The sequence below is a fragment of the Anastrepha ludens genome, chromosome 2 (assembly GCF_028408465.1).
Source record: "Anastrepha ludens isolate Willacy chromosome 2, idAnaLude1.1, whole genome shotgun sequence".
Taxonomy (NCBI): Eukaryota; Metazoa; Arthropoda; class Insecta; order Diptera; family Tephritidae; genus Anastrepha; species Anastrepha ludens.
The window spans coordinates 95,019,426-95,163,604 of NC_071498.1; the positions used below are offsets into that span (position 1 = coordinate 95,019,426).

General features: G+C 37.4%; 2 protein-coding genes across 2 annotated transcripts; one reads left to right on the plus strand and one right to left on the minus strand.

The window, feature by feature from the left end:
- The first annotated feature begins 1,712 nt into the window (after nt 1-1,712).
- LOC128858615 (E3 ubiquitin-protein ligase TRAF7) lies at nt 1,713-6,012 on the plus strand. Its single transcript, XM_054095034.1, has 3 exons — nt 1,713-2,092; nt 4,280-4,825; nt 5,553-6,012. Exons 1-3 carry the CDS (start codon nt 1,985-1,987, stop codon nt 5,778-5,780), a joined length of 882 nt encoding a protein of 293 aa, XP_053951009.1. The 5' UTR covers nt 1,713-1,984; the 3' UTR covers nt 5,781-6,012.
- Nucleotides 6,013-26,948: 20,936 nt separating this feature from the next.
- Nucleotides 26,949-87,271, minus strand: LOC128854810 (octopamine receptor beta-3R). The gene is made up of 8 exons (XM_054089219.1): nt 86,445-87,271; nt 66,715-66,915; nt 54,659-54,934; nt 54,382-54,559; nt 50,652-53,031; nt 45,735-46,121; nt 30,509-30,617; nt 26,949-27,841 (listed from the first exon to the last, which is right to left on the minus strand). The coding sequence occupies exons 1-8, from the start codon at nt 87,260-87,262 to the stop codon at nt 27,631-27,633; spliced, it is 4,560 nt and encodes a 1,519-aa protein (XP_053945194.1). The 5' UTR covers nt 87,263-87,271; the 3' UTR covers nt 26,949-27,630.
- Between the last annotated feature and the right edge of the window lie 56,908 nt (nt 87,272-144,179).

Sequence of the window (144,179 nt, forward strand, 5' to 3'; positions counted from 1 at the left end):
AAAAAAATCGCTGTAGTAGCCATTTTTGTGGAGTGGATTTGTGTCATGAAAAGGGCCATACAAATTATATGAGCGGTTCGGAGGCGACATAAAACTATAAAACTCAAAATTTAAAGGATTACAAGACACATACCATTGATTATTGTTATTAATTTAAATTTATTTTATTTTTTAAGCTTTCAAAAAAATTGTGAGTTCAACCTTTGAAATTCAGTCTCCTATTCAGCAATATATAATATATTTAAAAAGAGACATTAATGAAATGGAGTCTTATCTCTCTTTTGAACGCGATTGAATGCACTCACAAAATATACATATTGCATGTATGCAGGTGTATAAGAAGATCATATGTATATCGCTTATTAACCAAAGAACAGGCATAACCTAAAAATTGAAAATCTTGTGCGCGTAATGGCGTGAGAAACAAGAAATCACTTATCAATAAACAAAACGTATTATGTATGTATGTATTAATTATATGTTATTAAAATGGGTAAATATATATGTATTATAACTCAGATCATTTATATTTGTAGATGAATAAAAAAGTTCAATTCTAAGTAGAACTTTGTTTACGCGGCCATAATAGTGTTTATATACCAAATAAAAGAAGAAGTTTAACGCAGCCGCCGTATCCAAGAGGGTTTGCCAAATAATAGAAGTTTTCTCTATTAGCTGTTGTTTCACCGCAGGCAATGCCAAGCCTCCGAATGCCCTTCTGCCATATGAAAATTTCTCATAAGAACCATCTGCCATTCGGAGGCGGCAATAAACTATGTATCAGTAATTTGAATAGCACGGCAACATAAGGTAATTATAAAGGTATTATAATTTTCATGTAATATTCCCATCGCTATATACGAGGAATCCTTCAAATTAGTGTCTAATCTGATTACTTAACGTCATAATCTATATATATATATATATTGTATTTATATATATAAAAAAATGGGCGTGATACTTTTTCAAAGCATATATATGTAAGTAAAATCTTGCTACACGCCTCGAGTTTGATTTCAGGTTAGGTTACGATGGTTGTCACTCTCCATAAGGTATAGGGATGCCCACTTAGGCCTGAAGGCCCATTATAATGCCAATAGTTTGTGCTTAAGTTCCCTCTCTAATTCGCAATGCGGTGAAACCACTTCGTCCCTCATATAAACGATAAAATACTGTGGAGGGCTGCGGATTCTAAGTCTGCCAGAAATCCAAACAAGTAAGCGTTTAGAAGAGTGATATCCGGTTCTGGCAAGAGTGAGAGAGTGGCAGAGGAAGTGTTCAACACTCTCCATTTCCTTCTCGTTCATGCAGCTGCGTGCTGCAGCAGAAGAAGTGAGGGAAACCTCATACATTTCCGATGAATTCCGATTAGGCAGTGCCCGGTTATGAATCAATGAAAGTTCTGCGTTCATTCCTTCTAGCCTAGACCTGCCTTGTTACCTCAGAAGTGTGCTCAGTGGTCCACGTACTGTTGGCTGGCGCGATATAGTTCGACCAAATGTTCGATGATATGCCTTATACATATATACACAAAAATCAAGCAATGGCGTGTTACGCTCTTTTTGTAATAAATGCGATACATAGTTTTACTTTTGAAATTGGCTAAAATTAGAAAATGTTTTTCTATGCGCTCACACAATTTTATGGCCCTTCGAGAAATTACCGTACATACATATGTACCAGACGTATTTTGATTTCTGATTTTAGCAGTACGCGAGCGTTACTGAAGTTTTCCGGAGGCGAAACTAATTTTCTCTAGACATACTTTTTGCAATTGAAAGTATTAGCCATATGTAACGCGTCACTTGCTGACAACAAATATTTAACGACGAAGAGCAGTGTTTTTCGGGTGTGGACTGTCAAAATTATATCATTGAACGGACTAAAGAGCAACAAGTGAATTTGATTCAACAGTAAAAACGAATACTATTAGAAGCAGCCGTATTTGTATGTAACATAAAATTACTGTAATTAACTAGAAATAATGGCAAAAGTAGACAAAGTGTCGACGGAAAAGCACGAGGGCGATGTTACCTGCCTGGCCTACCACAACAATCAAGTGTTTTCTGGTGGTGCCGATGGAAAAATCAAAGTTAGTATAGAAAATTTAATACAGATAAAAATACACTTAAAACCCACATAAAAAAAACCGGCAACATGATACATACAAGCATACATATATATTTATATACACATATATATAAATTCCTTTAGTGTGTGGATAAAAGTACCCTTCAAAATCCATGGAATTCCAGTAATCCAGCTATTGTTACTGAAAATAGGATTTTCACCAAAAAATATTAGAAAAAAGGCTGCAACTCCAACAGGTCGTTCTAGATACTTAAGGACATTACTATTTAGGTAATTTCTGGGTCCATATAAAGATTTCCAGATATTCGCTTTATATGGAAGAAAATTCTCAACATCGTTTGCAAAATAAATTGTCAAAATTCAATGCGATTTTTGAGCGACTTCAAACTTACACTTTTTTATACTACGAGTAAAATTGAATGGGCTGTAAAATTGCATACCTAGAGTTTTCTAAAGATTCTGATAAAGAAGTTGAAAAGATTTATAAAAATTGTTTTTCAAATTTGCTAGAGCTTGGTGAATTAAATTAATTCTAAAAAAAATGTAGCATGAAAAAATGCAAATATTGTAAATAGATAAAGTGGCTTAATTAAATTAAGCATAAGTGCACATATGTACATACATGTATAGGGAAATCCGTACTTAGTGGTGCGTTTTTTTAATCATTAGCAAGTATGGAACTTTTCATAGAATTGTAGAAGAAAAAAACAATTTTCTGCTATTGTAGGTATAAGTTTTTTGATAAATCCAAAATTGTACTAAATTCAACAGATCCCTTTTTCGAGTTAGTGCACTGTGATTTCTATTGTTAAAAGTCGCTGAAAGATGGAAAGGAAAATAACAAACGGACTGAAATTCGTTGTTTAAGCTGTCAGTAGCAATCGAATTTTTTCGGCAAATAGTGGAGTGACCATGTCCAGTAATAATTTGCGATTGTAATTGTACACATTTGATTAAACAGGGTGCTCCCTTATGCGTTTGGAAATAGAATTATCGATTTTTTTTACTTTAACACCTGTGATAGGTCAGAAATGTTTTTATGGCTAGGTATTTTCGAAATGGGGTTTTTTTGCTTTCTTAGAGACCGAAGAACGCTTAGTTGAAGATGAAATTCATTTTCACATCGCCGGCTATGCTAACAAATAGAATTATAGCATTAGGAGTCGGAAAATATTCGCAACGAGCGATTGTTTGAGGCTGAATTTTGGTTGAGCGGCATAATTGGATATTTTGTTTTCTTTTTAATTGCAATCAATGGCGCATGTTACCGCGCATTGTAAACAAATTCTTAATTTCTTCAAACTAAAGAAGACGGCGCAACAACATGGTCAAAGGTGTGGCCAATATCAGACCGTTAACCGCCTCAGCGAATTTGAAAGAATCAGCTCATTGGCTGACGTAACCGAGTTCCTGACAACGGTATGTTTACGGAAAAACTGAGAGTGTTAAGGATATACGAACTGCCTGCGCTCATGTTACTTCGTGCGTGAATGCGTGTGAAATGGTTATGGTGAAACAAATTCAGAAGGTGTTACCAATATCAGGATGTTAACCGGCTTTCAGCGAGGTTGAGAGAATCAGCTGATTGGCTGACGTAACCCGAGGAGTTACGCGAGGAATTGAATACTGATGGTGGCGTCTTCCCAAACAGTTACTTTATTTTTCGCTATTTTGACAAGCCGTCAGGCTCTTTTCCAATACAAAACAAACCAAACGAAAAGAACTCGCACGTTTGTGAAAATTCAGCGAATGGCTTGGTAGTATTGTGATTTGTGGAACTTAACTAAACCAACTAATGAAAACGAAGTACCGCGAGTTAGATTGTGAAAATGTTTGTTTTGACGCCGAATTCGGAAGGCGCAATCTGGTATTCTATCCTTCTTGGTGCATACGTGTGGAATGAGCGGGCAGAATTCTGCTACCGAGTCCCCGGTGACGTTGCAGCCAAAGCGAGAACAATTTTTTTTTACCATAGTTGAAGGCCAAGCCTGGTAATCTAGTCAACTATGCTCTGTATTCGCCTAATTGGTATCATTTGCTGTTTAGCTTGTGAGGAAAATCCATTATACACGTATATGTATGTATTGTATATATAGTATGTGGGTATGTACATATGTATGTATATTTTTACATAAATCATTGCATGACCCCTACGAGCAATTAATGCAATTAATTTTCACTTTTATAGATTTGGGATAATGATCTCAATCTGATTAAGAGTGTGGACGCACATGAGGCCTACATGTATGCCATGGCAATAAATACACGCAACGGTAAACTTTACTCCAGTAGCTGTGATGGATGTGTGAAATTTATGGCACCACCCTACGATCAAACGGAACAGCTTTTCTCTTGCGAGGATGCCATTCAAGCGATGTACTGTGATGGAGATACTTTATATACGGGAGATGAGAAGGGTGTGGTGACAAATTGGATCGATGATAAAATCAAATTTAAATACAATCTTGTGGAAGAGGTGAAATCATTGGCTGCTGAAAAATCTCTCATATATACTGTACGAGATTTGGATGTGGTTGTATCGGAAATGAGTGCTGGTAAATCGGGTAAATATAGCAATAAAGCGGTATTGCCGGGAAAATCTCCAATGACATTGGTTGGTCCAGTGGTTGATGATAAACGAACATTCCTCGCATTTGCCGATCGCACCGGTAAGGGATTGTCATTTGTGAAAAATTTGCCACAACAGAAATTCGAAACTGTGTGGAATTTACCGGTAAGTGTGAACAAAAGTTAAAAGTTTTATTGGAGAGTACAGAAATTATGTTAGGTTACTATGACTAGCACGGGTTTTTGGAAGGAATCAGGTATGGTTCCATTCCGTTGGAAATCCATTAGTGATTTACTTTTTTTGCGTTTACTCTCAGCAAAATGCTTCCGCGCTTGTAAACAATACTTTGGACTGTAATTTACCCAACTAACACACAGGTGATGTCCATGTATGAGCTGCGCGGTTTGAAGTTGGTTACACTTCGAGTGCCGGACCATGTATACATAATTACTTGATCGCCCCATAATTGATAGATATAGCCCCAGATATTGCGAAGATATTTTGTGCGGCCCCCACAGCCAATTGCATTTAAGCCACGCTACCACGCGGCTGGTTTTGGCTTCGATGGCCCATGTGAATATTAAACTTCAAATCATGAAAGTCCATGGCCAAATTTCCTTTATATCTCTGGGATGAAAAAGCATCTTATAGGAACCATCAACCAGCGGCAACCGCTATTAAATAGAGAACACGTTTTCCGGCTGTTTCTTTTTTTGATGTTTAATTCCAGCCGACTTCAAAATGTTCAAATTACTTAGCGAAAAGTCATCCAAAACCACTTCTCGTACGAGGTCGCATATAGCTTCCTTACTTTTGAATTACTTCTAGAATGTATGTAGGTTTGATAAAAGATATTCTTAAATACATATTTACTTTATTCTTACCATTTCAGGATTGTCATGAGTTGATCGTTCAAGCGATTTGCGGCGACGATAAATTTCTTTATAGCGGTGGCTACGACAACAAAGTCAAAGGCTGGACGAATTTCGATCAAGCGAAACCGACGCCTCTGGGTGAAGTGGAGGTTGGGAGTTGTGTGAATGCAATAGTTTGTGGCGCGAACAATTGGGTTTATATTGGCACATTAGATGGCATTGTACGAAGGGCAAGATTTGTTTGAAGTCGGTAAAAGTGAAAAGAGTAGTTACTTAGAATAATTGAATTCATCTACATAGGAATATGTTTCACAAGTTATATAAACACTGCAGAAAAACTGCCTTTATTTATTTATTAGTTAATTAATTAATTTATTAATCTGCCGCTAAAATTACTTGCCCTTAAAGTGATAAAATATTGTATTAAGATTTCAAGGAAATAAATTTTGTATTCGAAGAACGAAATTTTTCGAGCCTAAAAAGTAAATATTTTACAGTCATATACATACGTGTATCTATAATACATATTTAAGCAATGCATTCTCTTTAATTATTAAATATAATATATCTTGGGTGCAGTTTAAAGAGTTCCCTTTCTGATTTGCGCCATAACCCCCTAAGTAATTTTATCCGCGCTTAAGGGGCTATGCCAGCTGGGTACACCAAGTTACGCAAAATACTTCTCCAGCTGTTCTTTCCAGCTTAAGGGAGGCCTTTCTCTCTCTCACTAGATCGTTTCAGTCCATTCGGAAGAAATTATGCAATGGAGAGGTTAAGACACTTTCTTGGGAAGCTCGTTTACAACATTCTACACCGATGACTCCAAGACTGCAAATGTTACTGAAGCGGAATGGCTATTGGACAGTAACTCAAGATGTCTTTGCAATACTCAAAGTTGCAGACTAGTTGTTATAGACAACCAAGCTGCTCTAAACAGCTGTAAGTTGAAGAATGCAAATTGAAGCTAAACTCCGTTGCAAGGTGGAATAAGCTTGAGCTAATGTAGTGTAGGAAAACTGTGGTGTTCAAGGTAACGAACTGGCATTGCATCTATACTATATTACATTGGGTAAGAGAACGGAAATCTGGAAAATTGTGAGTTTGATATTATAGAATCTACAGAGTTGTAGTTTATATTATATATACATACATACATTGTGGTGAGTAAAATTTCATATATGCATATATAAGTATTTGTATATCTGATACTATTTTTGTGATCGCTCTAGTAATATACAGGTGATTTGAAGTATTTTGTGTATATGTGAGGTCTCGATCGCAGTAGTTGACATTCGTTTGAAGCGTAAATATCCTTTTTAATTTGACTTCAAAAATTCCTACGTTCATTCAGAAAAAAACTGCATTTGCGGGAAGTTATGTTTCATTTTTAAGAAAAGTGCAGCTGATGTTGACAGATCAACCGTTGGTAAACGTTTGCACGTGATGGGGATGGTCCAGAAAGCAGGTAACTGAGTGCTACATCAATTGAAGGAGGAGGATATCGAGAGACGTTTGGTGACGTGTGAGATGCTTCTGGCTAAATCGGTTCAGAAATATTTAGAGGGACTGAATTGGGAAATCTTGCCCCACTCGCCGTATTCTCCACACAATGCACCTTCGGATTACCATCTGTTCCGATCAATGCAGTCAGCCCTTATTGCAAAGCGGTTCACTTCTTATGAGAGGATCGCAAACTGGCTCAATGAATGGATCAAGTCAAAAGAACTCGAATTTTTCGGAAGAGGAATCCATATGCTGCCTGAAAGATGGAGTAAAGTTGTAGCTTCCAATGACACATACTTCACATTAAAGCATGTATTATTTATTTGTTTCAATAATTCGTAACTTTGGCTAAGAAAGGACGGAAATTTATGCCCATAAACTCTACATTTTTTTGTTTTTTGTTTTTTATTTAGTGATTCAATCTTGTTTGAGGATCTGGAGGACGTCTCAAAAGCGGATCTCCCAGCGCTGCTTAGATTCGCCAAAAGCGCTGACATCCTACATGATGTCTACTTTAGGTATTCATAGAGGTCGGTCTCCATCTGGTATCTGGCTAGGGACCAAAATGTCTATGCGTGCCTTGTTGCCAACCAGGCTAACCTAAGCTAGTGATTCAATCTTCAAACAGCAAGGCTAAACTTTATATTGCAATTATTAGTGTTACAATTTTGATGATAAAATTAACATAGTCATTTTAATATGCAAATAAAAACAAATCAAGTTAATATTTAAAAATTACTCATGAATTAAAATTAGCTATCTTAGTGCTAGTATATCTCTGAAGTTCGCGTCTAAATGTGCTCATCGAACTTATAGATATGACATTCTCAAAGTCGAGTCACATGACCCAATAACTCTCTTTCTGACGCTAGTATTTTGTATCTAGCAGCGAGAAGCTTAGAGTTTCTCATGGACTTCGAGGCGTTTATTCACTTATTGGTGGCATTAATAGGGCCACGTGCCTATTTAGGTACTTTCGAGTAATAAATTTTATGCTCACTATAATTCATTCTCGACATGACTGTCCTATTTTTGTAACGAATTCACGCTATTTTCCTCAAATTACTTACCTCGACGCTTATTCTTGGCGAGCATATTTTAATATTATATCGAGAGCAATTAGTTTCTAGTACTTTTCAAAATAATTTATGTACATATACCCTATGATTAGAAAGTACTGGGAATGTTTGAATAAAATAAAACAGAGTTAAATTTCAGACAAATTTATTTTATCTCCCTCAAAATATGACCCGTCTGAAGCAACACACATGTGCCATCGTTTAACCCAATCCTCCATGTACCCCTGGTAGGCCGACGAAGGGATGGCCTTCAGCTCCTTCACCGTGCTTCAGATGCTTCCTTACATCATATGTTAATTTTACTTTGTACTACTAGAGAGAATCAGGATTTTGACAAGGTGTTTGACTTCGTCTATGTCTCATAATTTATAGAGGAAATAAAACATTGGGTTTCATTTAAAGTCATTCTTTATTATTCTTGAAATTTTCTTTGCTGCATTTTTTTTGCGGTTATTTATTAACAAGTTTCAGCATTTTGTCTTTATACAATTCAAAATGATAAATTCAAATGAATTAAAAAATATTATATTGTACATAAATATGTATGCAGTAACTACTTAATTTAAATATTTATCCAAATGTAGTCTCAGCAAGCTGTTCGCACCTATCAATTCCGTTGTACTACTGGCATTTCTCTACTATCATAAATAAATTTAATAAATATCACAAATATACAATATACAAAATTACTTAAAAAGGAGTAGTAGAGGAAAACTAACCATTTTCATGTGTGTGTACATATGTATGTACACTGGTGGCCAAAACTTAAGCAACTAAAAGTAGTTATACATTGTGACATATTAATGTACGAGTATATGTATTTATGTATCTAAAGTATTTGAGAGAACGTTTAAAACAAAGTAGGTTCAACCTTCTGTGCTAAAAACAGCGAAGCAAATTCACTTTGCTAAGAAGAAAAGACTCATGTCGCCCATGAAAAAAATTTCACTGAGCATAACCTACAAATAGTACTGCAAAGTTTCTGTGAAGTATGAGAATGGCTCCATTATTATTTGAGGGCGGAGGATGCCAATTCCGCTGAAACTTACGAGCGCAAACATGTCTTTTAAAATTCTATACAAATTTTGCCTATAATTATTTATTTCTCTTTCGAAACTTTATAACGCTGCTTTTTTTAATTTTTTCTTTTGTTCATTTTTTAAGTGACGAGATTTTCGATGTATAAAATAACGATGCTGTCTAAAGTAGGAGAATAGAATTAATGTACCCTTAGAAAATACTCTGAGCTATTAGAAATGTAGCAAACCATCACGAAAGATAAGAGAACACGGAAATTACAGCAGCTTGCAATTAATTAAAAATATTGTTTTTTTTTTTAGAAGATATTATTGATTTTAAATAATTCAGTTTGAAGTCTCTAAAAGGTAACGAATTATCACGCAATTGAAAAAATATTATATATACCACCATTATCAAAAAGTTCCCGGAACAACCGCCAGGTGACGACCAAAGATAACTGATTTGAGTTAGTCATTTGAGAAAGCTACGCCGCCTTGAGTAAATCTATCTCTGCACGTGTTTTCGATTTTTTACAGTTTACAAATGGATTTGAGTTTGCAACAACGAGTTTGTATTAAATTTTGCGTTACAAATGGATTAAATGGTGCGAAAACCTTAGAAATTTTGGAACCTGAAGAAAACAGCCGTTTACGAGTGGCATGAACGCTTCAGGAGAAATCTTGAGTTCATCGAGATTAGTGGCGAACATAGTGACAGGCCGTCAACGAAAACTGATGAAACCATCAACAGAGTGAAAGAAAAATTGATCAATAACTGCAAATTAACCATCTCAGAGCTGGCAGAGGACTTTAACATTGCTTATGGATCCGTTCAGGGGCTTACGAGTTGATTCAAAGGGACCTGAATTTCATGCAAAAAAAGAACTGCGTTAATATCGCCAAAGACATGATTTCCAAGGCTGAATACGACCCAACATTCATCAAACAAGTCATTAATGGAGACGGATGAGCAAGGACACGCATCCAGACATCAGGCGAGTAAGTGGAGAGGTCCGAATGAACCAAGACTAGAGAACGAAAAGAAAGAAAACGATGCTCACGGTTTTTATGGATTAATGGATTACAGCGGTAATGTACACCACCGGTTTTCGCAAGAAGGTCAGGCAGTTAATAAGAATTATTATTTGGGTATTATGAGATGTTTACGTGAAGTGATTTGCCAAAAACAGCCACCGAATTCATTCGATATGGCTCCTTGCGATTTTTTTCTGTCTGATCGAGTCAAAGAACGCATTTTAGCAGCCGAAAGAAAATAATTGACAAATCGAAGACGGCTCTGGTGGCTATACCAGAAATAAAGCTCCAGAAATGACTCGAGAGCTGGATCAAACGCTAGCATAAGTACTTTGAGTACTTTGAAGGCGATAATACCACTTTTGAGTGATAAACTAGTTTTTTGAATTTTCTATTTGCGGTGCACGCCTTGATATTTTTCCACAAATGGAGAGATTTACAGTTTTATGGCGCTCCCGAACGGCAGATTGTGGCTCATGAGGAGCGACCGCCATAAGACAACTTTTTCTACAAATTGCTGTTGTGTTACATGTTGGTGGTTGCGAACCTGTGCGCTTCCGAATGGTAGTCACGCATCAACCCATTCGGCTACGACGGCCGCAAAAATGTTTCGGAACTAGTAAATTTCAAGTATTTAAAAATCCAGTGATCCTTTGTGCTGCGGTAACACAAAACAAACAAAAATTTACATTTATAGTTGCTTTATTTCTGGCAAAGCAAATGAAGTAACATTAATTTAATTCTGTGATATACATTAACTTTATACTTTTTAAGTTAATACAGGGTGGGCCAAATAAGACCACTAATGTTAAGCACAAACAACTTTTGTATTTTTTGACATATTTATTTTTCTCTTTTTGTGGGTTATAATTGAATTGTTGGAAATTTATTATGGAACCCTACAGTACAACACAACGCGTTAAAATTATCGAGTTTTTCTATTCTTGTCAACGATCAATTGTTTTAACGCAGCGTAAATATCGGCATATGTCGGATGAAGCGCATTTCCATTTAAATGGTTATGTCAACAAACAAAACTGTAGATTGTGGGGCTCTGAAAATCCAAGGGCATCACACCAACATCAGTTGCACCCATCTAGATGTACTATTTGGTGCGGTGTTATGGCCACTAGAGTTGTCGGTCAATATTTCTTCGAAAATGAGGATGAAATGTCGGAATCGATTTCAGGAGCTTCTTACAGAGCATTGATTTAAAACTTTTTTCGGCCAATGGCGGAGCAGTATCCTAATTTGTGGTTTTAACAAGATGGAGCAACTGCGCATACTGCTAGACAAATTATGGACCTGCTGCGAGAAGTTTTTGGCGAACGTCTGAGTTCGTCAGATTTGACTGCGCCCAACTTCTTTTTATGGGGATGTTTAAAAGACAAAGTGTATCTTAATAAACCAGAGACTATTAGACAGCTGAAGCAAAATATTCGAGACGAAATACTGAGCCTTCAACCAGAAACATTATGTGGTGCAATGGAAAACGCGTTAAAAAGAGCCAATCTTTGTATCGAGAAAAATGGTGAACATTTGTCTGATGTAATATTTCATACGTAATTTCCATAAAATATATTCAATGTATAAAAACAATTAACCAAAATAAGTGATTATTGCAAAAGTTATTTGTGTTTAACATTAGGAGGTCTTATTTGCCCCACCCTGTCTCACATGTAAAACATTATACACTTTCTCTTTCGATTGCAGTACCTTCCGCTTCTGCATCGAGGCATAGCCCTGTATTAAAAGCAAAGCCCTCGTTCGCCTTAGAGTTGTTTTATTGCGTCGAACGAAAAATGTTATGTCTAGGAAGTCTTGGAAAAATCACTACTCAAACTTATAACATATTTTATTAAAAGAAGTATTAGACAACATACGACATGCGACCGTCATCACCATCATCGTTTCCTTTATCTCTCATTCGAGCATAGGGCCTCACAATATGCGACCACCATAGCCGAATGCATTGGTGCATGACCACCAATCGGTAGTGCCCGGGTTCAAAACCACGGACACGAAACATCAAATGATAAAAAAGTTTTTCTAATGTGGCAGGTAATGGAAAATATTCGAGTGTAGAAGCTCCTCATAAATAACCATTTGGAGTCGGCATAGAACTTTAGGTCTCCCTATTTGTTGAAAAACATCAAGACGTACACCACAAAATTGGAGAGGTATATACTTGTATATACATATGTACATATATGTATGTATAGTTTTGAAAAATGCCAGATTCGATTGGAGCGTTGTATATTGAAGTTGATAATAAATATAAAATAAGTAAATAATTTAAGGTTAGGTTAACTTGTTTGACCGACATTGATCTCACTTATACTCGAACTGATGTTTAGTGTTGCCTCCTTTTTATATATTACATACAAACAGCGAACTTGGGGAACAACATATGAATATATGGTACATATGTATTTACATGCATACATGTGTGATTTTAGTTGCTTTTGTTTTTGGCCACCAGTGTACATACGAGTATGTAATTTTTGGGCTGATGTCCTGGGGCTTAATTATAAATTTAACATTTTTGTAGGCTTAAAAATTGCGTAGTCGATTTCAATTTCATTTTTGTAAAAATATGCACATATGTATGTTTGCATGCAAATGGATTTGCAAACTGAGTGAATTGCTGTCAAATGCATGCACAGACATACATACATACATACATATGTATGCGTAAATATGTTTGTATGAAAAATTTATACCATGCCCATATTTTTTTCTTATGAAATTATTGTATACATATGTACATATGTGTGAAAAAACTAAATGAGTTAAAAAGAAAATTTCCTATTTTTGTTATTCTCTACGCAGCTTCCTTGTGTTTACTTACATATTTGCCAGTTAATAAAACACACATCTACATACATAAATACGTATGCTTCTACACATTAAAATAATTGGTACTGTGCTCCTTAATATTGTATTTTTGCTGTTTGTAAGGATTGTCTTTCTGCATGAGTTTTTGTGTAAATATTCTTGATGATTGAATTGTAGCTTTTTCTTTTAAATTTTCATAAAAAAAAAAGAAATATATGTATGTATAAAATAAATAAAATATCCACTGAACTGCATCATTTTCATATTTCGTATTCATTAAATGTGTGCGTTTTTGTTTTTTATTTATTCAGCTGAGTATTTTCTAATTAAATCTGTTCTGTTGCTCTCCAATCTATACAAATAGTTTTCGGTCTATTTGCCATTATTTATTTATATCTAAACACATGTAAACAGTAATATATCTAACACACTTAAGTATCTAATATTTATACATAATAGTTATTGTTATTACAATATTTAAACGAAGTACTCATGACACTTGTTTTTTCGTTTTTACTGATTTCTCTTTATTTGTTTAAAGTATGCACATTTTTTATAATACTTTGTTTCTGCATTCAATCTTTGTTTAGCAATATATATTATTACACACATACTAAGGTATTTACGACTGCATTACATAATACTTTACTGATCTTTGTTTATTCAAGGTCTATATGTACTATGTGTATATGTGGGTGTGTGGGATTGAAAATACCCGTATTTATCATCACTTGCAAAGCGACTGCCCACTGCTAACCATTTGGCATTTCAACTCGCACATCGTATGCACTGTATGTTTTTTACAACAAATACCAGTAAATTGTTTGCACACCGTACATCAATTTAATTTGAGTGAAGCCTCGATATAACGGTGTTGAAAAGGAAATACTAGAATTCATATCACGTAAAAACTTCGGAATAATAAAATCAGATGGAAGTTCTAAACAAATGCGGTTTAATTAGAATTTCTTAAAAAATAAAAAGTGCATAATGGAATTATAATTACACTTTCAATTACTGGAAATGAAATGGTAGATAAATGAGTCAGCCACCCCATTTATAAGCACAGAGCCATTTTGTGACCTAAGAAAAGGTAAAGTGAAGGAAAGACATAAAGTCAAAAATCATACTGGCACAATCTACCGGGCTTATGACAATCAATATCAGTCGTAGGTAACTTTAACATAAACTGATTTAAAGTTTGTATGAAATGAAATAGGAATGATTTTAGAATCATCACTGGAATTCTAACAGCGCATTGCAGATTGAATTATCATTTTACAGGGTGGGCCATATAGCGTTTGATTTTTGAAATTTGAAAATGTCAAATGTGTTCATAATTTACTTATGTAAAGGTTTGACATTTACGAAATGGGACGCTATACGCTTGAACAAAATTGGGAAATATTGAAAATCTATTTCCAAAGTGGTGAGTCTTCTTCTTCTTTTCTGATTTTCACATCGGTGGCTACGTCAATAAGCAAAATTGTCGGATTTGGGCCTCAGAAAATCCTCACCTTACTGTAGAGAAGCAAATGCATCCACAACGAGTCACTGTTTGGAGCGGTTTTTAGTCTGGCGGCATCATAAGGCAATTTTTTTTCGAAAATTAGCGAGGAGCCGCGGTTACAGTAAATGGCGAGCGTTACCGTGACATGCTCAACGAGTTGTTTCCAAAAATTGAAGAGGATGACATGGACGACATTTGGTTGCAACAGGACGGTGCAACTTGTCACACTGCCAAAGTTACTTTTCGAACTTTTGGCTACCGTTTTTGAAAACCGAATAATCAGCCGAAATTCCGATATCAATTGGCCGCCTCGGAGCTGTGATTTAAGCCCGTTGGACTATTTTTTGTGGGGAGCCCTTAAGAACAAATCGTCCCTTTAGTATAACAATAGCCTATGTGCTCATGGCTATTATTTTTTTATTGAATTTTTGGATTCTCCATCGTCGATTTTATATGTGGTCAAAATTTTCTCAAATTCTAGTTCCACAAAGTGGGTCAAAACGTCAGTCAAAAAATAATAAATATTTACAGACATAACGAAATTTGAGTGAGAGCTACTTTCGGCAAAAAGTTTGAAATTCATTTTCTCAAAACATCAAAAAATTTATAGGCTATTTTAATACTAAGGGGACGAAATGCTATGCGAACCATCCAGAGACGATTGATGTTTTAAAACACGAAATCGAAAGTACCATTCATGAAATTGGAGCCCAAACAATCGAAAATGTGCTTAAAAATTGGGTTGATCGAATGGCCTACTGTAAAGCCAGTCGTGGCAGTCATTTGAACGATATTATTTTTCATTCATAAATGACAATGTTCAATCTTCAAAATAAAAAAAAAAGTTTGAAGAAATATTGACTCGTTTTTTTTTTATAGCCGATTCAAAAAGCAAATTTTACATGGCCTACCCTATACTAAACTGGGAATATACTCCAATGGAACTTCCAGGTTCTATTAGGAGGAAGATAAAACCGCCAAAAATGTGTTCACTGATACTTAAGCAGGACAAATATATTTTACCAGAGGAGGAAATAAATTTCAATAAATATTAAAAATATTAAAATTTATTTAGGAAGTTATGCTCAGAGAAAAACTCTCACTCTATGAAGGGGGCACAATAGATCTTGCAGATAGCAGCGCTAAGTCCTCTCATAATAATTAAATGCTTTATAATAATAAGCTACATATATTTGTATGTAATATCTTTTGCATAGAGATAGCATAATTTTTACAGAGTTATTTATAAAAAAATCTATTAGGTGGATTAAGTTCCAAGTTATAATGAAATTCGTTGTGAATTGGAAGCATCAGGCGGCAGGATGCAAAATCTTTTGCAAAACGTAAAAAACACATACTGTCCAATCTGTAGAATTTACTCAAAAATCAATGAGGGTCCTTGCGAGGGAGCTTCATGTTTCGGAGGGTCTTATCCGTTGAGTTGTCCATGAAGATATCCGGTGATAAGTCTTATGATATGCACAGAAGACAGTTTATATAGGAGGAAATACGAGAAAAGCTAGTTATCCGATCAAAATACATTTCTAAACAAAACAAAACACTCAGAATCACCTGAGATATTATGGTTTTTTTCTGACAAAAAAAATGTTAGCCAAGACCATAAGGCCAACCATAGAAATAACAGATGGCTTTGTTATAATCCTACAGAGGTTCCTGTTGAAATGCACACAAAGTTCCCAGCCACTGCTCCGGTTTAGCTGTAGTGAGGACATGCCATGCAACCACACTTATTTAGTTAAGGATTTCGAGCGAATTCTGCCGCATTTATCGAGATTCTAGAGACAGCAATGAAACGTTAGATTGATAGTGTACGCGAAGACGCAAGAATCTGCTCTTTTACGCAAAGCGATGACAATACAAGATTGAATGGCTAAAAATTTTTATGACCACATAACACCGAGCTTATGGCCACCTAACTCCCCAGACCTTGTTCCCCTAGATTACTACGTATGGAATATAGTGAACGTGAAACTAATAAGTATCCTCATACCACCATTCCTTCTCTGGAGGCTGCAATTAATGCCGTTGTAGTTAATGCGAATAAGGAGCTTTTGAGTCGGGATGCAATCGCTTCCGTTAAAAAACAAGTTAAGGTGAGAAATTTGAATAAATTTTGTTCAAAATACAAGCTAATTAGTTTTACTCTCAAGTTGTCCTGAAATACCGTACGCACCTGGTACTCGTCTTCCTATTTCCCATAACGTATTAGAAAATCACTTTGAGATTCCAAGCATTCTACTTTATTTTTAAATTTTTCAGTTTTTTTCATTTCATTTTTCCTAATCGTTAAGGCAATAACGGCGTTGTCTGTAGGGGATTCCGTAAGTTATATTTATCGTCTTTTAGCTTTCAAGGCTTTGTATTTGCAAATATATGCAGCTCGCGCAAAAAATATAGAATCTGAACAATTTGACTGGTTCTGGCTACTTTTTTTACCGTTTATAATTTGTTTTTTTTTATAAAAGTACATCTTATTGTCTAAGAAAAACTTTCTTAATTCGATTTTCAAACTTTAACCATAAATCACAAAAATTCTACAATAAAAAAAATGTTAACGTTTATCCTCAGAACGTTTATTATCAGAATTACTAAAAAAATTGGGCAGACAGTTTTAGAGGCCATTAAATTTTAGTGCAGTAAGGAGCAAATTTGAAGTGGCATTCGTTGCCGACGGTGTGAGGGAAAAATCACCAAAAATAAACGAGAGTTTTAAGGCACTTGAACTTTATTATACAAAAGTTGAATAGCCTATAAAACTGCCTGCTAATTTTTTTTAGAAATTTTGAGTAAAAAGTTTGAAATTTTTGAATTTTTATAAATTTTATGCAAAAGTTTGTAATTTTTATTTATTAATATCTCTTGTAGAAGGAACTACGTTTTTATAAAAAGTATAAGAAAACCTGTCAAAACTGGTCCAAAATTTCGAGGTGCTACCTCTTCAACTGTTTATAGAATACTGTAGTACGAGGGTGCCTTTTATATATTGCGCCTTTGCAACACTACGTTCGATGAGCTGCAATTCAATATTTGGATAGAAAATTTTGGTATTTTTTAGCATAAACTTTCATATAAAGTTTTCACTTACATAAGAGCTTAATTTGTTCCTTTTTCAGTGAGCCGAAAAATTCATCTCAGCTGAAAGATGGAATTAACTCCTGATCATTTTTGTGCAATGATTTATTATAGCTTTCGACTTGGATTATCGAGGCAAGAGTGCATTGATGAGCTTATTTCGACTTTTGGTATTAAACCCCTAATCTGAAACGCTGGTACAATGAGTTCTAACGTGGTCGTCGATCTTTTCCGGGGCCTCGTGACGATTGGTTCAAAGCAAGTCTACTCGTATGACATCGTAACAGGTAAGGTATCTTGCATATGAACTGAAAACAACACTGCAATCGACATTATGGGTGTTCCAAGGCGAGTTTAATCTACCAAAAGTTGTTGGCGGAAATAGCACTTCAATGTCAATTGGACGCCTTTTTTCCGGACAATCCGGCCATGACGCAACTGTACCACTAGTGAAATTTATTGAAGTCAATTCCGTGTGGTACGCAAACATTTGTTTACCAGAAGTTTTCGGAGAATTGAGGAAAACCAACCGGCGAGGGCGAAAGCGAGAGACAAAGCGAACACTCACGTATCAGCTCACACAAGGGAGTTTTTGAGCCCTCGAAAAATCGAATTAAGGGGTCATCCGTCTTACAGCCCTGATTCGGCCCTAATGATTTCTTTTCATTCCCGAACATCATAAATAAAATGCAAGGTAAAGTTGGTGTAGAAGTTGGTGAAGCGTTAAAAAAACTCGCTTTGGTGGTATCCACTTCTGAGTAACAAAAGTGCTTTGAAAATTGGTTCAAGCGGCTGCAGCAGTAAATTGACTTCCAAAGAGAATATTTTGAAAATTAATAAAGCCACTTTCATTATTTTTTTACTATAATATAAAATAAATATATTATATAATATAATATAATAATAAGTCTGGCGTAGAATTTTCTAATAGAGGCGGGATGTTGATGATTTATGTGATTGCATATTGACAGACCATGTACATAGGTGTAGTCTATAGTGGCCTGTCCAATATGTTCATTATTATTTTAGTTATTGGAACTTGCCAAATATCATGACAAGTTATATATGTAAGTAACTATATAAGCCACAAAGATTGAGCGACTACACTTTTTCTTGTAGACGCACGTATCGCATCAGCAGAAAATCAACGTAACCTATAATAAATCATCGCCAGGTCTATGCAGCGGAGTGCAGATTATCGTGCCAATGATGATCTTTGCTCAAACCCAGTCGATATATGGAGCCATTGAAAATTTTACTTCTCGAAACTTTCAAAATCTCATAAGCTTTTAGCGCACTTCTCAGGAGGAAGAAAATAAAACTGTTACAATAATATAAAATTTCTGAATAGAGGCTTTTGATAACGGGACTCTGGCGATTTACTCTCCATTTATTAAGAGCCACTTAGAAATACAAATTGTCCTATACATATTCTTTCTTTTTTATACTTATAGAGTATTATGATGTATAAAAACAAACCAGCAAAATGAACTTTTTTCATGGCATACAGTAACTATGTAGTATTTTAAAGTACGTTATACCGAGGTTTCACTGTAGTTACGAGCTTGTTAACATACACATCTATAGATATCCCATCTATATTACATATTCACTCAGCGCTATGTTACTATGATAGCTTTATACTAAAAGTATATTTGTCTATAATAATTACATATTACTCTAGTTTAGTTGCAAAATGTTATATTTTGGTTCATTAATCATAGCAGATTTAGAAAATTAGTAATTATTTTAGCAATGACCGCATTTAAAAAAAAATTATTTTGTTATTATTAAATTTAAGCTTATCTCAACACTTTCTATTGACATCAATATTACTTTTTTTCATCTACCCTAATGTTACTGCTAGACCGTCGTGGATTTCTATAATGCTGGACACTCTATTCTTCTATCTCCCATATACCATACTTCACAGAGGGGGCTTATCATCCATCACTGGAGCAATTAAAACAAGTTGCTAGTAATTAACCTGTGTGTATGTATATAAAAAGTGGCTGGTTCCAGATGCGATGCAAACTGATGCTTTAAGCATCAAAATTATACGAGAGAAAAATATTTTCCTAACAATGGGAAACCACTGAGTGCATATCTGTCATGACAATTCAACTCAAAACACCCGTTCACCAAAATAGCATTTGTTATGTGGAAGAAAATATTAAGCACCGTAAAAAGAAAATATGAAAAAATTATTACAAATCGAGCCGAATTTTGAGCTACTGGCCCTTTATTATACCAAATTTCAATGGAGTACAAAATTGCAATATGTGGAAATTTTTAGATTTTTTTTTAATTTTTTTTGTAATATTTTTGTATCTTCATTTTGTGGAAAAAGTTGTTTAATCATCGAAACTTATTTTGTCGCCTTCAAAATACGCACCATTCGTAGCAATACACATAGGCCAAAGATTAGTCCAGTCATCAATACACCTTTTAAACGCGTTTGAAGGGATCTTCTGCAGCTCCTTCATCGAATTCTCCTTAATGGCCTCTTTCGACTCAAAGCGGTAACCGCAGAGTAGCAATTTAAGTTTTGGGAAAAGGAAAAAGTCACAGGGGGCTAATCTGATGAATACGGTGGTTGTTCGATGATATTTGTCGAGTTTTTGGTCAAAAAAGAAATGTTCACAATATGAGCCTTGTGAGACGGTACGTTATCGTGGGGCAAGATCCATGAGTTTTCTTTCTACAAATTGGGCGGTTTCCTTCGAAAATTCTTTCTCAAACGTCGCATAACTTCCAAATAATGTTCTTTATTTACCGTAGAACCATTTGGAATGAATTCCGAGTGCACAATACCATGGTTATCAAAGAAAACGATTGGCATGACTTTCACTTTCGACCGATTTTGACGTGGTTTTTTGGGTTTCGGCTTATGTGGATAGCGCCATTCACCCGCCTGTTGACTGGTTTGCTTGTCAAACTCATATATCCACGTCTCATCATTTGTTATGATACGTTGGATAAACGTTGGGTCCGAATACACTTGCTCAAGCATGTCTTCAGTCACCTTATTCCGATGAATTTTTGAAAGAAATTCAACTCTCTTGCAACGAGTCGAGCAGCCACGCGGCTCATGCCCAATTGATGGTGTAAAATGTTGTGAATTGATTAGTGAGACACGCTAAGTTCACTAGCTACCGCTCTCAAACTTAAATGATGGTTTTCCAGCACCATTTCCTTGACTTTGTCGATGTTTTCATCCGTTGAACTCGTTGAAGACGTTGATGGACGACCAGATCGGCGCAAATCTTCCACGACTTCTCGGTTCTCTACAAAAGCCTTATACCACTCGTATACCAGTGTTTTTGATAACGCACACTCGCCATAGGCTTTTTGCAACAATTTTAATGATTTGGCACACGAAATCCCGTTCAAAACACAAAATTTAAGACAAATTCTTTGTTCGATATTTTTATCTATAGTGAAAATCGCAGAGCACACCTGCGGTTGACTGATATAATTAAATGTCAAAAACAAGCTAATTGATAGATCTCATCGCTCAAACTCGCGACACTATAGAAAAAAAATGTAGACATACATATGTGAAACGCGCGTTTATAAGAACAATTCCCGATATTTTTTGACAGAATGTGAATATTATACATACAAACGTACGTCTATAGAAAGTATTTGCTTATTTTGGTGGTTTTCGTGTGAACGTTGAGAAATGGCAAAATATTTGTTAACTTCTCTGTAGGCTGGTCTCGCAAGCAATTTTATTTCCCTGAACAGGTTGAAATTACAAATACAATTAGGAGATTGGAGCTAACAGTAAACTTCTGTAAAAAAGTTGTTCATCTTCTCCAAAAATGATTTTTATGAAAAGTTTTTCCATCAGCAAAATATTTTTCATATTTCATTAGCTCTGTTAAACGGATTGACCAATAAATCGCTTTGTGTTTGGAGTTAGTTTTTTTTACCATTTTAGAAAATCTGAGGAGTTAGTCTAAGGTCCAAAGATCCAAATTAATCGGCTGCTGGTAGTATGATTGCAAATTTATTGCGTCTGCTCGGGCTCATTGGTCTGCGATGACGGTGCACTCTTTCACACGGTTCCAGAAGTGACGCCGAACGTTCTGATTGTCTAAGTAAGTTTATCCTGAATTCAGGGCGATCAGAATATGAAGGTTTGCATAAATGAAGTTTATCAAGTGAATCACTGATTTCATTATTGCGTAATTGAATATCAAACCGTTAACCGCAAGATACGGCACCCATCTCACAATAGACAAAAGCAAGCATAAGCACACATTCAACTTCAATGGAGTTTTTGCCGATGTTCAATAGCAATCCGAATGAATAATGTGTCGTTTCGTAACCGTACACGAAACATGGTTTCATCGCAACGCACCAGAGACGAAGGGAAAGCCGACTTAGTGGACATCTCGTAGTGTTTCGGAGCTGAAGGAGGTCAATGGGACTCTGTCTGCCAAGTTGTTCCTGGCATTAATTTTTTAAAATGTCCGTGTTGCCATTACCTTGAAAATTATTAAGCGATCACCAGAGTATACGCAATATGCAGAGCTGTGTTATTGATTCGACGTTCATTTTGAAGAAAAAATCACCGCACTTGGCGACAACGAAGCAGTATAAAAGTCCGCAATCGCAATAGCAGAATTGCGTGAAATAGTTTGCAGACTCCTCTATTATCCAGAATTTTGACAGCCTGGAACTAATTTTCTTTCCAAATATGAAAAAATGGGTCGACTTTGGATGGGGTCAAAGAATTTGAGAAACGTTGGATGAAATGCAGGAGCTCAAAAGAGGTAAAAGGCGAAAAACTGTTAGCCGAATAGATTCCTTCTTATATCAAACCAACTTACACCAAACCATTACTTATTGACCGCACTGAACTCAACTGCGACCTGAGATATAAAATTTGTGGAAAAACCAAATGGAAAACTTAATTAATAAAGTCATGTACTTATGAAAAATATCATAAATCAATCTATCGTAAAATACTTTCGTTCTTAAACAAAACTGCATAAATCGCCAGCAGCTTTTCTTTTATGCTGTGTAAACAAATTCTTGGCAATATTTTTCAACTAAATCTCATTATTATTTTTTTTCAATTATGATGTTTTTCCAGTAAACGGGCGATATGCAAATCTGGAGGAGGAGCTCTTGGTTGAGAAGTAATATTTTAATTGAAATTTAGAAACTTTGAGAAAGAGCTTTTGTGAACTCCAGTTAATTTTAAATGCCGTACATTTTTGGCTATCTTTAAAATAATTAAACCAAAAATTATACTAAATTGGATGATTAATTTTGCGCCACCTTGTACATGTCGATTTTTCGATGGTGTCATAGCAGGCAAAATATTTATTTTTTAGATTTTTTTCGACAAACTACCATTCATTGGTTTATACAAATTTCAATAAGCATACATATGCACATATAAAGGGGTTTTCCAAAAGTTGCGCTTCAATATCAGTAGTGAGTAGTTCTGAGTCGGTACCTCTTTTTATGTCATCTTTAACATTTGCCAAGAAAACAGATGCACAATTTTACATGATAGATTGAAACTTATTCTGAAAATGGCCGATCATTAAGAATAACATAACGCGAAATTCATGATTTTTTGGGGGAGAAATAATCATTCGAATGAGTCGGCTATTCAAAGGTGGGTGAAAAAATTTTAAGAAATTGGTACTGCCGAGGAGAGGAAAAGCACTGATAGACTAAAAACTGGACGTTCTGTTGAGAATAAAGCTGCTGTAGCGCTAAGTGTTGCTGCACAACCTTCAACATCGATATCCGATATCTCGACGTTCTCAAAAATTACACATTTATGAAACGACTGTTTGGTGGATTTTACCTGTAGCCGTATGTACATATAATTGTCTATTGTCTTTCACATTAATTTAATCTTATCAAAATCATATTCTGTCATGGGCTTTTTACGATGGAATAGCTCAAATTTTACGGACCCTTACACCCTGAAATTTCTGTCTACTGGGTCTCTGCAATTTATACTATACCCATCTTACACATCACATTTGCCTTTAATCAACTTGAAGTCTTTAGAAAGTATGTATAATATGGACTTTTGCTCTCTTGTTTGCTTTTAATGTTATTAAAGGCGACATTGATTGGTCATTTCTGCACCAAAGTAGATATTCATTTTCTTACACCTCCCAGAATTCTTCGTAAAGTTCTTCTCTTCTATTTAAATAAGTTTCAATACATATGATTCTCGAAATAGTGCCATTGAACGTGCTCTTCGTGATTTTAATGAGATTTCCAATTTTAATTTGCTAGATTTCTCAGTTCCTAAGAACGAATTTTCTGTCTTTTAGTTAGTTAGACGTAAGTTTGTAATTGAATTAAGTATATATTTTCAAGGTATTATTCCTACCAAAGGGTGGCAATAAGCTTCCTGAATCTCCCAAATCGTCTACGACCATTGCTCTGGTCTATCCTGACTGACGAATTGGTACAGACCCTTAACAATAAAGGGTATGCAGATGATATTTCTGTAATAATTAAAGGCAACCACGAAAGGACCATAAAGTACTTAATGCAGAATGCCTTAAATATAACCTCAGAGCAGTGTAGAAAAGATTATTATCAATCAACCCTTTCAAAACCACTACTATCCCATTTACCAGGAAAAGGGTTCTAAATATACCCACCTTGGGAATAAATGGAATAGAGGTTAAATATCTAGGAATTATCTTGGATAAAAAACTCACTTGGGAGGCCAATCTCAACTCAGTAATAAAAAAGGCAACGAAAAACCTTTGGAAAACGAAACCACTTTTGGGTAAGTCCTGGGATCTGAACCCTAAAATGACCTTCTGGATCTACACCCAAACGGTAAGACCTATTGTCCTATATGAGGCTTCGGTATGGTGGGTTAAAACAAATCAAACTACTGTGTAAACTACAAGAGTGGGTGTGTCTAAGCATAACAGGGGCCATGAGAACTACCCCAACTACTGGTATGGAAGCTTTTAATAGCTTCACATTCAAGTCAAAAGTAGGTACTAATGGAGTGTAACAATGCACTCAACAAACTGGCCACTCAAAATCAGGTCTCACTGATTTGGGTACCAGGACTTGAGTGACACGAAGGAAACGAGAAGGTAGACTTTTATGCCAAAAAGGGGCAGAAGGGCTATTTATTGGACCAACCCCATTTTTCGGCTTTAACAAAAATAATATAAAACAGGAAACCAAAAAATGGATCCAAACTAAAATCAGGGAACACTGGAATGACACTCTGCCTTATCCTAGCTAAAAAAGGGCCTCAGATTACTCTGTGGAGCACTTACAGGTCAATTTGCCTGTAATAAACTATTTAACACAATAGGGTTATCTAGTACAAGATTATGCAGGTTCTACTGTGATGAAGAGGAGTCTTTGGAACACTTAATCACCAACTGTGAGGCATTAGGCCACAGGATACACAAAATCCTGGCCGCGTACCTACTAGAGGAGGAATACCTACAATTGCTCCGCCCTAAGGAGATGCTTCGATTCCTCGGTATACCAAATAATTATAATTAAGTAATTAGGGGCGCATAATTGATCAATCTGGTCGCAGTGCATAAAGGCCTTATCCTAACCCGTACAACCATTACTATTACCATGTATATATGTATTTTCATTATTCTTTAGTTTTAGTAGTTATCTGGAATTATGTTTTCTTGATTTCATGGAAAAAAATAAATAAGAGCCATATTTTGAATAAAAAGAGGTTGTCTGTAAAGTCGTTTTACTGACGACAGTTTAACGTGACAACGTCATAAGAAAATATTGATGGAATGGTTGCAATTTTCAAAACAAAATTTTAATTTTATTTGTTTGATAGATATTTTGTATGGATATAGAGGAGGAGGTAAATGGAATTGCAATGGAATAGGTCAAGTTACATTTACACAAACGTGAAAAATGACGAAACATTTATCAAATTCATGAAAGATATCTTCAATTTCGATTGTGCATCAGACGTTAATAAGTCAACAACACTTAGAGGCATCATCCTCGATTTGACTTTCTCAAGACACATTACACTTGAAACACTCCCTTTCTTTTCCTATTTTTCCTATCATCGTTTATTCTCAACAGAGAATTGGTTCATTACCATGCACACAGGAAGAAGTCATATGCAATACAAGTATGTGAATTTATATACAAATGCGCATATACATACATATATATGCTCACTCAAGTAGGACAGAGCCAGATGTCAGACGTTGCCGAACGCGGGGACCGATTGTGCTCTTTGTCGTTCGTTCCGCGCTCTCGCTTGCAGTTCAAGCACATTAGCTTACATTTGCTTGCGTACGGAATCGATATTTGTCCATATGATTTGTATGCATCTTTACATATAGATTTATTCTTTTTGAAAATTGCGCGAAATTGTATATGTATATGCATGTTTATATACATATATTAGTATACAACATATCTTATAAGGTATGTGGTAAATATTACCATAAATTTTTTCCTTCATATATAATAAAAAAATTAATAATAATAACATTAAAACAACAGGTATTATTAACAAACCTGGTTTTATTTTAAATTCTTCAAGTAAATCAAATTAATAATAATCAATAAGAAGGCATATGCTAATACAAATACGTGAATTTATATACATATGTACATTTGCGCATATACATACATACATATATACGCTCACTTAAATAGGAGAGAGCAAGATGTCGAACGTTGCCTTTCGTTTGCTTTGTCGTTCGTTCCGCGCTTTCGCTTGCAGTTCATTCAAGGTAACGACAAATAAGCAAGGTAACGACAAATGAGCAAGGTAACACTAATGAGCAAGGTAACGACACATTTTTTCGTGCCTGCAGCCTGTTAAATCGAATTATAAGACGTTATCACGTCAAAAGAGTAAAACTTGAAAGAATTAAAATTTTTAAATATTTTAGAAAATTTTAAAATATCACCTAACCGCTTCTTTTGCAAGACCCTTTACATGCATGTGTATGCTCATTGGTATCCGTTTAAATTTTCATTCATTTCACACTTTCACTTACTAAAGGCTAATCCATAGCTTAACAACATATTCATATCTATTCGAAAGTTTACAAAGTCTTAGCTAAAAATGTAAGTATACCTCTTAAAAACATACAAATTATCCTAATTCAGCATTTTTGCACCCCATTGGTAGGAGAGACATTGTATACAAAATGAATCAGCAGAAAATTTTAGTAGCCACATAAAAGAAGATTTTCAACTTCAAAGTATGTGTGTATGTACGTGTCTTAAATTACAATAAATAATTTTTACAGGTATTGCTTTTTGAAATCTTACGAGTAAAACTCTTTAATTTGAACTAACATTTCATAACTACATCAATTGATTTTTGTAACTACATACATACATATATTTATACTACTTATCTAAAATTAATTATTTATTCATCATGAGGTGGTGATATTGCTGCATGCTTACATACTTATACATACATATATTCATATGCATGTATATGCACTCATGTATAAATACAAATACAGGCTCATTAAATGTTATTTTATATAATAATGTTGCATAAATATGCCAGCACACGTATGTATTTATTTAACGTACAGCGGCAAATGTTCGTAACATTTTTTTATGCAAATTTTTCAGCCGTTTTTGCTAAAGGGCTTTGTTGTTTTTATTTTTAACTTACATATTCATATCACATAAACTGTTTTGAAGTGTTTACTTTTCATTTGCCATGCCTGCACACATACATATGTATGTGAATAGAAGCGGGCGCTATCAATAGTATATACATTTTTTCTTTGGTATATAGGGCCAGTGCTTCAGTGTTAGTTAGTTTAACTATGATTTCCAGTTAAGCTCGGTTGAAACGCCCAATTTTGCAGCCGGTAAATCAATTTAAAAAATTCACCACAGGTAAACTAGCACTGAAACACCGGCCCATAGAGTATACATAAATGTTGAGGAACACAAAACTTACAAATTGCCAAGTACGCAAATGGGCTTGCTTCTTTTAGCTCCGTCCACATTGATTTTCTCAATACTACACATAGTAGGCATCGTAGGGATTGCGTTTGCGCAAACAGGGTATGACACACTCGAGTGTATTGCGGAAAGCTTCACGAAAATCTCGATTGAAATAGGCATAGATGAGCGGATTCAGGGTCGAGTTGAAGTAACCAATCCAAAATAGTACAACGACGACCACATCGGGACAGGGACAAGCGGGACCACAGAGAGAAGTTATTACGTACCTGCAAAAAAGAGCAAACGAATAAATAAAAATTAATGATCATTAATAGTATTTATGACTTTCGAAATTGTGTAATAATTGTATTATAATTACTTCAAACCCTAGGATATGCCAAACACTAAAACACTTAATTTTGTTTATTTATGTAATATTATCAAAGGCATTCTCTTAACAAGGATTTAATAATTGAAGGGGGTATTCTAGTCTAGAAATTTGAAAAAATCGAAAAAATTGTTTTTTTTCAAAATTTGATAGTTTAACTATTCAAAAATATCTCCCTAAAAGGATTTTTCAAAATTCGAATTATTTTCGAAGCTACAACTATTTTAGTGACGCGACAGCTTGACTGGTTTGAGCGGACGCCGAACTTCAAAAGTGTTTTTCTCGAAACTACTTCGTTCGATACGGTCGGCACGATATCTCAAGTTCTGATCAACCGATTTGCTTGAAATTTGTCATGAATATTCCTTAAATATATCTCTATCGTATGAAGCTCGAAAAACTGAAAATTTCAATTTTTTAATATGTGTAAACAATTCGAGAAAGCTTAAAAATAAGAGAAAAATCGACCTCAATTTTTTGAGTAGCCGCTATTTTATGGAAAAAAATTTTTTTTCCGTTTTTTCTGGTTCATACGATAATGACATTCATATTAATTAAGAATTTGTATTTTTTTTTTTCAGATGACCACAAGGGTAGAAATCGTGACGACGGGGACACTGCCTTTTTTCCCCCCCTTCCACTTCAAGGACGCATAACTCCATGAAAATTCATTTTTTTTTTTTCAAATTTATTTTGTGTGCTCCTAATATATGAATAAATAAATGATAAAAAAATGTATCGTAAAAATATCAATAGCTTTTTTTTATTCATCGTCAAAAAATGCTCGAAATTCGGGCCGCTAGACTAGAATACCCCCTTAATGCACTGTCAGATTTCTACAATAGCAATTTTCCATGCACAAATTATTCTATTAGAAAGTATATTATTTTACAGCCTTTCATCTTCGCTGTACTTTTTCAATGATTAATTTGTGTGATGTCCTTTAGAGCACCGTACGCATGCCTGGTTTAATGGGAAGCTCTTCGGGTGCGCTATAGTATCATTTAACTGGGAAGGGTGCAAAGGACTGCTTGTATTGGCATCACCGGAGTATGTAGAACTTGTCCCAGTTCTGCCTGTAATGCCATTTTGCACTTACTTCCCATCGACTATCACGTTATTTCCATCGCTTCTCAAAGTGTAATCAGGTTAAAGGAGGTGGGCCTTTAGAAGCAATGTCTCAAGAGACATAGTAGCATTTTTAGGTAGTTAACACTGTATTCTCTGATCTTCGTACATACCTCCCTATCCATAAACTAGAGTTCGAGGCCGAAGGCCAGGGCAATCTTTCCAAGTAAGCAGGGAGACGTTCCAATAAGGGAGACGTTGGTATCGATGTTGGTACCTCTGTCTTTACTGATGGCTCCAAGATGAAATCTGTAGTCGGAGCAGGGAGTTTCTCTAAATCAGCCAATTTATCTATTTCCTTAAACTGTCGAAAACTGCTAGTGCTTTTCAGTCAGACGTCTTTGCGAACTCGCACTCATGCAAAGTGCTTAGGGAACATGGGAGCGAGGGAGATAGATATATATAAACATTTTCTCCATAGTCACGCCGCAATCAAGGTTCTGATGACGACATGGTGCAGATCCAAGCTGGTCAATCTATGTAAAGAGAAGATAAAATCTCTTAGGTGTGCTGGTAACATTTCTCTGTTTCTAGGTTCCAGGACATAGGAACATAGAGGTAAATGCAATTGCTGATGAGCTTGCCATGAAATGGTCTATTAAATTAGTCTCAGAGATCTCCTACCCGGTAATCGAATCCCCCTGACTGTTGCTAAAGGGAAATTGCACAACTTATCGCTCAGGCAAGCGCTGAACAGATGGAGTTCCATTTCTTCGAGTGGTATTTCGAAAAAACTTTGGTCCCAGCATAATTGACGTAGGAGGCAGAAAGTCTTGATGACTCCACGCCATTCAATTTCAAAACTCGTAGCAGTGTTTGCCGGTTTTTGAACGATTGGCACACACACAAAAAAGCTATGTTTACCATTTCATCCCCATTGCAGGAGCTATGGGGATCTTTCAGAGAAGGATACTATTGGGCACTTTCTCTGCAAATGTTCGGGTTTGGCAGTTAGACGATTAAAGCCACTGGGTGCTATTTTCTTCGACATACTAGGGTAGTGCTTCAACCAAAATTCCATCGACCTTCCCCTTACATCAACAGCTTTGGTAGGCTGTAGATATCTGCACTTTGGAGGTCTGATAATAGTATCAAAACGGCGCTTTAGTGCCGGGGAGTGCCAGACTGGTACTTCAACTATTTCACCCACCTACATACCTAGAGAAACTCTATCCATCCTTTTAAAAATTCAGATTTTCTAATAACACGGAAAACATATCAAATTTTTAGCATTTCCAAAGATTTAAAGCACGAGCTTGTAGGCTTAATGCAAGTTTCTAACTACTACATAAATGTCGGCATGGGTTATTGTTATCCTACAGCTATAAATCTTCATGTATAGTAAACTTGTTAAAATAATTTGCTTAAGCAAAATTTAAATTTAAAACCTCAATGCAATTTGGGAATGCTTCCTAATTCAATCTAAATATTTACTTACCATAGAAAAAATGGCAGCCAGCAGAGTAAAAATACTCCCATTATGATGCCTAGAGTACGCGCAGCTTTATGTTCGGCCTTCCAGCCTTTTGTCGGTCGTACCGAACCGCCTAGAAAGTGCGAAAAAATTGCGTATGTAAATGTAAATAAAACTAATTCAATTAATTTTTATTATACACAGACATACTCGTACATAAATATTTTATAGTGTATGCAACAAAAGAATTCAGAGTGTATTTGCAAAATGTTCAATATTCAGGAACACAATTATACAAGTTTTTAGAAAGAGCATTTTCTGTAAACAATTTAGCAAATAGACTTTTACTGTTTTACTATTTGGCATTTTGCAGTAAGGCTGTGATATGCGAAATTAATTGCTGACAACACCTAGAATAATTTATATGCAAATAGTTAAACAAACAAAAGTGCGCACAGAGATAGCATTTCAATATTTGTTGTTACATATTTATGTAAGGGCAACCACATGAATGCAAGTTAAGTGAAAACGCTAGTTGAATAAATACAGAGAGAGAGAGAGAGAAAGTGAACATGATTAAATTACTGTATGTATATGTACATAGTTACACATATGCAAAATTGCATGTAGGTAAGTATGTGTAAATGTGATATTATTGCCGCAAAATGTGCCTAAATTCGCAGCACTGCACCAATTTAACCGTTGATAGTATAGTTTATTAGTATAAGTAAAAAAGTCTGTATTGAATTCGGATGTAATGAAGAGCATCCTCACACATGCACCCATCTATCCACTTACGTCACATTCCAGCCAAGACCGCCATTATGCAAAAGTTCAGTGTTTCATTTGGTTTTACGGTGGTACGAAAAATGCTAATTAAACATTTTATAAGTTGATTGACATTCCTTTGCTATCTTTTAATTTGCATTCCAACACTCATTTGCTTTACATATAGTTTTTTACATATACATATCTACAATGATGTGCATAATAATAGCAACCAAAGTAGCCACAGGCAATTAGTGAAGGGCATTTTTAATTAATCACATTGGTTTTTTTTGTATTTGTATAATACTTGTACACTTATTAATACATGAAATAACAATTAATATTAAATGTTTTTGGTACCTAATTGATATCTTGGAATAAACTTTTTGCTATAAGTAGATAACGGTATAAAATGTGATTTGCGTAATCCAGGTAACATACACTGCATTAAATAACCTAGCATTAGAATTTGTTAAAAAAATTCAAGCTGTTTATTTATTTTTAAAGTGTAACAATGTCTTTTAAAACTTTAGTTCTCGTAAAAGAAATATAAATAAAAGTTTCAAACTTTGAGCACATTAAAGAAAAATACAAACTTTTTAGAAACATTTTTTAAAACAATTTCGAGTAAGCAATTTATTAGCCTGATGAATTTTGGCTATTTTTTTAAATTAAAGTACAAGTTTTGATTGTTTAAAAATTGTTTTGATTTTTTAGCATTTTTTTGCTTCTTTCTTTTGACTCTTCAATCCTGTCAAATTCTCCCATCAGGTTCATTTGGGACCTAATATCAAAATATTCGAATTCCGTCGTTTCTCTCTCGAGAAGGTTTCCCCGACCAATTTCATACGTACCAACAGCGAGCTCAAGTAAGCAAGCAATCCATTTCTCCTTTGATTGCGGCTAGCTCCGCTTCGAAAATATTACAGTAGTCCGGTAGCCTAAATTTGAGCTTCGCATTATACTCCTCCACTAACCCTTCGGTCCAACTTCAGCCATCCGTAAACATGTTTGCCATGCCTTGTCTTCAAAGGCTGCATCCCGCCCGCTCCTCTCTTGAGGGAATACGAATGGAAAAAGTACCGTTCGGACGCAGTGAGGATGTACATTGATCAATCACCAAGAGGATGAACTGAACGTAATAAAAAAACTAGAGTGTACGGAACTTAAGTCTAGCTTGTGGCCCGAACGTGATGCGAAACGAGCAGTTTCAGTGTTGCATTAAACGTCCCACTGATTCCAATGTAAACGTACCTTTGGCCCCTCTCCAACTTCTTAACCAATGTTGTCCTCTCCAGCAAGCTCCACCGGACAATGACTCCATATAACAATATTGGCTTTATAATTGCGTTATTTAGCCAGAATGCAACCTTACGCAAGTAACCCTATCTTTAGCCTTTCTAGTTTCTCTTCAATGCTAGGTTTCCATGTTAGCCTTCTATCAAGGATGAGCCCTTAGTACGTAACCCTATCGCAGAGCACCAATGAAGCATCCGCTATTGAGATGAGTTATATAAGAGCTTTGTCTTCGGAGTATTTTCCGAGGAACCTCCCATTCCATTGTCTTCTAAAAACTTCCCTCTGACAATAAGTGTAACGTCGTCCGCGTGGACAACTTTGCAGCCTCTTCTCTCCAGCTCCTCCAGGAAACGTGAAGCCCAACAATTCAGAGTAATGGTGAGAGAATACTACCTTGAGTGTTACGGAGTGTCTCTATACACCTTCCGGTGGAGAGGGGAGTCATTCCACTGTGCCATGACCGTTCTATTGCTAAGCAGTCTGTGGATAAATTTGATAAGATCAGTTCTGACATACTTAAGTAGGTCGAGCCGTCGATATCGAGAGTCTACCGCTCGTCACTTAAAAATATTTCGCATTATGACCTCATACACGTACTGCGCGTTTCGAAATTCGGTGCCAAAAGAAAAAAAATTAAATGGCATTCCGGGGAAATTACAGGGTTGGAAAAGTGCCAAGTTTTTGAGTTTCGCAGTTGATTTCTGGCAAATATTCTTCATAGAGAAATTTTGAATGAAGTCGCCCAATTGACTTCAGCTTTGCTGTAGTTTGTGTAACTGTCTAGGGAAAGCCATCAAAAGAAAAATGAAGGAAATACTGAACGCTGAGGTTTCAAAAAATAATTATGCGTTCCGAAATGCGCTCGAGTTGAAATATAGGGGCAATTTGCTGCCTGGGAAGTTTGTGCGTTTTGCGGACTATCAAGCACAGCTCAGAGAAGGACAAATATGGTTTTTAGGAATACATAAAGTCAACTCTTTGTTTCATAGATATTAAAGAACACGGAATTCACAAAGAATTCTACTTGCAAGGCTCGACCTGCAGCATCCCAGATGGTAGTATGTAAGCTCAATACGAACTTATCGATGGCCATCTCGTTGACCATCCTGTACCGCAAAAAATTTCTCAGGTGTTTCTCATGCTGAGCAAAATCGAATTCTCTGCAGGCAACTAATAGACTTTATCATTAGCCGATGATACGCGATGACTTAGCTTCTTCCGAAACGATTTTTATAGAAGCTGCAGAAACGAAATGGGAACCGTGGGTAACCTAATATAACTGCATACATATGATATACCATATTTACATTTCGCGGTGCGGTGTGCGACAAACACTTCGGAGAAGGAAAATACAGTTCATAGGTTCGAAATTTTTAGAGGATCTAAATGATACGGCTAAGTTAAAGATCCTCGGGCTTGTCAACTCCATATATCAGGATGAATTAGACGCAAAGTAGGCGGCTAGTTGGGCTGGTATAGATTTATCAGCAGCTACAATACTTCAACCTAACAGGGGGTAGACTAATATATGGTATGCATGGTGTTACCAATTATCGTTTATTAATACAAATTTTGCGCTTAGTGTTTAACTGGTTCTAGCGGTTTTTTTTCTCAATGAGAAGCTCGTAGAAGCTATGCTAAGATGCTAAGAGCTTACGTTCGCATTAAATTATTTCATAAGTCGATTAAGAACTACAGACATCTGTGGTAGGCGAATAACACAAGCTTCCTAAATTGTACATAGGCTTTCACAGGATAATTTGTATGTTCAAGGTGAGCAACTGCCCTTCTTTCCGTTGCATTATTATCAGGCATGTTCTGCAAATCGTTTTCGGGCAATATTTTCACATTTTCCGTTTTCAGATGGTTTGACATGTCCTGTAAATCGTTCCGTTTTCGTTTTTTTTTTCGAACATCAGCAAATCGTTTTGTCACCCTGTTCTGGAAATCGAAATAGTTAAAATTTTCTAGTTAAATTTTCGGCAACTTAAACGTTAGCGGTTTGTGGCATTCTTATAAAGTGTTTGTTGAAATAAATTTATCAAAATGTGAGTATTTACTCAAAATAACTGCATATATTAATGTAAATAAAAGTGTTTATTTAAAATATTTAAAACTTATTCAAAAACTTTTAAGGGGAAACACAAGAACTCCAAGCAAGAACTAATTTTAGTCGAGTTTATGGAATCTCATCCAGATTTGGCGAAGAGTTGCTGTTGAGGAAAAGAAAGAACTAACGACGCTGCTAAATGCAGAAGGGCCCCAAAAAGATGTTAATGGATGGAAAAAAGTAAGTATTTAGTCAAATATTAAAATAAATATTTTTCAGTTGTCTTTTTTCCAGATATGGTCTGACTAGAAGGGGTGCATTCGGAAAAAGGTTGCCCATAACAATCTAGAATCGAGGGCAACAAGAGGTGGACCCTTTAATAAGCATGTACTGACGAGCAACGAAGAATGTGTTGCAAGAACTTCTGGGTTCTGGGTTTCTATATGGAGTCAGTAGAAATGGCTCTATACCAAAACCAGAATCTCCCAGTAGCCAAGACCCTCGATCACCAGCTTCATACTGCGATAGGTAATAATGTTTTGCACTGCTCATACTAAATACGAAAGCGTCATGGCTTGCACCAGGCCGAGTTGCATCTACTGCTCTTATTATCATATCAAAATCACAAATCTGTAAAATAAAGGCAGCAAATTTTAAATTTTAGAAACACAATTTAAATTCATTCTTACAATCATTGCGTTTATGCTAAAAAAACCTTTTCGGTTAAAAAATAGATGCTCGTTCTCAAAAGGTTTAATCAGAGCCACGTGTGTTCCATCAATACATCCTATTACTCCTGGAATACCGAATTTTTCTACAAAATGAAGTTTTGATTTTCTAGAATCCTCTTCAGACATTTTCAGCTTAATCCACTTAGGACACAGAACATTTTCCAAAGCATTGATCATTTCGGATAATATTTTTGAAACTGTGCTTTTACCAATAGTAATATCTGTATATTTTCCGACGGAACGTTGATAGGAACCTTCTGCGAAAAACCTAAGACTTGCTGCCAGCTTTAGTAAAATAGGTATGGACGTTTCTTTGACGAAAGGTTTTACTTCATTGAGCACTTCTAAAAACGCGTACTTGTTAAGGCGATAGTTGGAAACAAATCTAAAGTAGAAAAACTTAATGAATGCAACAAAGTATAACCATTTCTAATCTTACGTAGAATCCGGTGCACTGAGAGGATTCGAATGGTCTCTTAAACGCCGCCTATCTATCTGGTATTCTACTTTGGTAATCTTGCTCCTGTTCGTTTAACACATAAGCTGCCATAAAAAACATGATCATTTTTTAATTAAATCCGTTTATTTTGAAATTATTTCGTATTTTATGCCAACGAATTCTTTTGTCATTTGGTTTGTTTAGTTGTCAAAGAGAAATCAGCTGTTTCGAACTAAAATTCGAATTTAAATGAAATCGGACGAATTACAGAACACCCAAAATAAAATCGTACGAATTGCCATTTCGGATCCGAATTGAAATCGCGCGATTTTCAGAACATGCCTGTATAAATCCAAGGAATGACAGTGTTGCATGCAACTTTCTTGGTGAAGAGGGAAAGACATTTATACTTATCCATAAAATTCTATTAATAATCCAAAATAATAATCAGTAGTACAACTAGTTGACTCACCGCACACTCACAAAGTTAAATAATTAGATAAAATGCATAATTGGGATTAATTAAAAGTACATTAAAAAAATCACATATTGGGAACATTCAGTTGAGTTCATCGCTATTAGATTTGTATGCAGGAATTATTTTTCCTCAAGTCCCGTAGTGCACTTACTAGCAATCTTAAATTGTATAATACAAAAGGATTACAAAAGAAATATTTATTGTATAACATCAAAATTTTCAAAAGTTTATGTAGTTGAGAATGGTGCAATTTAGCTCCACATTTAGTTTTATTTTCAGAGAAAAATGGGTAATTCATAACTTACGTATCTCCACAGTTTCAATGGTGCTGCACCGGTAGCCATCGTCCGCTACCTGAGGGCTTCGAGTTTTATCAAAGCGAACTTGAATACTCGTACCTACATTACCTGCGAGTATATATGTATATGTATGTAAAAATTTGTGTGCTTTGTTGTATCAATGCACATACATATGTATGCACATATCCTTAAACATGCAGCTGGAAATATTAATTAAAAGGCATACTTATACATACATACATACAATAGCATAAAAATACACACATACAACAGTTTAGTGCTATGTAATATTTGCTTCGTTGGAGCTTCAATTTTACTTACGCCCTCATATTTTAGTTAATACTTTCAGAAAATAGTGCTCAATTTAAATGCACTTTTATTCGCTTTGTGTATGTGACACCTGTTAGAATCATATGGCAGGAGCAACTTGGTCGAAAGGTCGAAAAAGCACATATGTATGTGGAAGCGCGTTATGGGAAGTCCCTTTTTATTCGAAATAATCTATTAAATTTTAATTTTTTTGGGTAACTTGAAAAAATGTAATTTCTTAAATTAGCTTATACGAGTATGTATTTACATTAGGGCGGGCCAGGTTTTTTCTGAGATCGTTCCTAACAAAAAATATAATTATAAGAAAAATGTGCATTGAAGCATCTAATCTTTACTTAGATTAGGATGGACTTGGCTGATCCTGTAGAGCGCACACAGACCAGAAATTGGTCCATAGTGATACCAAGCGTTTGATTGGAGAGTTGAAGAAGTTTATATTTTATCTTTAATACCCAGTTTAGACAATCTAAGTAGGCTGCTAATTTTTTGATTTGTCTTGAAAGTTATGCAGAACTTAAGTTTATTCGTGTTTTGTTAAGTGTAGGACAGTGGTAGAGTAGGTGTTCCAGAGTTCCTCTCGCGTTGACTTCGTTACATATTGGGCATGTATCGTTCTGCACTAGCTTCAGTTTGGCTGAGTAGGTTGGAGTGAGATAGTGTCCCGTTAGTATCCACACCACACGTTTAACTCTTCCTGGGTAGAGTTTGTAGACCTGACATGGTGCCTGCGTAGCACGATTTTCGCGATCCTGCATGAACTGGTTCTTTCCATCTGGATTTCACTTCTTATATATAACCAGTCGTTGTTCGCAGAGAGGCGGTTGTACACCGGCCGTACTAGCTACAGGAAGATTTGCACCTGCTTCGGCTGGAATATTCACTTTCTCGTTTCCTTCAATTCCTTTGTGTCCTGGAACCCAGTAGATGGTGGCTTGTTTCTCAGTTCCTAGCTCATCCATCCTGTTCCGACATTGCGGTACGCAGTGTAGCTTGTCACGACAGCTGCTATTGATTTGATGGCTGCTTCACTGTCAAAGTATGATACAATTTTATTTGAGAGTTCGGAGGAGTGTTCTCTTTGGCTAATGGTGCCCGCACTCAGCGACGTTATCGTAGTCCCTTTCTTCAGCCCGTAGAAAACAACTGATTTCTTTTGGTTGCATATTTACACAATAAATCGGTTTGTGTGGGTTTGTGTTTGGCTGTATCGACACAATGTTGCCATTGATATTTTTACATACGAGGTGTGTTCAAAAAGTATCGCGAATTTCGATTTTTTTGTGGCGATATGTTGGTACTCATGTCTCTCACTCATGCCGACGAGTTCGGCCATTTCGAATGCTCAGTTAATTGTTGACAGCAGCTTTGCTTGCACGTGTTTCGGCTCGTCTTCGATTTTTACCTATTCAAAAAGATGGATCAAAGAACCTGCATCAAATTTGTGTGAAAAATGAAATTAAGTGCGCGGAAGCATTCCGAATGTTGCCTGCGTCAAACGGAGAAGCTATTTTGGACCAAAGCAACGTTTATCGGTGGTACAAAATGTTCTCAGAAGGCTGAGAAGATGTGAACGACGAAAAGCGTGCAGTATGCCCGAGCACTTCAACAACAGACGAAAAAATTGATGAAGTGAAGAAAATGGTATTGGTCAATCATCGAATCCCCGTAGAGAAGATGCTGAGAACCTATACATATCGATTGGCTCGCGCCATTCGATTTTTTTCAATGATTTGGGCATGAGACGGATCGTCGCAAAATTCGTACCAAAACTGCTCAATTTCGACCAAAAGCAGCATCGCATGAACATTGCTCGACGATCCAAATTTGGTCCGGAGGGTCATAACCGGTAACGAATCGTGGGTTTATGGTTATGACGTGGAAACCAAAGCTCAATAATCTCAATGGAAGTACGGCAGCGTACCAAGACCGAAAAAAGCACACCAAGTTGGGTCGAATGTAAAAGTTTTGCTTACCGTTTTCTTCGATTGCAGGGGCGTTGTGCATCATGAGTTCTTACACAGAGTAAAACGATCAATAAGGAATATTACCTGCAAGTTATATGCAATTTGAGCGAAGCAATCCGCCAGAAACGCGCAGATTTGTGGAAGAACAAAAATTGGCTTGTTGCATCACGATAACGCCCCTGCTCACACATCGTTGCTTGTGCGCGACTTTTTGGCCAACAACAACACACTAATGATGCCACAGCCACCGTATTTCGCAGATCTGGCCCCCTGTGACTTTTTCTTTTTCGCGAAATTGAAGAGGCCCATGAAAGGACGACGCTACGCTATGATTGACGAGATTAAGACGACATCGAAGGAGGAGCTGAACAAGATGTAAAAAATGATTTTTTGAAGTGTTTCCAAGATTGGAAAAAACGTTGGCACGAGTGCATAATATTTCATTGGGATTACTTTGAAGGGGACAAAATAGAAAGTAATAAATAAATAAATAACTTAAAAAAAACACAAAATTCGCGATACTTGTTGAACACACCTCGTACACCCCTTCCGTACTGTACGAAATGTTCCGAACAATCCAAAATTTTTCATTTACCCACGTAAACGACCTATGACACTACGGAACGAAACGGTGGTGGTTTTTCATTTACATGGGGCTCTCATTAGTTTTATGGTGCCAAATGACACGGAGCGTCCGTTTACGTTGGTGAGTGTGAACACCATAAGTCTGCTGTCTTCGTTGCTGCGTAGATTTCAGCGTAGAACACATTGCAGTAGTCCGGTAATTTGTATGGCTGGTCAAAGCCTAATCCCGAACAGAATACTGGGGTTCCAACACCCTTTTCCATTTTGGAACCGTCTGAGTATCTGTTAAAGGTGTAGCGTGCTTTAAAGTGGTCTTTCCGCTAAAGGTATAACCATAAACTAAATTTCCGGCACAGCTTCGATATTCTTTTCAAAGTCAGAAAGCTCTATAGTTTAAATTCCAAACGCTATATGGACTACGTTGTAGTTTCAGCGTGGTGAATGGCGTTCGTGAGTTTTAGTATAAGAAGTGGGCGTGAGTTGAAATTTCTCTATGCTAGACGTTGTTTGTTCGTAGAGAGTTGATCAACGCTATCATATTGAGATATCTACACTAATTAAAGAACTTACTCGTAGAAATGTCACAAGTGAACGCGTTGAATGAGTCAGAAAATCCATGGTAATAGTTAGAAAAATCCGTAACGTACGGTATATGGGTGGAAGTGCATATTAGATCGATTACCAAGTCCAGGTGTGAAATGTGGCTTACCCATTTTCTTCTTAAGAAGAGACCCTAATGCTATACGAAAAGCTCACCAGTCGTTGTTGCCCGATTTACAGGGATAAAATGGAGAACATCTCATGTAAGAGAACATTTCAGGGATGAAATCTGAGAATTCTTAGAACAAGAATGTGACATTTAGAAAGGAGTGCTGTTGAAAGAGAGAAGTAAGTGATAACAGGTATTCTGAAACTCTCGTCCTCCCTAAATTTTATAAAGGTAAGTCCATTAACTTGGAGAATCATAGTTATAAAAGGTGGCAGATTAAAGGTTTGTTCTTATCTACATATATCAACTCTTTGACATCTGTTCTTTAACTTCGTATTAGTTGTTGTATTTAATGTAATGCCAAAGAACATTCTGCACTCAGTTTCGAGAAATGCTACTGATACGACAGCCCTTTGACCAGTTATAAACTTGCGTCGTAAGTTTACAGCGACTGTCGGGGAAATTCCGTGATAGTAAAACTTATTGGATTATAGGATTGCGTATTTCCAATGGAAACCAAAACCTACCACGTTCATATGCCAGTTACTGGGAACAATCGTACGTGAGTTAGCACTGAGAATTGCAGAAAACTAGTTTCTTGGTCCAATCTTAACTGCTAAACCTTGCGAAAATAGAGGTGATACCATTCATTAAGATAAGAAAAGTTCCAGCGACCAACCATATGAAATCAATCCCTTCTAAAGATACCAGTATGATGAGAGAATGATATATTTCTTATATAAGATCTCCCGCTGATACATTTCAAGAACTGAAAATTTTCAATTTTGGCGCCGACCCTCTTTGTCCGATGCGTACAGATTTTGACCGATTAACTATCCAAAACATGCCTATTTTTTCACCTATAGTAGGCTAATAACCCCTTTTAGCTTCGACTAGAGGGCCATTGCAGGGAGCCTCTTCAACTATTCGTGGAATGTTTCCGATATGTCATTTATAGATGTATGAAGCACACAGTCTTGGCTTTTTACGGAGCACTTTTCAGCTATCTCTAATATCATAACTTATGATGAGCATTTTACTGGAAGAATTCAGGGTGCAGCTGAAATAAAATACATTAGCAAAGAATTGAAATGTAGCATCCACGCATAATTAATTCATTTTCGCTGACGGCCAAAATAACTATATCATAATGGACCATAAAAGAGTGATAAAAACTTTTTACTATTTCAGTTGCTCAGATTTATGGTGGTGTTGTTATTACAGCGGCTTTTTCCATTCTTGTTTCTGCGTTGCTTTAATTGGAAAATTTACAGCTTAACTGCATACAGTTTAATGGTGTAAACAGAAGTAAATCGCTGAGCGAATTTCGTCGGGCGGAGCGATGAGGTCGGGTGATATGTGACGCAACATTTCGCCCAGTAAAACAGAACCAAAGCGAAATTCACACCAAAAGCGAAAACATTAATCTCTAAATTTTTCGATTAATTTATATTATCAAAGTTTTATATGACGTGTTTATAATGTGCAAGCCATTTTTCTAAGCTAGGCAACATTTGCAAGGAAGATTTGTTCACATTTCCCACTGACAGCTGATTTTGTCGACGAGTTTCGTCGTCGCTTTGGTTGTGTGCAATTTTATATACGGTAGTGAGCTCTAACTTTGACAGCGATGTTTCGCCGGACGAAGTTCGCTCAGCGATTTGATTCTGTTTATACTATAAAGTATGTGCAACGGACTTAGGAAATTTTCTTGCTGGCTGTTTGGTAAGAAAGTGGATGTACATATGGACGTGTGGGCGGCGTTGGTGTGCGGTTCGTTGAGAGGAAAGTTCGTTTTTCATTTCTTGCTACCGTTCGAAATGGCAAACAAGGTGCTGTGATTCTAAACTTTATGACAGTAATTTAAAGCTTAGATATAGGTATGTACATATAATTACAGTAATATTAAAAAAAGTTTAGTTTACATAGATAATAGCAATAAAACAGATATGATGCACATTGATATGTAAGCAACCACAAAAATAGATAAAAGCGTAGGCACTGCGTGAGACAGATTTAAGAAGTGAAAGTGAAAATGGAGCACAGCTGTGACAGAGTGAAAGTCGGATTTAATGATCTACAGACATGAAAGCTCATGGATGCTTGGAGAGATAGCAAGAGAGAGAGAGAGAGTGAGAGCCGAAAAGCGTTTTTAAGTATTAGCGCATGCAAATTTTAAGTTTTCACGGGATGACATGAACTGTTAGTTAGATGAAAACGCCAACATCTAAGTAAATTAGGTAAACTAGGCTATTTAATAAGTTGAAAATTTCTAGAAAATAATTTAAAATAAAAAAGAGTATAAAATATATGTTATTTCCAAATCAATGGTACTTTTCATATTTTAGTAAAATCTGAGGTATTATGAATTAAATTGTGTAATTAAAATAAGCGGAGAGTTGTTTGAGTTTAGGCGAAAAACTCATTTTGTACGCGGCATGCTTTAGTGAAATCTCAAATTCATTGGCGTTTTGTTCTCGGAAGAAACTCATCTGCAGCGATGAGATGTATTTCAGCTAGTGGCTAAATCATAAGCCATCAAGCAACAAATTAAGTCCTTCTTCCAAAATCAAATAGCTGAAAGAGTAAAAACAGTGAAACGATAAGCGTCAAACAAGGATTTTTACAGCGCTGGAAAGAACATTTTAATGCAACTCTCAAGATGTTAAGTGATGAAAACATAAATCACGAACTACAGACTGCTGAAATGTAGGTAACTGACCCTTGTTTTGCAGAAACAAAAACTTGCTAGGCTCAAAAACCACAAATGCAATGGTGGTGGATGGTATTGTGGCTAAATTATTGAAATACAGCGGAGAAGAACTGCATAAGTAATATAATTGCAAATACAATGGGATTTTTAGCCTAAGTGTTTTAGGAGCCACCAAATCTCTTGGTGCTCTTTGGCTCGACCAATTTAAATTTCAATTTTTTTCAATGGTCAAGATATGGCGAAAATAATACTATACCTACTGAGTGGCTTCCGATATTAAACGCTGCTTATAAAAGTAATTACAAACATGCGAAAAAATACGCGAATACGCGGAACAAATTCTGGATGACTACCAAGCAGGATTCAGAGGCAACTGGTCTACAATACGAGATCAAGGTATCATTACGACACAAACTTTCGAGAAGCTTTAGGAATAAGATATTGATGTCTATTGTTTATTTGTAGATTTCAAATAAGCATTCGACAGCATAGAGAGAAGTTCTGCTGCAATTTGTAGGCATCCCGCTGAAGTTAATCGCATTATGACGTTAACAAATACTACAGCAAAGGTCATTGCACTAGCAGAGGGTTCAGAATAGTTTCCCATTATATCGCGAGTTAAATAGGGAACCGTTTTGTCAACATTGATATTCAAACTGGTCTCTCTCGCAGCAATAATCGAAATACATCCAAATGGGACTATCTACAATAACCAATCCAATTTTGCGCTTTTATACTAAAACTAGAGAAAATATGATAGTTCGAAAAACTGGGCTGAGGAGTAACAAGGAGAAGACGAAATATATGGTTCAATCGAGCTTCGGTTCAAGGCATAATGCTAACCTGCTTATTGGTTCAAGGCATAGTGCTACCTGCTTTGAATACACATCTGAGATTGTACAAAAATCAACCTACCGACACAGTCTTAATTGCTAACGGTGAAGCGTTCCTTGGAGTGTTTGAGAGAAAGATTCTGCGGAATCTTTGCGACGGCGAGTATCGTAGGGCTGTATGAGCTTTACAACGACATAGACATAGTCCAGCAAATAAAGATGCAGCGGCTTCGTTGGCAGGGACATGCCCGAATGTATACAAAAGCTCCGGCTCTGAGAGCATTCGATGCGATACCAGCTGGTAGAAGCAGAGGAAGAGGAAGGCCTCATCTGTGTTGGAAAGATCAGGGGGATTAGGATTTGGCTTCACTTGGTGTGTCAACCTGGCGGCAGTTAGCACGAAGAAGGAACGATTCGGCCAAATCGCTTAAAAGGTTATCGCGGTAATCAATAAGAAGAAGAATATGAAGCTGTTTAAATCAAAACTGATGACCTGTGAGCGAAAATTAAGGATTAAAACAGCTTTCACGCGCGAAGCGATGTTGACTGCACCGCTGTTGCCAGCGAACTGGCTTTTCCCCCACCAGCCGATTCGGTTGATCGCTTGGCAGACGCTCCGCGCGGGAAGGCTCATTACTTTTCAATCAAACCCTGTATATCGCTCCTAGTCGGAAACAAATGTTCTCCAATGATTTCTGTGAGCCGCTATATGCCTGATTTGGTTCCAGGTGGCGGTTGCAAGACTCTCGTGGAAAATTGTGCACATCCATGTTTGACGTGGGCGGCCTCTGAGTCGACTTCCTTGCGGATTCCATTCAAAAGCCATTTTGGCAACATAATCGTCTTCTCTACGGAGAGTATGTCCAATTCAATTCCATTTTCGAAATTTTTTTTACGGAATTAATTGGGCAGCTTTTAGTAAGCAGAAGAAGGTTCATATTTGAGATTGTTGTCGGCCAAAATATACGGCTTAACATTTGAAGACACAAACAAGGTCTCAGAACATGCCATAAATAACACCTTCTTAATTCTGTTAGATACAGCTTTACATGCTGCACTCACGGCAGGCTTGAAGACGATTTTGTACCAGGAAATCGATTGGATTGTGTGACCCCGAGAATGTTGCTTTTTATTCGTTTATCAGAATAGAGACTCAGTTATCATTCATGATTAAAAGTACTCTTGCTAAGTGAACAGTACTTTTTCACAATAATAACAATTAATTATTTCATTAAAGTAAATCAAATAAATGAAGTACGAGTATAAAGCACAAACAAATAGATACTTAAAAATGTTAAGCCGAAGTAAAAAAACGGAGTGAATAAATACAAAAATTAATTAAAATACACACAGTCACAATATCACAAAGAGAAAACAAGATTTAAATATTGTAAAATGGGAACAACAAGAACAACAACGACTTAAAAAAGGCAGTTCAATAATATTCTGTTCTATAAATTGGTAAGGTTTGTCAGGTAAGTGGTTTCTTTGCTAAGGAATTTTAGGTTGTACAACAGTGCGTGGTCAGATTTAGGTAGTCAGCTAAAAGTGGTACGTACAGGCGCGCGATATTTCTACAATACAATAACGTATGCATTTGTGAGCTTCTTTGTAATAGATTTAACTCCATTCTATCCACAGATCGGTATTTGGTAACTATTGCAGTACTTATAATGAATTTAGAAATCGTATTCGGCTCATGCTTTTTGGAAAACTCGCTTTTTTATCAACAACCGATCCACCTATGCATCGTCTCTATGTATGTATGTAGGTCTCCAAAGGCAGATATGTACATATTACTTATACATACATATGTATATGTGAGAGTAAGTATGAACGCAAAACAAATGTACTAAGTTAGATGCTAAAAGTGAAAAGTACAAGCAGCGATTTGATACCTACAGTTGGCCATTTACATGAATATGTATTTAACTAATACTTGTGTTTTTATGCATCTCTATGTATATATTTTGTATTTGATTTTTTGTTTTGTTGACGTGTGAAACTTGCTTGCTCTAACCACAATCACGTGCTCGGTCCAACAACACTCACCAGTAGCGCCGCACTGACATCGCGTCGACCTCTGATGACGATTCTTTCTTTTGTGCCACCAACGATTCGTGTGCCAAAAACGTTTGCCACTTTGGCTATGACCTTGTCCCTGGCCGCCGGGAACTGGTAGGCGTAATTGCGACTGCATATTGGCGCCGCATAATTGGCACTTGCCTGCCGTTGTAATGACTTTCGTGTTGGCCATATCGGTGCTCTCGTAGCCGACGTTCACAGTATCGAAGGTGATGCATTTGGCTTGGCTGCCATTACCAGTCTTTTGCTCAATCATATTAACGGCCTCTTCTTCATCGACAAATATGCAAATGCCACCGCGTCGTTTTAGCGACGACTTTTGTGAGAAATCAACTTCGGTTGCCCGCAGTGGCTCTGGTTTTTTATTTTTATTTTTTGTTTTTGTTTTTATTTTTATGTTTTTTGTTTTTGTACGGTTGTTGTAGGTTGTTGCAGTGCAGTCGCAGGAAGAGGAGGAGGAGTTGAAGAAAAGTCAGTAATAACAAACATTAGCAGTTGCAGTTGCGGTTGCGGTTGCAGTGGTTGCAGTACACACATACGCACGTATAAGTACATATATTCGATAACAAGTTGATTGGTATTAAGAATTGGAGTTTGGAGTTTGAAGTTAGCAGTTAGTTGTTTCGTTGGTTGGTTGTTGTTGGAGGTACGAAAAGTATCGGAATGTTAATGAATTACAATTACACGAGACGAAAAGGGTTTTAAAATTTTATAAAGAATACTGGTTTTGGGGTTGGTTTAATGTACAGTGGAACAAAAGGCGAATGGACGAACGATCGGGGAATATGAAGTTTTAAATTTAGTAAGCAATTTATTTTATGTAGCAAATGTATTTACAAAACGTAAGTAATGTAAATGATAGGCATGCAAAACATGCGAATTTTTTAATTGTTGGCTGCGTCGAAAATAGGGAATAGGGAGGAGGCATTTAGATGATGTTGGACGGAATGTACATATGTATTTGTATTTGTAGAATATGTGTATATCTATTTTTTTATTGTAATATGTAACGAATATCGCATGATTGGAAATGATATGTATGAGCATGAGAGATGTACACCTGTGTTCAAAATAATACGAGTACGACGAATAACTAAGATTTAACTAATATTTTGTGTTTCACTTTCTTTTAAGTTTTTATAAAAGTAAAAAAAGTAAAAAGCTCTAAGCTTTGTAAAAAGTTCACAAAAATTGAACAAAATTACAAAAAAAAAACGAAGAAAAATGCATCGTGCATTCTAAGACAAAAATCATAAAACTCAAAGCTTCCAACTTTGTAAAAACTTCACAATAATGAATGAAAGTAAAAAAAAAACATTTTCGAAACATTTTCTAGAAAAATTCTGGGTATGCAGTTGTATATCTCGATCAATATTAGTATAGCAAAAGGCAAGTTTCATAAAGCAAACAATTCTGGTTGATTTTTGATAAGTTTTCTCATTTTTTCGCTGAGCTGTTAAGAATATTCTTCCATAAAAAGAAAAAATTTCAAAAATCAATGCCATCTTTGAGTAACTTCAAGTTTATTTTTTATTATACTAAAATTGAATGGTATATAAATCTGCATATCTAGAACAGTCTTAAAGATTCTGATTACAAAGCTGAAAAATATGGTGCACATTTTTTTAAATTTGCTAAATTTAATTAAAACCTGGTAATTTGTCGAGCCCCTTTTCTTTTAAACACAGGTGTATGGACGATAACTGCACTTCAATTGTTGTTACACTGATGTTTGTGATAATAAATTTGATTTCTCACCAAACTATAAATTTTTGTTTGATCCAGTATGTGTTTAAATTTCTAATTGCCTAAGCATAATTAACTGAAAGGTTTGAAATTAAATGTAGATTTGTTGGCTATCCTTGAAAATTGGAAAATAAGCATAGAATTTTTCAGAAAAAAACTATGGGCAATTTGGATTATGGATTTGTTAAAGTACTGAGCTACTGTGTCTGTTTTTGCTACGTAGCTATGCTCTTCTAGTAGTATAACAGATCGAAATTGCTGAACGAACATCGTGGGGTGATATTCGTTGCAACATTTCGCCCAAATGAAATTCGTATCAAAAGCGAAACGATGCATCGCGCAATTTTTCGATTAATTCAAACTATCAAAGTTTTCAATATTATATTTACAAAATATGAGCCATTTCTGCAAGTGAGGTTATGTTTGCGAAGGAGATTTGTTTAAATTTTTCACTGAAGGCTAAGTTTGAAGACCGGTGACTACAGCAAAATTTAAAATAACGCGCTTTCGGGTTGTGTGCAATCTCAGATACGGCAGCGAGTTTTAATTTTGATTCTGTTTATACCATAAAATTTGTGCAGAATTGTGGTCAATAATAGACTGTCAACCAGCTTTCAGCGATTTTGAAGGAATCAGCTGATTGGATGACGTAACCGGGGCCATAACAGCGGTTTGTGTGAAAACACAGAAATTATGTTGGTGATATATACAAAAAATCAACACAATCCTCATTCACTTTGCTTCGTTGCCGTCTGAACAACGACTCATTGGACGAAAGTGTGAATACTTTTGAAATGAGCGGACATATCATAATTCTGTTGCCGAGTACCAGGTGACGTGCAACAGAAGTTACCTCCACAATTTGTAATCTTTTCTGGTAATCTGTCATTCTTGGTATATTAAGTAAAATTTTCATGGGTGATTCAAAATGAGCAGGATAATTAAATTACAGCGATCATAGTGGGACAACGTTTCACAATTTTCATTTGAAATTATGAGGTGTTGTCATGAATAATGACACAATCAATTAACTCAAAAGAAAAAAAATGTGCGACATTTAACTTGAATTAAGTTCAAAAAATGCTAAAGTGTGCATGATATTAATTTTTAATTATGAATTTGAGTTGAGCAGAAGCCTACTGTATTTTTATTTATTGACTCAACTGTTCAAATAGGTTAGTAGCGGGGACTATCACCAATTCTACGGTATACCTGTAACAACACAAAATAGAGGAGCTGCTGCTACAGATGTTGTAATATGGTATATCCTATTATCCAACTTTTTCGTCTCTCGAAAGTAGAGGGAAAGTTCTTGTCTCGCTAATTTCGGATCAATTAAAAATCGTGCTCCCTTAAATATTATGAGTAGTTGGTGCTGTGAAAAATTTTCGAAAAATAATCCCTTGATTACAAAATGAAATGAGATAGTGTAATAACCCAGAGTTAAATATAAGGTTCCGTGATTAAGCTTTGCGCAAGAGGTCAAAAAACACAATATCTATCAAATTTATCTGTATGTATTTTATGTTCAAAGGAGAGATCCAAATTCGAACGTCCACGGTGGATACACTCACTTCATAGCTTCGATTCATTCCTAGCGAGACCTTTTCTATTTACCAAGATGAGGTTGCACCTTTAGGTAACTCATCATGCCGCCGTCCAGGCGGTCAAGTAAGCTGAAAGGGTTGACTACGACGGATTACCAAGGGTACTTCTCATCGTGGGAGCAAGATTGGAGTTGTAAAGTTAGAGATAGAAGACTGTTATGTTCGTAAATTAATTTTTTTAATAAATGCCTGGAACTTAATTTCCACACATAGGAGACTTACTCACGGCTTTCATGCATTTAATATTTTCTTATTGAAAGCGATTGTACTATTTAGGTCAAGGTGAATCTATTAAAGGTGGTGTTGGTAAATCGGCCAAATTTTTTTTTTGTCGTTCCATGTGGCTGTCAGCTCAGAATGAAACAAGGCGAATTCATTATTTGTTTTTTAGTTTCTCAATTCTTTACTTTGACAATCAACCGTACCACCACCTTGATTTTGTACGTTTTACAACGGGTGAATTTTTGAATATTCCTTTAGGGCACGTCGTATTGTCATTTTATTTTTACTTTTTCTTTTTTCTCCAAAATTTTCGGTTAATGTTTTTGTACGTAATGCCACATATTCGGAGCTTAATAATAAAAGCTTAACATCGTGGACGCCGGCTGCAGGTGGGCATAGTTAATAACATTAAGGAGGCTCCCGGAGCTAACAGACCTCATCCACCACTGCATACTTTCAAATGGTATTTATTTGTATGTCTACCAACAATTCTAAGTACATACATACATATATTTGTATAGTTACATTTGCCTCTCTCTGGTAAGTGACACAAATATTAACGATAACGACGACGACAACAACACTTACGAGTACGACTAAGTATGTATGCATTTACTTCAATCAGAGTAGTTCATATTTTGTGTATGTATGTCTTACGACTTTACGAGTTAACGACATGGAAAAGCAGACAATGAGACAGGTGAGGCATGTTACCACAACAACAATGGAAGACTAATAAATAAACTATTTGTAGAAATGAAAAGAAATCAAATGAACAGTAACAAAATCACAACAAATAAGTAAGTAAACAATAGAAAACACAAATGTCAAGTAGGCTTCATAAAATATGAATTATGTAAGTATGTAGAAATGACCCCGTGACCACCAGGTACTCATTACCAATGCACATTTCTACGCAAGGCTTCAAGAACCATGAACTCCGTCATATTCATTCATCGCTTCTGCGCTTAACACGGCAAGGTGGAACCGCTTAATTGGTGTAATTACGTGGATGCAACGAAATATATGTACAGTATGTTGGAATTACAAACTCACTCGAATTACTACATACATTGGAGTGTAACAATTTTGATTGGCAAATGAGTGGAGGTGTTCTATAATGACTGGTCTCATGACCTGAGCCAAGCAATTGTATGAGGGTGATAGTTGTGGTATTGATGTTTATGGTAATGGTGTATGTATGTGTGCGGTATGTGTGGACTTCGAATTGTTGCTAGTGGTATCGGCAGTTGGTGTGCTAATTGCCAAGTAGTAGTGACTTCAATAGTATTGCATGTGCGGTACTTACTTGCCGAACTGGTCGATACACGACCCATTGGTATGTAACTGCGACTATCGTTGTTGTCCTGTGAAAAATTGATGACATTAACATCGTACGTCACCACCGAGGCCTGACGTTTGCGCAACGATTGGCCACCGTTGCCGTCATATATGACGCCACCTCCAGTCAGTATACTGCCACGATGACGTCCTGCTTGTGCCGTCGTTGTCGAGGTGGTTTCTGGTTCGCTGTCGTGACTTTTGAATAATGGCAAAGTTAAATCCTTCTCTTCGCTGGTCAGCAGACCACCATCACCCCCATCACCTCCATCGATATCGCCATTATTGCCGCCGTGTAACGAGGTGGGTGAGAGTGTGGAATCAAGTATGATTTCTGGTTTCGGCGATTTACATTGCGACACTTGCGCTGTCGCGTGCATGGCCAAGGTCTGTTGAATTTGAGGTGGTGGCACTGTTAGTGCGGTTAGCACGTCCAAGGATACCGTAGACGTGTCGCTGGTGAATGGGTTGCTTGTTGGTGAGCTGCTTGAGAATTGCGGCAATGTTGCTGTGGGTGGCGGTGAAAGAAAGTATACGTTGACCGTGTTGCTTGGCGCGCTAGAGTAAGCATTTGATTTAGTGGTCGGTAGATTTTGTGCGGAATTGAAATTTGGTGTTGCCGGTGGGGATATAAGAAAGTTGGCGCTATTTTTCGTAACTAATATTTGATCACTGAGTGTGCTTAGGCGTTGTTTAATCTGTTTTGCTGACTTGCCAGACTTAGATTCGGTGGAGTTGGATGATGAGTGGTATTTGCGATGTGGCGAGTCGATAGTGGTGGGCCCGAGCTCAGCGATGGGAAAACTTAGTGAGCGGAAGAGCTCAACGAGGTCAGTGCGCGAGGTAATGAGAATATTACTTTTCTCCGGCAGTTCAATGGCGCATTGAGTGGGCTGCTGGTGGAGCAGCTGTTCAGGAACTATGGGCTCAGCTAGTGAGGAAGGCGATAGTGATGGCGGCGGCGTAGCCGGTATGTGCGGTGATTCTGTTAGGCAGTCGGTATACTGTGAGAAGTCTTCTGAGCCGCTGAAAGCAACTTCTTGTGATTCGCCCAAGTCGATGAGCTGTACAGAGCTGTTGTTGTGTCCGTGTGGCGAGGTGGTTATATCGAACTCGTGTGTTTTTATTGAAGTGTTGTCCTTCATGGGATCGTCATCGTTTAGTACATTGATGTCGAGCAAAATGTCGGGCGTGTTGTAGCGCGTTGCAGAACTTTCTTGACTCTCCCCCATGGTACTTATGTATGAGAAATAAACGAAACCCGCCTCTGAGTCTGTGTCGCTGTGTTGACGCGAACGTACCTCCTGCTTACGACTCATGCCACCATTGTAGCTATGGGACAGCTTACGATTGCGTGAACGACGAAATAGTTGTGCGCGACTGCTACGTATTTCCTCGGAATTTGCCTGATGGCGCTTCTTTTCGATTGAGAAGCACTCTGTGCTCGACCGTTTAGTCTTCGCCAGCAGTCCCTTGAATGTGAAGCCTTTCTCCTTTTCTTTCTGTTTCTCTTTTTCTTTCCCTTCCTTCACAACACCTTCTTTAAGCGACTCCAGCTGCTTTCGCTTGTTTCTGGAGTCTGCCATGGTTTTGAGGAACTCAGAATCGCTGAGAGCAAACGGTTTCTTTCCACTTCCGTCGCTGCTGCCACTACTACGGCTGTAGTTGCGTCCATTTTTCATCTTAATGAAATCAGTTTCACTACGTGCTGGAAATTTGCCACTACTTGACGCCTGTTGGCCATCCTGTTCACCAGCATCCTGTCCACCCGTTTGCTTCTTGAAGTACAAATAGTTGTCTTCGATGAGACGCTTCAATTCCTTGTTGTCCTCCGCAATGGGCAGGCAAGTTGCTGGCGCTTGCAACTGCTGATGCTTAGCTTTCAAATGCTTCGCACTATCGTAATAGTCATTCGGCTCACTGTCATCGCTTAGCATGCCAAACACTTGTTGCTCGGAATCACAACTTTTCTGCTGCGTCTTTTGGGAATGCTTACTGCTAGAGCTTTGGCGTTGGCTGGGTGAATGCTTTGGCGAGCTGCTGTGTGAGTTGATTGGAGACGCTGATCTTTTAGTGATGTAAACGGATTGTTGCAGATCTGCCAGGCCTTCTGTCCATATTTGTGGATTGATGGTGGTGCCATCGTCATTTTGTTGCTGTTGTGCAGCGTAGTGTAGTGCGATCATAGAGGGTGCGCTGTCGGTATGTGTGACCTTCTCGTAACGCTCCAGCTCTAAGTCGCGCAAATCGATACTGCTACGGCTTAGCCGTCGGGGTGGTGCTGGTACCCGCAGTTCATCACAGTCGTCTTTCTCGTCGTCATCGTCTGTTGTTTGTGGCAGTATATCCTGCAGGGAGGAAAAAGAAAATTTTAATTGCAAAAATAAATGTGTTATGTGAGACAAAATTGCATTCAGAGCGGAATAGGGAGTTGAGGTTCTAATTTAAAACTAAATGGAGGTTGAGATTAGAGCTGCGCTTGAGTTCAAGAAACAAATTTTCATGGTGAGCTCTGAGATTAACGTGAAAAACTAAGAGTTGAGAAGAAGGTTATGCTTCTCTTCGAGGTTGAAGTCAATGAAAGGGGTAAACCTAAAATTATGTTAATGCTAGAATTAACGATCAGAAAATGTAAATTTAGGTTGAGATTGAGGTTGAGTTTGAGATTGAGATATATGTGGAAAAGTAAAGGTTGATAAGGAGATCCTGTGTGTGAGATCGGAGTTTAAAGCGATGGTAAGTTTAACATATGGGTTGCAGTGAAGGTTAGCGATCAGAAACTGTATATTGAAGTTTTGAGGTTGAGGCTGATATTAAGGCAGAAAACAAAGAGTTGAGTATGCTTGTATTCGAGATTAAGGTCAATAATAAGGTAAAATTTAAAATGGAAGTTGAAGCCAAGGCTAGAAATTGCGATTAGAAGGTTGAGATATAGGTTAAGGTTGAATTTGAGATTATGTAAAGACGAAGGTAAGGTAAAGTTTAAAATAGGAGGAGTTGTGAAGGCCTGGATTAGCGAACAGAAAGTTTAGGCTCAAGTTTAGAGGGAGGTTGAGGTTGGGACTAAGGTTGAGTCTAGGGTTAAGGTTAGGGCTAGCGATCAGTATGTTACGATTAAAGTTTGAGTGGAGGTTGGTGGTCAGGTTGAGGTGTAAGTTAAAATTTAAATTCAAGGTTGAGAATTTTAATGCAATGTATGGACTTAGGTAGATGAGTAAGGGTTGTTGGTTAGGTTGAGGTTAAGTTAATGTTGTGATTGAAGTTGAATTTCAAATTAACTTAGATTGGGCTTAAAATTTGGATTAATATGGTAATGGAGTTGTGGCTGGGAGAGCCCCTTAGTTAGCTTGGTATTTGAGATTAAATTTAAAGTTAATGAGTGTGATTTTGTGTTGTTTTTAAATATAGAAATGTAGGTGGAAGCTATAATGACTGGCATATGGGTAATGATTCCTTGATACCTGTACTTGTAAGTAAATTCTCGATACTTGTTTTTTAAAACTCTTTTTTTTGTTTTACTCGAAGATTTTTCCGAGCTTGGTACTTGGTATCGATGCCTTTTTGGTAGTATCAAGGTGGAAGTGATTGTTTAGCAAGGCCAAGCTTATGTTTATTAGCGCCACGTTTGTAAAATCTAAATACTTAATTACCATTTCTGCCCTAAAGGCGAATAGCTTATAATTTTTTTCCTCACTTACCTCGAAATTGCTTATTGCGCTATGTGTTTCTTCACGTGCCATCGTTGCACTAAATTCACAATCGCTTGGATGCAAATAATTGAGATTAGTCGAATGCTGCGTGTGTCCCATATGTACACTATTCAATAAAATATTCGAACTAGTGCGACTTAAAGCTTTACGTTGACGCACCGCTTCTCTGCAAATACACAAACACACACATGCAAACGTATTTACATATAAGCAAATTCATTGCCCATTTTGATTTATGGCTTTTTAGCATCTCAGCCTAACTTACTTGTAGATGCGCCAATACATACAAAGCATAACGATGCCTGGTATCCAAAAGCTGACCGAGCTTGATATGAGCGCATATGCCTTGTTGACCACAAATGAACACTGATCCGGATGCAATAAGGTTTCACGCTGATGCTCGGCCGTTGTATACCAGCCGAGAAAGATGGGCGTAAATGATATGAGCGCCGGTAGTATCCAAACATTGGCCAACATAAAGCAAACAGTACGATTTGTCATATAGAGTGGATATTCTAGGGGTCGGACAATGGCATAGTACCTGAAGGGAAGATAAAATTACAGACATACTTATGCATTTATATATTTGTTTGTATCTATGTAATGGCAAACGGAGACCATTGGAGTGTTATGAAATTCGATAGTTGTTTAGACACAGTTACTCTGCGCTCATTTTATTAGACGCAGCTGTAGATACAATACGAAATGTGACCCAGTGTAAGCAAAGCGTTGCTGTACGCATATCTGTGAATACTCGTACAGAGAAAATTTATTCCCTGCAGGGAAAGCTTTGGCAAAAGAGAAAATGGATGGTTCAAAGCTAGTGCAAGTTCAGCTATTCGGAACTATTTAAGGAATGTTAGTGTTTACGCAGAATAATATAGGCGACATGAGCTGGCTGCGGCTTTTAGTGTAAAAAAAACTAAAAATGAAGGAATGTTCACTTTTAAATTAAACTAATTTTTTATTCAACATAATCTTTCTCCAGTTCAAAGCGCTTAACCCAATGATCCTCCAATATTTTTATTCCGCCCATGTACTAATTTTCTGGAAGCTCAGCTAAATATTGTTCCAAAACTTCTTATTGCATTGTTAACGAAATTGGTACAATCTGCCGTTCGGAGTCGGTTTATAACTGTAGGTTGCTCCATTTGTGTGAAACTCCACTTGTGGGGGCTCGGTCAAACACCAAATAAAGGGTGTAAGGGCCGATTATATTGATATGTACATATATATCATTTTTCATGTAAAATATGGAGTACTCGTTCATCTGAGATGTCTTTGGTATTATCAATTTCACTTTCAGTTTTAGTCAAACTTGGATCTTCACACATAATATTGTATTATAGCTCAATGGCTTGTGGTGTTACTGCAATTTTTGGACGTTCAGTACCTGGTCTATATTCCACTCTTTTACGAGCACGTTTGACAAGCAAAATCTATTCATGAATAGCTGAAGCCAGGAAGTAGCTGATTATTTTACCACTTTTGTTATGACCTGTTTTTTGTTTGTCGGGACAGAGTAGCAAGTACAGCACTCAGACACAAATAAATCCATTGTACTGCACTCGGACTCCCTTTTTCATTTTCTTTAAATCTGCTCGACTTCCAAAGAAATCTGAGTAGATCTCGTAGTGCTAAGGAGCCAAGGTAGTCGCTTCTTAACACATCAGTGCTAAAAACTTCAAGTTTGATTCGAGCGAAGGCGGGGCAGACGCACAGGAAGTGGTCCGCCATCTCATCCTTCTCTTCAAATGCTGTGCAAAGTGCACTGTTTGAGATGCCCTTCTTTTCCATGTGCTTTGCCCATAGAAAGTGACCCGTCATCAGTCCAACCAGCTTCCTACAGTCCCCTCTGCTTAGTGACAGGAGGAACTGCGACAGTCGGTCGGAGATGATAGGCAATATCAGTTTTGTCCATCTGCAGCCTCTCTCCGTCTGCCAAGCCCGCTTGTGGGTTAGAGTAACCCGTTTGCTACCCGGTACTTTGATGGCTGCAGAAGAGAGTGGCACAACGGGCTCCGGGCCCCATTCTGGCTAAAGAGTCAGTGATCTCGTGTTCCGGGACCCATGTTGGCATCAGGCTATTATATCTACCGACATAGTTCAGCCTGAAGGTCATGAGCGCAGCTGGGCTGTCGCTGCAGACACATATTGATCTCCATCTGTTTTCTACTACAAAGTTCATCGCTTCTTGAACAGCATACACCTCCGCTTGAAACACGGATGCATGCAGAGCCGGAGCCTGGAGCCATCCGTGAAAATGCAAAAACAGTGTTTCCCAAGCTCATTTTCTTAGTTTGAGCACAGTTGAGCCTCTGGCAGCACCACACTGTATCTCTTGTCAAGCACGACTCTGGAAGGCATGGAGTTAAGGGGCAAGGCAAGGATCGTTGGATGGAAGTCCATGCCTACTCTGTTGTCCGTGATGCACAGATCATAATAGGCCTTATCATAGCCGTGTAGATCCATAAGACCTTGCTAGGAGAAAGACCCCAAGTTTTTCCAAAAACACCCTCGCACTGCCAGAAGGCTGCCAGTGTTTTGGATGCCTTTGTTTTAACGTGTGATTTCCAGAGGAGCTTACTATCGAGGATTACTCCAAGATATTTAATTTTCTTGGATAGCTGAATTGTGACACCTTTTAGCTTAGACAGAACGAGTCTATAAAGCTTCCTCTTCATGGTGAAGAGGTGGTGGTGTTGTTACTGAAGGCCTTCAATTTTAAGTAAATTTCTTCAAGACATTTGTGGCTAATTCCATTGCAAAAAAATGCACTGACAAGGTAACTCAAATAGCTTGTAAGCAAAAAATGAAATGACAGCTTGAAATAAATATTTTTTTTATTCAAATGAATGGGGAAATATTAAAGTCAAGATTGATAGAAACAAGATTGCGCTCATCAGAGAGTGTGTGACGGTCACATTGGTGTAGTTGTGCAGTGTTGCCAACAATTTTCTCTTCGCAATAAATTCAGTGTTTTTTTATACCTAAAATGCGAAAATTTTTGAGTTTGGTGTTTGTTTCTTTTTTAATTTTAAACCCACTTAAGTTGTAAGTTAAACAATTGTTTATAATTAACCGGTCTAAAACGGCCACTGTAACATTTAAATCTTACGCTGAGAAGATTTCAGTACTATTGCAAATTTGTTGATTCTTCTAAAATTTGATGTTTTGAATGAGCAAATCTAAAATTTGCTCCTTTTGAAGATATGCAGGAATATTTTATTTATATTTTTGTAAAATTTAAAAGGCCTTTGAATATGCTGAGTACAAATTAAAGTCATAGCAAACATAAAAAAATACCAGATAATACTAAAGAAACCATAACAAACAGTTTGCAAAAGGAGTGCCTTACCTTGTAACATTACAGGGCTCGGCACTCGAAGTGTAATCAACTTCAGACTGCTCGCGCCGTGCATCAACTCTCTTTTAGTTGGCTAAGTGATAGCCCAGAATATTGTTTACAAGGGCGCGGGAGCAGTTTGTCGACAGTAAGCGCGAAAAAAGAATATCAGTAATGGATTTCAAACGTATTAGTGTGATTGCATTATAAATGGCTGGAAAATCACAACCAACGATTGTTCGTTAGCTCGTGCACCTTAAAGTTAATAGAGTTTTTGTTTATCGCACCATTACTCGGTACAATGATAATGGTAGCATCGCGAAACGTCATGGAGGAGGTCATCAAAAGACTGCAACGTCACGTGAAATGGTTCAAAAAGTAAAAAACTTGACGAATTGCCAATCCAATGGCGAAAGAACTGAAAATATATATCCGTAGCATCCGCTGTACACTGAAAAATGATCTCAAAGTCAAGTCTTACAAGACCCAAAAGGCACCTGACCTCACACCAAAGCAGCAACAAGTCAGACTTTAGAGAGCGAAGGAGTTGCTTCGCTTGGCCGAAAACGGTCAATTTCCGAACATTGTGTTTTCTGGCGAGAAAATTTTTGAAATCGAGCAATTCGTAAACCACCAAAACGATAGGGTTTATTTGACCGACCGTTCATACGAGAATTTGAGTTATCTATTGGCCACTAGGAGGCAGCACCCGCCACAGGTAATGATTTGGGCCGTCGTAACCGCAGATGGGCGCTATCCAATCGTTTTCATCGAGCCTGGCGTCAAGGTAAATGCGAAATTTTAATAGGAAAGTATTCTGGAGGTTACTTTGAAGCCGTGGGCAGATAAACATTTCGGTGGCAGACCATGGACGTTCCAACAGGACCATCTCACAAAGCTCGAGTGAAGCAAGAAAGGCTAAAAAACAACGTTTCGAACTTCATAACGTCTACACAATGGCTCTCAAATTCCCCAGCCGCGAAACCGATGGATTATTCTCTTTTGGGTTATTTTGCAGAGCAAGAACTGAACTAAAGGAGTCACCAGTCCCGAGACGCTGAAAAAAGCCATTATCGCGAGTGGACCAAAATACCTGTAAGTCACATTCGGGCAGATTGCGATTCGTTTCTGGACCATCTCAATACCATAGTCGAGGCAAAAGGTGGTCATATCGAGCAAAAGTAAATTGATTCTTAATTTTGTATTATTTTCACACATTTTTTACTTTGAATTGAATAAAAGTAATTTGCCAAACTAAATTGATGGCTTTTTTAAGAAATTATCTTAACATAAGTTTGGAATACAAGGAAGGATTTTTAAAACTTCTTTTTTTCTGTACAGTTTGTTGTACCTAACCATAACACATTTATTTAAAAAAATGCACACAGTAAAAGGAATTTGTCATGTATACAAAGTTCTTTAAGAAATTCAATAAAAAATCGTTATTTTCTTTTCCTTAAATGGGCGATTTTGGAGTTTTTTCATATCTATAACTGGGCAATACTGCAGTTGCCAGAGAGAGATTTGACTGCTCGAAGCAGAACAAGAAGAACAAGCTTGAAATGTTAATAAAGCGAAAAAAGTCCCAAGCAAATAGCACACGAATAATAATAAACACCAACAATAATCGCAATCGCCAACAATGTGACCAGATGATAAATAGAAAGTAAAGCTTAATAGAACTGCGCGAATTACTGAACTAACAAACAAACAAATTATATTTCACATAATTAGAAATGACAAAGTTTCAATAAAGGATGGTAGAAAAGGTTCAGGAAGAAAGAACCAAAACTCCGACGATAGAGAACAAAAAAAAGCTAAATCAAATTACGAAAACGGTAATCTGTTCACACTGCTCACCAGTTACACAAGAGTGCCGTCACAAAAAATCAGCTGACATTGTTACAACGGTAACACGATAGGCGCCACCTCGTGTATTAAAGTGGCGCAGACATTTTGATTCCTCCTCTTATTAATGGGTGCCCCCTTTTTACTTTTAAATAAACTTGTACATGTGCAGTTCTTATAACGTAATTTTTCAATCACTCGAAAATTTTTGAAATAATTTTGGGATCCGATAAAGAGCAATTCTTTCCAAGATTACATTTCATTTCGGGTAAGAAAAAACAGAAATCGCTTTATATGTCTGTAAAGGTATGCTAGGAAGAAGATGGGGTATCGTATATGTCTCGGTGGTTTGGTGGATAGTTCTAGAGAGAGAATACAGCATCAAATTATTTGGCTGAGTACAAAGGTCAGTCTTCGCAATAACAGTTGCGCAATCAGATCATGTTCCGGTAGATCTACATATCGAGAAGATGGCAACCATGAGTGCACTTAGGTTAAATTAAGTGGGTCGCTGGAAGGAAAAAACGTATGGCTATGCCAGTCATTAACTGCGACAAAACCAGTATACCTCGGAGAGTACTGATTATATCATCCTGACGGTAACATTCAATAGAAACTTTGTGGCTCTCATTCCTTCCTGGGTAGAATTTAGTAAGGAATTCTCATTTAACAACTTCGACACTAAAGTCTATACAGATGACTCCAAAGTGGAATGTGGTGTTGGAGCAGGTATATATTCCTATAGAGTTAAAATTGAAAAATCTGTACGTCTTCCTAATGCCTGCAGTGTCTTTCAGGCGGAAGTACTGGCTATTGGGGAGGTTTCTAGGTTACTAATTGCAGATTTGTCTTGGCACTGGATTGGGCGACAACAACCTTTAAATTGGTGGAGCAAAGCAGGAATGACATTATCACCTTGAGTGAAAACCATAAAGTTACCTTAATCTGGGTGCCAGGACATCGGAGCATTGAAGGTAACGTAAAAGCAGATGAACTGCAACAGACACATACTGTCATAGTTGTAAACAACCGGAGAGAAAGGAAACAATCTTCCATTTCCTCTGTGAATGCCCTGCCCTATTGAAGGACAGAATGTTAACCCTGGGCAAACCGTTGTTCGAGAGTCTCGAACAACTGCCTGGCTTAGATGTCAACAACCTAATAAGGTTCTTAAACCGCACAGACTGGATATAGTCATACTGTAAATAACCGTTAAACAAGTTGGTAACGAGGATGTGGCAACAAAATGGTGTGGAAGCGCAAATTGAATTCTGGACGAATCACCAATCACCAACGAAACAACCAACCAACATTAAATTTTATGAAAGTGCGACTCTTCAAATGCTTTCAAAGTCTAATTTCATTGGGAATAATACAATGGCCATTAGCATTTTTTTTCTCGAATCTGAATAATAAATTAATTTTTAAAACAAAACATCAAAAAAACAAAATTATTTCAGCTATGGGGGCAATTTTTCTACCACACCTTTACCAATCGAAATAAATTAATAAATAAATAAAAAGTTTACTCCTCTACTGTTTAATACATGTGACTCTCAATACCTGTAATACGAGTTAAGTTGTGGAAATTTTAATTTTAATAAAATGAAAAATATTTAATTTGAAAATTCAAGTGCAATCGAGCCTAGTACCGCTTGAAAGGTACCCACCCACTGCTTTAATCCAACCATTACACATTTCCAGCGCGGAGGAGTTTTAGCGCTAAGTTGCAGTTTTCTCTCACGTAGATATAATTTGTCGAGTTCGATACTAACTCAGAACTGTCAAAAAAAGTATATAGAGCGTACCAGATGCCATCTGCTAAATTAAGCTTTAGTATCGAACAATAAATACTTTCACATCCCCGCATAAAACTCACCACTTAATTTTATGGAAAATTGAAAGCACTTAAACTAGTCACAGTTCTAAATTCATTAGAAGCGCAATAAATCGGTACTAGTACCTTTCCCTGCAGGGTTCATTTCCACACTGTTACTCGCCACTAAATACTATTAATTGACCGCAGATTGCGGTTTCCCACGTGCGGTCGTATTTGAGAAGATCGCATTAATCATTTCATTTGCCACATTATTCTCATTTATTTAAGTTTCACCCATTGTTGCTATGTATATGTATTGGTATTTGCATAATAGCCGCTATTTCAGCCCATGAATCGCCTGAATATTTCTGAACAGTGTATTATTTCTCGTCGTTCAAATAAATCCCTAAGCAAATAATCTTAACATTTCCACCCTAACTCCAGTTTCTGAACATTTTGAAAATTTAGCTTTGTATTGTTTTTGCTTGGGTCTCTTTTGACATTAAGTGTTTCAGGTGCGAAAGTATTGTGTCTAGTGTGTTTAATTAATTTTGCTTGCTCCGACGTGTTGCTAAGTTTTTTGTTTTTGTTGATGGCTTATTGGAGCAGCAGGTGCTTTTACGTTTATGGTGTTTCGTAGGTCAGTAGCGGCTGCATTTGGCCGCAACACGTGCGAAAGGGGAAATTGTAATTAGTAGCGAAAGTGAAAAGCATCTTTGTGGGTTTTTAACCATTTTGCCACAAACTATTATGTACACACATACGCACATAATATACTTTTAATTGATACTGAAACTGATGAATGAGCTTTCTAAGTCAATTGTAAGTTGGAATGGAGAAGCCTTTTAAGTGTTGCAAGTTTAAACACTCGCACGTGATTAGTTTTTAGAAAAATTTTAAAATTCATGCTTAAAAAAATAATATTGTACAATTTAAGAAACAATTTTTCTTTAGCAGATACAGCATTACTTAAAAATATTCAACTCGTTAGAAATTTGCTTGGTATGAACTGTACATGTACAGGTCAGTTGAAAAATATTGAGAGCGACACCTATGAACTAGTAAAATTATTTAATGTTTAAGACATGGTTTTAAAAATTCCTAAAAACTAGTTTGTTTGTATTCTTGAGTATATTAGGGAGTAAATTGAAAATGTTTTCATAATTCCCAGTTTTATTCATTGTTGATAATTTTGGTATGAGCTCTTTGAAGTTAAATTACTCTGATTACCTTTAATATTTGCAAATCTTTTGTTCTGATTATTTGTTTTGATAAAATATACTTAACAAAATTATTTTTTTGGTTCAAAAAATGTCTTTATAACATCTGTGAAAACCTTCCGGCTCAAATTTTTTTCTCATTAATATATAGCTGAGACTATGCTCAGTATTCCCTGAAAGTTTGATAATTTTTTGCGGCTTTTAAGATTTTTGTAAATATTTGTAAATTTTTGTTTTGGGTAGATATGTGCCTATAATTATGAAAGTGTTCTGAGCGGTGAATAAATTGCATTTGAATAAAGTAAAAAATAGTTTTACAGTATGCACCCTTTTTATTTAGAGTTTTAATAGTCTTGATTAACCGAAGTTTATAATGAATATGAAATTTTGTGTGAATTTTACACGGAAGATGGTTTTTAAAGTTGGAATTGATTTAGTATATTTTCAAAATTAACTGAATGTCCAATAAATTACCTAAAGGAATAAATAATTATGAGGTTTGTTTGAAACAACAACTTTAATGAAATAATTCATGAAAATTGATTAGTTATTTTAAGAAAGTAATCCATTTTTATCATTTCGAGTTTTTAAGATTCTTAAAATATTTCTAAAAAACTGGATGGATGTATGGTAGTAAACATATAATATCTTTAGGGTTTTCTTCCGTCACTGGTGTAGTGGCGGTATATGAGGTGGGTTCAAAAAATAAGTTGTATTTTAATTTTTCTCTAAAAATATTTATTTATTCAGCAACTTCTATTTTATCTCCTTCAAAGTAGTCCTGCCAGATATAATATGCTTTAGCCAGCGTTTTTTTCAATCCTCGAAGCAATTCTGATATGCATTTTATGGTATGCCCTTGAGTTCTCTCGGCGATTCGGTTTTTATCTCCTCAATCGTTGCAAAACATCATTATTTCATGGGTCTCTTCAATCTTGGGAACAGGAAGAAGTCGCAAGCTGAGGCATGATAACGGTGTTGTTTTTGGCCAAATAATCTCTCACAAGCAAAGAAGAGTGAACAGAGTTGCATTGTCATGATATAAAAGCCATGACTTTTTTTCCATAATCCCGGGCGTTTTTTCCTATTGCTTCACGAAAACAGTGCATAACTTCAAGGGTTTACTCCTTATTTACCGTACGGCCTAGTGATAAGAACTCCTGGTGCACTAAGCCATGGTAATTGAAGAAAACAGTGAGCAAAACCTTGACATTTGATCTTCACCAGTTATGACCCTTTTAAGCAAATCTGGATCGTCGTTGACGTTATTCAACATTTAATAATTCAAAAATTTTGGAACGAACTTCACTGCCACACGCTTCATGCCCGAAATTTCCAAAAAGATTATATGGCATGAGCCAACCGGTATGCCGATGTGCCGCCTCCTCAGCAACTTCTCTCATTGTGATTCGACGATTCTCCGTAACCATTTTTTTCACTTTCTCAACATTTTTATCGGTTGTTGATGTGCTGGGGCGTCCTGAGCGAGCGTCGTCATTTACATCCTCTCGACCTTCTGTGAAAAGCTTGTACCACTCGTAAAACACTCAGAGAGAGTACTCTCATCGTACGACACTGCCAACATTTCAAGTATTTTTGAACACTTAACTCCAATTTTTACACAAAATTTGATGCAACTTCTTTAATCCATTCTTTTCGATAGCAGAAAATCGCCGAACACACAAAACACTTGTCTTATTTATGCGTCTCACAAACAAACTAAAGAAGCTATATTGCTAAAATGGTGAACATATCTTCGAGACGAGATAAAAAAATAAAAAAAAAATAATAATCTAAAGTCGAATGTACGTAACTCGCGAAATTTGAAAATTGACCTTATTTTTTTAACAGACCTCGTATAATGGATGAAGCTTAAAATTTCCGTATATATTTGGTCTTCCTCTTTTAGGTGAAAGATCCAAAACGCAGATTTTGAAACCATCTAAAGAAGTTGTATAGAACATTTTAAAAGGTTAATTTTGATGAATGTCATCCATCGTATTTGCAGCCAAGAGGCAGATTCGCAAGCGGTACTTTTTACTATTATTGTTGTTGACTGTTCTAGCGATTACGTTGAAATAAAATCTGGCTGCCACAGTCGTTTTATCGAAAATGTATTTCATCTTCTACACTTTTCTACTAATTCATAATAGTGCTCAGGTTTGTAGAAGTAATTTGTTTTTATTTTTGAAGTGAAACTTCTTAGGCGTCGATGGACGAGCGAGAATGGAGAATAAAATTTCAAGGCAATGCAACGTTTTGGGCATTTTCGTTCCGCGAGAGAGAAAAACGATATAACGTAGAGGGAAAGGAGAGAGAGAGCTATACCTTATATTATATATATCTTAGATACACTCTAGGCTATTTTTCCTGAATTTTTCCTTGTGGTTGGTACTTTCTAGTGAGAAATAACACTGCCTACTTTTTGGCGCTTGTTTGTTGGTGCAAACTTGTAAGAAATATATTTTTGGTGCCTACTTTTTGGCGTTATATTTCCTTGGCGCCTACTTTTGGGGCGTTTTTCGGTCCCAATTTTTTTGCGTTTTTTTTGGCGCCTACCTTTTGGCGCTTATTTCCGTTTCCTGGCTAGTGCCTGTGCGTACTATAAAGTGCTATCCATTCCGGCTTCGGATTTATTGGTATTGCCTTGCGGTAATTTGTGCCGACTCCGAACGGCAAATGGTTTTTTATAAGGAGCTTTTTCATAGCAGAAATACACTCGGAGATTTGCCATTGCCTGCCGAGGGGCGACCGCTATTAGAAAAATATTTTTCTTAATTTTGGTGTTTTACCGAGATTCGAACCAGCAATCTGATACTGGAAGGAAAAGGCGGCGCTGAATACCAAGATCCTGCGCTATTGTTTAGCAGACGGTTTCAATGCGCCATTCTTAAACTCCCAGAGTGATGGGACCTTCATGTCCGGATAAACTTTTTTCAGACATCGCGACATTTGGCTGCAATACCACTGCCTTTTTAACTATGTCAGCTGCTACAGAGAGGGCGGCCGGAAAGTGAAGTGGGTTCTGCAAGTTAAATGAGCTCGACAAATACAATATTGTGGTATACCCTTATATACTGATGCCGCAGGCAACGAAAAGGCTTATACTAGCTCGTTGAAATTCGCAAGACAGAGACTTCAGGAGGTTAGAAAAAGGTCGTTTGTCAAGGAAACATTACTTTTTGCGCTACAAAAAAATCTTTCATGATACAGACTGAGCCAGCGTAAAGTAGATACAGAATATTGGTGGGCTAGGAGTAAGACCGGATATATTCCTGGGGGACCAAGCTACTGCATTCCATTATGTATATGAATGCCCAGCGATGGGTTGAATTAATTCCATGTGATTTGGCAGATTGATTCTCAGACTTTTTCTTCTCTTGACCTCGATAAAGGGATTATATTCGCCTTATTCAAAGAACTATCCGCATAGTAGAGCTCCAGAGTCTTTGGGAAATCTTCTAAGTAGGTTATACAGCTGTGTTAGGGAAGTTAATGACCACACAACATTTGTATTTATTCTTCACGCCCGACTGGCTGATGGGTTGATAATCATATCAGCCGCAGTTGTCTTGGTTGTCTGCAAGCAAGATGGAAGATTTGACAGAGAAAATGAAATGATAATTAAATTTTATTCGGTAAACTCGTTATTAAGGTCAACCAGAACCAAAATATCTGCATTACAGTAAATAATAAAGATACAAACATTTTGTGGGGATCTCATGAATGCTATTCTACTGTGCATTTTTGTATTTCATATTTGTTTATGGTAATCATTTTTCAATTATTTGTTTTTTTTTTCTTCTTTTCAGGGCTGAATAAACTAATTTTGCAAGTCGTTTTATCAATTAAAGTCTTCAATAAATATATATACGTATGTATACGTATGTAGTTATGCACCTAGGCTGCTGGCTAACGAGCAGTCGGCCACAAGGTTCGCCTTAATTAAACCCATTAAAAGTATAAAATAATCACACAACCGACCGCATCCGATCAACTATGCAAAAAATAATTGGATGAAAACAATAACAATATCAAGGTATTATTTACATTATGATTGGTTTGTGTGCAATTTATTGCGAACTTACCGATCGACCGAGATGCAGCATAAATGCAAAATACTCGCGGTGGAAAAGTAAACATCCAGGCTGTTGTATACATTGCACATGAACGGTCCGAACATCCATTTGCCTCCTGACAGCTCTACCGTCGCATTAAATGTCATCGCACACAACGCTACCAACATGTCCGCCATGGCCAGCGAGACGACGAAATAATTTGTGATAACACTGGAAAGGATGCAGAGGCAAAATGAGAACTAAATTGATGTATATGTGTTTGTGCATACATTAGGATGGCTCAAAAAATATGTTTTTTTCTTTAATACAACGACCTAATTTTTTATTTAATATTTACCAGTGGCGCTGGGAAATTTAATATTGACTTTCCAATTAACTTTTCCGTAAATTTGGTAAAAAATGTTTGCAGATCAATTTTATTTACTAAATTTTTTTAACATCCCTTAACAAGTGGACAAAAATTATTCCTTATGCCTTATTTAAAGGGGGGACAAAAAAACTATTTTTATGGGGACCTTAATATTTATTTGAAAAAAAAAAAATAAAAATAAAAATTGAAAAAGTGCACCTTCCTATGAGACTCCAATAGACATTTTCAAAGCGTTGGCAGGTAAATATTAAATAAAAAAAAAAATAAAGAAATATTTGTTTGATTTGTAGCTTTCGAAATTAAAAAAATATTATAGTGGTGGCGTAAAGAAAAAAATATATATTTTTTAGGACACCCGAATATACATATGTAAATACATTTATTTATGTATAGCGCTGTGTTTAAAATAATAGAAGTATTTATATTTAAATATAAATTTCTACCATGAGGCAACATGCGAACAAACATTCTTCTAGCCACACCTCAAAATGTTTTCTAAACTGCATTATTTGAGATATTACTCATTCATTTCTGACTTGTGTTTGCTATAGCCAAAAAATATGAGTGACCCGAGCCATTCCGGTGAACAGTACCGCAATTACTTCCAATGGTGGTCATATGCTGACCCCATTGGTTGTGTCCTGTAAAAATACTGACCATCAACCGAACATTTTTCCTTCCAAGTTGTAGTCGAAAGTTTGACAGTTTTCTGTTCGGACTTGTCACAAAATACTTTACAGTTATGCAACGTTCTAGACCGAACCATCGCTCTTTATGTAAATTGCATACATAATCGTTGATCCAATTCATGATTCCTGCGGAACTGATTCCGGTTATTGACTCTGGTCCTTGTGGGGGAACCGCTCATCCACGGTTGGCCAATTCATCGGCAATGTTGTTTCCTTGAAGACTGGAGTGTTCTGGAACCCATATAAGTTCAAGCCTGTTTTGTCTTGCGACAGAATTAAGCTTCTTCTTACATTCTGGAACAATCTTTGAGGTTTGACTCGCGTTCTCCAGGGCCTTCAGTACGGCCTGACTGTTACTTTAAAGTCCAATCTGTATCCCGCTCCATCTCCTCTCGATTATCCATTCGGCTACTTTCAGGATGGCAAAAATTTCCGTTTGGAAAACAGATGCCATTTCCCCCACATCATAGTGATATTTATTACTATCGTGTAAGTACCAACCGGCTGAACCCTATTTCATTCTTGGACCCATCGGTAAAGAAAATATCCATCAAACCTCTCGGAATGCATTCTGGATTGCTCCATTGCTTATGCAATGAAAATCTGACATCAAATTTCCTTCCAAATGAAACTATGGGTCGTCTTTAAGTGCCAAAAAATAGTGGACACTGCTCAGATATCAAATTAAAGATTTCTCTGCGCCTCGAAGTTCCGTTTTCGTGCCAGAAACCATATTTATGGAGTTTACCATATATATTGCTTTTATTGCTTCCTACAAAAAAAGTTATAAATAAACAATTTCTTCATCTTTACTGATTTAACTGTACAAGAGTTAAAGTATTTCAATCTCTTTTGTTTAATAGCCACATTAAGATTTCTATCTCATACAGGGGTTTGCGAGTCCTCCTCTTCTCAGCTCGTCGACGACTTCATTGCGCCCGGTTCGCTCAGGTCAGATATCTGGCATAGCATGATTATGTCTTTTACTATCAGTTGCTGAAAGGTTTGCTATGCCATTAGTGTGCTATGATATTAAAGGTAACTGATAGTAACTTGGCTGTATGAAAAGATCCCGTGACTGCATCATTCGAATCTTTCTGGATGTTTATATTCACGCCGGGTTGGAGATTGATCACACCTCAGCCTGAAACAAAGTGAGTTCTTTGCCCAATGCAACAGAAAGTTTGGAGTGCGGTCTATATACATATATGTGTATATAAACCTGTTCGCTGTCTTTTCCATTTTCGATTGGTCTGTGAGTTACTGTACTGTGCATCGTTTTTCTAAACTTTTAGATCGCAAAATTTCGCTTTGTGTTACCTGCTGAAGTAGGTCTCTATAGAAAATCAGATATTTCCCAGATATTCTCTAGAGCTGTGATTAAAGAAGTCCTGCGAGATAATCACAATTGCAGTTTTTTCGAAGCGGATGTTATTTGTATAAAAATGAGGGGAGGACTACATACATCTGAGTTACTTCACCGCTGCTGCTGAATAATTCCTCATCGACCCTGTTACTGTTAGCAAAGCAATATTCAGATGGACGAACATACTACAAACTTATACCAAATCTCGAAGAGCGGATGAATAGGAAGCATGGCGATATCGACTATTACCTAAATCAGATACTCACCGGATGCGGCTGCTTCTTGGAATACCTACACTGTTTTCAACTTGCTGACATTCCTTTTTGTCTTAGGTGCTCGAATATAGTTGCGGGCGCAGAACCCGTGGCCTTTGATTGCAAACGTTTTAGTAAAAGTGAGCAGTGCCGGAGTGCATTCAAATATCCGCCATCTCACACAAGACTTCTCGGGGATATCTGCTCGTCCATTGCTAAATGGTATGCATTTAAAGCATTCGCGGCTAAAGTCGTGATGAGGCTCAACAACACTGACTGGGAGAAGAAAGTCCAGAAGCGACAGCAACAGTTGCAATCTCAGCAGCAACAATAATGCCAGCAGCAGTAGGAGCAACTTGGCAGTGGAGATGAACTGATTTAGACAGACCGAGGACAGATAAAACTCTTGAGTCAATCACTAACTACAGTATGAAACATAAAACAAGACGATAGTTTGTATATAGGAAATCTATGGGCATTCATAGTCTACAGTTCATGTGATACACCGGCAAATCCCACAAAAGGGTGGTGGTGTTGCCTGCAGGACACAGCGCAGATCCAATTAGCATAAAGGTGCCATTTTGATACAACACTTATAGAACCATTGTTTTTATTAGTCGAACCATCTGGATTTGAATATGACAGATCCATTCTGTCTACTTTCTTCTCTGCAATTTCTTTCAAGTCAACCAGCGAGAATTCCCCCAGCATTCTATGTCGTAGAGCATACAGACATGGGCCCTCTCACAGATAGTGAAATACCGTTTCTTTAGCTTCTTGATGATTGCAGCTTCTACATCTAACATATCGTTGTATTCCATCCTCATCTTCCTGGTACGGTCTCCCAAAAGCCTGTGGCTGATTATTGTTGACGTAATTCTGAATATGTATGATCGTAGCTTTCTTAAAAACTTGTAAAAAAGTTCTGGATTTGTTGAAATTGGGCTACTTTTTTTTAGTTATTTTTCAGGTAATAATGTTAGTCCAAAGTGAATGGCTCTGTCGGTGAACGAGGACAAAACGAAGTACCTCCTGTCATCAAGCAAACAGTCGGCGCACTCGCGTATCGGCACCCACGTCACTATTAACAGTTATGATTTGGAGGCTGTAAAAGACTTCGTTTATTTAGGAACCAGCATAACACCGATAACAATGTCAGTCTGGAAATCTAACGTAGAATCTCTCTTGCCAATAAGTGCTACTCTAGACTAAGTAGGCAAATGAGTAGTAAAGTCTTCTCTCGACGAACAAAACTAACACTCTACAAGGCTCTCATCATGCACGTCCTCACGTATGGCGCAGAAACGTGAGCGATGACAACACCTGATGAAACGACGCTTGGAGTGTTTGAGAGAAAGATTCTGCGTAAGATTTTTGGACTTTTGCACGTTGGCAATAGCGAATATCGTTGGCGATGCAACGATAAGCGATTTTTGGGCGCATGCAAAACTCAGCTTTTATAAATTTTTAAGCTGAATTTTATGCAGAAATTTAACCTAAATACTCTTTTTTCTGCATAAGGACGAATATTTTGTAAAATATTTTCAGGATGATTTTCAGGGTGTTCTTAAGTTACACAACTTGTACTTTTGTACAACTCTATGTACGAGTAATTAAGCCCATTGGGGTCGGCATAGGAAGTAAAAAATATGAATACATAGTCAGCAATGCTATTTTAAAGTGTCGTTCAAGCTCGAAAAAGTAAGTTTGTATAGTTATGTAACTTTTTTAATTGTACCAGTGCACGTCATCTGTGTGTGTATGCATGAGTATACATTTTATTTGCGTACATCTTTCCATACACTTTGAAATACGTACTCTAGTCGGAGGCGTAAATTCTGTTCAAGGCCGCAGCTGTAGGCGTTTGGCAACACAGCAGGTCATAAAAATCAAACGGAATTGTTAAAGAGAAGCGCATGTTCGCAGATATCATACACAGAGAGAGACAGAGCGGTGAGAAATTGCAATTGAAATACTTTTAGTTTCTTCATTTTCAACTTTCCTTTTACATTTGAATGCTTAATGATAATTATCATATAATGATGATGAGAGCTGCTTTGTGTAGAGTTTGAATGAGGAACATGAAGTTGTGTGTAGTATAATATCATATAGAAAGCTCTAACTCATTTGTTTTGTTAGTAATGCAGCAATTTTTTGATGAAGGTTATGGTAACAATAAAAGCTAGAGAAGTTAATATATTAACACGAAATTTACGATGTTGATAATACTTGTAGAGATAGTTTTACTGAAGTGGCCCGTTTTACTCATACAACAAAATTGAAGTTTTTTGCAAAAAACAGTTCTAACTAAATTGAAATAAAACATTTATTATTATTAAAACTTTATGGTAAACGTCTTTTACATATAAACTCTGTTCTGAAAATACATTTTCCGTAAACATTTTTATTGCATTTAGTACAATACTACTGTGGGCAAAAAGTAAGGTGAATTTGGTTGTAAAATGAAAAATCTTTATTCATTCTTGTAAATCAATTTCACCCCCTTCAAAATAATCCCCTCTCGATGAAATACACTTATGCCAACGATTTTTCCAATCCCCGAAACATGCCAAATAGTCTATTTCCGGTATAGCCATCATCTCCTCAATCGACTCGAAACGCGTTCCCCGGAGTGGTCTCTTGAGTTTTGGGAATAGCCAGAAGTCACACGGAGCCAAATCAGGCGAATACGGTGGTTGCGGAACGATATGCGTGGAATTTTTGACGAAATGGTCACGAAGAACGAGTGCAGTGTGAGACGGTGCATTATCGTGATGCAAAAACCAAGAGTTCTTGGCCCATAATTCTGGTCTTTTTAGACGAATTGCTTCACGTAAATGACGCATAACGCTCAAATAATATTCCTTATTAACAGTTTGACCAGGTGGAAGGAATTCATAGTGCACCACACCACGAAAATCGAAAAAAACTGTCATCTTGACCTTTATTTTTGAACGACTTTGACGTGCTCTTTCGGTCTGGCCTCGTCTTTAGCACGATATTTGCTTGATTGGTCGGTTGTTTCAGGGTCGTAAGCATAAATCCCATCTCCCGTAATGATGCATTTGAGCTTGCCATGATAGTCTGAAAGCATTGTTTCACACATATCAACGCGACGACTTTTTTCCAAGAAATTGAGAGTTTTCGGTACCAAACGAGATTTGACTTTTCGTAGGCCCAAATGGTCTTTCGAAATGGTTTTCACAGATCCTTCTGATATTCCGATCATATCAGTAAGGTCTTTAACAGACAACCGACGATTTTTGAGCACCAACTCCTTCACTTTATTGACGTGTTGGTCATCTGTTGACGTCGATGGTCGTCCGGAGCGCTCCAAGTCATCAACACGTTCTCGACCCTTAATCAAATCAGACATTTTAAAAATCGAAAAATGCACTCTTGGTCGTTTGGTAAACACAAGCGTAAATATATTACTGATAATGACATTCACATGAAAGTAGGCCCAGATGTTATTAACAGTGCTGCCAACTCATGAAAAAAATAACTAAAGCGAAATTTTAATCCCGCGAAGTTTGACAAATAAATTCACCTTACATCTATATCTCTTGCGTAATGCTTGAACTTGACAATTCTTCCGTACGTCAACACCATGAATTTTCGACATGGGGCTTGATTTTCTTGACATCGTCTCTATAGTTTTCTCTTAGCTTAGCCCTTAGCTAATTAGAAAATAAATCCTTCCTTGAAATCATTACTTGGGTGGACTCTTTATATGTATTTCTTTATTTATTTGTCATCATGCCTTCTTCAATAATCAATTTGAAAGCACTACTTACCGAACCAAGCATAAAATGCCCTTTAGTATAAGCAGTTGGACCCGAGACTTCTTTGAATAAGGTATATCCTGGTAATCTACCTACATCTCTACCTTCTTTCAATGTTTTCCATAAAGTCCCTTCAGCAGCTTTTTCGGTGGAAATTTCGTGATGCATCAGCAATATGTGGCGTCATGAAAAGCACGCCATCCATGGTTTTGGATATCATATTACATCTGCCACCTCTAAATATTTTCTGCAAGTACATGGCGCTTTAGTGCCGGAGGAGTGCCAGACCGGCACTTCAACCATTTCACCTACCTACCTAATTTCCTTGTATGTCACTATGACCTGTCGCCCATATTAAATGAATGCGGAAATATTCCGCCGAGAGATGGATGGCAATTGAAAACCTCACCAAGAGATTTAATAGCCGCTTGGCTACCAGAATAAATAAATATTTCTTTAAAGGTAGTCACATCTTTTCCAAACCTGACAGTTACCTCATAAATGGCTAGAATTTCAGCCTGAAATACGCTACACTGATAGGGAAGACGAGTTGAAACGCTTAATTTTGACTTCTTATAATAGATCACAAAGCCAACATTATCATCAAGCTTAGAGCCATAAGTAAAGAACTGTAAGCAGTTTTTCCGGCAAACCGCAATGTTACTTGCATTCTGTTTACAAATCAACTCTAAGGGAGGTACGAAGAAAATATTATTTAGAGCATAAGAGGGTGTGGTTCAATGAGCGCCACTGATACATTTAAGCGCCATACGTTGAATTTCTGAAGCTTGTTTATAGTCGTAGTTTAGTCCATAAATAGGACGAAAGTATTATACATCAGCTGCTTAGATCGATGACTCTGTGCACCGTAGAATAAACGATGAGAAGAATTTCCGCGTTAATTTGCTGAGTATGAGCTTGCGTTCCTTTGATTAGACAAGCATCCCTAATAAAAATGCGTTACATCTAAAAGAATGCGCTTTGAAGCGATTTTATACATAATTTCCGTGTTAGGCTGTTAACTTGAACCCCTAGCAGCTCGAGCCGTACGGAATGCAAACACTAAATATTCCTGACGTGGTCTTATGCTTGCCATTCTAAGAAGTGGTAACTCTGGCGGTTCTCAAGTTTTCTTAGTTTCCTCATATTTTTCATATTTATGTGACTATGTAACTATACACACTCAGTTGCTGCTATTATGCTTTCTTCGTTCTATGTCCTATAACTGTTTATTATAGCCTCATTTTACAACATTGCTGGGCTTCTGCCACAACGTAGAATATTTGTTTTTCTTGCGTTTGTGTATGTTTCTTCTGTATCTTCATTATTGCCGACTGGACGTCTTGATTCAGTCTCACTCTCACAAATTTCATTTTATTTCCGCCCTTTCTTTCGGCCACGTGCTCACTTCCTATGCAACAAACTGTGAGTGTGTTTGTGTTACCTTCATTTCCCGCGTATTAGTAGTAGTGCTTGTGTTGTACGCCTTGGCATTTACTTCATTGTTTTTGTCGCTAGTCTGGTCTGTGTAAATGCAAGTTAATGAGGTCGTAAGTATAATGATGAAGTGGAAGGTTATTTACAGTTCATCGAGGACAGGCGAAGATGCACTGGCATAACAGCCTCGTTCGACATTGCAACGCAGCAACGCATTTAGAGGTAAGAGTTTGATTACTAGTGAAAGGGGGAATTTAAAAATTCTACTCGAGGGCATATTTATTGATTGTAATGAGTGCGTTTAGTTGAGAATAGCCCGACTAGTGGGTTTACCTTCGCCTGTGTTAGCAGTTACTTAAATAAATGAGTATTAAGTTGATGAGCGGTGGAATTACTTTATAGGTTGTGGTAGGATATTTTAAAATATAATATCTTTCGCCTTTTAAGAACTATGTACATACATACATATTTAGAAGATAGCGCACTCGGTTTTAAAGTAACCCGTTTTACAAAAAAAAAAAAGTAATATTGTTGGAGCAAGAAGGTCATGTATTCATAACGCAACTTTAATCCATTTCAAGGAAAATCAGTTTCTAAAAAAATTGATAGGGCATCGCTCTTTGAGTAAACCATCTAAGATGCCGCTTCATTGAACCTTAATTTTTTGCTACCAGCTACTGGGTTGTTCAATAAGCTTTGCCGGAATTGCTGAAATTGAAATTTGAATTGGCCGCACCAAGGAGCACCAGGAGATTTGGTGGCTCCTAAAACACTCAAGCTAAAAAGCCCATTGTTCTTAGAGCTCTGGAAAGAGCGTACATAATCAAGGGGGAAAGAAGAAAAGTATCAGAGTAAGAGATAGGAAAGCATAGAGACAGAGACAGTAACTACCTCCTGTGAGAAATTTTCAGATTCTTTGGTAAATCTGTAAATATCCTCCAGTTATAGGAAACGAATATTACTCATTCTCACGACATCGGAACTCAAAACTCATAGCCTTGCTCTAACAAAGGCAGGACACTCACAGAGAAAGTGCTCAGTGCTATCCGCCTCCTCTAAGCAAGACAGGCACATTGGCTTCTCGATGATTCCAATGGTGGTCATATGTTGACCTCATGGGTTGTGACCTGTAATAATACCACTGATCCAAATCATGATTGCTGCGGAACTGATTCTGATTATTGGCTCTGGCTCTTGTGGGGGAACCGCTGATCCACGATTGGCCAATTCGGACCGGAGTGTCCTGGAACCCATATAAGTACAAGCCTGTTCCGTCTTACGATAGAATAAAGCTTCTTCATACATTCTTGAACAATCTCAGAGGTTTGCTTCGCGTTCTCCAGGGCCTTCAGTGCAGCCTGACGGTCACTGAAGACTCCAATCTATTTCCCGCTCCATTTCCTCTCGATTATCCATTCGGCTACTTTCAGGATGGCGAAAACTTCTGAAAATAGTTGCCATTTCCCCCATAGGATAGTGATATTTATTACTATCGTTTAAGTACCATCCGGCTCCAGACCTTATTTTATTCTTGGACCCATCGGTAAAGAAAATATCCGTCTAACCTCCTTGAATACATTGTGGATTGCTCCATTGCTCACGCAACATCTGACATCAAATTTCCTTCCAAATGAAACTATGGGTATCAGGTCGTCTTTAGGTGCTGAGAACAGTGGATACTGCTTAGATATCAACCTAAAGATTTCTCTGTGTCCCGAAGTTCCACCTTTGTGCCAGAAACCATATTTATGGAGTATACACATTGCTTTTATTGCTTCCTGTTGTATCTTAAGATTCAAGTATAAACGTACACTTCTTTGCAGCCTGTATAGTTCCCGGAGCGTGGACCTAACCATAGGCCGTCGCTACCAGACCACAGAGGCGTAATTGATGATTGGTCTGATAAGTCCTGCGTATATCCATAGGACCAAAGCAGATTTCAGACCCCAGGTTTTACCAAAGGCTCTGCGGGCACTGTTACAAGCCTACATGTTTTTTGTTATGTTGGTACACTCTTCATATGAAAGTGTGTGAAGTTTCATGTCAATATGTCAATTAAGTTTTTGTTTACAAGCCATTTAGTATCGACGTGTCACAATATTTTCTACAATGGAAAAAAATAAGTCTCCTACAGTGATGGAATTTTTATTTCTCCAATGCTTAAAAGCACTTGGCTTCACTTGGTGTGTCCAACTGGCGCCGGTTAGCAGGAGAAAGAAACGACTGGCGCGCTTTGTTAAACTCGGCCAAAATCGCGTAAGCGGTTATAGCGCCAATTAAGAAGAAGAAGAATGCTTAAAAGCAAAAGAGATTTATGAACGAATGTCGAAAATGTATAAGGACTTTTCGAAATCAATTAATACAATAGAAAGATGGGTTGCGGAACTTAAATGTGGTCGTACAAGCCTTGAAAACAATCGACGTCAATGATGTCCAAAAACAAAGTATTGCAAAATACGTCCAAAACGTGTCATATCGGAAAATCGTCGAGTGACTGAAAGAGATTTAGTAGAAGTCCTAGGCAACTCATTGGGCAGTGTAAGCAATATTCTGACTGAAATATTGGGTTTCAGAAAGCTGTGTGCACAATGGACGCCGCATTCGCTAACAATGGAACAAAAACACATTCGAATGCGAATTTCTCAGCAACATTTACAGCATTTTCGAAAGGATAAAGTAGATTTTGTGCATCGACTCATCACTATGGGTCAGACTTGGGTGTATCACCATATTTTTAAGTCAAAACATGTGGCTAAAGAGTTGGTTGAACCTAGTTGTACGCCTCCGAAACGAGCTCGTACCCAGAAATCCACCAAGAAGGTGTTAGCAAAAGTTCTTTGGGACGGGAAAGGAATTTTGTTTGTGGATTACTTGTAAACTGGTAAAAGTGGTAAGACAATAAATAAATTATGAATATTATTGTAATCTTTTAGACCAGCTTAAGGGAAAAATTCGTGAAAACAGACCGAGTTTGCAAAAGAAAAATACTATTTTTCATCAGAACAATGCACCGCGACAGAAAGGCATTTTAACAATAGCGAAAATCCATGAATTAAAGTACGAATTGTTGGAGCACCCACCGTATTCATCAGATTCGGCATCTAGCGACTTCCATCTGTGCGCAGAGCTAGAAAAAATACATGCGTGGAAAGCGTTGTTCTTCAAATGATGAGGTCATAGCAGCTGTGGAAGCGTATTTTGCAGCTCTTCCAGATTGTCACTTCAGTGATGGAATTCATAAATTGGATTCTCGTTGGAACAAGTGTTGGAAGTGAAGTGCAAAACTTACTTAAGAACCTAGTATATTTCCTGTGATATTCATTGTTATCAATGCGCAAAGGCTGATACAGTCTGTCTTGTAGAAACGTGACCGGCGACATTCAAATCTACCGTTATCAATTTATATGCTGCTAAATAGGCGTATTTTTTTCGCAATACCCATTGTGCAATATCTTGGTATTGTGAGAAATTTAGAAAACGTAGGTTTATAAAAAAAGTTCCGCGTACGAATAACGATTTGCAGCAGTGCTCGTAAGTACACTTCCTAAAGGTCTAAAATAAATGCATGCAGTGGTATGCAGAAGCTAAAAACGTTGATGACTTTCCCGAACGAGAGCCCCAAATAAAAGATACATCCCCAAAGTAAGATCAGAAGATCATTTATTTGTTTGTGATAAGGCCGAACTTATCGTTGGGTGAAGCTGAGGTAGTTTTAAGGAAAAGTTGTGTTAACGTACGCAAAGACACAATTCGAAGACGTTTGCGTGCAGAAGACCTCCAATTCTAGAGCACTTCGAAAAGTCGCAGCTTCCATTACTAGAGTAGAATGGGGTAACATAGGTCATTTTTTTTTGGAGAGTTCTTGCTACGGTGTTTTTGCATTGATTTTGAAAAATAAGCAAGATTTTGAAAGGTTATTTATCTGCTAACATTTTGGTTAGACTGACTTATGTTTGGCTAAATATTTTGGAAGCTGCATTCAATAAGACAAAGGTGCTTTTTTTCGATATTTTCAAAATCGGGGGGCACGATAGGTCACTATATGTGAGGGGAAAAGAACAATGTACATGGCTTGGAAATTAACGTTTTAACTTTTATTTATAGAGTACTAGCAACCCGCCCAGCTTCGCACGGGTATAAAATATATACCCTATGTCAGTCACTGAAAAAATGATTAAAATCGATCCAGTAGTTTTGGCTTATTCATTACTGCCCGTGGCCCGCACGCGTTAAATTTGGAGTAAAACAATTCCCCTTTCTTTATAGCATGAAGATTTCCTGCTATCTTTGGGATATCTAAATTCATACCCTACACTTTTGCATATTAACTTTCTGCATTTTTACATATGTATTTATTTTATTTTTACAACAATTACTTTATTACAGAATGTCTTTATATACAACGTTCATAGCCTTCTTGTCATTAGACAATACAAACATGTTTTCTCTAGAGGTTACTCTTGAAAGAGCGACATACAGTTGGCCATGTGAAAAACAGTCAACACTCAAATCTAAGCCTGCAACGTTGAAGGTTTGACCCTGAGATTTATTAATGGTCATTGCAAAAGATGTCTTTACCGGAAATTGTAAGCGTTTAAATTGGAATGGTAGATCCGATGGTATCAGAGGGATTCGGGGAATCAATACATCTTCTCCGGTACCACATCCTGTGAGTATTGTGCACTCTATTATGAAAGTTTTCAGTGATTTTACCAGCAAACGCGTGCCATTGCAAAGTTTAGGTGGACTTAGGTTTCTTAATAAAATAACAGGACAACCTATTTTCAGCTCCATTTTGTGAGGAGGGAGTCCAGACGGTTTCAAAGAATTTAGAAATTCTCTAGGAAATTGAACAGCTTCTTCCAAATCGAGAACAGTATCGACCGAGAAGTATTTTTTCGTCGGCGCATCAATCTTTGAAATAATCAAGTTATTTACTTTATCTACTTGTTCGTTAGTTGGTGACAGAATAGCTCTTTCTTTAAACCAAGATATTGTCTTATAACTTATGTTATCAATGTCTGGATAGACATTGTTGACTAACTCTTGGATGTTGTCTATCAAAACACAAAGGTTTTCTAGGTTAATCCTTCCCTCACTTTGTGTTAATTCTCCATTGCCAACTTTTAGCAGCATCTCTGGAAATAGCCTGTTCTCACGTGAAGATGACGAAACCCTCATATTAGTTTTAAGATCTAATTTATTGACATACGACTAAAGGTGGGATCTTTTTAGCGAAGCATTTATTTCGTCAGCACGTGTTCCTCGAGTCACAACTGGTAGGATTTGACGGAAATCTCCTGAGAACAGAATTGTACATCCACCCATAGGTGCATTTTTGTTGCGCAAATCGCGCATTGTCCTATCCAGTGCTTCCACAGACGTCTTGTTTGACATGGTAGCTTCGTCCCAGACTATTAATGAGCAGTCACGCATCAATTTTCCTGTATTGCTCTGTCTAGAAACACTACAGACGCTGTTATCATCATCGGTGGCGATTTTCAGCGGGTGCTTCATTGTAGAGTGTGTGGTTCGGCCTCTTTCCCAAAGAGTAGCGGCAATGCCGGATGACGCAACAGCTAACGCAATTTTTCCGGTAGATCTCAATTACTAATTACTGTTGTAATATCTTGAAAAATATTGTTTTTAATTATATGCTGTAAAGAGCCATATACATAGATCTATATGAAAACAACAATGTATTTAAGGTATTTAATTGGATAAGGATTAATGTTGTACCCATTTGTTGAAATCGCTTCGAAAATAAGCTATTAGTTGTCGTAAAAAGTAAATGACAAACAATTTTATTGTATGGAATTGATAGCAAACTAAACGCGCTCCGAATCAATAAAAACTATTCAAAAACTGTATTTTAATTATGTGCGATTTACTAATATAGAACCTGAAAATAGCGTTTTATTTCGCTGTAAAATTGTATGTACATATAATTACATGGAATTCAGTACATACATAGATACATATGTACATATGTCCGAAATGAAATAATGCGAGCGATTCGTAAATACATACATACATACGTCACCATACGATGTAATTCAACATTAATGAGGTGTGGTGAGATTATCGCTTAACGCCTATTGCTTCATTCGGTTGACAGCGAACACACACACAAACAGCTTTTTTTGGAAAAAGAGCTGCTTTTGTTTAAACAATTTTGGTTAAATAACAAATAAATCAATTATTTTTGTTAATGCAGAACGAAAGTAAATATTTCAAAGTTAAACTTCAAGGAAGTTTCATTTTAATTGGTTCATTCGTTTATGATTTATGGCCGTGAAAACAACAAAATTATGTTTTTTTGCCACATTTTGACCGATTGCCACGCCCCCTTTATATATTTCTTCACATTATATAGATATAAACCTTCCTCTTCAATCAATCTATCTTTAAAAAAAAAACCGCATCAAAATCCGTTGCGTAGTTTTAAAGATTTAAGCGTATAAGGGGACATAGGGACAGAAAAAGCGACTTTGTTTTATAATATGTAGTGATGAACACTGCACATGTTATAAAAGTTAGGAATTTTTCTTTAATTCATCACGCGAGCACGTAATGTTTCGAACGGAATTTTAAATTGTTTAGAGGCTGATCGAACACTAGCGCCATCTCGGACTGCCGCGATTGCGTTTTTTACGTCCTCTTCACTTCGTTTCGGCGTTTTTCGCACATAATTACGCACCATTTTGCTGCAAAAACAATTAAAATTTATTTTATTCAATTAAAAGTAGTGACCTATAATGTTAGCATCCAGTTAAGATTCATGTTTGGGGCTGCTTCTGTGAAATATAACTTGCTTGTTTATATGTATTTACGCCCATAAGTAACGTCTGCTCCGAAGATGTTTGGAAGTACAGTACTATCTCGATAATCCGGACTCCCTTAATGTTAGGGGTCGTCCGGATTATGGGGGTGCCCGGATTATAGATGATTTTTGTTTTTCAACTAAACGTTGTTTTTTGAAATGAACATAACGCAATTCAGATATATGTATGTACATAAATAGTTTTATTAAATACAGTACAATCATACTTACATAATAATATGTACATCTGTACATAATCAAACATTTTTTTTATTTAGTATGTACTATTTCATTTCACATTTAGTCGCGAATTTTCTAATGGCATCACGTTTCTTTTTTATGTCAAAAACAGTAGATTTGTTGACACCAAATTCTGTTTCAAACCATCTTAATGATTTTCCTTTATCAAGGAGATCTAAAATTTCACATTTTTTCTGAAGAGTAAGGGTTTTATGAGCCCCTTTATTACATTTTCCACTGCTCATAATAATAATGTCCACTCAATTCAGTTTGTCACTAAAGAATAAACACAACGCGTGATTTATGCTGTTGCATTTCGTATACATATATTGTTGTTAAAGTACTGCTATTTTACGAAAAACTCACAAAGCAAATTAAAAATTAAAATACATATGTATGTACATATTGCGAAGCAAATTTGAAAAATGTCCGGATTATAGAGTAAAAAATGTTAAACTGTCCGAATTATGCAGTTGTCCGGATTATAGATGTGACCGGACTACCGCGTGTCCGGATTATCGAGATAGTACTGTACTAACCAACTTTAGATTTTACAAGAAGTCATCGATCCCAAGCTTCGCAGCCGAGGGTGTATAGAGGGGAACAGCAAAATGAGAACCAAAAGTTGGATTGGCATCGCCTGATGCCAACCCTAACCGCACTGGCGGGCTTTGTTAAACTCGGTCAAAACCGCTTAAGCCTTTTATCACGCCAATTAAGAAGAAGATTATATCATCATGATCATTGTTAGCTCAACAACCCAGTCCGGGTTTCGACTTGTTGTAACATTTGACTTCAGTTCGATTTTTCCTTGGCTTGAGAATACCAACCACGTATACCAAATAGCGCATCGTCCTGATCTACGCCCTACAACCATCGGAATTTTGGTCTTCCTTTGCCTCTATTTCTACTGCACGTACCCAGTAGGAAATTCTTCGATGGGTATGCTTATAATGTGACGAGCCGATCGTAGGCGGTGATGCTTTATTGTCCTGACAATATCCGGGTGTTTATACAGTCTTTCAAGCTCCAAATATCGTTTTCGCAAATAGCACCAAATATTTTTCGTAGGATTTTATGCTAAAAATTTTGAGTTTTTTGCTTATCGGCCTTGTTTAATGTCTAAGTTCCACTAGCGTATATACTCAATGGCTCAATAAGAAACTCGAACACGCAAGTGATATGGTTTTAAATAAAAACATATATATTAAAATGCAAATCTAATGCGTTCATAGGTCACATTTATTTACGTTCTTCAAGCGTATTTTTCAAAACCACAAAAAACATAAACAAACTTCAACGCATTCGCACATAGAAAATACTTAGCAAAATACATGACAAAAAACAGATTTCGGCAAATAATACGGCAAGTTGTACATAAACCATAGACTCTGCTTGGGATCGTTGTCTTGTTAGCGCGGCCTTACTTCCTAGTTTGTCAGCCCTTTGGACCAAATTTTCTTTCATAATTGTTAGGTATTGTTTGTGGTTCATATCATTGTTAATGAATCACAAATTTCCAGTACCTGCAGTGGTCATACAAGCCCATACCATGTTCAACTGTCGGATGTAAGTTTTTTCCAGCAATTCTTAAGCCTTCTCCTCGCATATGATTGTCCATCTGAGCCATATGTTAAACTTGCTTTCATCTGTGAATAAATCGTGCTTCCTCGAAATCCCTATCCCCATTACGCTTTGCGAATTTTATTCTCTTGTGTCGATTAATCTCGGTGAAGAAAGGCGTTTTTCGTGCAACTCTTCCATTATAATTATTCTTTCGCAACCCTATACGTATACTTTTGAGGTTGCAGTGAATATTAAGGTGTTGGGCGACTTCTGTTGTGAGCTTAGGAGCGCTCAAATTTGTTTTTTTCATAATTTGTTGCACCATCCATCGTTCATCTGCATTCGAAAACAGTTTTGGTCGTCCCGATTTCTTCTTATTTTTCACGGGCTTTGTTTCTTTGAAACATTTTATCACGTCGTATACGGTCGATCGAGGTCTATTCGCTATTTCTGCGATTTCCCGAACGGTTTTTCCTTTTCATGATGACTAGTAATTAAATTTCTGGCTTGAATTGAGCTTTCTCCACGCTGCCTACGCATGTTTATAATTTGGACTTTTATTCAACAAAACACGACTTAGACTTTATTTTAATTTATTACGTTTGGTCCTTCCATTGCTCTGTTCTACCGAGGGCAAATTAACTGTGGCATTTTTCGTTTTAAAGTGCCAAACAATCGCAATAACGCTAGATATCCGACGTCTTTTTTGACACCAATTTTGCGAATGCTGCATGATAAATTTTTTATAACAAGGAGGTAATGGATTTCTAAATTATTGTTACTATTTTTAAAATCCTATTTCAATATCCAAAAGAAAAATATAAAAATAAAAATATTTATCTTGCATTTCTTAAAAAAATTTTGAATTTGAAGCTGCATGCTATGTATCATACCATATGCCCGAGTTCTTTATTGAGCCACTGTAAGTACTGAGAGTAGAGACAGAGATATTTGAATTTTTGAAGAATTTCGAAAATGTAGGGATCTTTGTTAAGACTTCTTCAATGCTTGTCCCTATGGTGATGACACCTTCGCCTTCGTCTTGCCTGTATTAAGTGAAAATCCCGATCTTCTTATCGCTTTATCAATTTTTATAAAGGCTACTTTAAGGCCATCAAGGAATGCCGGTTTGATGTGCAAATCAACTGCATTTGCCAGGACTGATTTGTAGAATATAGTTACGCCTGCTTCCCTTATTACGTTTTCTAGGGCGAGATTAAACAGCAGACATGAAAGACTATCACCGATCATTCCAATGGCAGCCGGTTCTACGTTACCGGAATGACTAGGGTTTTTCCCGACCAACTGCAGCCGTCCCAGTAAACTAGCCCTGTCTAGCGAACAGTATATCATCCTACCCCTTACGTCACAGCCCTTACGGACGACCATCGACGTCAACAGATGACCAACACATCAATAAAGTGAAGGAGTTGGTGCTCAAAAATCGTCGGTTGACTGTTAAAGGCCTTACTGATATGATCGGAATATCAGAAGGATCTGTAAAAACCATTTTGAAAGACCATTTGGGCCTACGAAAAGTCAAATCTCGTTTGGTACCGAAAACTCTCAATTTCTTGGAAAAAAGTCGTCACGTTGATGTGTGTGAAACAATGCTTTCAGACTATCATGGCAAGCTCAAATGCATCATTACGGGAGATGGGATTTATGCTTACGACCCTGAAACAACCGACCAATCAAGCGAATATCGAGCTAAAGGCGAGGCCAGACCGAAAAGAGCACGTCAAAGTCGTTCAAAAATAAAGGTCAAGATGACAGTTTTTTTCGATTTTCGTGGTGTGGTGCTCTATGAATTCCTTCCACCTGGCCAAACTGTTAATAAGGAATATTATTTGAGCGTTATGCGTCATTTACGTGAAGCAATTCGTCTAAAAAGACCAGAATTATGGGCCAACAACTCTTGGTTTTTGCATCACGATAATGCACCGTCTCACACTGCACTCGTTCTTCGTGACCATTTCGTCAAAAATTCCACGCATATCGTTCCGCAACCACCGTATTCGCCTGATTTGGCTCCGTGTGACTTCTGGCTATTCCCAAAACTCAAGAGACCACTCCGGGGAACGCGTTTCGAGTCGATTGAGGAGATAAAAGCTGAATCCAAGAAGGTGCTGATGGCTATACCGGCGTTGGCATAAGTATTTCATCGAGTTGGGATTATTTTGAAGGGGATGAAATTGATTTACAAGAATAAATAAGGATTTTTCATTTTACAACCAAATTCACCTTACTTTTTGCCCACAGTAGTATTCTATTGCTGCGTATGCCATAAACGGCTCCACCCGAACTCCACCTCGGTTAGGTGTAATAAGTGCAACGGGTGGAGCCACCTCAAGATCTGTTCAGGCCTTAACACTCATAGGGAGGGGTCCACACGATATGTGGCCTCGTGTTGCTCCCGCCATCAGGCGTCTGATGCCTTAACGGCTACTACTCCGCCTGATAGACCGGCACCATCAACTGCCCCCACAACCCATACCTCCACGATAAGGAGCCTATCGGAGCAACAAAACTCCCCCGACTTAGCCCATCCCCTTCCCTCCTGCTAGAACTATCACCGATGGCAGCGAATTTCAAATTTTTACAACGTTTCTAGCATTTGCTAGGGTTGATTTTGTTAATCAAATTAGAAAATTAGTATTCAATTGAATGAATAAATAAAAAATTAAATTAAAAGATAAAATAAAAATATCGGAGTTTCGGCAATTCGGTGTAGTTTAGTCCGATTTCGACCGTTTTCAACATCAACCTCGAGCCTGGAAAATGTGTCAAATCTCATTTAGTTAAAAAAAAAATCATTTTCGACCGTTGCACCACACAAGCTGAACCACTGTCAGCTCAACATCATTGCAATTCGTTATCAAAGAGCGAGGCATATTTTTTACGTAATTCGTATTTCATAATTTTACCTCACTTTGCAAAGTTATTGAAAAATAAAAAACAGAGAAAACAAGTAAAGTTAAACTTTTGGTACGCCCTCACAAGCATGCCCTCCGGATATAAAACAACGGCAAATAAAAGTTTGTATCCCTTTTCACTCAATCGAATGTATGTTTAATCTCGTAATTGGAGGTGAATTCGCGCGCAACCCTCAGGGCGTTTTCTTGCAATAAAATCGCGCCTTTGCATATTTTCTTATTTCCTTTTCCTTCCTGGTTCATCATTAATTATGCTTAATATTATTTACTTACCGTAATTTCCGATTGCGCCGCACCGAAATGATTACCAACGCATTGCCCAACACCGCTGCCGAGATAATCATTGCAAATATGAAACCTTTCACGATGAATATCGACAAACTTAACCACTTATCTCTGTTGTTTTGCAAAACGATATCGGTGATGTTGAGTGCAGTGAAGTTAATGCTGTTGTTGTTGTTGGTGCTATTATTGAAAGTAGTACCATTGCTGTTACCATAAATGCTGCCAATGTCATAGCTCTCATTGTAGTTATCTATGTGTGTGTCATTGAGCATCAACGCGCTGAAAGTCGCTTCCGTTTGGCTGATGCTGGTGGCCAAGGCAGTTGCTGTTACAGTTGCACTTGATGTTGTAGCTGCAGCTGCATAACCATTGTCGCTGAAATATTTCGCATTTCGCTTGACAGTCGTCGAGGATGCGCCCACGCTGGCGGAGGTGGTTGTAGTCGTTGTTGCATTGGAAGTTGTACTCAAGCTTGCAGCGTGGACCGTATAAGCGGATGCATTTGCTTCTGCTGTAGCTGCCACCGTTGTTGTTGCCGTCGTTGCAAAACTGCCCGTATTGGCTTCACCTTGCGTTGGTGCCGCACTCGTCGTCGAGGTGGCGGCAAAACTTTGCGTGGCGCCCGGATGCCCAAAATAAGTGATTACAGCTAAGCTGGCGGCGATTGTAGTGGCTACGCTGTTACGTCGACTACCGCTGCTAACATAGTGGTTACTATTATTGCAACTTCTACTGCTATCAGATTTTTCATTTTTGTTTTTATTGCTGCTGCTACTCGCTGCGGTAGCTGCAACGTTCTTGCACATCGTGCGTCTATCATAGGCGGCGACTTGGCCGTTGCTCACGCTGCAGTTGTTGTTGGTTTTGTGGCAATATATGTATGTATGTATGCAGCTGTGCGCTATGAAATGCCGCCAGTAATTGTAGCTTTACGAAGGGTTCAAACGTTTCGAGTGTTGGGCAAAAATATTGTTTGTTGCTCTTTTATCTACTTGGCCAAATTGTTAGCAATCTGTTAACAAACAGCCTTTGGGCTTTTCACCTCAGCTTCATAAGGCGTTTACTTCAGCTGTCTGGAGATTTAATTGCCTGGAGGTAGTAGGATTTGCACATTTCGTATACCTTAAATAGCTGAATTTTGAACTCCTGCTTTTCTTCCTTTGCCGCTTTAATACTTTTTCCTGCTATTTACTGCTTCCACAATGGCTGCTGACAATTACGAACTGAACTACTGTTCTTGCTGTTGGTTTTACTATTGTTGTAATTATTGTTGTTGCAGCTGCTTCCGTAAAATTTGCAAAGGACATTGAATGAACTTTGGGTCAGCAATTTATCGCTCAGACCCTTAATCGCCGCTGCACGTCTCACTGGTATTGGCATTTTCACTTTTAGTTGCCATAGCTGTGGCTGTGGCAATTGCATGTTTACCATTGCCCTCATTGTGGCAACTTTTACTCTTTCCAACTCGATAACAATTTCAGTGCCACGTATATATGTGTGTGCCTTCTCCAAATCACAAGCAATACATGTCTGAAGGTTGGCCTTGCCAGCAATCAGTAACAATTTCACCTGCAACGCTCAACGCCCGCCTGCTCTTGCCACTTCCTTTGATATTGCCGTTATTTATCGTTGATTGCCATGCAGCCGAATAATACTGATTATCTGATTTTCTCTTTTCTTTGAACGATTTTTCTTTTACCCACAGTGATTGCTATTTTTCTTCTTTTTCGAATGCCAATCACCGTTTACCGAGTGCCTCCTCTTTCGGTCGAAATTTCGATAGGGTTTGGTTTGGCCATCAATGCCATGGACATCAATAACCTTCACTCTGTGACTATGGCGGCATTATTCGGCTTCTCCCTCTCACTAGTCTCGCTTGCCCTTGTATCTGTCGGCAGCAAACAGCGAAATCAGCAAATAAGTCACTTGTCGACGTCGTCAAATACTGATTATACGTTTTTAATTAAACGCCAGCAAAAATCTGAAACGGAAATTAAAAACGACATGAATTAGCGAAAGTGAGAGGAAATGAGAAATAAAAAGTGTTGAAGAATTTTTTTCTGTTAATTAAGTGATTTTTATTATGTAGAATATTCAGAAGCGCTTCACTCGAACACGTGGTCCTATTGTTTCTAGGCGCAAATTTGTTAAAAGTTTTAGACTGTAACGATGTAGGAATTTTTTACACACATACATACATACGTACACACATACAAGTGTATTAGCATAGTATAGCGTTTTAGTACTGGAGAGAGTTAAATAATATTCCAAACAAGATTGATATGAACGTAAACTACAGTGAAATCACGATATAGGGAGCTTCGTTTCTTAAAAAAATATATATTTGCAAAATTTTTTGTACAAAAAAAGTAGATAGGGACATCCTTTCCCTAAAAACCTTTCATCAGATTTCTGGTATTAATGAAATTCAGATTTTCAAGTTCATTAAGTTCTTTTTCTTTGTATGAATAAGGCCTGCGTAGCCGAACGGGTTGGTGCGTGACTACCATTCGGAACGTAAGTAAGTTCGTAAGTTCGAATCTCCGTAAAACACCAAAATAAAGAAAAGAAAGTTTTTCTAATAACGGTCGCACCTCGGCAGGAAATGGCAAACCTCCGAGTGTATTTCTGCCATGAAAAAGCTTCTCATAAAAAAATATATGTTCGGAGTCGGCTTAAAACTGTAGGCCCGACCATTTGTGAAAACAACATGAAGACGCTTGCGACAAATAGAAGTTATCCCTCCCCCTTAAAAAAAATCACAGTCACAGAAAATTTCCTCCGACTATTGATATTCATGGAACTGAGACTCTCAAGCTCCATAGAGAAGAGATAGATCCAATAAATAGATCGTCCAATAAATGTCAGACCGTGGTAGAGGAGGTCTCGCAAACTACTGAATGCTCAAACTGGCAACGTGTAAGTTAATAAAGTAGTGCCAAGTAAGGACTTTGTTGGACGAATTTACGATCTACGGAAAGTGAGTAGAGATTTGGTGTTTTACGTACGCGTTACCGGCAAAGTGTGTGAGCCACTTGACAAGTGATTCCGCACGCCAGGCTCTGCATTTGAAGAAAGCTTTTCATTGATTTGTGATTTGTTAGTTTGTACTCTTAAGCGAATATCTGTTATAAGCTTTGATGCCGGTGACAGCTAAGGTGAGCCCATGATGAGCACTCGCCCTGGAGTCCAGACAATATGCGTAGGAACGAATTTTCTTAAAAATTCGCTTTTAGCCTCATAACAGCTTTTTGACCTTGTTTAGGTTTTAGTTTTACATATATTTTGTAAGAGGTGTGGAATTGTTCTCTATACTTAGAACCCGCTACATAGTAGCATCTTCTATTGGAAAACAAAACAAAGCCCCGAATAGATTTCGCACTTTTTTATGACGATCATAGAAAAATATAGTAAATTATGGAGGGACTACTTTTTCAGTCTATTACATAGTTACATCAGAGGAAATCTGAGGGAAGATGCATACTCCGACTTCGCATCATTTAGTACTCGAATTTGACGAAATATTTATAGATAAATTACAGTTAGATACAACAAAGCTACGGAAGTCGGCGGCTGCGGGCTGATATATTCAAATTCGAAGGCGAGAAGTCAGAAAGGACATATATTAACTCCTACAAGGACTAATGGTTTTTATGATTGGAATTTAAGTGTGCTTGCTTAATCCGCAGGAAGAGCGATCCCACAATTCTGGGTTTATAAGCACGAAGTAAACTGAAGCGGACTTCGTTTATCTGATTGGAAACAAGCTATTAATAGCGGAGTATCACTCTTTTTAATAAGTGCTACTCCGAACTAAGTAGACAATCGGGTAGTGAAGGCCAACTTCGGCGAACAAAAACTACACTTCATTACACTCCCGTGATGCCCATTATATTGTATGACGCAAGAATTTGGATGAAGACAACAATCGATTATGGAGAGCTTGAAGTCTTACAGAGTAAGATTTCGACGATGAAATGATGGACAGTATGACTTTTATAGTGACATAGGCATATATCAGCGAATAAAGATCCAGTGAATCCGTTAACTACGCCATGTATTTCATGAGATAAGAAGTCTTCTTTGCACGGATTGACTCCAGAAAATAACTACTGCACGCTTTGTTGAGCTGGTTCGAAAAAGCTTATGTAGTAGGATGATCGATAAACTTACGAACTAATGAGGTTCCGAAGGACATCAAAAGTTCAAAAAGACATCATGCAACAATAGTTCAGTCCTATACAAAATTTTCAGAACATAATTGAGTGGGCATATCTGAAATTTTCAGGATAAACCAATTTATGATAACATCAGACACAGATGGAAAATTGCTGTCTTATTTGACCGCCTAGCGGTTGATGCTAGGCCCTCGGATCCAACCAGGTACACTTCACAGGTGATGGAAAACTTAAAACATTTGGCATGACCAATCAAGTTAGATTTTCTGGGTACCGGATCATTTTAGCATTGAAGAAAATTAGATTGTTGACAAACTTGCAAAGAAGGGATCATCTACTCTATTTACAGTCTTTGTCAAAAGAAAAGAACCGGTTTTTTTCTTGTATCTTGAAGATGTATACCGCTCTGCTTTTTGCTGCGTAATAGTCCCACTGAAGGGCTACGACGCCAGTGCTAACTCAGATTAGTGTCGTTCGGTGTGAGTATCAACACCAACTAAAGGAGGCGAATATACCGTCCCACATCGTCAAAACCACTACTCTCAGAAAAACACATTGAGGAACAACAAAAGAAGAAAATGGCTTCACAGTAATGGACTGGCCTTCCCAGTCCTCAGATGCCAACCCCATTGTAAATGTGTAGGGAATTATCACAAAACGCATCTTGTCGAAAAGATAGTCCACGATTTAAAGCAATTCGTGCGTTCAGTTTGCAAAGTCCGGCCCTTTTTGTCGAAGAGCTACGCAAAAGGTAGTTCAAAGCATGCCGAGAAGATGTCAGACTATATTCGACAACGATGGAGACTACACAGCATATTGAGTAATTGCGACTCGTAATTTTGTACATACTTTTATGTAAAAAAATGATATCTTTTATACTTCATGAATAATCGCGGTTCCTTTTTTCTGACACAGTCTGTATAGCTACAGAATTGTGCTATAGTTTTGGCAATGGACACTGCCCTGCCAATACGATATAACAAGAAGAAGAAGATAGGGAACTATACTCGTAGAATGTAGGACAGGGAGTCTAAAGCACTTCATCCTGGAGGATCAATACTATTTCGACTTTTTGAGGTCAATCATCAACTCGGTGTTGGTTTCCAATGCTGCAACATTTATTGGCTTATTCGTGTAAGCAAATGACTATACTATAACTACGTACAAAACTTCGTAGCTCCAGAGTAGGTCCATTTTAGGGGATCATCTTATTACCGAACTCTTCCTGCAATAAAGTGAAGATTTCGTGATGATTGCTACACACCAAGAGAAATTCCTGCAGAATGTTTTAAGAGCATTGATTATCATACAGGGTGAAGTCCAAAATAAACACGACTGAGCTAAAAGATCTTTGTTTAGAAAACTTCGAGTTTATGTATTCAAAATAGTCCCCTCTGGCCTCGATACACTGTTTTGCGCGATCGAAAAGCTTTTCGAAAGAGTGTTTCAAGTCATAGGCCAAAATGTCCTTCAGGATGTCGGTACAAGCCTTTTGGGATGGTCTCGACGGACACAAAATGTTTTACTTTCTTGGCCAACTGCAATTTTCCGAATAGGCAGAAGTCACAGGGAGCCATATCAGGCGAGTACGGTGAGTGATTGATGGTTAATATGCGATTTCTAGTAAAAAAATCAGTCACAAGAGTGGATCGATGAGATGGTGCTTTATCATGCAATATTCAACGAATTCGACGAATGCAACAAACACTTCAAAACGCCAAGATAGAAAATTACATTGACGGTTTGGCCCGTTGGGACGAACTCCTTGTGGACAAATCCTTTGGAGTCGTAAAAACAAATGAGCGTCGACTTGATTTTTGACGTCTCCAAACGAGATTTTTTGAGTGGTTGCTCGTCTGGAGCCTTCCATTCGGCACTGTGACGCTTAGTTTTAGATTCATGTTGGAAAAACCACGCACATACCTTTCGTAAGCCCAAATGATCAGTTAAAATGCGATAAATCGATGTTTTGGAGATATTCAACTCCGATTCCATGAATTTCAGCAATGATTTAGGTTCATTTTTTATAAATTTACGAACAATTTCGATGGAGTTCTCGGTGTTTATTGATTTTGTTATTTATGTCCTCACAAACATTTCTGACCAAGCTTTCATTGGAATTCAGCTAGGGATGCAATTTCTAACGCATTAACTCATTAAAAAGATGGCGCCATCAAAAACATTTTTATGACGCCAGTCTTGTCTATTTTGGACTTCATCAATGGGCTTGCCATTGATAGTTACTTCTCGTGTCCCTGCATAGTTTGGATTTGTGGCTGTGGATCACCATATGAAGTCACAAATCCTTGGAGGAACATTTCTCCAGAAAATTTTCAGTGAAGAAGAAATTTTGAAAATTAGAATTTTGGGTTAAAATTAGACTTAGTGAAATTGAGCCAGCACTAAACACGCTTTACTGACAGATTATAAAAACTTATTAGGCTTTTGTTGTACGCGATATTATTTTCTGGCCAGAATTGGCAATGTAATCATTTTCTAGTTCATGCTGCGTGTGTAGGAGTTATTCATGAATGTCCATGTATGTGCGTAAGGGATGAGCGTGAAATTTACAGCATTGTACTTAGAGCGTGACATGTGATATTGGGAGCAGTACGTAGGCATGGCTTATTATTTTGTAAAATGACTAATAAAACAGCGGGTTTGTGCCACTGGCAATTTAATCAAAACACGCGCATACATATATACATATTCGCGTGCGAACACTTATTCTTGTTATACATATGAAAGTTGAGACATATTAAGACGGAAATACATAGAGATGTAGTAAATTTTTTAAATTTTTTTTGTAATTTTTCAAATTCATACGTTTGATGAACTCAGAATTTTTAGAAAAACAGGCTAAACATTTTTGAAGCAATTAACATATGTCCACTAAGCATTGGGAGTAACTTCAGACATATATTTGAGTGCATAAAGAAACATACAGATGTAGCTCCATGCACTTGTCATGCCCAAGTGTGCTTATACATACTTAACTGTAAAAATTCAAATTACGCGAAAGTTTCAATTCAAAATGTCGTACAAGCTGGACTTACGTAAATCTGTCGCCAATCTGTTTGGACGAGTCAGTATAAGGAAATTTTTGAAGGTGTTTGAAGATAAACCAATCTCCCGTGAGACTATTTTTCATATTTTTAAAGATTGTCGGAATGGGGAAGAACCGGAAAATAAGGTTATACCGGGTCGCCCACCAAAAGGAAGTGCCGCAACAACGAGTAACAAAGTAAGTGCTATCAAGTGCCAAAAACAAGGTTGGTCAATCAACACGCAAATTATCACGAAAATTTGGCATTTCAAAGTCAGGCATTCACAAGATTTTGAAGAAAAACAATGTAATTTATCGTAAACGTAGGCGAGTACCAAAATATACAGCGAAACAACTCGAAAAAATACCAAAAAAAACATTGGATTGGCTAATTGAGCAAAAAATACCATTTGTGAAAAAAAGGACAATCCTCCAAACGTGCCACAGGACGTCCAATGGAAAATTTCTGGGCAGTTCTCAAGCAAATGGTATACGAAAAGGGCTGTGAGGCACGAAACGAGCGACAGTTGATCAATCAAGCGAAAGTTGAAAGAAATCGATATACCATAAGCCCCGTCCAAAACTTAAATCGGGACATTCGGTCTACTCTATGAAAAATCAAAGACAATAATGGTCCATTGAGTTTAATCTAAATGTATTTTTGATATGTAACCAATCGACTGAAGTACCAAATAAAAATAATTTCAAATTCAATTGTTTTTTTTTCAAATGGCGTATGCCAGAAGTTAGTCTCAGTGTTTAGTGGACACAGTTACACCTGTTTTCTACTATGTTTTAATTATCGATGACATTTTTTTGTATTGATATTATATTTTTGATAACATTATCATCATCATTAGCTTCACAGTCTTTGGCGGACCATAACTTCCGCAGCTACATTCCTCCATTTAACTCGATGATTAGTCAGCTTCTTTCAATTGGCAACGCTCATTGTCCTTAGATCATTTACAAGAGAATCCAGTCACATTATTCACAGTCTTCCTCTGCTTCTTTTCTGTGATACGCTATGCTATTAGCTCTAGCTAGTAGTAGCACTCTGCTAATATGACCCAACCATCTTATTCCTACATATCCTACTGCATTTAGTATAAATATATTATGTATCGAGCTCTATAAGTATAAGTATATCGAGCTCTTCGTTATATCGTACTCGATACGCGTCATCTGCCGTGTAGAGTAGACCGTAGATTTTTCTACTCATATATGGGTGAATATAATAAACAATTACTTTGCTTTTGGAATCTAATTTTTTGATGTTTTTTCTTGTTTAGCTTTGGATTTTAGCTGAATTTCGTATCGGATGTATGTGTCCACATATGTATAGGTGTATTAGGATGACCAAACATTTTTTTCTTGGTAGTACTCCTTAAATTTGTTCTGTGGTCAAGCAGCACCGCTTTGAATGTTATCGTTGAGTTCCGATGAGAAAAATTCACTTTTCGTAAATTTGCAATAAAATATTTCCAGGTCGATTTTATGATATTTAATTTCTTCATTTAATTTGTTGGCCATACATTAAATTCAGGGGGTAGTATTACCAACAAAATTTTTTGAGCCATGCTACTAATTACAGATACGTATAAGTACAGGCTGGTTGAAAAGTATTGACAGCGACGCCTATTAACCTGTTGAAGAATTTAAACTTTAAGAAATTTTACATCCTTCACAGTCAAAACATTATTTTGATCTGTCAATCGAAGAGTTGCCTTTTACATTTTGCGCCTAATAATGAGAACACAGTAAAATAATAATGAAAATGACCTTATTCTCCTTGGCAGTTTCAGAGCCGTTTGATACCAAACGAGGTTTCAGACAGGGTGACTCGCTGTCGTGTGACTTCTTTAACCTGATGTTGGAGAAGATCGTACGAGCCGCAGAACTTAATCGCTCAGGCACCATTTTTTATAAGAGCGTACAATTGTTGGCGTATGCCGATGATATTGACATCATCGGCCTTAACAACGCGCTGTTAGTTCTGCCTTCTCCAAACTGGATAAAGAGGCAAAGCGATTGGGTCTGGTGGTGAACGAGGACAAACGAAGTACCTCCTGTCATCAAACAAACAATCGGCGCACTTGCGTATCGGCACCCACGTCACTGTTGACAGTTATAACTTCGAGATTGTAAAAGACTTCGTATATTTAGGAATCAGCATTAACACCTATATATATATTAACAATGTCAGCCTGGAAATCCAACGTCGAATCTCTCTTGCCAACAAGTGCTACTTTGGACTAAGTAGGCAACTGAGTAGTTAAGTCCTCTCTCGACGAACAAAACTAACACTCTACAAGGCTCTCATCATGCACGTCCTAACGTATGGTGCAGAAGCGTGAATGATGATAATATGCGATGAAGTGACGCTTGGAGTGTTTGAGAGAAAGATTTGCGCAAGAATTTTGGAACTTTTGTTCGTTGGCAACAGCGAATATAGCAGGCGATGGAACGATGAGCTGTATGAGCTTTACGACGACATAGACATAGCGCGGTGAATAAAGATCCAGTGGCTACGCTGGCTGGGTCATGTCGTCCGAATAGAAACAAATGCTCCGGCTCTGGAAGTATTCGATGCGGTACCAGCTGGTGGTAGCAGAGGAAGAGGAAGGCCTCCCTTGCATTGGAAAGAACAGGTGGAGAAGGTCTTGACTTCACTTGGTGTGTCCAACTGGCGCCGATTAGTACGAGAAAGAAACGACTGGCGCGCTTTGTTAAACTCGGCCAAAATCGCCATAGGCCAATGAAGAAGAAGATGAATACATCATGTTTCGACTTGAAACTTGGCAAAATTTCAAAAAAAATAATATATATATATTAATAATTGTAATATAAAAGTTATCGCTGTTTGTGTGGAGCCCGTTTCTCCAGAAGTCCTGTGCGGTGATCGTTACAAGTCCTTGGAGATTCATCTGAAAACAATCGAACAAGAGAAATTATTTTTATTAATAGGTACTCTTGTGCCTGACCGAAGGTTTTTTTTTTCAAAATTAAAAATATGGCGCCCTCAGGCAATATTTTTCAGATTTTCGAGAAAAAACCGACAATTAATAGTTTAAAAAATCAGAATTAAAAAAAAAATCCTTCGATCAGGCTTGAGTTTTATGTGTTGTTCAAAAGCATAAAACTACCAAGCAGTTTTTAAGGTACAGTGATCACGCATTTAAAGTTTTGCTATCGAGCGCCCGAGCGCCCCTTGTTAATTGTTGAATAACTCGAAAAGTATTTATCGGATTCATTTCAAATTTTCACGAAAAATTTTTAAGATATTTTACTTTGAGAAAATGTAAAATAGTTTTTTTTAATTCTGACTACCCCTAACCCCTTATGGAAAAATGACTTCAAACAATCTTTCTCTCTTTCTCTTTTTTACAGTGCAATTCAGACTTTTGCGGTTATGAAATTATCTTTATTTATTGCTAAGTTAAGACTGGTTTCTTCAATGACAACATTTTATGCTGCGATACAAATGTTACAAGTTTTTTTAGGCATCTATGTGAGACCGGTGTGGTCGATGTATTAAATTTCGTCTATACTAGATTTTGTAGAAGAACAACAGCTCCTATGTTAATTGGCAGCCATTGCTTCTTATAATAACCCGTCGGCTTGCTCGAAATATTTTGAATTTCTAAAAAATCACGATGGAAAATTACATAAAATTGCATTTTACCGTTATTTCGGCTTTATCAGTTACAGTTAGCTTGCATCAAACATCAACAGAATGAGGGAAAAGGGTTTATTTTCAATAGCTGATGTAATAGAACTTTTAGGGGCCATTTATCCATGTATAAATAAGTTTTCAAATTGGCTCATATCTACTCTTCAGAACACCTCTAGTGTGTATATTAACGTTATTAGAACACAAACTCACTTCTCGGTGTCTGCGAAATAACTCAACTCCTTTATTCCAATTTATTTACAGTAAACCTTATTTATCTAAAGCTTACATCTAACGAAATCTCTTAAAGTATGTAAAGATATGTATTCAGGTATTTATGTGTTATACATGTATGTAGGTATGTATCTTGTGTTACAATATACATACCTCTGTATGTGCATAGCGAAATTAAAATTAGGGAAAGTAAAAAAAAGTTGTATTCAAGCGTGTGGTCGGCAAAGAATTACGCACAATCGCCTACGCAACCTAATACTCGTAGTGTGATTCATATACGAGCAAAATATAAAATAAAACCAGTTGAAATGTAATAAAAGAACGAAGGCAAGACTAAAGGAAGTAGGCGAAAGTCCTTAAATAGAAATAGAAGAAAAAAGCCAACAAATTTAAAAAAACATAATAGAATATAGAGAATAGAATAGAGAAGTCCAATAGAAAGTCCAATAAGGAAACTTTCGCCTTGAATTTGTCTCGTCGCTCGCAATTTTATGGCCTATTGTTGCACCATCATTTATTTTCTCTACATTTTACATATGTATATACATTTTTACGGTCCTCATCTTTTAAAATAGCGCACAGCGTTTCGCTGCTTTAAGTAAGATATCATTTACACTGTGGGTATGGCAAATTCAATTTATGGTAGTTTTTCATATTTTCAACTCAATTAAATATTTTTAAATTTGGAAGGCCAAAGTTTTTTTCTGTGTGAATTTATTTTAGTGAAAAATGAGCTGTTGGTTTGAATGACCTAAAAACAATTTTGAAAGTAGGCCGAATATATAAGTTGTGTGTACGTTTAATATTTAGGTACGCTGAAAGTTATGCTGGTATGAAGATTTAAAATTAGGGAGTTGCTATGGCTGCTGCTTTAAAAATACATGGATTTACGTACATTTTCACACTTCGATATGAGCACACCTAAGTACCCAGCGCTGAACATTAGATTGCTTCGCATTTCGTTTCTTATTTTGATTACTTTTTCGCTTATAATAAACAGTAAGTATTGGCAATTGTAAGGAAACCAAAAATTAAATAAACATTGAAAAGCGTCTTAAAAGAACTGCCAATTAGTGATAAAGTTAGTCGTATGGACCATATTGTTTTATTTTCGTTGAACCTTAGATAATAACAAGTAAACAGGTACCTGAGTTTGGGAAAAATCGTCGCATACTTTTATTGCACATCTATAGATTATTAAAAAAAAAAAACTCTGTTCAAACATATCTACCTTACCTAATTTCTTGTCATCACCGTCTTAGCATCAACTGTCATTTCGTACTTTGACAACTCAGTTTTCTTTTTACGGCGGCATCTGCATGGGCGAATACAACGAACCGAATGAGGAATTATAGATACATGATTGCGCTCATCAGAGAGTGCGTGACGTCACATGGGCTCAGTTACATGAGAGAGATGTGAAAATGCGAACAAGCATGCAAGAAGAAGAAGAAGAAGAAGAAGAAGAAATTATACGAACAACACACGAATAAAGTGCGACGTCACACACACAGCGATTTTGTTCAAATCGCTAAGACTAAAGTAGTGGTACCTCTCCATCGTAGATCCGAATTGCTCGATGCCATTTTGAAAATCAAATGTTAAGAGAGTAAGGTGGCCACATGAGAAAATGGGACAAAGTCAAAACAGAAATTCGATCTTAAAACACATTTTGTGGAAGGTTTAGATGTGGGGTTATGGAAATGTCATTGGCAGAAGTAGTGATCGTTCGATACCACCTTGGTATCGATACTTTTACGTGTTTCTGGTATCGGCACAAAGTATCGAGTACTGCATAGATATCAGTAAAAAGTATTGCGTATGTTCAAGTATATAGCAAAAAATTTTAATAATACCAATTAGAAAACTTTTTTTTTATTATCAAACGAAAATTAATTTTTTCCTCTTTTGTTTGAATTTTAAAAAGTTAAATACACAAAAATTAGCAATTTTATATTAAGTATAACATAGATATTAAACAAAAATAATGTCCTCAATAACAGAGGACCACCACCATCGACTACTTATTTTCCAGCTTTTACTTCGTAAGATATTCCTCAGCAGTATTTCCATCTAGAGGATGTTCCAGAGTTAGACGAATGTTTAGAAATTGTGACGCAGAAATCTATATCGACATATTCAACCTGGACTGCCGCGTTGGCAGTCTATTCTAATCTGTACCCAAGTCAAGGGTAGCCTATTTCAGGCAGAATTGCTAGCAAGAAGGTGGTCTTCTCCGGGAGCCAGGATTGTTATTTTCGCGCATCCTGACTGCTAAAAAGCGGTAAATTTAATCATCAATCCTCCAAATTTTTATTGCAGTGTACAGAGAAATTCAGTTCGCTCAGTCAATGCCCGATGTCGCTCTGTATGGGCTTCAGACCATAGGAACATCGAGCGTAATGAAAAAGTGGATAAAGTTGCTATGATTGGATACTTCGAAAGTTTGACCTAAGTACAATCAGTGGAAGTTCCCTCTTCAGCCGAAAATTTCGAGAATTCTTCAAATTCAAAAATTATTAAAATTAGTTTATATCCATTTTCACTTTACTAGCGGCAATGTTTGTTGATATAGAACTGACCTACAGCGCTCAACAATTGCTCACTAACCACACTCGATGAAGTGGCACGTAGAACCATAAACGCCTCCGCACGTTATTGCGTATATATCCTTAACACCATAACTTTGTGTGAAATTAGTTTTTATTGATTTCAAAGACAAAATTGTTCAAAAATGATTACAGTTTTAACATATATTCACTTTAGCTCGATATGACCACCTTTTGCCTTGACTATAGCCTTCAAACGGTCAAAAAATGAGTTGCATGCTGCACCAAAGTAGTCTTGAGGTATTTTGGCTTTGTATAATCGCTTTTTTCAGCGCATCCATACTGGCATATTTTTAACCTTGCTTCACCTTGTTCTCCAAAATGGACCAGATGGAATAGTCCATCGGTTTTGCGTCCGGCGAATTCGAAAGCCATTGTGTGGCGAAGGAAATTCTCGTATGAGCGTTCGGTGAAGTAAACACAATCGTTTTAAGTGCTTATGAATTGCTCAATTGGGAAATTTTTTTCATCAGAAAACACAATGTTAGGAAATTCGCCACGTTCGTGCAAGCGCAACAACTCCTTTGCTCTTTCGCACCGAACTTTTTTTTGCTGGGATGAAAGATCGAGGATGGTTCCATGTGTAGAAGTCCACGCAAGTGGGGAAAGTTACTGATCGCCATTCACTTGGGAGTGGCCAGGACGATTCTTCTACATATGGTTCAAGCAGCTCACAACGGCCGGGATTAGCCCACGTATCCTCTGGGTAGCTTCCGAACACCCGTTCGGGAGTGAGCTAACGTGAGAAGGCGAAACATTCCAGGATAGCTGGTTGTGCGCTGGGTTTGGGACCCGCCACTTAAAAATCCCCCCCAATGAAAAGAACTGCAAAGCCTCGGATGAGAACTGCCTTTACTGATGACGACCCCTGCAAACGAAATAAGGAATATGATTTGAGGGCATGCACCTGGAATGTCCGGTCCCTTAATGGGGAAGGTGCCTCTGCCCGGCTGGTTGATGTCCTCGTGAGAGTAAAGGCTGACATCACTGCCATCCAAGAGATGCGATGGACGGGGCAAGGTAAGAAAAACATAGGACCTTGCGACGTCTACTACAGCTGCCATGTAAAGGAGCGCAAATTCGGTGTCGGATTTGTTGTGGGAGAGAGACTTCGTCGCCAAGTACTGTCGTTCACTCCGGTGGACGAGCGTCTCGCAACAATCCGCATCAAAGCGCGTTTTTTTAACATATCGCTAATTTGCGCCCACGCCCCGATGGAAGAGAAGGACGATGCGACCAAGGATTCCTTCTATGAGCGCTTGGAACGTTCCTATGAGCGCTGCCCCCGCCACGACATAAAAATCGTGCTTGGCGACTTCAACGCCAGGGTGGGCAAGGAGGGAATTTTTGGTCCCACAGTCGGAAAATTCAGCCTGCACAACGAAACATCCGGTAACGGACAGAGGCTGATCGACTTCGCCGGGGCCCGAAACATGGTAGTCTGCAGCACCAGATTCCAGCATAAAAAAATCCACCAAGCTACCTGGCTGTCTCCTGATCGAAAAACGCGAAACCAGATCGATCATGTTGTGATAGATGGAAGACACGCTTCTAGTGTATTAGATGTACGTACGATCCGAGGACCCAACATCGACTCGGATCATTACCTTGTTGCAGCCAAACTGCGCACCCGCCTCTGTGCAGCAAAAAACGTACATCTACCTGCGCAAAGAATGTTCGACATCGAAAAGCTGCAATCACAACAGACAGCCAGAAGATTCGCCACTCGACTCTCACTCCTGCTCTCGGAGAGCACTGCCCAACAAACCGGCATGCGCGAGCAATGGAGCAACATTTCTCGCTCCCTACGTACCGCCGCCGAAGAAGAAATCGGATTCCGGCGAGCCCGAAAAAACAATTGGTACGACGAGGAATGTCATGCTGCCGCAGAAAGAAAGGATGCTGCCTATAGAGCCACGCTGCGATCGGGCGCAACGCGAGCCATGTGGGATCGCTACAGAGACCTGAAAAAGGAAGAGAGACGTATTATCCAACAGAAGAAACGAGAGGCCGAAATACGTGAGTGCGAGGAGCTTGAGATGCTGGCCAATAGGAACAACGCCCGAAAATTCTACCAGAAAGTTCGGCGGCTTACAGAAGGTTTTAAGACCGGGGCGTTTTCCTGTAAGAACAAAGACGGCGATCTGGTGACTGACGTACAGAGCAATCTTAAATTATGGAGGGAACACTTCTCGAACCTGTTAAACGGGGACAGCTGCGCATGTCATAGAGAATGTGAAGATCCCGATACCCCAATCGTTGACGACGGAATTGTCGTTCCGTTACCCGACCATGACGAGGTGAGAATAGCAATATCACGGCTAAAGAACAACAAAGCCGCGGGCGCCGACGGACTGCCGGCTGAGCTATTCAAACATGGCGGCGAGGAGCTGGTAAGGTGCATGCATCAACTCCTATGCAAAATATGGTCGGATGAAAGCATGCCTGCCGATTGAAATTTAAGTGTGCTCTGCCCAATCCATAAGAAGGGCGATCCTGCAATTTGTGCCAATTACCGCGGGATTAGTCTTCTAAATATCGCCTATAAGGTCCTAGCGAGCGTATTGTGTGAAAGGCTGAAGCTCACCGTCAACCAACTGACTGGACCTTATCAGTGTGGCTTCAGACCTGGAAAGTCTACCATCGACCAAATATTCACAATACGCCAAATCTTGGAAAAGACCCATGAAAGGAGAATCGACACACACCATCTTTTCGTCGACTTCAAAGCTGCATTCGACAGTACGGAAAGGAGTTACCTGTATGCCGCTATGTCTGAATTTGGTATCCCCGCAAAACTAATACGGCTGTGTAAGATGACGTTGCTCAACACCAGCAGCACCGTCAGAATTGGGAAGGACCTCTCCGAGCCGTTTGATACCAAACGAGGTTTCAGATAGGGTGACTCGCTGTCGTGTGACTTCTTTAACCTGATGTTGGAGAGCATCGTACGAGCCGCAGAACTTAATCGCTCAGGCACAATATTTTATAAGAGCGTACAATTGTTGGCGTATGCCGATGATATTGACATCATCGGCCTTAACAACCGCGCTGTCAGTTCTGCCTTCTCCAAACTGGATAAAGAGGCAAAGCGAATGGGTTTGGTGGTGAACGAGGACAAAACGAAGTACCTCCTGTCTTCAAACAAACAGTCGGCGCACTCGCGTATCGGCACTCACGTCACTGTTGACAGTTATAATTTTGAGGTTGTAAAAGACTTCGTTTATTTAGGAACCAGCATTAACACCGATAACAATGTCAGCCTTGAAATCCAACGTAGAATCTCTCTTGCCAACAAGTGCTACTTTGGACTAAGTAGGCAACTGAGCAGTAAAGTCCTCTCTCGACGAACAAAACTAACACTCTACAAGACTCTCATCATGCCCGTCCTAACGTATGGCGCAGAAGCTTGGACGATGACAACATCCGATGAAGCGACGCTTGGAGTGTTCGAGAGAAAGATTCTGTGTAAGATTTTTGGACCTTTGCACGTTGGCAACGGCGAATATCGCAGACGATGGAACGATGAGCTGTATGAGCTTTACGACGACATAGACATAGCGCAGCGAATAAAGATCCAGCGGCTTCGTTGGCTGGGTCATGTCGTCCGAATGGATACAAACGCTCCGGCTTTGAAAGTATTCGATGCGGTACCAGCTGGTGGTAGTAGAGGAAGAGGAAGGCCTCCTCTGCGTTGGAAAGATCAGGTGGAGAAGGACTTGACTTCACTTGGTGTGTCCAATTGGCGCCGGTTAGCACGAGAAAGAAACGACTGGCGCGCTTTGTTAAACTCGGCCAAAATCGCGTAAGCGGTTATCGCGCCAATTAAGAAGAAGAAGAAGAAAGATCGTGTGCTTTTTGGAACTTGTAAGCCTTGATCTTGAGCTCATTTTTCAATATGCGTCGAATGCTGTCTTGCGATATTTTCAGTTCTTTGACCATTTCTCTTCCACTTCGACGTGGATTTCGTTCAAGTCGAGCCTTTACTTTCCGAACCATTTCTGGCGTTGTTGCGGTTTTTTTTTGGTCCACCTCCATAGCGTTTTGCAATGCTACCAGTATCATTATAACGTTTTATAGTGCGATACACAAACATTTTATTCACTTTGAGGTGACTGAGCTCACGAACAATGGCTGGTTGTGATTTTCCAGCCAAATATAACGCAATCATACTATTACGTTTGAATTCCATCACAGAAAAAAAAATTCAACAAAACTGAGGCGCAAATGCTTTTGATGGCTTATAAACAATATATTGAACTGTCATTAGAACAATTTTGACGTTGGTGTCTTGAGCTGTTTTACAGATACAAGCAGTGTGAAGTTAGTAACATTGTATTGTGATGCTTTAAAAAATTCATTACAAATATTTTGTTTTATTTTTTTCCCGGTGTATGTTTTCTGAACATTCTTACTATTTTTGGGTTTCTCTAATAGCTTAATGAACACAAAACTCAGAAGAGTGGGTTTTATTGAAAAATTAGCATTTGAGTGCCGTTGTTGCCTGTCGTTGGCGTTTTGTCAATATTATTTGATGTCATCAGCTTAAAATCAGGATAATAGCTATTTCAATTTATATATTTGAATATGTATGCATATATGTGTATGCTCGTACGTATGTGCGCAATTGAGCCTTATACGCCCGCATCGGAATTTTGTGCGCAGCATTAATGTACACACATACATACACACACTCGTACATAGATAAGGCACATAATTTTCTGGCGGAAATATTTTTGTTGCGGGGAAGTCAAACGCTCCACTTAGCAAATACCGCTGAAAGCATCCAATAAAAAATCAGTGCTAAAATCAAATGCTTAAAAAAAGGATGGCAACAAAGCAACTGAAAAAAAAAACAAAAAAAAAAAAAAATGATAGGATAATGAAATTTTGTGGCAACAATTTCGTTAAGTGCTACGTACTAAGTAATTTTTTGGCAGGTTTGAAGAACGGTTTCGCATTAATGAAGAGTTTAATACTTAAAGTAAACAGTGATTTAAAGCGATTTTCGTTCTTTTTATTCATTTGAATATTTCAAAAGTTGGTGAATAAATTATGAACAGCTTCGTTAAAAAGTCGACTTTATTTTTCTTAAGCACTTCGCTGGCTTTAATTTTCTTTGTTATTATGAAAAGGCCATACTTAACTTTTTGAATTGTTACTGTTTGTATACTTTTGTGATTTTCTAAGGAATAGATAATAATAATGCATTACTCAGCTTGTGTTGCTACGGCTTAAATTCTTTGTTGCTGTACAGTTCGGAATCTAATTTTGCATTCAAAGTTTTTTTTGCTTATAATTAAAATGAAAACTGCGTAAGATAGTTTATGCTTTTAAAGATTTAATATTGTAAGTTCAAGAATTTACATATTTTTATTACCTGTGGAATAAATCAAAAGTTCATATTCGACGCTCCTACATATTTTTTTTTAAATAAAGCATGCAACAATTTAGATCCTTTCAATTATCACTATTTTTATTCAAATTGCGGCTCTTAATAATTACACGGTGCTACAGTGAATCAGAACTTTTGAAGTGGAATGATGAGCACTGTATCATAGATCTAGCCGAGAACGACGCGGAACCGTGTTCAAAAAATTTTGAACACCTTTACATTTTTTATTTATCGTTAAAAACCCGATTTTGGGTATTTTCTGACACTTAAAAATTCGTAGCTAATCTGCATTTTATCCGATTTCCAATCTTGAAACAGTTTTGTTGAAGTAAATGTTAGTCCTTCTGACTTATGTTTTATTTTTTCACGCTAAGCAAAAAAAAAAACACTGACTTTTCAACACAAAGCTTAAATTGTAGTCTATTTTTCCAATTTTTGCGAGTTTAACGAGATGTTTTCGATAATATTGAATTGAAAGGTTTATTTATTAGTAGAAAGTCTTATAGCTGTGTCTATTCCGAATGTTAAAAGCATTTAATTTCAAGAATCGATCAATATGTGTCGAAGTAACGGATTTTTTTGTAAAACAAAAAAATCAGTAAACTGAAAGTTTTGCTCACTACTTTCATATTTGCAAATTTAATGCGGTTCTCCGTTATTATTCGCGAAATACGTGTATAATTAAGTATATTTACTCATAATTGTGTCTATTCTGAATCTAGCAAGCATTATTTCAACAAAATTGATAAGAAATTTGCTAAGTGAAGAACGTTTTTGTAAAAATAAAATAAAAACAGAACATTCTCGAGTTGAATAGAGGCCGTAGAAGAAGATTATAACTTCAAAAAAAAAAATAATGATGCAAAAAGTAACGCAATTTGCTGACTTACTTCTGCAATTTTTTGACCTGATCAGAATACACCTTACCTAACATTACCTACCTACCTAGCCCTAACCCAACTCAATCGAATCTAGCCTAGCACTTTTCCTGGCCTGACCTAAGTTAGCCTGATTTTACCCAAACTAAACTAATCTTACTTTACCTATCATATTCTATGTGTATATTAACTTAATTTAAATAAGGTTAAGTTAGGTTAGATGCACTTATGCACTTTAATAGGTCTTGATCATTCAAGAGTGATGATTTTTCACACTCATTAAATTGTACATGCTTACCAGCAAATTGCAAATGGTTCTGCTGTGTCATGCAAGCTTCGGTTGGTCAGTTTGAATTAGGTAAGCTTGGGTTCTAATGAGTTTTGATATATTAGATGTATTTATAGTTATGTAAACTTATTGCTGTCTTTCGAAATTAGCCACAATGAGCAGAAAAGCATTATCGGTCATGCGGCATTCTCTCGCAGTCTCGGTTCAGCTGGATTTTTAAAAATGTGGAAAAAAACTTAAAAAAAAAAAATCGTAGCTTTTGAGTTTTCAATATATGAAGATGAAAAATAGCTTATTTCAAGCATATTTTATTGGAGTTTAAAAATATGTAATATATATATTTGGGTTGCCCGTTGGGGAATAATGGCCAAAAAATTGCATCACAGTGAAAAAAACGTGGAAAAATTGCACAAACCAGAGCTTTTTATTGAAAATTTCATTTGAACGTCAATCGATCAATCTTAGAATTATATGCATTCATAACGCACATACACTCCCCTTCCCAAGACCATATTGAAATAAAAAATCGGTTGAAACATACACTTGCCTTCCCAAGACTATATAGAAATAAAAAATCGGTTGAAAAATGGGTTAGTTATGTATTTTTACTTCATCAAAAACACCATAAATCGGTTTTTAAACAATAAATAAAAAATTTGAGGGTGTTTTGAATTTTCTAAACACAGTTTTGTGTTGTACTGGTTTTGACCTAAAACGTGCACTATATCACTTGAAGTGTTCTTTCGATTTTCTTATTTCGTAGCACCGTGTTATATGTGATAAATAACGTATGTAAATGTTCACGATACTGTAGTCGATTCATATATCTGTAATAGTTGAGAGCGTTGAGATATTGATAATGCACTACAATAGCAAATTTCCAACAGATGAAGTTGTGTTGTTCTTAAAGATCGACTATTTCCAATAGTTTTAATAATTTAACGCGTTGTTCTATTGTGGGAAATTGTACATCTGCCTACTCATTTATAACATAATCATCTATATATGTACTCCTATGCCAGATTATATGAGTACATAGGCATGATTGAGGACGATTTATTAAATAGGCATTGTAGATACTAGTGAGAGGTTGGTGGGTTATCTCTCATTTCTGGAATGAGATTTTTATTTATTTATTTATTCAATTTCAGAAATCAATGAACAATTGTTCTTACTGACTATTTACTACAAATGTAAAATTAACAAAAATAAAAAAGGAAATTAAGTTCAAATATAGTTTTTTTTACTCACTAAATACTACAAAAATATCGTTATTAAAAAATTAAATTAAAATAGACAGTTTAATTTAGCAGAAAAGCGTAGTTTAGACAATGCAAAATCGAGTTCGATAGAATTCAAGATTTCGTTGAGTTCATGAAGAGAGCGAGCAATAGGAGCATTGCAGGCATAATTTGTTCTGAACCTATTCAGATGGAACGGATATTTATTACGTAAGGACCTAGTAGCAGTAAATTCCCTCCCGCTGTTAATATTAAGCAAAAGAAACAGCGACAAAATTGATCTTCTAGTTTCTAACTTGTTGAAATTAATTAGAAGTAAACAGAATTTATATGATGGTGCAGGATCAGAGAAACTATACTAAGGAAAAACTTTTTGAGCTCTTTCAATTCTCTTAATAAAGAATTGGTGGTAAGGTCTCCAAGTAAACGCGGCATATTCTAATGCAGATCGAACAAATGCAGTAAATAGCAACTTAAGAGTACAAGGCTCTGCGAATTTGGAACTATTCCTTCTTAAAAAACCAAGAGATGGAATAAAGTCTATATGATTAAGAAATGTAAAACATGCATCAAAAGTAAACCCATTTTGATTTATTCAACAGAATGACGTATATCATCACCGATGCTTAGGAATGATGTTAGTTATTTTAATACGGAAGTTTAAAACATTTCTTAATATTAAGCGATAATCGAGAAACACTACACCTATTAACTAAACTATTAAAATCAGCTTGCAGTTTATGTAAATCCGCTGAGATTAACGCAATATAATACAATATATTTTTAAATAATCCGCATACAGAAGGAAATTGGCAAAAGAAAAACACCCACGTACATCATTGATAAATAGAACAAAAATCAAGGGACCCAATATACTTCCTTGGACGCAATAGGAACTACATATCCAATCTAGGAAAACTGATGAAATAAGGCCTATAACTACTTTCGAGTTAATAGTAAAAAATTGTAAAATACCACGAAAATTCGCATCGTAGTAGCTTTATAGATAAGTGTGTTTAAATAGACTAGCAAACAGACAGAGTTCCCTTTTTGTGAGCTGAAGGACCTACAGTTTTACGGCGCCTCCGTATAGCAGATAGTTTTTTATGAGAAGCTTTTTTCAAGGCTGAAATACACTCGGTGGTTTGCCATTGCCTGCCGAGGGTTGACCGCTATTAGAAAAATCTTTCTCTATCGTTAGGTGTTTGATGCATGGAGATTCGAACCTGTGCACATCCGAATGTTAGTCACGCAAAAACTATTCGATACGGCGACCGCGATATAACTGTTAGTATTACAAAAAATTGTAATACCACCCCCATAGATTGATTATTTTATCGCATATCTCAGAGGATTCTCTTAACCGCCTCTACTGCTTTTCGATTAAACATGGTTAGATTGCCTCTTATTATTAAGTTGCAATAGCGTTCAATTCTGCCTATGGATGATGATGATGACGAACGATGACTGAGTTCCGGCTGTGTTAACCTCTTCATATTGCTGATAAAGTTCATCCGGTGGTTAATATCAGCACGCGTTGGAAGGAAATGAGAGCCAAGCTGCCTAAATCTTAGTCCCGTGAAAACCGGACAGCTAAGAAGAAGTCACTTAGATGATCTGACCTCATTTTCTATTCAGCCGGCGCACAAATAAATTGAAATATTTAATACCTAGTCTTACATCATGCATACCTCGTGAACAGTGAGCCGTGAGGGCACCCACAAAGTTTGAAAACTCACACTTTGTTAACTTTAAAAAATCTGTGTACTTTCCTAGCGCCAAACCATACAAATTGACACTCCCGAGTGTTCATAAGTGTAAGTGTTCGCAATGCACTATGTGTACTTATACCAACTGTGTACACGTTAGCTTGAACTAAGTTTTCTTACATATTTCTTTTAACCCATATGAACTATTCATATTCGGCGTTTTCCTGTAAAATTGTTTGCTTAAAATTTTCATGGAACATTGTAACTCTATAACAGTCATTTTAGCGACCAATCATTATAGCTGTCGGGAGAAAAATGCCTATTTAAGTAAGGCTAAAATCTATCACCCAAAATTTTCGTTAAATTCCGCCTTAGACGTCTTAGGACAGAAATTTTATTTGAAGCCGTTTTATACGGGATATTTTCGATAATTAATTACACTTTCGGTCAAATAAAAAAAATAAAATGAAAAAAATCCGACCCACTGGATTTGTACAGTCTTCACCAAAGTGGGCCTGAGAGACATCTTCTTTTATAATGACTAGCGTTAGACTGTGATATGATTCGATGCTTTATCAATGTACATAGAAGAAACAAAATTAAGCTTAAGCAGTACAAAATTACAATTTTACATATCTTACCGCAAATTTGCGTCCTTTCTAATTTCTTTTTTTGAAAAAGATCGTACGATTGATTTAAAAAATCAAGTGTTTAACTGATTAAAAAAACAACAGAAAAACTATCAAATCTACCAAAAACATAGAGGAAAAGTTGAAACACAAACTAAACTGAAACATGCAACCTACATTCGGACCACTGAAGTGTTTTCCAAGCGGAGGTAGCTGCAATTAAGAAAGCAGTGGATTGGTTGCTTACTTCGGTAATTACCGTTAAGTAAGTAAATATTTGCTCCGATAGCCAAGTGGCAATTAAGGCCTTGGTCCCGTTGTTTGTGCGTTCGAGATTGGTCGGGGAATATCTAGCTTCTCTCTCTATTGCATCCGAATACTTCGATATCAGGCTCATTTGGGTTCCTGGTCCCAGCGGCATAGAGGACAACTGCTGGGCTGATGAGCTGGCTAGACAGGGAACTTTGGAGACGGTTTCGTCGTGAATTGGGAGGATTGGGGTTCCCTTAAGCACCTGTGGTCTACCCCTGGAAAGATGGGCGAGCGTTAGGCTAGTGCGCAAGCGTGCAAGGTCGCGAGATTCTTCTGGAGATGGGTAGATCGGGGATGGGTGAGGGAACTCCTAAGGCTAATAAAGCCCCAGTTCTCGAATTTGGTGGGTATTCTTACCGGACATTGTCCGTTTGGTGTCCATGCGGTGAGACTTGGGATGGTCTCAAGTCCGTTCTGCAGAAGCTGTCTTGAGGATGAGGTGCAATCATCGCAACACCTTCTTCTCAGCTGCCCTGCTCTCGTCTATACCTGCCCATATAGCGGGTTTAAATATTACACATCTGGTGAAGTTCATCAGTAGCTTGTTGCGGCTAATTACGAACGTAAATCAGCCACCGTCGGCGTCGTCGTAAATGCATGGTCATCTTCCTCTAATCTCAAGGCTCCGTCTTCCTTCCCTGCTCCTTTCACCTTTCCCCTGCATGCCATCACAACGGACGATATTTTTACTATGTGTCCAAGTGGGCCTCAAGCTAGGGCAGCCATTTAATTAAAACCTAAACCTGATGCACATTTACAGGTTGTGACAACGACCAAAGAAACACCTAGAACTCAATGATTCAGTTCCTTTCGATCAATTTCTACCATTGTATGCCATATGTGGCAATCACTAGGAAATCATTGAGATAAATCTGATAGAACTGGTGCTACCATAGTCTCTCTAAAACTCGTAGACTGGGATCGAAACACAATTGGTCTTCCATTTGATGGCAAATGGGATAGCACGAAGGCGATAGAAGGACAGAAGGTCATAGAAAACATAATGGTGTTCAAAGAGTAGGGGTCCAAATACTTCAGTCACATATCCTTAAACTTTGGAATGCAAGAACAATGCTAAAAATTCGAGAATTTACTATGGGAAGAATTGCTCGTTTTAGCTTTATCACTTTACGTGTGTTCAAATAAGCACTTTTTAATTTTCTTGTGCAAGATTTTATAGGTCTCACGCGTTGAGAAAGCCATACCCAATCACTATTTACTAAATTATTCCTACCGATGTGATTTCAGATGTACTGGCATACAGGTATGGAAGTATAGTAGAGGAAAAAATATTGACAATTTCGCGAGGGATCCTTTGTAACACTTAAGCAAGAGAAATAATCATATAATTTTAAAAACTATGGACCCGCCGTAGCCGAATGGGTTGGTGCGTGATTACCATTCGGAATTCACAGAGAGAACGATCGTTCGAATCTCGGTGAAGCACCAAAATTAATAAAAACATTTTTCTAATAGCGATCGCCCCTCGGCAGGCAATGGCAAACCTACGAGTGTATTTCTGCCATGAAAAAGCTCCTCATAAAAATATCTGCCGTTCGGAGTCGTCTTGAAACTCTAGGTCCCTCCATTTGTGGAACAACATCAAGACGCACACCACAAATAGGAGGAGGACCTCGGCCAAACACCCAAAAAGGGTGTACGCGCCAATTATATATATATATATATATATATATATATAGATATATGGACCCATACAACTTTGGGATAGCTGTTTTTAAAGCTGGGTGAAAGATCTAAAGGGACCTCAGAAGCCAATCCAAGTCTTGAATTCGGTTTTCTTTTCTTTCTCCTTATTTGAGTTTAGTAAAATTGTAGTATTTGAGAAGTAGGCATAGTTGTTGCTTGATAACGTTCATTTTAGACACCGTCGATGTCTTTCATAAGAGTAACTTAGATATCTTTTTTTATGCTAAAGTTAAATTACATATTCAAACATTTTTAATATTGGCTTAAGGGAATTACCCCCCTAGGGAGGGATAGCTTTCAACAAGTTTTGAATTTTTTTAACTAATTGAATAAAATTATGTTACATGTCATGATGATACAAACGCCTCAAGACTGAACTGAGTAATAAAAAGGCTTGGCAAGGGTGATCTAAAACCAACAAGATAAACCAGAACATGATACATGAACGGATCCTTCACCGAGGAAGGTACACGGGCGATGTCTACAGGCCTAGGAAAAGATACTGGGAAGGTATAGGCAAGAATACAAGTACATATGTATATTTAAGCGGAAATCTACGCAATATTAAGATGTGAGCACACTTTAACTTTGAACACAATTATAACAACAGAAGCATCGCTATCCTTACTAACAGTCAGACAGAAATCAAGGCTCTTTTATTCAAGAAGTGGATGTTAGATCATACTGGGACATTTCACCGGGTTTATCGCAATAAAAATCAGTGATAGGCAGCTTTAACCGAAATCGATTTCATAGTAAAGGAGGGGGTATCTGATTTTAAATTTAAATAAAACAACAAAAATTTAAATTGATTGGGCAATCTTTATTATTTTTGTTTAGAACCATGGATGGAATTTACTTTTTCAAGATAATCACTTTCAAATGTTGGCCGCAACTGCGTCGTAATTCACCCATCGGTGAACACCAATTTTGTATGACTCACTGGAAGAGTTCGATCGGTATCTCGTGAATAAGTTTAGTAATGTTGGCTTCCAATGCCACAATCGACCACAAAGCATTTTGACTTTACATACTCTCACAAATAAAAGGCCACAGATGTGATATCACATGATCTTGGTGGTCCGAAACGAGAAATAAATTGCTCACCGAAACGACAACGCAGTAAATCCATTGTTTCACGGACTGTATGGCAAGTAGCGCCGTCTTGTTGGAACTAAATGATATGGAGATCACGGTCCTCAATTTTCAGCAAAAAAAAGGCGTTTATCATGTCGCCGTAGCATTCTCCATTCACTGTTCTATTAGCGACAGACTCGTCTTTGAAGAAATATGGACCGATGATTCCTCCAACCAATAGGCCGCACCAAACGGTCCTTTTCAATGGATGTAATGGTTGTTCTTGAATGGCTTCGGGTTGCTCTTCAGCTGAAATATACCAATTTTGCTTATTGATGTAGCCATTAAGTCAAAAATGGGCCTCATCGCTGAACACCACAAGTTGACTTAAGCGCGCTATGAACACTTTTCATAGAGTGTAGATTTTCGTTACACAATTTTTCGATTTGTAAACCTTGTGGAGGCGAAAGTCTTTCCATGATGAAATGGCAATGAATACCGAAAGAAATTATGTATTTAGTTTGATAGTGGTGACGCGTGATCTGTCAAAAAAGAACACTATTGGAAAGAGTACCACCTTTTACTATATGGAATTAAACAAGAATAATTTTAGGATCATCATATCACAGGAATTCTAGCAGGGCTTTGCAGACTGAATCATCATATTACCTAGCTGGGAATATACTACAATGGCACTTGCAGGTTCTATAGGGGAAAACATGCAGCTGCAAAAAAGGGCTGGCATTGCTCCCATTACTGATACTATACTGATAAGCGGGGCAAACATACTTTACCAGAGGAGAAAATAAAACTCAATAAAGGAGGACAAGCATTAAAACTCATTGAGAAAGTTCTGCTCAGAGAAGTTCTCTGAGTTCATGAAGGGATCTTTCGGGACGCAATGCTAAGTCCCCTCATAATAATAATAATAATAAAAATAATTGAAAACGCCATGCAGTGAAAACAAAACAACTTAGCACAAAAGCGTGAGTGGATCATCGGTTGACTGGAAACTATTCGTGGAAAGTTTACTTCGTAAGACGCTGGGTAATAATAATATAATATCAACAAAATAAACTCGAATTCAGTCCATTTGTCAAAATATTGTTTCTATTAGTTGGCAGCGGACCAGCTGAGTCTTACAGACCGGTCACACATAGCCGTATTAGTTCGTTTATTATAATGCGCTATGTCCATGTCTTAGCACAGCTCATATACAGGGTGAACGATATGAAGTGTTACCAACTTCACACTGCTTGTATCTGTAAAACAGCTCATGACATCATCGCCAAAATTGTTCTAATGACAGTTCAATATATTGTTTATAAGCCATCAAAAGCATTTGCGTCTCAGTTTTGTAGTGTGATTGCGTTATATTTGGCTGGAAAATCGCAACCAGTCATTGTTCGTAAGCTTAGAGTGAATAAAATGTTTGTGTATCGCACTATAAAACGTTATAATGATACTGGTAGCATTGCAAAACGCTATGGAGGTGAACCAAAAAAAAACCGCAACAACGCCAGAAATGGTTCGGAAAGTGAAGGCTCGACTTGAACGAAATCCACGTCAAAGTGGAAGAAATATGGTCAAAGAACTGAAAATATCGCAAGGTAGCATTCGACGCATATTGAAAAATGAGCTCAAGGTCAAGGCTTACACGTTCCAAAAAGCACACGATCTTTCACCCCGCAAAACAAAGTTCGGTGCGAAAGAGCAAAGGAGTTGTTGCGCTTGCACGAACGTGGCGAATTTCCTAACAATGTATTTTCTGATGAAAAAATTTCCCAATTCAGCAGCCCATAAACACTCAGAACGATCGTGTTTACTTGACCGAACGCTCATACGAAAATTTGAGCCTTCGTATGGCCACTCGAAGCAATTTCCCATCGCAAGTAATGGTTTGGGCCGCAGTGACCGCTGATGGACGCTCTCTAATCGTTTTTATCGAGCATGGTGTCAAAGTGAATGCGACTTATTATCGGGAAAATGTTTTAGAAGCTGCTTTAGAACCGTGGACACGCAAACATTTCGGTCGTAGACCATGGACGTTCCAACAGGACTCGGCACCGTCTCATAAAGCTCGTGTGAACCAAGAATAGTTAAAAAATCATGTTGAACACTTCATTTCGTCAACACAATGGCTTTCGAATTCGCCAGACGCAAATCCGATGGACTATTCCGTCTGGTCCATTTTGGAGAGTAAGGCGAGGACTAAAAAATAAGCGATTATACGAGAATGGGCCAAAATACCTCAAGATCAGATTCGTGCAGCATGCAACTCATTTTTTGACCGTTTGAAGGCTATAGTCAAGGCAAAAGGTAGTCATATCGAGCTAAAGTGAATATACATATGTTAAAATTGTAATCATAATTGAACAATTTTGTCTTTGAAATCAATAAAAACGAATTTCACACAAAAAAGTTATGGTGTTTTGAATAGGTAACACTTCATGTCGTTCACCCTGTAAATTATCGTTCTATCGCCTAGACGACGGCGAATGCCAACTCGTAAAAACTCCTAAATCTTTCGCAGAATTTTTCTCCCGAAAATTCAAAAGCCTTCGCATCAGATGTTATTGTCGTCCATGCTTCTGCGCCATATATTTAATAGGACGGGCATGATGAGAAGCCTATAAAGCGGCATTTTAGTTCGCCCAGGGAGAACTTTACTATTCAATTGCCTGCTAAGTCAGAGGTAGCAGTTGTTGGCAACATAGATTTGCTGTTGGATTTCAAGGCTGACGAAAAAAATTATAGCTGCTAACAGTGACGGGATTGCTAAGGTGCGAACTCGCTGACTTTTTGACTGGTATGACAGCAAACTATTGTATATAATATTTACAAAGACTAAAAAAAGTCCTCTGATGTACTCTTGTCTTGCTAATCCATATAAAAAATCATAATAATCATTGCACGAAAATTTTCACGAGCTAATTATTTGTTTTGATATACTACTTTTAAGTAACAGCACGCAACACAAATCATACTTAACAACTATTCACTTTTAATAGGATTAACGTTAGAAATGACACACTTGCTAGTGGACATGCCAGTTAGAATCTAAGAATATATTATTTCAATTGTCCAGGTTCACAGTATAAGTAGACACCTTCGTATATAAGCACTTAGTGTCTAAAGGCAATATTATAAGTATCATACTTGTACAGTTTCCACGCTCTATTTAGTGCCAATCTCAGCTCTTTTCCCTTTAGCTTATTCAGCTGTATATGTGGTTAGGTGCAAATCGGCTCCCAATTTTAGTTCCTTTCATGAATGCATATATTTTGAGTGCTGGACGTTACGAGTACTACACGTGCCAGCTGTGCACTTTAGTTGGCTATTAAAAATTATTTGCGAAAACATAGTAAGACTGGCGTTAGCAAGTTTGTGAAGTTTGCTTTTAAATTCCCTTATACTGGTTGAGTGTAAGTTACAGTGGTAAAAAATAAAGTTCAGAGGCTCTGAAACACCACAGTTGTGGACATTTATTTATAAATTAATATTAAACAAAAAAAGTGTGTGTAGGTATGTATGTTCTTCAGGCATATTTACCATCAAATTGAGTTTATCGTTGCAAGCATTTTGGAAATTTAGTAATAGTGTAAAAGTCGCAGGGGTCGTGGTTTTAGTTGCAATCCCATGTTGCGATTAAAATCCCAGATATTGATAGACCTAATATTAATTCCGTCGGAGATATCGACGTGGAAACGTCGGAAAAATGCTAGTTCGGAGTTGATAACTGATCACGAATGAAATACAGCTGTCGAATTTTTTCGTGACAAATTTATACGCATTCTTTACTTTGTCAAGTGAAAATTAAACTAAATACAAATAATTCAAACGTGTTATTAAATTAAAAAAAAAAAGAGTAAAAATGTAGGAGAAAATGTAAAAAGAAAAAAATGAAATCATTTATTGTTAAATAGTGCATAATTTTAAAATAATTTTTTTCAATAACTCTTGACCATGATTGCGCCGCGGTTTATGCGAGAGGTTAAGTACTATTCATCGGAAGGCCCAGAATGAATTAAAATGAATTTATTTATATACATTTTTTTTTTTTTTTGTTTTTGCTTGTCTTAGCAGCCACAATGCAAGTAATGCGCTGACTATTGTGCGGAAGTAAGGATGGAAAGGATAAATTTTGGGTTTGAGGAATGAGATTTTTTTTAAAAATGAAAGTAGGTAAATTTGGAAAAGTGCGAGGACTGTGGTACCCACTCCGAGGCCTTGTGTTGTCGCACTACATTTATGGCTTGGACCAATTGCATCTTTTACCAGATTAAGGACGTCTTTGAATGCACATTTCTTCAATGCGAAGTTTTTTAATGTAACTTCAAAATATCTGAATGCGATATTTTTATCTTTTTATAGCGAGTTACACTTGATTATCCAAATTAAAGGGACTACAAGCGTTCATCAAGAATTTGCGCTGTTTTCTTTAGCTTCTTCTTCTGTCACTAAAACAGCTGCAGCATGTTGCATTAGTTGCATACTCTCAGACGTTGCTCCTTTTCACTATTTATTTTGTTTTATTTTTCAGTTCATTCTCAAATAATATACAAAGTATTATAAAGTACTCGTAGGCCATGCCCACTTTTGGGTAAGTAACTGTACCGCGATGACGGCTTAATAAAACTCCCCTTTGCTCAGGGTCCGTCACTCGAAGTGTAGTTAACTTCAGACCGCTCACGCAGCTAATGCATGGACATCAGCTGTCTTTTAGTTGACCAAATTACAGTCCAGAGTATTATTTACAAGCTCTTGGAAGCATTTTATCGAGAGTAAACGCAAAAAAAGAAAATCAGTAATGGATTTCAAACGTAATAGTGAGATTGCATTATATTTGGCTGGAACAACACAACCAGCGATTGCTCGTGAGCTCGAGCATCTTAAAGTAAATAAAGTTTTTTTTATCGCACCATTACTCGTTACAATGATACTGGTATCATCGCGAAGCGTCATGGGGGTGGTCATCAAAAGACTGCAACGTCACGTGAAATGGTTCAAACGGTGAAGAAGCGACTTGAGCGAAATCCTCGACGAAGTGCCAATCAAATGGCGAAAGAACTGAAAATATATATCCGTAGCGTCCGTCGCATACTGAAAAATGATTTCAAAGTCAAGCCTTACAAGGTCCAAAAGGCACCCGATCTCACACCACAGCAGCAACAAGTCAGACTTGAGAGAGCGAAAGAGTTGCTTCGCTTGTCCGAAAACGGTCAATTTTCGAACATTGTGTTTTCTGACGAGAAAATTTTTCAAATCGAGCAATTCGTAAACTCCCAAAACGATAAGGTTTATTTGACCGACCGTTCATAGGAGAATCTGAGTCATTGATTGGCCACCAGGAGGCAGCACCCGCCACAGGTAATGATTTGGGCCGTTGTAACCGTAGATGGTCGCATTCCAATCGTTTTCATCGAGCCTGGCGTCAAGGTAAATGTGAAATATTATTGGGAAAGTCTTCTGGAAGTAGCTTTGAAGCCGTGGGCAGACAATCATTTCGGTGGACAATCAGGACTCGGCACCGTCTCACAAAGCTCGCGGGAACCAAGAATAGAATAGTTGTTTCTTAAACAACGTTCCGTATTTCATAACGTCCACGCAATGGCTCTCAAATGCACCAGCCGCGAATTGAATGGATTATTCTCTTTGAACGAATTTGGGGAGAAAGGTCCGAACTAAAAGATTCACCAGTCTCGAGGTGCTGAAAAGAGCCATTGTCCGCGAGTGGTCCAAAATACCTGCAAGTCACATTTGGGGAGCTGGCGATTCGTTTCAGGACCGTCTCAAAGCCATAGTCAAGGCAAAAGGAGGCATATCGAGCAAAAGTAGATTGATTCTTAATTTTTTATTTTCACACATTTTTTACTTTGAATTGAATAAATGTAACCTTCCAAACTAAATTTATGGCCTTTAGACAGATCAGACATCATTACTTATATAGTTGAGATCGTAAAGCCACCTTTATTTACTTAGTATAACCCTTTACTTAGTATAATCCGATATAATGTACCTCTACGAGAGTCATTGTGAGAGTCTCATTAAAGTCAGATAGCGGAATACGTTTCAACGTTTAATAGATATTTCTTGAGGCATGAAGGCTTTACTTTTCTTCTTGTTTTGCCGAGTTGATCGTTGCTGTCAAAGGCTTTCAGTTCAAAGTTGAGCAGCTTCTGCTGTTTGTTCATAGTTGATTCTATTGCTGCAATGCAGGAAGTGACTATTGTACACTTCACTGCATACAAATTGTATAATTTCCCTTAATATGCTTATTTATATGTAAATACAATCCATACATATGCAAGCATGCGCATGAGTCGCTTTGTTTCCTCATTACGCATTTTCTATCATCTCCATTAAACATTTGTTCAATCAATTGTTGACACAAAGAGGCAAATGGCATTGGCAAAAAAGGATTTGATGTGATTCCTCAAAGCATTATAAAATCTTCCTTTTATTTTCCTTTTATAATGCAAATCTGACTACAGCAACCCGTAGACAAATAATGAAGGGAAGTAATATAAAACAAGTATTGAGTAGAAATAAATAAAGTGAACAATGTAAATTTCGTAGGTTTTTGTGAAGTAGTAAATAAGGCATACTTCGATTAATCTGCATTGATTGTCATCTGGCTGCTTGGGATGGCTTGGGGTTGGCGGGACGCTGGCCAGGGAATTGACGTGCTAATGCTAATGTAATTGAGACGCATGCAAAGGCGGGCAATCGGTGCAGATAATAATACGATGAATGTTAAATGTAACAATGCGCTTACGAAGTGAAAGCAATAGAATTCGCTGGTAAAGAAATGTGCCGCTGAATGTTGCGAAAGGCAAGCAGGCTAGAAAGGAATAGGTACTTAAGTGGGTATATTAAAGGCTTGTAATAAAATAAATATGTAAATAGGTACTTATATAAAAAGGTTTCAGCGGGTTAGAGAGCAGAATAAATAAAAGTCGTTGGTGTAGCAAAGAATGAAAGAAATCGCAAAATTACAATTCTGATGGTAATGGAGAAATTTGAATAACGACTAAAGGACAAAGAAATTATACGCAAATGGGTCGTTTTATGGAAGTTTACGACGATTAAATATTCATCTAAATTTAAATTGCAATTTTTGTGATCTTGATTGACAACAGCATCCGAGTTTTATTGTTTATACTATAAAACTGGGGATTGAAATTTAAATTCAAAATATTCATGCATTTTGCCATTTAATAGTAACTTACGGTGTCTATTTATATATCGCGTAAAACAATATCGTCTATCGTGGTACCGTTACTTTGATCTCAGCAATTTCGATGCTCTATGCCTCACTAAGGATTGAGGACCGGAAGAAACGATTACATCTCTATGGCTTATATTCGCATTCAGTAAATTCAAACGCTTTTTAAAATGTGTAAAAAGGTTTTCAATGTTTTCAACGATTTAATATTCAAACATAACCTTAAAAGTAGCAAACAATTAAATTTTCACTTTTATAGTATCAAATTTTATAAGAACCAAGAAATTTTCACTAACACCAAAATCTTCTCAGAGTGACTTTTTTTAACATTCTCTTAACATTCTGTTTAATAATACAGTTTTTCTTTTTAACTTACAGTTTCGGTAGCTTTAAAATAAAAACAAAGAAACAAACACCAAACGTAAAAATTTTCGCATTTGGGTATAAAATAGTGCTTTTTCATTGGGAGGAGCAAATGGTTGGCAACACTGCACAACTCAGCTAATGCGAAGTCACGCACTCTCCGATGGGCGCAATCTGTTTCTATCATTCTTGACTACGCTGTATGTTCGGCATACTCTAGTTTAAAGAGAGAGCGAGCAATGTGGGTCTTCCAGTGAAAGAGGGCAAATAAATTACCTGCTCGTTCATTGGCCCAGCTTTACTGGTCAACGTTGTAAGAGCTCTTATCCTTTCTGTGATCAACTACGCTCTTGAAATCAACGGTCATCACGCAAAAAATAATCTAAAAATGCTTGCGGCGCCATATCACACTGCTATTCGCAGAGCACGTCACCCATAAAAAACATTTTGGCGGAATATGGAATTTCATGTGAAATTCTTAGTAGCAGCGATGCATTCAAAGACCTTCTCATAATAACAAGAAATTTACTAATTGCGGGTGGTTAATCCATGGATGCGAGTTGTTAGAGTTGTTCGGTTTACTAAGTGTTAAGAAATCATTTGGTCGCTATTTTACATTTTGTACTTATTTTTAGACTCATAGAAATTCATCACCAATGGTTATTTTTTAGATAAAGCTCTGGGGGCTACTCACAAACAGATGGGAAGAGCACACTTGTATCATACGCGAATAGCTAAACGGAAACATTTTAATAAAGATTTAATTTCATATTTAATAGTATCGTCAGATTTGCAGGTAATTTCCATAAGAAGTATAATTTCAAATAAAAATTCCTTTTAAAACGAACACGAACTAAGGAAGTAACATGAAATTTTGCCGAACTGCAAATATTAACTAATTGCGAAAAAAGAATTTAATATACATTTATTTCTTTCATATTATTATGTTGCTCCTGGAGGGATTCTTATCTTGTCATGATGATGATTGTTGTAATTATCGTGAGAGCGATGCCGGCGGTAGCGCAGCTACTATATAGTAGGGCCTTGCATGCCGGTGAACACTGAAGCTAAAAATCATCCACCTAGTAGCGTCTGACCGGAGGTTAGTGGCGGCTGTAGCGGGCCTCCGGCGTGCATCAAGCGACTTCGTGATATAATCGAGTTACTAGAGTATGTACATATGCCTGAAAATTGCAGCGAGCCCTACCATTGAACTGGAAAACCTGGACTAATCCCTCGTACCATATCACCTACCTGTATGATATATCATTTCAATATTTTTTTTTTATTTATTTAAAAAATATGTACATAATTCGGAATATTTGTTGGTAGAATGATCTAAATAGAAAATATTGTATTCTTCAATTTAGTCTAAATTTTTGCGCAAACATAAAAGATAAAAAAAAAACAATCGATTTTCGGGTCTAGGATACTATGGATTCACTAAGAAAAAAATGTTTAGAATCCATTTTCCAGCTTTTGCCCACTCTTTATATGGAACCACAGTAGCGAGAAAATCATGTTCCAGTGAGAAAATCATGCTGCCGGATTTTAAGTTCTTATTATTGTATATTTAACTAGCAACCCGCCCAGCTTCGCACGGGTATAAAATATATACCCTATGTCACTCACTTTAAAAATGATTAAAATCGATCCAGTAGTTTTGGCTTATTCATTATTGCCCGTGGCCCGCACGCGTTAAATTTGGAGTAAAACAATTCCCCTTTCTTTATAGCATGAAGATTTCCTGCTATCTTTGGGATATCTAAATTCATACCCTACACTTTTGCATATTAACTTTCTGCATTTTTACATATGTATTTATTTTATTTTTACAACAATTACTTTATTACAGAATGTCTTTATACACAACGTTCATAGCCTTCTTGTCATTAGACAATACAAACATGTTTTCTCTAGAGGTTACTCTTGAAAGAGCGACATACAGTTGGCCATGTGAAAAACAGTCAACACTCAAATCTAAGCCTGCAACGTTGAAGGTTTGACCCTGAGATTTATTAATGGTCATTGCAAAAGATGTCTTTACCGGAAATTGTAAGCGTTTAAATTGGAATGGTAGATCCGATGGTATCAGAGGGATTCGGGGAATCAATACATCTTCTCCGGTACCACATCCTGTGAGTATTGTGCACTCTATTATGAAAGTTTTCAGTGATTTTACCAGCAAACGCGTGCCATTGCAAAGTTTAGGTGGACTTAGGTTTCTTAATAAAATAACAGGACAACCTATTTTCAGCTCCATTTTGTGAGGAGGGAGTCCAGACGGGTTCAACGAATCTAGAAATTCTGTAGGAAATTGAACAGCTTCTTCCAAATCGAGAACAGTATCGACCGAGAAGTATATTTTCGTCGGCGCATCAATCTTTGAAATAATCAAGTTATTTACTTTATCTACTTGTTCGTTAGTTGGTGACAGAATAGCTCTTTCTTTAAACCAAGATATTGTCTTATAACTTATGTTATCAATGTCTGGATAGACATTGTTGACTAACTCTTGGATGTTGTCTATCAAAACACAAAGGTTTTCTAGGTTAATCCTTCCCTCACTTTGTGTTAATTCTCCATTGCCAACTTTTAGCAGCATCTCTGGAAACAGCCTGTTCTCACGTGAAGATGACGAAATCCTCATATTAGTTTAAGCTCTAATTTATTGACATACGACTAAAGGTGGGATCTTTTTAGCGAAGCATTTATTTCGTCAGCACGTGTTCCTCGAGTCACAACTGGTAGGATTTGACGGAAATCTCCTGAGAACAGAATTGTACATCCACCCATAGGTGCATTTTTGTTGCGCAAATCGCGCATTGCCCTATCCAGTGCTTCCACAGACGTCTTGTTTGACATGGTAGCTTCGTCCCAGACTATTAATGAGCAGTCACGCATCAATTTTCCTGTATTGCTCTGTCTAGAAACACTACAGACGCTGTTATCATCATCGGTTGCGATTTTCAGCGGGTGCTTCATTGTAGAGTGTGTGGTTCGGCCTCTTTCCAAAAGACTCTTTCCAAAAGAGTAGCGGCAATGCCGGATGACGCAACAGCTAACGCAATTTTTCCGGTAGATCTCATTTACTAAGTACTGATGAAATATCTTGAAACATATTGTTTTTAATTATATGCTGTAAAGAGCCATATACATAGATCTATATGAAAACAACAATGTATTTAAGGTATTTAATTGGATAAGGATTAATGTTGTACCTATTTGTTGAAATCGCTTCGAAAATAAGCTATTAGTTGTAAAAAGTAAATGACAAAAAATGTTATTGTATGGAATTGATAGCAAACTAAACGCGCTCCGAATCAATAAAAACTATTCAAAAACTGTATTTTAATTATGTGCGATTTACTAATATAGAACCTGAAAATAGCGTTTTATTTCGCTGTAAAATTGTATGTACATATAATTACATGGAATTCAGTACATACATAGATACATATGTACATATGTCCGAAATGAAATAATGCGAGCGATTCGTAAATACATACATACATACGTCACCATACGATGTAATTCAACATTAATGAGGTGTGGTGAGATTATCGCTTAACGTCTATTGCTTCATTCGGTTGACAGCGAACACACACACAAACAGCTTTTTTTGGAAAAAGAGCTGCTTTTGTTTAAACAATTTTGGTTAAATATTTCAAAGTTAAACTTCAAGAAAGTTTCATTTTAATTGGTTGATTCGTTTATGATTTATGGCCGTGAAAACAAAAAAATTATGTTTTTTTGCCACATTTTGACCGATTGCCACGCCCCCTTTATATATTTCTTCACATTATATAGATATAAACCTTCCTCTTCAATCAATCTATCTTTAAAAAAAACCGCATCAAAATCCGTTGCGTAGTTTTAAAGATTTAAGCGTATAAGGGGACATAGGGACAGAAAAAGCGACTTTGTTTTATAATATGTAGTGATTAGCTTCGAAAAAAATGTGTATGGAAGCATTATTTTCTTTGCAAGCACAGTTGACATGGCGCATTAGAAAACACATTTTAGCCAAATGTTAAAATAAGCCAAGGAACCAAAACGAGCACCTTCAAGACAATTTTATAACATTTTATAAGCTCAAATGGTATTCCATGTATTGAGTTGTGAATGGAATGTAATGAGTTGGGAATGGAAATTATGAATTTTGTAGAATAAATAGAAAATAGTTAGTTCATTGAATTATATGGTTTAAACTGGTGGCAACCCTTTTCAAAATATTTTCGAGATTAAGCTCTCTAAAAGCTTTTTTCATTTGAAACCTGTATTGTTAGAAAGTATTACATTCAAGGCGCTTTTATTAAAAGTGGTAGTACAAGACCAACAACACTGTTCTGTACGTTTTATTGTCAAAGCAAAGTACTGAGAATCTAGAAAACAAATAATGAATTTGCCGTGTTCCATTCTGAGCTGACTGCCACATGGACACGGCAAAAGAAAAAAACAACTCAGCGGATTTACCATCTTTAATAGATTCGCCTTGATTTCATTGAACTTGTAAATTTTTGTCAGGTGGTGCTTTTATTTCTGCTCTCACAATTCTCTCCTATTTTTCCCTCCAGATTATAATTATAGGGAAATATTCTGTACGGTTCATAGATATTGGCCTCTAAGGCCTACCAATCAGATTTCTGAATTTACGCGTTGATTAATAATCTTTTCCAACGCGCCGCAGAAAAAAGTATGATAATATTATATACAGGGTGGCTGATGAAAGCCGCTACCAAAAAAAAATTGAAGAACTTTTTTCCTTTTTGAGTTATCTGTTCCATTTTTGTTTTAATTTGCAGATTGATCTTTAAAATTTATTAAAATGGATAACTGGGACACGCAAACAAGAATTTGGATAGTCCGCCGCTATCACGCACTGGAGTCCGTAGTTTTGGTACAGAGAGAGTACAGGCGGATGTTTGGCGGCGATCCCCCGAGCAGATGGACCATAATGGGACTGGTGAATCATTTTGCTGAGCAAGGAACAGTCGCAAGAAGGCCTTATCATCGAAACCCACCAGTTCGGACGGAGGAAACGATCGCTGCTGTAGCTGCAGCTATACAAAGCAATCCAAGGGTTTCAACAAGAAGCTTATCTGCTCAACTTGGTGTCAGCCGACAGTCTTTGCAAACAATAATGCACAAAGATTTAGACTTATTTCCCTACAAAATTCAAATGGTTAACAAACTGAATGCAGCAGACTTGCCGATTCGCTTGGAATTTTTCCAGAAGATCCTGCAAATGGTGGAAGAAGACCAAAACATGTTAAACTGCCTTTTCATGTCTGATGAGGCCCATTTCGATTTAAACGGCAATGTGAACAAACAAAATTGTAGAATATGGAGTACTTCTAACCCACAGATACTCCACGAGACGGAATTGCATCCTCTTCGCGTGACAGTGTGGTGTGCGGTTTCTTCACGCTGTATTGTCGGGCCTTATTTTTTTGAAGAAAATGGTCACACGGTTACGGTTACTGGAGACCGTTATTTGAAAATGCTGAAAGAATTTTTCTATCCAGAACTACGCCGAAAGAGAATTCCTTTCAACTCTGTGTGGTTTCAACAAGATGGGGCAACGTCTCACATAGCCCAGACTGTTATGACAGAGTTGCGACGAAAATTTCCCAATAAACTGATTTCAAGAAACTCCGAATATCGTTGGCCCCCCAGGTCGCCTGACCTTACTGCACCTGACTTTTTCTTGTGGGGTTTATGTAAACAAGAAGTTTATAAAACAAAGCCAGCAAATTTAGATGAACTAAAACAATCCATTCGGGCAACAATTGCGGCTATTCCTGTCGCAACTCTCAAAGCAGCAATGAACAACTTTTTACTAAGATGCCGCACTTGTGTCAACGAGCATGGGGATGCCCCATAATTAAAAAAAATTCAATTATTTTTAAAACTAGTTAAGCTACATTTAATAAAATTTAATGACCTTCGACTTCAAAAAAAAAAATAAATGAATTCCATACACTAAAAAAAAAGTTATTTGAGTTTCTTAATGTAGCAAAATTCATCAGCCACCCTGTAGTTGTACGTAAATGTGTATATAAAGTATTGCGCTAGGCCACAGGTCATTACACATAAACATTAGGTGATCTAGTAATATTCAACTTTGCGTATCAAAAGTGCTTTTTGTCATTGGCAAAGGCACCAACCATTGGACCCAAACCAAAAACAATTAATTTCCGTTGCTATTTTGAGGCATGAGAATTTTGCTATCAATATTCCTGGTAAAATTTTGTGTGTTTTTCTTTGATATACTCAGTGGAATGTTGGAGAAAATGATGGGGAAGACAAGTCTAAGTTTTTATTTCTATAAAAAATCAGTGCTTTAAATTTGTTGCTGTTCCTTCGAAATCTGCCCAAGGATACTTAGGCACAAATGTTGCTTTACTAGAAATATTTGTATGCTTATGTAGTTGCTTCGGACGTATGTACGCAAATACTCGTATTTACATATATGTACGTATGTACATTAGGGGGGATGAAGTTCTCTTAAACAATATAACCGAATGTGTTTGCGCCGCTGAAGTATGTTAATGGCAATTCTGAAAAAAAAAAACAAATATAAATGGATTTCGAGCCTGCTCATTTTTTATTTGACTAATTAATCCCCCGGCCGCCGTAGCCGAATGGGTTGGTGCGTGACTACCATTCGCAATTCACAGAGAGAACGTCGGTTCGAATCTCGGTGAAAACATCAAAATTAAAAAACAAATTTTTCTAATAGCGGTCGCCCCTCGGCAGGCAATGGCAAACCTCCGAGTGTATTTCTGCCATGAAAAAGCTCCTCATAAAAATATTTGCCGTTCGGAGTCGGCTCGAAACTGTAGGACCCTCTATTTGTAGAACAACATCAAGACGCACACTACAAATAGGAGGAGGAGCTCGGCCAAACACCCAAAAAGGGTGTACGCGCCAATTATATATATATAATTAATCCCCAATAAATTTTATTGTTATATTTTTTTGTGCGATAAATTTCTTTATAAAAAAATCTATGTATGTGGTTTTTGTAAAGTTTTGATTTATAAATCCTCCTACAGGGTGATTTTCAAGCTCCGATAGTCAAGCTGCAATGAAAGCTCTGCCGACGTCATGGTGCAGATCCAAACTAGTCAACTCCCATAAGGAGGAGATCAAATCTCTTGGGTGTGCAGGTAAAATTTCTCTGATCTGGGTACCTGGATATAAGAACATAGAAAACGGTAATGAAATTGCTGATGAAATTGTCAGGAAAGGGTTGACTGAATAGATCTCATAGGTCTCGCACTGGGTCGTCGGCATACCCCTGACTGTTGTTAAAGGGGAATTGCACAAATTATTTCTCAAGAAAGCACAGATCAGATAGAGTTCCACTTATTTGTGTGCTATTGTATTTCGAAAACCTTTTGGCTCCCGTGCAATAGACGTAGGGCGCAGAACGTCTTGGGGACTCCACGCCATTCAATTTCCAAACTCGTAGCTGTGTTTACCGGTCATATCGGCACACTCGCAAAAAAGCTAGGTTTGCTATTTAATCTCCAGTGCAGAAGCTGTTGGGACCTTTTAGGGAAGGAAACTATTGAGCACTTTCTCTGTAAATGACCGGCTTTGGCAGCCAGACGATTAAAGCCATTTGGTGCTCCTTTCTTCAACAGTCTGGGACAGCGCCCCAACCTAAATCCCAACAATATTCTCCATTAAATCAACAGCTTTAGCTGGCTGTAGATATCTGTCTATTGGAGGTCTCATAATAGTATATAAACGGCATTTTAGTGTTAGTTGGGGAGTTCCAGTCTGGTATTTCAAACGTTTCACCTTCCTAACAAGAGGGTGATAAGAATGTGAACACACACTTTTGCCATAAAAATGTGCTTTTTGCGAAAACTTTGACTTTAGCTAAAATAAAATTCTGAAGTATTTTTTGTGTTCCTTCCTCAAGAATCCATTGTCAGAACCTTGTTTGTTTTTGTTGTACAGTGTCATTAAGCGGTTCGGAGTATAGTTGAAAAGGCCACAACATTGGTTGTTGTGCTTTGTGTATTTTAATGAACTGCCATACCGTCATTAATCATCAGTTAAATTTATTACTTTAATTAATAAGTAAACAAAAAAAAATTCAATAAAAGTAGTTTGTTTCATTTCACAGACTTCAACTGGCACCACATTCGGTTTAATGTGAAAAATTGCTAGCTGTAACTGATGTTATGCTCTCTAGCGGAGGATGTCGAACAAAATAAACATCAAAAATTAATATAACGTTTCCAAGTTAGGTTAGGTGGTGCTTGCTGATCTGTGAAAGTCGAACATATCATTTTATACAATTCATAATGCATGTCCACGCAAGTTTTAACAAGCCGTTCAGCCTTTTATCAGCAAAATCCTTCAAGTATGAAAAATATGTCGATCCTAGGCACATTTCTCGAGTTCTACAGATAGCAGGGCAGTAGCAAATAAGGTGTTCCAAAGTACCCCTAGCATTCGCTTCGTTGCATATGTTACACGCATCGCTCTGGGCTAGTCCCATTTTGGTTGCTTGATGTGATGTGTGACAGTGTCCCGTCAGTACTCCAACCAATGTTTGCAGTCTTTCCTAGACAGTGGTGAAATAAAGTGTGCAGTTTTGGTATTCCAAATACTTAGCATATTTTTAGCAGTTTTGTTCGAGTTTGAGGGGCAGAACTACAATAGTTCCTCATGTAGTTTCGTTTTCAGAGAGGAGAGTGATGGGTATATATCTGACGTGCTCAATCTCGGCAAGCGAATACCTGCCTTAGCGAGCTCATAAGCTCTCTCATTTGCTTCGATTCCTTTGTGTTCTGGTATTCAGTAAATAGTGACCCTCCCCTTTTCCGCAGAGTTCGTCTATTTTGGATCTGAATTGCTGAACACATTCTGAGTTAGTGCAAGGAGCCATAATTGCTTTAATAGCCGCTTGACTGCATATGAAAATGTTTGTCCGAGCATTAAGAGGAGTTAATTCCATAGCTAATTCAGCTGCTTTGGTTGTAGCATAGATTTCAGCTTGAAATATCCTACAGCAATTAGGGAGTCTGAACAACCTTTTGAGGTCAAATTAAGATTAAAGGACATCTACTCCTTCCGCCATTTCAGACCCATATGTAAAGAAATTGTATTAATTGAATTTGGATACTGGACCTTTCTGCCAACCCATTTGCTCTATAATGACGCTAGGCTTTTTGCCAAATTTAACTCGTGGAATCACGTAGTCTGACCTACCTATCCAGAATATTGCTGTGACCAAAAAGCCTGTGTGAGAATTTCCCTACCATTTTTAGTCTTAGAGCAGATCTTTTGGCTGAGTTTGTTCCTGTTAGATCGATTAAATGCCAGTTGAGAATCTTTTCTTTTGTTGCCACATATTCCTGCAATCCTCTGCATGCTTTTCAATCTTTTAACGTAAGTTACTTTATCGGAGGCCGTCCACCATACTAATGAACTACAGATAGAATCACTGGTCTAATGACCATCATGTATATCCAATGTGTGAGTCGAGGAGATAAGACCCAAGTCTTCACGAGAATTCTTCTACATACGTGTACGGCATTATAGGCTTTCTTTGCTCTTTCAATAATGCCTAGGTACATATTTAGTCGATGGTGTCAACTCAACTCCTCCTAGCCTCTGAGGTGACCTGTTAGGAGTCTTGTACTTCCTTGTAAAGAGTACTAAGTCCATTGAATTGACTTCCAGTCCGACCATTACCGTCCACTTGCAAATCTCTCTAAGCGTCCTTGGAAGTATTTCACACATCGTTTGTGGACACCTACCTGATATGATAACAGCCAAGTCGTCAGCATATGCCGTCAGTTTCAATCCGCTATTGTCAGGTTTAATGAGAATATGATTTATTACTAGGTTCCATAGAAGAGGGAAAAGCAGTTCTCCCTGTGGAGTTCCTCTTTTCGAGATTGCACTGGACCCCCATTCGCCCTTCACTATCCGACAGTTTAATAGGCTACCGATCCAGTGTTGAACTGCTTCCCCACCAGTTGAATCCAGGCTCTCTATTAAAGCTGCCGTAGATACATTGTTATAGGCTTCAGATATGTCAAGGCAGACTCCCATCCCACATTATCTACAATACATCGTTTTCCCTATCTGTAGCAGCATTCCGTGAACAGCTGTTTCAGTGGACTTTTCGTACCTATTTCGTATCCAAAAACCACATAAATATCTAAATTTTTTCCAAAAAAATTTAACAAAATAATAAAAAAATTTAATGAGGATTAATAACCAAAATTAAAAATAAAGGGGACCCGAAATCCATTTTAGAATTATGCTTTCCTGCCGTTACCCTTTTATTCAGAGTTACCAGCAGAATACTTCACTAGCTGAAACAAAATATAGAAACATCCACCCTAGTATTTATATGCTTAGAAATATGTATCGTAAATGCTGGTAATTTGCATAGGATTTCTAAAATGGAAAATGCAACAGTCTGTGATTTTCCTGCTTATTCTGCAAATTTCAATAGCAAAATGTATGTTATTGTTATAGGTCTGCAGCAGCATCAAAAACATAGAAAAATAAAAAGAAAAACATCCTGTGCCCTAAAGCCTGAAGGCAAAAAGTCATTCCAGTTGCAGCAGTGGAGATGGCCGACATGTTGTTTGCTTTGCGGCATTATGCGTCAACAGCAGACTACAAAAAGGGAAAATAGTGATGAAATAGTCAGAGAATGTATAGAATAGATTCCTCACATGTGCAGCGCTCAGATATATGAGAATATAAATAAATGCATACAAACACACACACATACTCCATGCATCTGTGTGCACGTGTGTATTTAAATTGCACGGCATGGCTGTGAATGTGTCCGCTGCAGCTGCTATCACTGTTGACCTCATGTGTCAATTATCATACACAGCCTCTTCTACGTGAGTAGGTGCACAAAGTACACACAGACGCATATATGAATCATTTGTGATTTTGACAATGTGTGGACGGATGCGCGCACGAATACGGCCGTCCATTGGGAATAGTAGACGGCCACATCCATGCTGCTAGGAATGCCAATATTGGCGGTAACTTCTGGTTCTGGAATGTTTTTTTAATATAATATCGGGATCTCGCGACTCGCCCTTTTTAAATTCAGTAAACGTTAAGTGAGTCTATGGTTTCTTATGAGAGAGTTAAGAGTTAGAGAATAGGTTGCTGAAAATTATTGAATAGGTTTTGAATATTATTTTTGTAGCTTAAAAACATACAAAACAAATTCGTGGCTAGTTTATAGATTAACGCTGTTTCAAAATCGTATTTGCTTAAATTTTAAGTAACAGTGCCATAATAGAATCACTCTCGAAGAACCATGAAAAGCTTGGGGTGAGCGGACAACCGAGGATAACGGAATGATTACCTGTTTTACCATTTTGTTTTAATTACTTGAGATTTTTATGTCGTTTGTGATGTCTGCTAGCACACTTCAATGTAGTTGGGCTAGCAACTTTTTTTCAAACTTATCAAGACATTTGACTCGTGAGACTCCTGTAACTAACCTAACCTAACTTAACTTAAAAAATTGGCAACGATTACTGAATACATGAAAGTTTTGTTTTTGTGTCTTCTATTTTATATTCTCTAATAGCTTACCTCTTATAATGCCGCAAATAATTATTTTAATATTTAATATCTTTAAATATTCTTTTCAAAAATAGTTTCTTCATCCATTAAGAATTATAAAATCGGAAATATGGCATATCTTGATTCTGTTACCGCTCTCGACTTTTATTAGAACCTAAAATCTATAGCTTCCTTTCTTAAGTTTCTTAAGTTTTCTTAAAGAATATAATGATTTTTTCGTAGAAATTTTGAAGCAAAACTCCTCAAAAATGTCCTTCAAAGATGTTGCCCTTGAATATGCTTGACGATTTTCATTTAAATATCTTAATAGAAACATATTACGTAATTAGAGTCTACTGCTGCAAGCAGTAACAGGGATTTTTATACCCATATACCTTTACATATATATTATATACCTTTTTTGAAAGCATAACCCTTATCGAAACTTTGAGGTTCATTAAAATGTAGGAAGACGAGCTGAAAGACTTGGTTTTAACTTCTTACAGTACATCCTAAGCATCTTTTATCGTCCAGATTTGAGCTATCAGTAAAGAACCGTAAGCAGTTTTCCGACCAGTTATATTGTCGACCCACTCATATCCAGCTGGAATTCTAGTACTAAATAAATATGGTTCATCCAAACAATAATCAGTGCTATGTCCAACACCTAACTCGCACCATTGATTAGTTGCGGCAAGCCGAGGAGTAGTGTTGCCTGTATTCAAGTTCAGGAGAGGTAAGAAGAAAAGAATATTCAGAGCATTAGAGGGTGTGGTTCTAAGAGCGACGCTGATACATATACATACGCGCGATATGTCGAACTATCTGAAGGCTGTTTCTAATCGTAGTCTTGTCGCCAGCCGTCCACCAGACTATAATGCCGTTAAGAAGAATAGGGCTGGTAATGACCCTATACAGGCAGTGAGTGATTTTCGGAGAAAGACTCTCACTTATGCCCTATGGCCTTTATGCTGGAAGATGGAGCTATAGTAGCTTTCTTTAACTTGCCCTTTACATTGACGTTCCAATTTAGTTGCGCTATAAATTAGACTGCAAATTTGTGTCTATTATGAACTGGTTGGTCAACTGGTATATTGATGATCCAGAGATTCTTCAAAACTTAATCTGACAGTAAAGCAAGAGCTTTTGGAGTGAAAGCGAACTAAGTGTTGTTTGGATGGCAGGAAGCCGATGTAGGGTAGACAATTGACATTTCATCGAAAGTTGCTAAGTTAAAAATATCATTGAAGGAAGATAGCAGAGGAACTACTTCAGCTGCAAAGCAGACTGGCAAAATTATAGCTCTCAAGTAGTAGACTTGACTGCAGGATCCATTTAAAATTTATTTATAAGAATAGCCAAGCAGCGAAGGCGGAGTCTTCTAACCTCGAACTAAATTGATGACATATGAAACCTACCGATGACGGCACTACTTTACCGTATTTTTAACCAGCTAACCTGGCAGCCGCGGTAGCCGAATGGGTTGGTACGTGATTACTATTCGGAATTCACAGAGAGATCGTTGGTTCGAATCTCGGTGAAAGCAAAATTAATAAAAACATTTTTCTAATAGCGGTCGTCCCTCGGCAGGCAATGGCAAACCTCCGAGTGTATTTCTGCCATGAAAAAGCTCCTCATAAAAATATCTGCCGTTCGGAATCGGCTTGAAACTGTAGGTCTCTCCATTTGTGGAACAGCATCAAGACGCACATCACAAATAGGAGGAGGAGCTCGGCCAAACACCTATCAGAAGTGTACGCGCCAATTATTTATTTATTTTTTTTTTTTTAAACAAAAAAAAAAATTTGCAACTTGGATCAATATGAGTTCTCTTTTGAAGAGTTTTTATTCCCGATCCTTCCTATATTTAAATTTGGAAAAAATTAATAAATTCTTCCGGGACTTTCTACAACTAATATCGGGATCTTCAGCACTCAAAATACACCATTGTCATTCGTATACGCCACATTGTATTGCAGCTTAATATTTGAATGCATCTAAATAGGCAACTTGTGCTATGTAAATATGTATACGAACAGTTTGGATTGCCTGTAGCCGTCCAAATAGCAATGCAAGTAAAATTACACTGCAATAGATGCATACATTCAGGCGCATATGCCAAACATTTAAATGCAAATGTGCCATATGTTAGCAAATTTATTTAAATTCACCGAAGTACATATGTAATTGTCTATCTGACTACATGAATGTCTAGCATATCGGGAGAGGAAGCTGCAGCTGTTCGATAAACAGTGCACGTACGACTTGACCATAACAAACTAATGTCACAATGAGGTTTTCACCTCACCCATGCTGCCAAAAGCTGTTGACTGGTCAAGCGTTACCATTGATTTCTATTCCTTAAAATGTATACACATATTTCCACACACATACACTCATATGTATACATGCGCGTACATACTTCTGCTGCTATCTTGACACCAGCTTGCCACTTGTCGCTATAGCTCAGAGTAGCCGTCACCGTATCCTGCTCCTGTCGCTGTCATTTTTACTGTTATACTACTAATGGTGATTGCATTTGCAGTTATCATTGCTTGCATTGACCATGATCAAAGATAGCCGACGACTGCTATTTAACTGGAAAATTGAAAAAAAAAAAAGAAAATGGGAATTCTTACTTATCAGCAAACGCCAACATTTATCTCTCGACTTCGGCTTTCATTGGCATAATCTATGGCTTAAAGGCTTACTAATGAGCGATTTACTACAAGTACACACATAGCTGCCATTTTCAGCGTATTTGCAGAGCGCTGGCTATGGTAGAGTAATGGCTGTGGGTAAATTTTTTTTCCCAAGAACTTATTGGCAGTGCTGAATCTGCACTTCAAAGCATGTTTTAGAGTATTCGAGTATAGCCTGACATTACTAAGCTGGACATTAGTTATCTGTTTGTGGGATTTAGGGGCATGATAGCGCTTGGATTACATCTGCAAGCAATACAAATTTCTATAAGCTCATATATTTATATACGGTATATATATATATATCTATGTGTATATTTGAGCAAAGCAAATAGCTGGAATGAAACTTTGAATATATTTTCCCTTGCGGAGTGGATACAGACTTTGTTGAAAGATTCATAGGAAGCTGAAAAAATATTATATAACAGATAGTTCAAAAGCTTAGAAAGGTTAGCGCAAAATTAAGTTAAGCTTGGGTTACTTTGTCATATATGTATTGTAGTATAATTAGATAGTCGACTGCACAAGTTTTCTTCGGAATTTATAGAGGAAACTTAAAAAAAGTTTGCATTATAAAGGGAAAACATCTTTTCAGGGCCTCTACCAAAGTAATTACAGGGGGTTAAATTATAATGTTTTGTCCGAAAATTGTATTCGGATATTGCATCGAGCGACAAAAGCCAACTATTTTTTTTCCAGGCAATCACACGTAATTTCACGTGAAACTATAGATTTTATGTACTTGGTTGTTCATAAATATATCCATACTTTTTTCTACATACCTAGGTTTTTATTTTGTAATGAATTTAATTTTTCCAAGTGCTTCACAATTTCAAAGCAGAAAATGTAAGTACAAGTAGACACTGCGAATACTTTGTTTCATAGTGGGAATGTTATACTATTTTTTTACGAAGTTGAGGTATGTAATACTGTATGTACACTTATGCTCACATAATTAGGTCTCTTTATCTTTTTAGTTCGAAATATATTTCATGCTAAATTTCTGAAATACTTCCGACCCTGTGTTCTATATGGAAGAGAAAAGAACAACAACGTATGCAAGAACAATTAACAAAAAATAATGTGATTTTTTGCACACAATGCGATACTAAATTTACATTATTATCATAAAAAATAATTATAGTAAAATTGGAACTGCATATCCAGAAATTTTCTAAAGATCCCGTTTCAAAACTTGATAAGGTTGACGACAATTTTTTGACAATCATTTTGTTAAGCTTTTGTATATTTTATACAAAGTTCAGAACTTTGATTTATTAGGTTTTTGTTATAAAATTAATTACACTAAAAAATATAAATAACGAAAAAAAGTGCAAGAAAGGAACTTTTGTGTTTCTAAGATAATTGATTGATAACTGAAGAATACATTTATCAGATCACATTGTAGAATTACGAGTATATATTCATCTTGGGAAGGAGTACACAACTTTTTTTAATGGCTCGAGACATCTTCTTTCGTTTGATTTCCACGTTACTATTTAAAATCATGTTTTGCTAATTTAGTCCTTTGAAATTTTAAAGTCTTTTACCAAAGAAGATGGGTAATTTTTACTGTGGCACGGTGGTAGGTATAAATTAATTTCGAATATAATTCCTTCTTTTTTTCTCCTTGCCTTGAGATATGACTAATTTTTTAACTTTGCAGCTTCTATAAGTACTTAAAGTGATTTCTTTGATAATTTAAAAAAAAAGTTTTATGAAACTTCTAGGCAAAGCTCCTTCTCCAATAAGACCTGTGCGTCTTGATGTTGTTTCATAAATGGGGCCACCTACAGTTTTACGTCGCCTCCAAACGGCAGACAGGTGTTTGCTTTTTCATAGCAGAAATACACCTGGGGGCTACATTAGGAGAATTTATATATAATTTAATATTTCTTGGCCAAAGAGTTGGACTCTGACTCAGAGTAAACAAAAATTGTAGTAGTTCTTTGGGGCTTAGTTGAGATCCTTAAAAATAACCGTCTTTTTGTTCCATATTATTTTAAATTGATTTGCTAGTCCCTTTATGAAGAAAATATTTAATATAATAGGACTATGAATAAGTTCGTGCGGTTTTTTCGAAATTTGAAACTTTATTGACGTAAAATGGTTACAAATTTAATATTCAAAATATTGTCCATCGCTTACTACTACTTTTTCCCATCTTTCTGGCAATTCACGGATTCCCTTTGTGAAAAATTCGGTCGGTTTTGCCGCAATCCACGAATCGATCCATTTTTTGACTTCATCGTAATTACGGAAGTGCTGGTCAGCCAGGCCATGTTGCATCGATCGGAAGAGATAGTAATCGGATGGCGCAAGGTCTGGACTATACGGCGGGTGGGGTAGGACATCCCATTTGAGCGTTTCTAAGTATGTTTTGACCACTTGTGCAACATGTGGCCGAGCATTGTCATGTTGCAAAATAACTTTGTCGTGTCTATCGGCGTATTGCGGCCGTTTTTCTCGCAGTGCTCGGCTCAAACGCATCAATTGTCGTCGGTAGACATCCCCCGTAATCGTTTCATTCGGTTTCAGTAGCTCATAATACACAACACCCAGCTGGTCCCACCAGATACACAGCATAACCTTCAGGCCATGAATATTCTGCGCCGACGTCGATGTTGAAGCATGGCCAGGGTATCCATACGTTGCCCGACGTTTTGGATTGTCGTAATGGACCCACTTTTCATCGCCAGTCACAATTCGATGCAAAAAACCCTTTCTTTTGTGCCGTTGAAGCAGTTGTTCGCATGCCATAAAACGGCGTTCAACGTCTCTTGGCTTCAATTCATACGGCACCCAATGGCCTACCTTTCGGATCATTCCCATGGCTTTTAAACGTTTGGAAATGGTTGATTGATCAACTCCCAAAGTTTTTGCAACCTCTTCTTGCGTTTGAGCCGGATCTTGATCGAGCAATTCCTCCAATTCGGTATCCATGAACTTTGGCGGCGCACCCTCGCGTTCTTCGTCTTCCAAGCCAAAATCACCACTTTTAAAGCGTGCAAACCACTTCTGGCACGTTCGCTCAGATAGAGCATGCTCACCATAAACTTCCACCAAGATACGATGACTTTCGGCTGCTTTTTTCTTCATATTAAAATAATGAAGAAGAATTCCCCGCAAAAACACATTATTTGGCACGAAATTCGACATTTTCAAGTGTGGTAAAAATATTGTTGTTTACGCTTCAAATAAAAAACTTATACTGACGTTTGTGCCTTACGACAGTAGCTCTCCAATGAATGTTTGGAAATGTGGATCGATGGAATAATAATCAAGTTACGCCATCTGTTGTAAAACCGCACGAACTTATTCATATTAATATTATTATTATTATTATTACTATTATTATTTTAATATATCTATTTTATTTAACATAGAACGATTGAGTAACATTAACACGTTCATGCCGGCGCGTACCACCGGTGGCCCGCACAATATTGCTTCATGGGGCGGCGCGTACCACCGGTGGCCCGCACAAGATTGCTTCATGGGGCGGCGTGTACCACCAATGGTACTTTATTAGACGGTACCTATGAGATGAGATGCCATAAACGACAACCCTTAAGAAAAAAATTCGTTTTATGACGCTCCCGATAGAGCGAAAAGATGTAAACATTGCCGTCTGTGGGCGAAGACCATGAATAACAGCGCCGGCGTGAACGTGTTAAACAGCACCGTATGGGTTTTTTTTCGTCAGAAATATTATTATTATTATTTATAGGGGATATATACAATATAACCCTAACTTAATTAGCACACTGGCTACTAGGATCTTCAGTGCTCCGTCAGAAATAGAAGTAGAGTCCTTTTTTGAATTATTCAAAATACGAATTGATTGCATGACAGCATTGGTTTTTGAAAAACTATTTTTTTTTATATGGGGCTTCAGCAAGCGTTTTGTTGCGTATACGCAGTGTAGCCGAAGAGCCTGAGCAAGCGGAGAAAACTTGTTAATGTTATGTGAGAAACCTCCTAGGCAATGGTGAAACTTCGAGTATGTTTCTGCCATGAGAACGCTCTTCATAAAAAATATCTGCTGTTCGGAGTGGGCTTAAAACCTGTAGGCCCTTCCATTTTTAGAACAACAACACGACGCACGAGACTAAAAGAAGGTGTAAGCGCCAATTATATATTGGATATGGGAATAAGTTCCCGCCCTCGTAAAAGAGGTGTCGCTGCTGATACTATACTCCAATAACAGGTCTTACTGGCGAATGGATTACGCTATCGAGAGACGATTAACGATTTTTTATGGCCGAAATTGGATGGTATTGATATGGTATTTATTTTCAACAAGACGGCGCTACGTGCTACACAAGGAACGAAACCATTGATCTTTTACGGGAAAGGTTTCCGGACCATGTTATCTCTCGATGAGGTGATCACAATTGGCCACCGAGATCTTGTGATTTAAGACCTTGTGACTTTTCTCTTTGAGGCCAGGTGAAAGAGAAGGTCTACGCCAACAGCCCAGGGTCGATTCATGACCTCAAAGATGGAGTTCGTGAGGCTAACGAGGACATAGGGCAACCACTTTCCAATTCGATTATGGAAAATTTCATGAAAAGGATATTGCCCTGTAAGCGTGGTCGTGGTGGTCATTTGCCTCATGTTATTTGCGACTATTAATGGCATGTCTTCCTCTTCATAATGAAATAAACATCGGGTAATTTTTATTAAAAAATATGAATTTTCTTTGAATATCAAAATAACACCATCAAATTAAGCTCCGATTCATTTGCTTATATTAACCAAATGCGAGCCTCATTAAAATATGGACGAATTGGGCCACTTCAAAAGTGCATTTTATTAAGTTTTTTTAAATTTGTGCAAAGTTGAAACAAAGTTAAAAAAAAAGTGTTATGTTATGACAAACCAGTCCAAAGAGTATCGCTTTTTAAGTAACTAGAATATTAGCTTAGCGATACTTGTTGCATAATACATAAAATCAAGGAGGAAAGTCTTTTGGAATTATATAAAAGTACATACTTTCCAATAGAAACTTGAATATAAAACTACGCCCTCGGTAGCTTGAATGTTATATTTGGTGTGTTTGTTTGTTGTGGAGGCAACTAATGGCAACGAATATGAACATTTGAGATGTGGTGTTATCGGCGGATGATGAAAATATCGTGGGTAGACAAAGGATAAAGGAGTCCTAACCAATCTTCGAAAGGGCAGAGAGCTGGTACTAGCAATAAAGTGCCGCTGAACCATATATTTCGGTCATATTATTAACTGTTTAGTTATTTTGTTATGCGTGGCCCTAAATATGAGTTATTGCAACTTATTGTGCAAGGTCCGAAGGCAAACGAGGCATCGGAAGAAAGCATATGTCTTGCCTCCATAACATCAAAGAGTGGACAGGGTTAAGGACTATTAGACAGTTGGTTGGCAGGAGTACTTCTCTTCTTCTTCTTAATTGGCGCTATAACCGCTTACGCGATTTTGGCCGAGTTTAACAAAGCGCGCCAGTCGTTTCTTTCTCGTGCTAACCGGCGCCAGTTGGACACACCAAGTGAAGCCAAGTCCTTCTCCACCTGATCTTTCCAACGCAGAGGAGGCCGCACTCTTCCTCTGCTACCACCAGCTGGTACCGTATCGAATACTTTCAAAGCCGGAGCGTTTGTATCCATTCGGACGACATGACGCAGCCAACGTAGCCGCTGGATCTTTATTCGCTGCGCTATGTCTATGTCGTCGTAAAGCTCATACAGCTCATCGTTCCATCGTCTGCGATATTCGCTGTTGCCAACGTGCAAAGGTCCAAAAATCTTACGCAGAATCTTTCTCTCGAACACTCCAAGCGTCGCTTCATCGGATGTTGTCATCGTCCAAGCTTCTGCGCCATACGTTAGGACGGGCATGATGAGAGTCTTGTAGAGTGTTAGTTTTGTTCGTCGAGAGAGGACTTTACTGCTCAGTTGCCTACTTAGTCCAAAGTAGCACTTGTTGGCAAGAGAGATTCTACGTTGGATTTCAAGGCTGACATTGTTATCGGTGTTAATGCTGGTTCCTAAATAGACGAAGTCTTTTACAACCTCGAAATTATAACTGTCAACAGTGACGCGGGTACCGATACGCGAGTGTGCTGACTGTTTGTTTGAAGACAGGAGGTACTTCGTTTTGTCCTCGTTCACCACCAGACCCATTCGCTTTGCCTCTTTATCCAGTTTGGAGAAGGCAGAACTAACAGCGCGGTTGTTAAGGCCGATGATGTCAATATCATCGGCATACGCCAACAATTGTACGCTCTTATAAAAAATTGTGCCTGAGCGATTAAGTTCTGCGGTTCGTACGATGCTCTCCAACATCAGGTTAAAGAAGTCACACGACAGCGAGTCACCTTGTCTGAAATCTCGTTTGGTATCAACCGGCTCGGAGAGGTCCTTCCCAATTCTGACGGCGCTGCTGGTGTTGAGCAACGTCATCTTACATAGCCGTATTAGTTTTGCGGGGATACCAAATTCAGACATAGCGGCATACAGGTAACTCCTTTCCGTACTGTCGAATGCAGCTTTGAAGTCGACGAAAAGATGGTGTGTGTCGATTCTCCTTTCATGGGTATTTTCCAAGATTTGGCGTATTGTGAATATTTGGTCGATGGTAGACTTTCCAGGTCTGAAGCCACACTGATAAGGTCCAATCAGTTGGCTAGCTAGAACCTTATAGGCGATATTTCTAATCCCGCGGTAATTGGCACAAATTGCAGGATCGCCCTTCTTATGGATTGGGCAGAGCACACTTAAATTCCAATCGGCAGGCATGCCTTCATCCGACCATATTTTGCATAGGACCTTACCAGCTCCTCGCCGCCATGTTTGAATAGCTCACCCGGCAGGAGTACTTACCATAATATAATATTAAATATTTGAAAGTAAAAAGTAAAATCATTTTTTATCATATCCATTTCAATACAAATGAATGATGAAATGAAATGAATTCATTGCAGCGATCGCTTACATTCGGTATTAAAAATTTGCAAATAAAGCAGAAGAAACTCTGTTACGAAGGGAAAAAGTCTAAATAAAGTAATTTTTAGGAGGTTCTAGGAAATTGTTCGATAAAAAATTTCACTAGAGGTATTCTCAGATAAATATACAAAAAACAAATACGCTGCCTTGAGATATGTAGAAATATTTTTATGCTACTTTCTGTACGAATGAACATAGCGAAACACATGAAAAACAATACCAATTCTATTACAAGTTTTTTGGGTATTTATTTAATTTTTACACAGACATCACTTACTTGAAGATGGAGGGCGAAGTTGGTGCCAGCAAGCTAGATATTGCCAAAAGCTGTTGCCTTTTGAAGCTTGTCTAGGTTAGGTCTTAAAAAGAGTGCACTTGGTGTCAATATATGCCCAGCGTGGGACCCACGAAAGTTTTCCAGCCCTATCCCAATATGACCTCAAATTTTTCCTTTCTTCAAGCTTCTAAAATTAGCTTTTGCTGGGACTGAGCCTATGAGAATTCATCCGTCCATCATACTTTTCCTAAGTTATCTAAGGTTGTCAACATCGACCTGCCCCAGTATACAATCACATACTATATACTTTCTTTTCCAGTAAACCAGCGTTGTATGCACATGTACAAAACACATATGTTACATATTGAATGCATCTATGTTTGTAGAGAAGTGAGCTCACGTTATTTTCCGTCATTCCCAAACTGCTTTTTTTTTTAATTTGCGAATTTTTGAAAGTTTTCATAGAATAGTGATTTCGTCAAATCAGAAATTGCATGTCACGCTTTGTCATCGTATACATTTTTAGTACGCCCCCATGTGTATGAATATGCTTCAACGCTAAAATGGCGCGTGGCAATGCCACACTGTGGCTTCATACATTCTAAAGCGGCTATAAGAAACGCTTTCACCAGCATTGTAGCAACAGTTATCGCTCGCTCGCAACAGCAAGTACTAGGAACAGCAATTTATAAAAATATATTGTCGTAAAACTTCGACACTGAAATAAGTTTCTTGTATCTTTCAGATACACAACTAAAGCGCTTAAAATACGTAAAATACACATGGATCAACGGCGTTTTCTGGTTATGATGCTGCTTGCTGCTTACTATTACGTGATTTGCAGCGCGAAGTCGCTTGAACCAATTGACTATCAGGTACGTAAAGTCAAATAAAAGTTAAAATTTGATTCTTAACATAAAAAATATAGGCTGAACTATTTAGTGGTATGAAAAATCAACCACATAAACGCTATCAAAGCAACGAGCCAAGCGAGTATAATACAATTCAGGGAAAAAGTGACGATACTGACATATTCGATGAGCTGCAAGCTGACGTCTATGAAAATTTAGTGCGTTTGGTAAAAGGTTAGTGCAGGTAGTTGAAGTTGTTTTTTATTGAAAATTATTTTTTTATTGTACAATATTATTTTTTTTTTTTATTATATTATTAATTAATTTTTTATTGTACTATAATATTTATATTTTCCCAGACATGCAAAAGGAACGAGAACGTTTGTCGATACGTTACAAACCGAATTTGGGTAAACGAACTCAGCTATACAAATGAAAAATGCATTCGTAATGTGGAAATAAATGGGTAGTGCGAAAATAAATCTTCAAAGTTGATGACAATGCAATGCTTCAAAAATAAATAGTACTTAAAGGACATTTATGCATACGTTCATATATATTATAAATAGATTAAAGTAACTGCCAGTCCAAAAAAAAAGATAAAAAAATAAAATTTTTAAATATTCAAAAAATTTATGTGATCTAATACATATATCTGTACGCATTCTTAAATTGAATAAAATCTTTCCATTTTCTTAATTGCTAAATACAAATGTTAATAAAATACAGCCTGCAAATAACTCATAAACATAGTTGATTTCC

Excerpts from the sequence above, each read along its gene's own strand:
- LOC128858615 (XM_054095034.1), top strand. The coding sequence starts at position 1,985 with ATGGCAAAAGTAGACAAAGTGTCGACGGAAAAGCACGAGGGCGATGTT. Across the intron at positions 2,093-4,279 it reads GTGCCGATGGAAAAATCAAA|ATTTGGGATAATGATCTCAA; the intron begins GTTAGTATAGAA and ends TCACTTTTATAG. Across the intron at positions 4,826-5,552 it reads AAACTGTGTGGAATTTACCG|GATTGTCATGAGTTGATCGT; the intron begins GTAAGTGTGAAC and ends TTACCATTTCAG.
- LOC128854810 (XM_054089219.1), bottom strand. The coding sequence starts at position 87,262 with ATGTGCAAGAACGTTGCAGCTACCGCAGCGAGTAGCAGCAGCAATAAA. Across the intron at positions 54,935-66,714 it reads TGCTGCATCTCGGTCGATCG|GTACTATGCCATTGTCCGAC; the intron begins GTAAGTTCGCAA and ends TCTTCCCTTCAG. Across the intron at positions 46,122-50,651 it reads TGTATCGACCAGTTCGGCAA|AGCCACTGCGGGCAACCGAA; the intron begins GTAAGTACCGCA and ends ATAAAAAACCAG.